The sequence below is a fragment of the Oncorhynchus tshawytscha genome, linkage group LG12, assembly GCF_018296145.1.
Source record: "Oncorhynchus tshawytscha isolate Ot180627B linkage group LG12, Otsh_v2.0, whole genome shotgun sequence".
Classification (NCBI taxonomy): domain Eukaryota; kingdom Metazoa; phylum Chordata; class Actinopteri; order Salmoniformes; family Salmonidae; genus Oncorhynchus; species Oncorhynchus tshawytscha.
The window spans coordinates 67,978,955-68,093,534 of NC_056440.1; the positions used below are offsets into that span (position 1 = coordinate 67,978,955).

The 114,580-nt window shown below is 42.3% G+C and overlaps 5 protein-coding genes across 18 annotated transcripts; 3 read left to right on the forward strand and 2 right to left on the reverse strand.

Moving 5' to 3' along the window:
* Nucleotides 1-7,684: 7,684 nt before the first annotated feature.
* On the forward strand, nt 7,685-27,710 carry pkp3b (plakophilin 3b). Of its 2 annotated transcripts, XM_042330963.1 has the most exons (14): nt 7,685-7,801; nt 9,222-9,399; nt 12,256-12,344; nt 12,782-13,458; nt 13,602-13,725; nt 13,962-14,166; nt 19,741-19,915; nt 20,017-20,134; nt 20,541-20,705; nt 20,866-21,048; nt 21,191-21,344; nt 24,928-25,123; nt 25,240-25,327; nt 26,963-27,710. In XM_042330963.1, exons 1-14 carry the CDS (start codon nt 7,796-7,798, stop codon nt 27,002-27,004), a joined length of 2,400 nt encoding a protein of 799 aa, XP_042186897.1. In that variant the 5' UTR covers nt 7,685-7,795; the 3' UTR covers nt 27,005-27,710. The 2 variants fall into 2 exon arrangements, with proteins under 2 accessions (XP_042186897.1, XP_042186896.1); XM_042330962.1 differs by lacking the exon at nt 7,685-7,801 and having other exon boundaries at nt 8,975-9,399.
* Nucleotides 27,711-29,525: 1,815 nt separating this feature from the next.
* Nucleotides 29,526-44,067, reverse strand: LOC112264218 (anoctamin-9). The gene is made up of 24 exons (XM_024440782.2): nt 43,826-44,067; nt 40,530-40,601; nt 40,268-40,390; nt 39,919-40,061; nt 39,775-39,824; nt 39,615-39,673; nt 39,384-39,463; nt 38,142-38,276; nt 37,901-37,994; nt 37,745-37,805; nt 37,558-37,640; nt 37,366-37,470; nt 36,968-37,235; nt 35,262-35,269; nt 35,095-35,231; nt 34,529-34,586; nt 34,306-34,403; nt 33,844-34,043; nt 33,482-33,634; nt 33,236-33,380; nt 32,078-32,200; nt 31,714-31,807; nt 31,244-31,356; nt 29,526-31,103 (listed from the first exon to the last, which is right to left on the reverse strand). Exons 1-24 carry the CDS (start codon nt 43,847-43,849, stop codon nt 31,070-31,072), a joined length of 2,460 nt encoding a protein of 819 aa, XP_024296550.1. The 5' UTR covers nt 43,850-44,067; the 3' UTR covers nt 29,526-31,069.
* A 352-nt stretch (nt 44,068-44,419) lies between these two features.
* Nucleotides 44,420-48,224, reverse strand: LOC112263792 (protein TSSC4). 10 transcript variants are annotated; one of them, XM_024440396.1, is made up of 4 exons: nt 48,127-48,224; nt 46,337-46,478; nt 45,940-46,013; nt 44,420-45,833 (listed from the first exon to the last, which is right to left on the reverse strand). In XM_024440396.1, exon 4 carries the CDS (start codon nt 45,760-45,762, stop codon nt 44,815-44,817), a length of 948 nt encoding a protein of 315 aa, XP_024296164.1. In that variant the 5' UTR covers nt 45,763-45,833; nt 45,940-46,013; nt 46,337-46,478; nt 48,127-48,224; the 3' UTR covers nt 44,420-44,814. The 10 variants fall into 10 exon arrangements, with proteins under 10 accessions (XP_024296164.1, XP_024296169.1, XP_024296168.1 ...); XM_024440401.2 differs by having other exon boundaries at nt 44,420-45,781; nt 46,354-46,478; nt 48,046-48,216; XM_024440400.2 differs by having other exon boundaries at nt 44,420-45,781; nt 48,046-48,216.
* A 464-nt stretch (nt 48,225-48,688) lies between these two features.
* On the forward strand, nt 48,689-72,267 carry LOC112263791 (anoctamin-5). Of its 4 annotated transcripts, XM_024440389.2 has the most exons (22): nt 48,689-49,044; nt 57,288-57,347; nt 57,645-57,692; nt 62,157-62,227; nt 64,056-64,163; nt 64,829-64,897; nt 65,912-66,196; nt 66,281-66,400; nt 66,522-66,637; nt 67,254-67,388; nt 67,772-67,877; nt 68,190-68,250; nt 68,368-68,519; nt 68,621-68,695; nt 68,837-69,065; nt 69,311-69,489; nt 69,628-69,725; nt 69,923-70,044; nt 70,161-70,366; nt 70,543-70,745; nt 70,941-71,046; nt 71,246-72,267. In XM_024440389.2, the coding sequence occupies exons 1-22, from the start codon at nt 48,969-48,971 to the stop codon at nt 71,468-71,470; spliced, it is 2,850 nt and encodes a 949-aa protein (XP_024296157.1). In that variant the 5' UTR covers nt 48,689-48,968; the 3' UTR covers nt 71,471-72,267. The 4 variants fall into 4 exon arrangements, with proteins under 4 accessions (XP_024296157.1, XP_024296158.1, XP_024296159.1 ...); XM_024440390.2 differs by lacking the exon at nt 57,288-57,347; XM_024440391.2 differs by lacking the exons at nt 57,288-57,347; nt 57,645-57,692 and having other exon boundaries at nt 48,691-49,044.
* A 3,360-nt stretch (nt 72,268-75,627) lies between these two features.
* Nucleotides 75,628-97,270, forward strand: LOC112263793 (vesicular glutamate transporter 2.1). Its single transcript, XM_024440402.2, has 12 exons — nt 75,628-76,114; nt 78,278-78,533; nt 79,077-79,195; nt 80,997-81,111; nt 86,289-86,376; nt 86,511-86,597; nt 87,349-87,491; nt 91,878-92,027; nt 92,206-92,338; nt 92,524-92,634; nt 94,429-94,556; nt 94,686-97,270. Exons 1-12 carry the CDS (start codon nt 76,041-76,043, stop codon nt 95,025-95,027), a joined length of 1,746 nt encoding a protein of 581 aa, XP_024296170.1. The 5' UTR covers nt 75,628-76,040; the 3' UTR covers nt 95,028-97,270.
* The last annotated feature ends 17,310 nt before the right edge of the window (nt 97,271-114,580 follow it).

Below are 114,580 nucleotides of genomic sequence, written 5' to 3' on the forward strand. Positions count from 1 at the left end.
CTCTTGTGGCGAGGCACTTTGGCTGTCCTCAGCCCGGATTTAAGGCCTCACTGTAAGGATGAAGAGGCCACTCCCCTGACCCGACAGTGCTGCACAGATTCTTCACATACCAGAACAGTTGAACAACCTTACAACCAGACCCATTAAGGAATAAAGACCAGGCAAACTCCAAGAAAACCTCTAACACTACCTAAGAGAGGGCAGACAGTGTACTGTATCTGGACAAGATTCTATGTGGTCCATGTTGTACTGAAGTATCTCACCTTATCAGAGTACAATGTCTTTCGTCCATCTTATGTTTTGGGTCCAATTCATAGTAAATTATAATCATAGACAAGGGTCGGGAATTATAGATTCTGGACCTGCACAAAGGGGACAATGCCTACCATTAATCAAACTCCAAGACTAAAGGTAACAATGGGAACCTGCTGGCTTCATGCGCTCATGGCTTTGGGGCCATGGCTTTTTACCATTACTGTCTGTACACACTACAGTGGATCTGTCCCAACAAAGTGTTTTTCTTGTTTAGTTCTCACCTCAATGAAGGCTCTATATATGTGCCTCGCTTTCTACCTCTCAGCCTTTTTTAGCCAATGGCTGTGGCGCAAATCTCATGAGGAGTGTGTATGGTTGGTGTCCATAGTGTTTTGTTTTTCTGCTTCAAATAAAGTGTATCCATCAAAGCCCTCTCTCAGTGGTCTCTTTGGACTACAGGGTCTCTTTATAACCCACGCATAACATGGTCCAGTACCAATGGGTTTTCAAGATGCCTTTGAGACCATGTGTCCTAGGTCCTAACACGGTTACGTTCTGAATATACCAAAGCTGTTAGATACTTTACACACAAAATGCTTCTTGATTCTTGTTGGTATTGTGACACTGGAGTGGGGGAGTGGCACAGCTTCCATACCAATTTCGCATCACTAATTCACTCAATGTCAAAACTTGTAACACCTCAATTATTGGGAAGCACTCACTGACATATTTACGTTGGTAAAATGACAAAGGTCCTGTACAAAATAACCTGTGTCAAACCCAAGCAGCCTAGCCGTGGGCCTAAGACCTCTCTAGTCACAGAGATGATGGTTGTGAAATACTCACATTGGTCATGACTTTTTTTTAAAGGCTTGGTGTGACAAATGCCACACATTTCTGACATTACAGGGTGTGGCTGGCTGAGAAGTGAAAGGAGGTGGGTGTCAGCAAGCACATTCTGTTTTTGTTTTGGAAGGATGGGATGGTTGTGTTCTCCATTAGGAATGGGAGAGAGAAGAAGACAATCGATATGTCTCTGACAGTGACAGCCCTGTTGGAACTGACTGTGAAAGAATGACGAGGAGACGATTTGATTGGGTCACTGATTGAGAGTCCTGATGTGATTGACAGTTGTGTGACAGCTGTTATGACCATCCTGAGCACAAGCACACAGTCATGCCTGATTTATAGACCTCTGCTATCTGTCCCTCATGTTAAACTGTGGCTTTGGCAATCATGATCTTAACACCAAGCAGATGAATCATTCAAACATCTGATCTAAAATATGAAAACCAATGAATTTGTGTGACAAAATAAGCCAAGTAGCCGATTACTGCCAGGCAGAAAGTACATCAGCAGTACACTGAGAAAACAGAGTTTTGTATTCTAGAGAACTAAATGTATTGATGAAGCAAGCAGAAAGATGTAATGCTCATCCAACCTTGCCAACATCTCCCAGTGCTGTGCTATCTCTACGATATGTGAGACTAACATCTGGTATAACTGCTGTTTTATGCTTTGGTTAGTACACTCAGAAATACACAGGGGAGTGTGAGAATGTAGTGGCTAGCAGCCCATTCCCCACCGGCCTGTCAAACACTAACCCTGGGTTTATCTGCATGAGCCCCTACTGGGGCTCCAAAAAAATCCCCCAGTGTTTCTAAGGGGTCGAAAGCCTTCACTTCTTATTTTTCATAACCTGGTTCAGTTGCTATTTAAAACTCATAAGAATGTTTTTGGTGTTGTTCAACCTGTCTTGAATCTGTTTACTCAGAGAGGCTAGATTCCTGTTTCTCTATGATGAGCTATGAAATCCAAGAACTCAACTGAGTTGTTATTGTCTTATTTCAGAACATCCTGTGGTTTCATTGTCTAAGGCAGAGTGGACTGTTCAATCACTTTCCCTGGGTTTCTATCATTCTGAGACGCAAGTTATTTCCCAGCCTTGTCCTCCCAGACCCCAACCTGGTCTCTCTGGATTGGTCATGTTGTGATTTAGGGAACCCAGCTATAAGACAATAACATACAGTGCCTACAGAAAGTATTCACACCCATTTATTTTTTGTAAACATTTTGTTGTGTTACAAGGTGGGATTCAAATGTAATTCATTTTCATTTTTTGTCAACAATCTACACAAAAATAGTTTGTCAAGTCAAAGTGGAAGAAAAATTTGTAAAGAATATTTAAAAAAATAAAACACTAATATATTACCGGTGCGTCCGGTCAATCCGGTGCCACCTCCACGCACCAGCCCTCCGGTGGCAGCCCCCGCACCAGGCTGTCTCTGTCTCCTTCCGACAGGTGCTCCCGCCTGTCCAGCGCTGCCAGACCCTTCCTCCTGCCCAGCGCTGCCGGAGTCTCCCGTCCGTCCTGAGCTGCCGGGGTCTCCCGTCCGTCCTGAGCTGCCGGAGTCTCCCGTCCGTCCTGAGCTGCCGGAGTCTCCCGTCCGTCCGGTGCTGCCGGAATCTCCCGTCCGTCTGGTGCTGCCGGAATCTCCCGTCCATTCGGAACCCGTGGCTTGGGTTCGAGGTTAGCGGCGAGGGTCGCCGCGTTAAAGTTGCCACGGAGGCGGGTAGAGAGGCGGAGAAGGACTATGGTGGAGTGGGGTCCACGTCCCACGCCAGAGCCGCCACCGAGGACAGACACCCACCCAGACCCTCCCCTCTAGGTTTAGGTTTTGCGGCCGGAGTCCGCACCTTTTGGGGGGGTGTGTACTGTCACGTTCTGACCTTAGTTCCTTTGTTTTGTCTTTTGTTTGAGTATGGTAAGGGCGTGAGTTGGGTGGGTTGTCTATGTTAGTTTTTCTATGATTTTCTATTTCTGTGTTTGGCCTGGTATGGTTCTCAATCAGAGGCAGCTGTCAATCGTTGTCCCTGATTGAGAACCATATGTAGGTAGCCTGTTTTCGATTGTGTTTGGTGGGTGGTTGTTTTCAGTCTTTGTGTGTCTTCACCAGACAGAACTGTTCCGGTTGTTTTGTTATTCAGTTTACTTTATTAAAAAGATGACCACGTACCACGCTGCGCATTGGTCCTCACCTTCTTCCACCGACAACAGCCTTTACAGTAAGGGCAAGCCTAAATAAGTTCAGGAGTAAAAATGTGCTTAACAAGTCACATAATAAATTGCATGGTCTCACTCAGTGTGCAATATTAGTGTTTAACATTATTTTTTAATGACTACCTCATCTCTGTACCTCACACATAAAATTATCTGTAAGGTCCCTCGGACGAGCAGTGAATTTCAAACACATATTCAACCACAAAGATCATGGATGTTTTCCAATGCCTCGCAAAGTAGGGCAGACATTGAATATCCGTCCCTTTGTCCATGGAAAAGTTACTGAATATCCCTTTGAACAAGTTATTAATTATACTTTGGTTGCTGTATCAATACACTTAGTCACTATAAAGATACAGGCATCCTTCCTAACTCAGATGCCAGAGAGGAAGGTAATTGCTCAGGGATTTCACCATGAGGCCATTGGTTACTTTAAAACAGCTACAGAGTTGAATGGCTGTGTTAGGAGAAAACTGAGGATGGATCAAGAACATTGTAGTTACTCCACAATGCTAATCTAAATTAGAGTGGAAAGAAGTATTCCACTCAGAGTGGAAAAAATATTCCAAAACATGCATCCTGTTTGCAACAAGACACTAAAGTAATACTGCAAAGAATGTGGCAAAGCTATTCACTTTTTGTCCTGAATACAAATCCAATACCATCCATATTTTCAAGCATAGTGGTGGCTGCATCATGTTATGGGTATGCTTGTAATCGTTAAGGACTGGGGAGATTTTCCAGGATAAAAAAATAAAGCTGGAGCTGAGCACAGGAAAAATCCTAGAGGAAAACCTGGTTCAGTCTACGTGCCAACAGACATTGGGAGACAAAACCTTTCAGCAGGACAATAACCTAAAACACAAGGCCAAATATACACTGGAGTTCCTTACCAAGATGGCATTCCTGAGTGGCCTTGTTACAGTTTTGACTTAAACTGGTTTGAAAATCTACAGCATGACTTTGAAAATAGCTGTCTAGCAATGATCAACAACCAACTTGAGCTTGAAGAATTAAAATAATAATAATGTGCAAATATTGTACAATCCAGGTGTGCACAGCTCTTAGAGATGTGCACAGCTCTTAGACTTACCCAGAAAGACTCACAGCCTCCAAAGCTGCTTCTACAAAGTATTGACTCAGGGGTGTGAATAGTTACGTAAATTAGATATTTCTGTATTTCATTTTCAATACATTTGCAAACATGTCTAAAAACTTCTTTTCACTTTGTCTTTATGGAGTATTGTGTGTAGATGGGTGAGGGAAATATATATATTTACTCTGATTCTATACTGTATTGACTCAGGGGGTTGAATACTTATGTAATGATAATATATTAGTGTTTTATTTTTTAAATATTCTTTACAAATTTTTCTTCCACTTTGACTTGACAAACTATTTTTGCGTAGATCGTTGACAAAAAATGAACCGGGGATGCCTCAGCTGGCTCGACAGGTTCTCAAGTCTCGGTTGTTCTGTCAAGCGTCCATGGCCGACGCTACCGAGGATGCCTCAGCTAGCTCATCAGACTCCGATGCTTCAGCTCGCTCGACAGTTAAACAAGACTCGGTTGGATCGGCAGGCTCCCATGCCTCATCCGGCTCGTCAGGCTCCCATGCTTCAGCTAGCTCGACAGGTTAACAAGACTTGGTTGGATCGACAGGTTCCGCGCCTCAGCAGAAGCGATCAGCCCGCTTCTGGTCCCTCTGGTTGGCGTACTGCTGCTGGAGCCGAAGGTCAGGGAGGGGTACTGTCAGGTATACTCCCTCTCCGGCGCTCGAGGTCGCCAGTCTGCTTATTATTACGCACACCCGTCACCATCGTTACGCGCCCCAGTGCCTGATCAGACTCCCCTGGACTCCATCACCTTCCTGAATACATTCCCTATAACTGTCACTCACTTTGGTTCTTTCCCCAGGTGTTATTGTTTCTGTTCCTGTGTTTAATGTCTGTACACTAATTGTGTTTCTTGTATTGTTCCATGTTCGTTTATTTATTAAATATTCACTCCCTGTACTTGCTTCCCGACTCCTAGCGTACACGTTACACTGTGTCACACTTTTTTTGTATAATCCAGCTTTTCCATCTGAAGAATCTCTACAGATGGTCATACTATCAACAAATTATCTGTTGGTAAGCAACTGCTTGCTAAGATTACAGTCAGGGTTTGGTTTAGGTTTATAATAAAGGTCAAAGTTAAGGTTAGGAGATAGTTAGTTAGCTGAACATTTTACTGATTAACTATCCAAATAAAGTGTTACCATAGCCTGTAATGAGTAGCCATGGATTCTGAACAGACTCCCAAAGTGATGTCACTGTTTCAGAGTAAGGAAAGGCACATGTGATGACCTCACTAATACTTGTTTTTGTTCTCACTCAAAACTATGCAATTTGGGACTGAAATCAGTTTAGCTTGTGTCCTAATGAAACACAGTGGAAACAAATGATTGGACTTTTTCAAACAAATGCGTTGAATGTATTCATACAAAAATGCAAACAGCAATATAAATGTCTCTTATCCAATGGGCTTCTTTTCAATCACAATAATGATTTTCAATCATTTCTTTAATTTCAGTAAAATTTCAGGCCAATGGTGAGTTTGAAGGTACGGTGTGTTCGTCTGAACTAGCTTGTAGACATATATCTGGAGACATCCGGAAGGGAAAACAAGAGCTGCTTTTCAGGTTGAATGGCCCCCCAACAGATAAAGTTATTGTCAAGACCTCAGTGTGTGTGTGTACCTGCAACCACCCTCAACCTGAGTCAGCTAGCTGCCGATGATCATGACAGGTCTTGACAGGTTCGGTCGTCCAACGGGAATCAATGACAGCAATCTGTCCCTGAGAATTACTTTGTGACACACATTGCCACCCATAGAATCACATTATGAATTATAGCGTCTCTACGGTGCCACCTTCCTGCATCACATTGACAGACCTTGGCATGGTCCCTACATTACATAATCAATGACAGCAGCATGTTCATGAGGGAACGTTAATATGTTCCGCATTGCGTCCAACAACAACATTGACGAATACGCTGATTCGATGAGCGAGTTCATTAGAAAGTGCATTGACTATCTCGTACCCATAGCAACGATTAAAACATTCCCAAACCAGAAACCGTGGATTGATGGCAGCATTCGCGTGAAACTGAAAGCACGAACCACTGCTTTTAACCAGGGCAAGGTGACCGGAAACATAAGCGAATACAAACAGTGTAGCTATTCCCTCCGCAAGGCAATCAAACAAGCTAAGTATGAGTATAGAGACAAAGTAGAGTCGCAATTCAACGGCTCAGACACAAGAGGTATGTGGCAGGGTCTACGGTCAATCACAGAATACAAAAAGGTCAGTACAGCTGCATCAAAGCAGGGACCGAGAGACTGGAAAAACAGCTTCTATCTCAAGGCCATCAGACTGTTAAACAGCCACCACTAACATTGAGTGGCTGCTGCCAACACACTGACTCAACTCCAGCCACTTTAATAATGGAAATTGATGTAAAAATATATCACTAGCCACTTTAAACAATGATACTTAATATAATGTTTACATACCCTACATTACTCATCTCATATGTATATGTATATACTGTACTCTATATAATCTACTGCATCTTTATGTAATACATGTATCACTAGCCACTTTAAACTATGCCACTTTTATGTTTACATACCCTACATTACTCATCTCATATGTATATACTGTACTCTATACCATCTACTGCATCTTGCCTATGCCGTTCTGCACCATCACTCATTCATATATCTTTATGTACATATTCTTTATCCCTTTACACTTGTGTGTATAAGGTAGTAGTTTTGGAATTGTTAGGTTAGATTACTCGTTGGTTATTACTGCATTGTCGGAACTAGAAGCACAAGCATTTCGCTAAACTTGCATTAACATCTGCTAACCATGTGTATGTGACAAATAACATTTGATTTGATTTGATTTAATGACATAGAGTACAGACTATGCTAAGGTCAACCAAAGTGTTCAACACTTTTACCCCTTTGGTCCAACCCTCTGATGTCACCACACACTCACACAAAATCTTCACCAAACAGAACCAGTACACTGACATCAAACCCATTAATATCACCATAACAATTTTGGGCCCTGACAGTTAGTGATTCATTTTGACACATTCGGGTAAAATATGTTCTCATATCTTCACTTCTAACCTAGCCTATGCTCTTTGACTCAACTTTCTCTCTGTCTTTATCACTCTCCCATACTCCCATCTTCATCTACGTTGGGCCAGGGTGTGGAGTATTAGGGAAGGGTTAAGTCAGGGGTGAGCCCTCAGAGCCCGGCACTCCTTAGTCTAAAACCACCGCCTCCCTAAAAGAGCTGAGATTTCAGGAAAAGAGAACAGACGGACTAGAGCTAACTGAAGAGGACAGAAAGAAGGAATACTGAAAGAAAACAGAAAATATTTTAAACACTCTGGCAAAGGATAATAAAACCTATTATGATGGTGAGTCCCTTAATCTGACTATGTTGGGGTGATTGGATTATCTGATGGGATAATGATACATGTAAACCTTTTGAGTATCCTATTGTATCTTGCACCACGCAGTACCATGTACAGCGCCTACATTAGGTACCTAAAACTGGGCATGAGTCAAAGATGGTAAGGTATACAATGTTGGTTCAGAAGGAGATGACATGGTCTCAAATGGGGCGGCAGGTAGTGGTTAGAGTTGGAATAGTAACCGAAAGGTTGCAAGATCAAATCCTCCAGCTGACAAGGTAAAAATCTCATTCTGCCCCTGAACAAGGCAGTTAACCCACTGTTCCTAGGACTTCATTGAAAATAACTGACTTGCCTAGTTAAATAAAGATACAATTTTTTTAAATGATGTCCTGTCTTTTCATAGCTAATTAATAGGCTAAATAACAACTTAGAATCATTTCACATCAATTCAGTAGTGAGGGAAAAACAAGATAATAAAGTATGCTGCCTGCCTTGGTTTAAAGCTAGAATCCTTCATTAAAACAATAACAAAACGGTCATCGGGTCTGTGTTTGTGGTAAAAGATCGAAGGATGGGCCTGGAGAAATGTAACCACTCTCAAATTCATAGACAAGTGCTATGGATGCAACGGCCGACCATCCACGATCTCAAAATTATAGTTTTAAACACGTTTTGAGGCTATACAGTGTTTGTTTCCAGATTTATTTTGCATGTTACATACAATAAATTAAAATATGATTGAAATAGTTTTCCTTCCAAACATTTTTCATTATGTTAGTCAAAAAGCAGCTTCTCTGTGCTGAAATTGTGTGGGCGTACCCCAACAACAGAATGTTGTGGGCATATACCGGTCATTAAAAATCATGCCAGTAGACCGCTGATTAGCAAGCATTGAGATAGCCTACAACTTTGAGGTGGGGTTTTTGAAGTGTTTTATGCTTTGGCCACACGTACGAGTATATACGAGAATAGAATGAGTCAACAACATATGAGTTAACAAAATATGAACTTTTACAAATTCGATTTTCACTGGAACAGTTGCTTTAATTTATGACCAAACATGTATGTTGCAACTAAGGATTCCAGCTTTAATTGAAACATTCTCCAAGTGGCCAATGTGAGACTGCGTAACATCAAATAACTCCTCCTAGCGTTTGGCTCGAGGAGGCAAGCATCAGTTCAGAGAGAAGGTTGTCACTGACGGGAAAGAAGTGCAGCAGGGTGGTCTGCATTCCTTTGGGAATTATAGGAGTTGAATGCATGAGTCTGCCACTTTATACATAGGAGCTGGGCGTCATTTACACATAATAACGAATAGGGACTCTATTTGATTGTCAATTTTAAAGGATTGTTTCAATTTGCGGTTATCGCAATGAGTGCGACCGTTGCATCAGAGAGCTGCTTTCTGTCCGCCCTACAGCCCAACACCGCGGTCACCACTTATGCAGTCCCGTCCGATGTGCAGTTGGGACCGAGGGGTTCCATAATGGACGAGGTGGAAAGGGCTAAGAGGGTTCAACAACAAGTCCATCTGCGCCTCGCCGAAAAGAGGTCTTCATCGCTCACACGGCTGAACGGCTCGAACTGCATTTCCCCAGGTGGGCAACTTATTATACATTTTAGCCTGTGTCCTATTTTAGAAATGTGAGGCATTTGTTTTTCAACAAACGAACAAACGAATTACCGGCTGTGTGTAGACCAGACCAAATACTCATTAAATTTGTCAATTACACCCTTAGGGAAGATGGCTCAACCGTACTCTTTCAACATAAGTCCAGTCCAAATTTACTATGATCCGTTTTCCTTTGATGTACAAAACATGGAAAAGGTCATTTTATCATTGGTAGCCTAAAGACTTGTCAATATTGATAGATTATTATTGTATTGTAATCAGTGAAACTAGTCCTTGTCTTGGCAGACTGGTCTTGCTGGTACCAGATGGGGTTAAGCGTTTATAGTGTGGTGTGAGTAGTCATATTAAGGTACAGCGGTTTCCCCTAAGACCACCTCCCCATCTAGGCTATATTACTCTCTCCTACATGCCATAAAAATGCAGCCCTGCAGGTATTTCATAACATGCAGGGGGCAAGGTAACACATCTGAGTGATCTGACAGATGGTTCTCACATCTGCAGTCATGGTGTCTACAGATGTTACGCCAAACCAGTAAAGCGTTCAATCTGTCTTGCCAGATGCCAAACTTTCACAGTAATTCTGTATATAAAACGTTATTTATACACAGATGCTTTTACACAGAAGATGTGATATTCTGAAAAATCTGAACATTTAGTCACAGCCAGGAATTATCACTGCATGTGGCAATGAACCATATTATGTGAGTGACAGATTCCTTTTCATGAATTTGTCATTTGCGTCACACCCAAGGCTTTAGATTTTAGCAGAAGTTTGATGCCTATACAGAATGAACAAGTAACAGTCACACGGCTCATAAGTGACAGAAGATAAACTCAGCTAATTATCAAAGAAAAGGTTAGTATTTAGTCTCTGAGCTTTTGATCCTTGTGCTGACTGATTTAACACTTAAGGGTTTAAAGATTATTTCATGCCCAATACTAATAGAAGGACAATTTAGCTGGATTCCTCAACATGGTTACACAGTTGGAGAATGTTTATTTTTTTTAACACTAGAATGATATCAGTAGGCAGCTAGTTTACTAGGCAATGTTTTGAGCATGTCTATTTCGGATAGTTGACACCTTATGACATAATTTTTTACAGGATTGGGGAGGAAAATGATGCACAATACAGTATAATATGATAAAGTATAATGGTAGTTTTGAAATGCTAGTCATGGTGGTTATTGATAACATAAAGCTCAGATAAAAAAATTTAAAATGGGACCCTCTGATGTATGGAACATTCCTGTCAATCCATTCAGCTCTTCAGAATGGGTTATCAGTAGCACCAAGCTGCTCAGCTCATGTTCTATTTTGGACAGGGTTGAGTGGGTTGGGTTGGATATTGTGGTCAGATGGCGTCTCAGAAAGAACTACGTGAAACCAACACATAAATCAGTCAGCTGCCTGTGTTTTGCAATGAGAAGGCAAACTCCTTGAGTTGGGAAAACTATACTGTTAATTATAGTGCTGTTACAAACTGTAATTAAGATAGGTATTTTGATTGAAAACATACAGTGACAGTGGGCCTATTTCACTCAGCAGTGAAGTACATCCCCAACAATTGATCATATTTGTGTGTGTGTGTGTGTGTGTGTGTGTGTGTGTGTGCGTGTGTGCGTGTGTGCGTGCGTGTGTGTGTAAAACTCACAATTGAGGGGATATTGGGAATTTAATGCATAGTCTATTTGACAAAAGCTTATGTTATCGCAACTCCTATTCAAACTCAACAGGGGGCTATAGATAATACTGTCTCAAATGACTTACAACACCATATTATCACATTGTTGCCATGGTTATACAGTCAAAAGATACAGTATTTGTATACACAGTAAGAAAAGTAGATTTTTATGACCTAATGTTCAGACCTAAAGGTAGAGTAACACTTGACCTGCAAAGTAGTGGACAGAGCTCAGCTCTCACACAATGCAGAGACAACTTTGTACATGCAGGGAATTAGTTTAACAAACCTCCCCTTTGTTTAGTTTTTTTTATATCACTATTAAAGTTAATGAGTTAAGATATACATAAAAGGTCTAGTATTAATATCAGATTGAAGTGAGCGTCTGTAGTCAGCGTAAATCAATGTTTTTGTAGCTGTTTCCTGTGAGTAAGTAGACTCTCTTTTGACCAGAATTGTCCTGTTCAGTGTCAACCCTCAGGCGTGGAATCCTCCCACACAGTTCAGTTGGCCTCTCTCAACCCTTGCTAGGTCACTCTGCCAGGAGTCAGCCTCACTGGGACATATCCACTCAGTTAACTCTCACTATACCATATTAGTTAAGCTATAGTGTCAGCATTACTTTCTAGTGGTCTTTATGTGTTTAGCTGGTCCAGTATGAAATGCCAGGGTCTGTTTTAATGCACTCTCACAAAACAAAGAATCTCCCAAAGGTATACTACCTTGCTTGCTTAGTCCAACATTATCCTGTCCTCAATGTTTCGATATCTCAGTACAGTGCAGCTCCAGTTTTAGGCTAATCCCCTCTAAAACATGAGGTATTGTGCAATATCTCCCTGGGTGTGTGTTTACATTTCTACATGTTTGCTGCTTGTCTTGCTGTACAGCTGAGGCTGATATTGTTGTTGTTTTTCATGCACAGACATAGTAACCATGAGTCCAAATAGCAAAGCAAGTGGCAAGAAGCTAATCAGAGTCATCATTTGTTACACTTTTTAGTAACAAGAACAAGTGCTTTGCAGGACAGGTTATAGCTTCATTAATATGTAATTAGACTAATTGTGAAATTGTAATCTCAGGAGAAAGTTGTGGTTGCATTCTCTGTCTAAGACAAAGTCTTTCTCTATCCACATGTAGACCATGGTGGCACAATGAGATATAACACGTACAACCCCGGATTCAGCTCTAAGTCAATGGTGTATAACACAGGGAGTAGGACCATGAAGGTGAGTACTGTAGGACTTCATATTTTCTAATGTTCAGTTGTGTTTATTTTTGCCTTCATGATAATCCCTAATCTAAAAGCCCCAAAAAAAAGCCCCTGCTTTTCTAGCTGATTGCCATGCCACCTTTGTCCCTTATCTAAACCAGGAGAGATATGCGTTAAAAAAAGAAACTCCACAGTCCTACCACAGTGACACACTTCACAGCTGCACCCTCACAGCACATACATGCAGTATTTCACAGGATCCTACCATAACTATGTTTAGATGAGACACAGGAACAAAAATCTCTGGACAGGATTCTACTGCCCAAAGAGTCTAAAAACATCTTAACCATGACCTCATTTTTAGACTAGACAGTTTGGCCAATGTTTGCTTTTTGGGTATTATTGTAGTGTAGATAGTTAAGTGTAACAGTGTCCTCTCTGTATGGCCTCTAGATGCCCCCGGTATCCCAGCAGTACTTGGGAGGTAGGTACTCGTCTCTCTCAGCGGTGGAGTTAGGACCCAGATACAGAATCAGCCAGCCTCCAGTCAACACTGGCTACCTCCACCATGACGACATCCAGCTGGGTGGCTACCAGACCAGCCGGACGAGGACCACCAGGTCCAGATCAGTTTGTCAGGCTGACCAAGAGGCAGTGGTCCAGGGTGTGGGAGGCCTGCTCACCCTGCGCCACCAGCAGCAAAACCCAGTGGCCAGCTGGGTGGCCCGTGATGGCATGGCCACAGAGTTCCACTCCTACCATGGTGGAGGAATACCTGCCCCAGCAACGATGAGGCGCACACTCAGTGGAACCCTGGCGGGGGGTGGTAGCGGTGGGTGGAGAGAGGCGGAGCTAGTTTACCAGCACTCCTACAAAGGCCCCGCCCACCGTACCATTAGTCGCATCAACAACAGACAACAGCAGCAGCAACATCTGAGCTCAGCGTCGGGGCTGCAGCAGTGGCAGCAGGTGTCTGGCGGGGGCGGTGGCAGTGTGTACGGAGGCTGGGGGCAGTACCAGAACTCCCTGCCCCGACCGGCCTCCTTGAACAGCATGAAGAGTATGGGGAAAGGCATGGACGTGCCTGATGGAGGCAGGGATTCAGCTGACAGCAACGAGAAACTCGGAGGGTGAGAGATGCATGGACTGTTAAAATCTCCTGGAATATCAAACAAACAAACTTAGCCCTAGGTACATTCTGTTCTTCTTACATAACTGTTATAGGCTTCAGATTAACCTCACCCTCCTTTGTCTTCCTGGTGTTTGTGGACAGAATGCACAGTTTAGACATGCCCACCGCGGTCAACTACCTCTCCATGTCCGACACAGCCATGCAGGTGCTGGGAGCAGCCTACATCCAGCACCAATGTTACCATAGCAGTGATGCCAAGAACCAGGTAACAGATCCTTCTCAATAAAAATAGCCATATACAGAAACATACTTCATTGCCCAAAATAGAATTTACAGCCCTACTGTTTAAACTAAACTGAGTTCTCCGTGCTCTTATCAAAAATGCCATTGTAATATAGAATTTGTTGTCTTGTTATGGTTTAGTAAGTCAGCCTGATAGTCATATAGACTAGTCAGTCATCCACCTGTCTGTCACCCCCTGACCCGCCCTGTCGACAACAGGTGCGTCTGCTGAAGGGTGTCCCAGCCCTGGTGCAGCTCTTCAGCAGTGACAGCCAGGAGGTCCAGCGCTATGCTACAGGCGCTACACGCAACCTCATCTATGAGAACATGGACAACAAGGCGGCCCTCATTGAGGCTGGGGGAGTAGCCAAGCTCATCAGTGTCCTGAAAGAACCAGATGAGGAGCTTCGCAAGAACATCACTGGTAAGATCATCTATATACTTTAACAATCAGCTTGGATCTCAAACTAAGTTACAATTTTAAAGTTCAAGGAAATACTGTCAATATGAGAGCAACAAAAGCAAAATAGTCAATGTGACATGAGGTGAGCAGAAGAAGCATACAGTATATTGTCACCAATCAGAGATTCAAGTAATCACTTTCTTTCAATTAGAGTCCAACATAAAGTTAATAAAGTTCAAATCCCAAATAGAATCCCAACCAAAATAATATATTTTTAGTAGTGATGGGCACCGATATGGAAAATCTATATTTCAATGCCATTTGCTTTTTTCTAACCGATATCAATATTATATCATTTTATGAATAACATAGCTACTGTGTGAATGTTATATTTTCTGTTTACTTCTACGGCTTTGAGAAGTACAGACAACTGCTTGCTGTGTGAATGTTATATTTTCTGTTTACTTCTACGGCTTTGAGAAGTACAGACAACTGTTTGCTGTGTGAATGTTCTAGGGGCCTAACCTACCCAACCACTTTGGATACAATGAAAAGCCAGTTGATGCCCCATCAGCAGGCAGTTACGTTGTGCTTGCAGAACTATTCATGTATGTTTTTTTTTTACATAATTCTGTAAGGTAACAGCAATCATAATTCAATTTGATATCAATATAGGTTTTTCAATATTGTTGCCCACCACAAATGTTTAGGCTATATATTTTTTATCATTCACATGCTGAAGATTCTGTCAAATATAACAGCCTAATTGTAGTCTGTAGAGATAGAATCTGTCTGTACACAGGTTGAGCATGTGGACTGGTAGTAACTATGTAATAGAGGTTCCCTTTGTAAATGGGTCAAGCTGGGAATGAAGAATGCCCTGTAACCTGAGGACACTCAAATCCCTCAGCCCATTGAAAGGGGCAGCCTAATTTCCCAGCAGTCTCTTGTGCTTTGTTCATGCTTGGCTGCCTCCTCCTCTGAGTAATAGTCCTTGAGATTCCTGGACCCTGTATGTATTTGAACCCTCCCCTGTGTCAACTGCACTTCACAGAGAGAGAGAGAGAGGGAGAGAGAGGGGCCATGCTGCTCTGATCAGTTGATTGGAGGGTATATGGAGCCACTGACCTTTCATTGGCTAATACGATAACGGAGTAGCTGTGGATCTGACTTCTCTGGACCCCACTTCCCGACAGCTAAAGGTCCGAAGCTTCTGCGAATGTGCGGAATTCTCTACTTTACGCACAGTCTCTGCTCCACTGTTAGGCTGCCCAGAGAACAAAGTAGTCTGGGGAATCAATGTCTGCAACATCAAATAATGCTAGTATTCTACATAACAGAACTGAATATAATGCATAGTATAACGTTACTGTAAGACAAAAAATAATAAAACATTTCACATGAGATTTTAGGATGATTGTGCAAATGGTTGGATTTTTCTCTCATGTGGCCAAAACTCAGCAATGCGCACCACTAGGCAAAATGTGTGCTTTGATAAAAACTAAACACAGGTTAGTGCTACAGTTTGTTAACACCATCTGCTAAAATTGTTGCTCACTGTACATAATTGAAAACAACACTGTAGGCTTGCTTCTTCACTGTTTAGCTCAAGAAGATCTACAGTTGAACTCGGAAGTTTAAATACACTTAGGTTGGAGTCATTAAACGTATTTTTCAACCACCACAAATTTCTTGTTAACAAACTATAGTTTTGGCATCTACTTTGTGCATGACACAAGTATTTTTTCCAACAATTGTTTACAGACAGATTATTTCACTTATAATACACTGTATCACAATTCCAGTGGGTCAGAAGTTTACATACACTAAGTTGACAGTGCCTTTAAACAGCTTGGAAAATTCCAGAAAATTATGTCATGGCTTTAGAAGCTTCTGATAGGCTAATTGACATCATCTGAGTAAATTGGAGGTGTACCTGTGTATGTATTTCAAGGCCTACCTTCAAACTCAGTGCTTCTTTGCTTGACATCATGGGAAAATCAAAAGAAATCTGCCAAGACCTCAGAAAAAAAATTGTAGACCTCCATAAGTCTGTTTCATCCTTGGGAGCAATTTCCAAACGCCTGAAGGTACCACATTTATCTGTACAAACAATAGTACGCAAGTATAAACACCATGGGACCTCGCAGCCGTCATACCGCTCAGGAGGGAGACGCATTCTGTCTCCTAGAGATGAATGTACTTTGGTGCGAAAAGTGCAAATCAATCCCAGAACAACAGCAAAGTGTTATGAGGAGCAGCACAGGGGAACCCAAGAGCAGACTTAGACTAGGAAACAGAGATGAATGAACCAAGGTATTTATTGTAACACAGGGAGATATGGAGAGCAGATCTGGGGAAGCTTGGATGAGTTGTAGAAAACCAGATGTGGAGGCTGAGGTTGGAGAGTGATGGGTTGAGACAGGGTAAACAGGTCCGGAGGGAAATCCAAGGGAGTGGTGGTGTGGTGAGTCCAGAACAGGGTAGCAGGGTGGTGAGATGTGGAACAGGAAACAGGAGCCAGAGTCAGGGCGGCAAAACTGCAGTGAGAAGATAAACATCGTCAAGCAGGGAAACAGGTACAGCAGGGAAACAGGATCTTGAATAATAATAAAGGCTAGAAGCATAAAGTGACTGAGCAGAGATTACGATCTGACAGAGTGGAAGTCTTGATAATGGAATGAGTTGCAGTTGATAGGGATCTGATCTGACTCCAGCACACTTGTCTCCAACCACAGAATCACATACAAACAGAAAGGGAGGGGGAGAGAGAGTGTACAGGTCAAGCAGACACCTGATGACCCCCCTCCTGGCGGAGGCACGAAGAACAGACTGGCCCCTCCTCCAGGTGCAATGACAACAGCTCCTGTGGTCCTCGACTGAGTTACCGTTAGATGGAGGAATAGCCAGTGACGAAGTCCTGAGCTATGTGTGACCAGGGGCGGCTGGATATGGGAAGAGGTCGAAGCCGACTGGATGTAGGTTTGATGGAGGTTTTGTTTCCGGGCACAGACCGAGCAGGCTGAGATGAATTCCCGAGCGTCTCTCACGATGGTGGGCCACCAAAATCACTGTCACGTCTGCTCCCGCTCATCCCTCGGCTGCCCTGCAACACGCACTCCTGTCATCATTTACGCACACCTGCCTTCCCTCGTCACGCGCATCAGTGATATTGGACTCACCTGGACTCACTCATCATCTGTTTATTACCTCCCCTATATTTATCAGTTTCCCTGCTCTGTTCCCTGCTGATGCATTGATTGTTTTTGTCTTTGTTTTGTATGCTGACGCTGTTCCTGTCTCGTTCCATGTCCGTTCTATATTAAATGTTTGACTCTCCGTACCTGCTTCGTCTCTCCAGCGTCATTCCATGTGACACAAAGGACCTTGTGAAGATGCTGGAGGAAACAGGTACAAAAGTATCTATATCCACAGTAAAACGAGTCCTATATCGACATAACCTGAAAGGCCGTACCGCAAGGAAGAAGCCACTGCTCCAAAACCACTATAAAAAAGCCAGACTACGGGTTTGCAACTGCACATGGGGACAAAGATCATACTTTTTGGAGAAATGTCCTCTGGTCTGATGAAACAAAAATAGAACTTTTTGGCCATAATGACCATCGTTATGTTTGGAGGAAAAAGGGGAGGCTTGGAAGCCGAAGAACACCATCCCAACCGTGAAGAAAGGGGGTGGCAGCATCATGTTGTGGGGGTGCTTTGCTGCAGGAGGGACTGGTGCCCTTCACAAAATAGATTGCATCATGACAAAGGAAAATTATGTGGATATATTGAAGCAACATCTCAAGACATCAGTCAGTAAGTTAAAGCTTGGTTGCAAATGGGTCTTCCAAATGGACAATGACCCCAAGCATACTTCCAAAGTTGTGGGAAAATGCCTTAAGGACAACAAAGTGGCCATCACAAAGCCCTGACCTCACTCCTATAGAAATCTTTGGGCAGAACTGAAAAAGTGTGTGCGAGCAAGGAGGCCTACAAACCGGACTCAGTTACACCATCTCTGTCAGGAGGAATGGGCCAAAATCCACCCAACTTATTGTGGGAAGCTTGTGGAAGGCTACCCGAAACGTTTGACCGAAGTTAAACAATTTAAAGGCAATGCTGCCAAATAGTAATTGAGTGTATGTGAACTTCTGACCTACTGGGAATGTGATGAAAGAAATAAAAGCTGAAATAAATCATTCTCTCTACTATTATTCTGACATTTCATTTTCTTAAAATAAAGTGGTGATCCTCACTGACCTAAAACAGGGCATTTTACTAGGATTACATGTCAGGAATTGTGAAAAACTGAGTTTAAATGTATTTGGCTAAGGTGTATGTAAACTTCTGACTTCAGCTGTCTATGCATATCCCCATGAATTGGATTGAGATCAAATGGTTGGCATGCAGATGCTGCATGGCATTTCGCCTGTGAACTTCACCTGTAAAATAATTATAATTCACGACTGACAGTGAGAAATGTGAAGGGAGGGTGACCACAAAAACTGGTGAGTAAAGTAGAGGTAAAGAAACACACGAGCAGAATGTGATTGGGATCTTCAGCGCTGGGGAAAAAGGATCCAGGGGGGATGGGGCGGAATTACCTACGGATCCGCAGCCTCGGCCATTAGATAAACTAGTGTGTGGGGGCGATAGATGTGTCACTTATGCTCTGTAAATACTTTCCCTGAAATTCTTATCATACTGTGATAGTTAATGTATTATAGAAATAATATTTCCCTTACTTCCCTTTAATAATATTTCCATTACAGATCCGTAGAAGGTCCAAAAGGCTTCTTAACAGCTTCTACCCCCAAGCCATAAGACTCCTGAACAGCTAATCAAATGACTACCCGGACTATTTGCATTGCCCCCCTCATTTTTTACGTGCATAGTCACTTTACCTCTACCTACATATACATATTAGCTCAATTACCTCGACTAACCGGTGCCCCCGCAGATTGACTCTGTACTGGTACCCCCTTTATATAGCCTCGCTACAGTAACTTTTTTGTTGCTTCCTAATTATTATTATCTTTTTTTTTTTTTTTCTTATTATTTCTTTTTTTTTTTTACTTCAGTTTATTTGAGTAAATACTGTCCAAAAACTTTTTTTTCTTAAAACTGCATTGTTGGTTAATCAAATCAAATCAAATCAAATGTATTTATATAGCCCTTCGTACATCAGCTGATATCTCAAAGTGCTGTACAGAAACCCAGCCTAAAACCCCAAACAGCAAGCAATGCAGGTGTAGAAGCACGGTTAAGGGCTTCTAAGTAAGCATTTCACTGTAAGGTCTACCTACACCTGTTGTATTCGGCGCATGCGACAAAATAACACTTGATTTGATATTGATACATCAGATATTATTTATTGGCCACATTGAAAATAGAAAATAGGATTCCCAGGGTTTACTTTGGAATCATATGACATGAATCCCACTGTGATAATAGTGATTATTTAGACCTATTGAAGTTAAATCATTTGGATATCAGGTTATCAGCACACACTCTATCCTGGTCATAGAGGCTGTTTTGTGTATCCGACAGAGTGGTTCAATAAACCCTCTCTCTCCTCTGTCTGTCTTGCAGGTATTCTGTGGAACATGTCCTCTAAGGAGAGTCTGAAGGAGAAGTTGGCCAGAGAGACATTGAGTGAGCTCACAGAGAGGGTGCTGGTGCCCCTGTGCAGTGGTGGAGATTCAGAGCTGATCCGTCAGAGTCCATCTGAGGCAGACATCTTCTACAACACCACAGGCTGCCTGAGGTAGCTATACCTATCTTCCTACATGTTGTATACATACACACTGTACAAGGACTGATACATGTACTGTATACAACTTCTCTGTACTCTCTTCCTCTGTTCAGGAACCTGAGCTCAGTGAATGAGAGGACGAGGCAGCAGATGAGAGACATGCGAGGGCTGGTGGACTCGCTGGTGGCCTACATCCAGATCTCCCTTCAGGATGAGAAAGCAGAGGACAAAGTACGCCTCAACTGTTCTACTTATGTCACATTATTGTGTGTTTCTTTCACAACTTGATTATTTTTCTGGGCATGTTCTTTCAGGTCAAACCCTTTTCCCAGATTTAATATCTCATTTGATTTGATCTCATATACTACAGTCTTCAGCAACTCATGGGTTCAGCTGGAGTAGAGTGAGAGCCAATCATTGTATCTGTACAGTTTGTCATTAGTGTTACTGTTTGTATTATCTACCAGACAGCCAGACTGGTCATGCTGTGGCCTATCTGCTGTATGTAATGCAGGCTGCTTTGAGAGACACAATGGCCACCTATGTTTCCATCTCACCCTCTCCTCACCCCTTCTCTCGATCGCTCTCTCTTTCTCTCTCTTCCCCCCCCTTCCTCGATCTTTGTCTGTGCCTGCAGGGTGTAGAGAATGCAGTGTGTGTCCTGAGGAACCTGTCTTATCAGCTGTACAGTGAGATCCCTCCCTCAACCCTACTGCGACTGGAGGGGCCTACACGGGCCAGAGCCACTACTGAGACTGAGTCCATTGGCTGTTTCACCCCACAGAGCAAGAAGGCAAAGGAGGTAGGTGTCATTTACCCAAGGCAAACCCAAAGGAAATATCAAATTACGGCTAAACTTCAAGACACTGAAACATTATACAGTATGTCGTCATACAATCCTGATGGACATGGGACCATGATATGTTTTTTCTGTAATTAATCTATTCCCCTGATCTCTATAGCGACAGAACCAGGAACTGTCCACCTTCTCAGAGGTGGCTAAGCAGCCGAAGGGGGCGGAGTGGCTGTGGCACCCCCAGGTGGTGGGGCTGTATAACCGCGTGCTTCAGCACTATGAGGCCAACACGGCAACACGAGAGGCTGCAGCAGGGGCCCTGCAGAACATCACAGCCGGAGAGACCAGGGTAGGTCCCACTCCTCTCCCCCACGAGCTGACCTAGCCATCACTTTCACCATGACAGGCTACATATGCTTCATTCACATTTACAGTTCAATGAAAATGTACTCAACACTAGTGTTGAATTCCTCTTCCTCCTTGTGTATCAGTGGGCGTCAGTGCTGAGTTGGGTGGCTTTAGAGCAGGAGCGGATGCTGCCTGTGGTGCTGGACCTCCTGCAGACACAAAGTGACCAGGAGATGCGTTCCCTCACTGGCCTCCTGAGGAACCTGTCCCGACAGAGCAGAAACAAGGACGACATGGGTGAGACTCAACCCCCAGTACCCCACACTGTTAATTTCTACCTCTGTCTCTCCTGCCCTCAACCTTGTATCCATCCATTCCATGCATATTAATCACAGTAATTCCCCTTATAAGGAGACTTTAAAGAATGGCTACTTCTCTCCCTTCTTCTACTTCCGGCGCCGACAGAGATGGCCGCCTCGCTTCGCGTTCCTAGGAAACTATGCAGTTTTTTGTTTTTTTACGTGTTATTTCTTACACTAGTACCCCAGGTCATCTTAGGTTTCATTACATACAGCCGAGAAGAACTACTGAATATAAGATCAGCGTCAACTCACCATCAGTACGACCAAGAATATGTTTTTCGCGATGCGGATCCTGTGTTCTGCCTTACAACCAGTGTAACCGAGTGGATCACATGCAGCGACCCAAAAAAAAAAAACGACTCAGAAAAAGAGGGAAACGAAGCGGTCTTCTGGTCAGACTCCGGAGACGGGCACATCGTGCACCACTCCCTAGCATTCTTCTTGCCAATGTCCAGTCTCTTGACAACAAGGTTGATGAAATCCGAGCAAGGGTAGCATTCCAGAGGGACATCAGAGACTGTAACGTTCTCTGCTTCACGGAAACATGGCTAACTGGAGAGACGCAATCCGAAGCGGTGCAGCCAGCGGGTTTCTCCACGCATCGCGCCGACAGAAACAAACATCTTTCTGGTAAGAAGACGGGCGGGGGCGTATGCCTTATGGCCATGAATTCCTCACAATCAAATGTAGACCGCATTATCTACCAAGAGAATTCTCTTCGATTATAATCACAGCCGTATATATCCCCCAAGCAGACACATCGATGGCTCTGAACGAACTTTATTTAACTCTCTGCAAACTGGAAACGATTTATCCGGAGGCTGCATTCATTGTAGCTGGGGATTTTAACAAGGCTAATCTGAAAACAAGACTCCCTAAATTTTATCAGCATATCGATTGCGCAACCAGGGGTGGAAAGACCCTGGATCATTGTTACTCTAACTTCCGCGACGCATATAAGGCCCTGCCCCGCCCCCTTTCGGAAAAGCTGACCACGACTCCATTTTGTTGATCCCTGCCTACAGACAGAAACTAAAACAAGAAGCTCCCACGCTGAGGTCTGTCCAACGCTGGTCCGACCAAGCTGACTCCACACTCCAAGACTGCTTCCATCACGTGGACTGGGAGATGTTTCGTATTGCGTCAGACAACAACATTGACGAATACGCTGATACGGTGTGCGAGTTCATTAGAACGTGCGTTGAAGATGTCGTTCCCATAGCAACGATTAAAACATTCCCCAACCAGAAACCGTGGATTGATGGCAGCATTCGTGTGAAACTGAAGGCACGAACCACTGCTTTTAATCAGGGCAAGGTGTCTGGTAACATGACTGAATACAAACAGTGCAGCTATTCCCTCCGCAAGGCTATCAAACAAGCTAAGCGCCAGTACAGAGACAAAGTAGAATCTCAATTCAACGGCTCAGACACAAGAGGCATGTGGCAGGGTCTACAGTCAATCACGGACTACAGGAAGAAACCCAGCCCAGTCACGGACCAGGATGTCTTGCTCCCAGGCAGACTAAATAACTTTTTGCCCGCTTTGAGGACAATACAGTGCCACTGACACGGCCTGCAACGGAAACATGCGGTCTCTCCTTCACTGCAGCCGAAGTGAGTAAGACATTTAAACGTGTTAACCCTCGCAAGGCTGCAGGCCCAGACGGCATCCCCAGCCGCGCCCTCAGAGCATGCGCAGACCAGCTGGCCGGTGTGTTTACGGACATATTCAATCAATCCCTATACCAGTCTGCTGTTCCCACATGCTTCAAGAGGGCCACCATTGTTCCTGTTCCCAAGAAAGCTAAGGTAACTGAGCTAAACGACTACCGCCCCGTAGCACTCACATCCGTCATCATGAAGTGCTTTGAGAGACTAGTCAAGGACCATATCACCTCCACCCTACCTGACACCCTTGACCCACTCCAATTTGCTTACCGCCCAAATAGGTCCACAGACGATGCAATCTCAACCACACTGCACACTGCCCTAACCCATCTGGACAAGAGGAATACCTATGTGAGAATGCTGTTCATCGACTACAGCTCGGCATTCAACACCATAGTACCCTCCAAGCTCGTCATCAAGCTCGAGACCCTGGGTCTCGACCCCGCCCTGTGCAACTGGGTACTGGACTTCCTGACGGGCCGCCCCCAGGTGGTGAGGGTAGGCAACAACATCTCCTCCCCGCTGATCCTCAACACTGGGGCCCCACAAGGGTGCGTTCTGAGCCCTCTCCTGTACTCCCTGTTCACCCACGACTGCGTGGCCATGCACGCCTCCAACTCAATCATCAAGTTTGCGGACGACACAACAGTGGTAGGCTTGATTACCAACAACGACGAGACGGCCTACAGGGAGGAGGTGAGGGCCCTCGGAGTGTGGTGTCAGGAAAATAACCTCACACTCAACGTCAACAAAACTAAGGAGATGATTGTGGACTTCAGGAAACAGCAGAGGGAACACCCCCCATCCACATCGATGGAACAGTAGTGGAGAGGGTAGCAAGTTTTAAGTTCCTCGGCATACACATCACAGACAAACTGAATTGGTCCACTCACACAGACAGCATCGTGAGGAAGGCGCAGCAGCGCCTCTTCAACCTCAGGAGGCTGAAGAAATTCGGCTTGTCACCAAAAGCACTCACAAACTTCTACAGATGCACAATCGAGAGCATCCTGGTGGGCTGTATCACCGCCTGGTATGGCAACTGCACCGCCCTCAACCGTAAGGCTCTCCAGAGGGTAGTGAGGTCTGCACAACGCATCACCGGGGGCAAACTACCTGCCCTCCAGGACACCTATACCACCCGATGCTACAGGAAGGCCATAAAGATCATCAAGGACATCAACCACCCGAGCCACTGCCTGTTCACCCCGCTGTCATCCAGAAGGCGAGGTCAGTACAGGTGCATCAAAGCTGGGACCGAGAGACTGAAAAACAGCTTCTATCTCAAGGCCATCAGACTGTTAAACAGCCACCACTAACATTGAGTGGCTACTGCCAACACACTGTCAATGACACTGACTCTACTCCAGCCACTTTAAACATGGGAATTGATGGGAAATGATGTAAATATATCACTAGCCACTTTAAACAATGCTACCTTATATAATGTTACTTACCCTACATTGTTCATCTCATATGCATACGTTGATACTGTACTCTATATCATCGACTGCATCCTTATGTAATACATGTATCACTAGCCACAAGTATGCCACTTGGTTTACATACTTATCTCATATGTATATACTGTACTCGATATCATCTACTGTATCTTGCCTATGCTGCTCTGTACCATCACTCATTCATATATCCTTATGTACATATTCTTTATCCCCTTACACTGTGTATAAGACAGTAGTTTTTTTGGAATTGTTAGTTAGATTACTTGCTCGTTATTACTGCATTGTCGGAACTAGAAGCACAAGCATTTCGCTACACTCGCATTAACATCTGCTAACCATGTGTATGTGACAAATACGATTTGATTTGATTTGATTTGACCTCTAGCTACGAAGGTAGTGAACATTCTGGTGACCAAGCTTCCCAGTGATGGCCACCAGAAGGAACCATCCAGTGAAGTGGTGGTCAACATATGTGGGACCCTCAATAACCTGGTTGCAGGCAGCTCACTAGCAGCGAGAGACATCGCCTTCTTTGATGGACTCCCCAAACTTGTTGCAATTAAGTCTTCCCACGACAACAGGTTAGTGAATCTTGTCTCTCAGTGTTCTTGGTTTTGTTATTCATTGTGTCTGCTTTTTATTTCCAATTTCCTGTCTGGCTCCTGTTGTGTTTGACTGTGTTTTTCTCCTACTATAGCTCAGGGAAGCTGAAGGCTGCCAAGGCTGCTTCCACAGTACTCTTCAACATGTTCCAGTACAACAAGCTGCATAAAGATTATAAACAGGTGAGGCTAACACCATTTAACATAGACATTGTGCTAGATGGGCTTGGAGAGCAGGAAACGGGGGGGTCGTTTGCCCTCTTCCATTGTGCATGGCCTTCTAACCTCTTGTCTTGGTCCAGATGGTTCTTTATTTTCTTTATGGCCTCTAACGGTTAGTCTAACTCTTTTTTTTAATCAGTTCTAAGAATTCTCCCCTCCCCCCCCCTGGATCGACTGATATCCCCCATAATTCTTTGGCACAGCAAATATAAATATTTTCACTAAAGCTGTTAGGTATTACATTTTCATGGAAGTGAATTTTTCTTGTGGCCCTTAGGAATCCTTATTCTGTGCAGGTACTACAGTTATCAGTTCAAGTTTATACAATCTAGTTATGTTACCGGTTATATATTTAGACTATATTTTATATCATGGTTTTCTTTGCTTGAGTTGCTTTGGTGTTTATTGAACAGGACCAGTAAAACACCTTGGTTTGGTGGTTGGCAACTGGACAGTCCTCTTCTTTGTGCTATAGTGCTACTTGAGTTTGTAGTGCAGTGTCTTGTGTTTCCTTGGATGGTCAGTTAAATGGTATGTTTGGAATCTGGCAGTGGAATGCTGGGAGCAGCCATTGATTGTCTCTTGCAAGATAACGGCTGTCTGTTTTTTCTCTGTGCTAAATATCAATCTTCAGTTGACACTTGTAAACACTGTTTGTCCCTTCTATGTGCCCTCTTCACACTGTAGAATATTTAGGCCTGTTTACTAGGGCCGGAACGATACCAGAATCGTGAAAAATTGTCATAAGACTGTTCCCTCTACCTCACGACAAGTGGTACAAGAGCTTCTGGGACCAAAAGGCTCCTGAACATCTTCTACCACCAAACCATAAGATTGCTGAACAGTTAATATAATGGCTACCCGGACTATTTACATTGACACCTTTATTAAAAAAAAAACATTGCACTACCTACATCAGTGGAGGCTGCTGAGGGGGGAGGATGGCTCATTATAATGGCTGAAATGGATCCAATGGAATGGTATCAACCATATGGAAACCACGTTTGATGTGTTTGACACCATTCCATTGACTCCATTCCAGCCATTATTAATAGCCGTCCTCCCCTCAGTAGCCTCCACTGGCCTGCATGTACCTCTGCACATTGACTTTGTACTGATACTCCTTATGTTATTTTATGGTGTTAATGTTTTCCTTTTTTTTATTTAGCAGTCATTTTTTTTGTAATTTTTAACTGCATTGTTGGGAAAGGGCTCGTATGTAAACATTTCACTGTAAATACCTGTTGTATTCATTCGGGCATGTGACAAATAACATTTGATTCAATTTTTTTATTTGATACTTTTTAGTATCGTGGCAAGAAAACCAAAAAGTGGATTTAACTTCTTTAGCCCTAATGTTGGAAACAAACATCAGGATGTTGTCATCCAGTCACATGTATTGATTTTCCCAGCTATAGCACACACTATTTCACAGACAGCAGGTTTTTAAAGGAGCAAAGAGTTTGATCTGCTTCGTGTTTTCATTTTTGCAATGGAACAAAATATTGTGATACTGGTATCGTCCTGGGCCTACTATTTACCCTTGCTAAAAACAGACTGCTCTATCTAAGTGGCCTTTTCCCTTGTGTTTTACAGAAAGGGTTCACGAGGTGTGACTTCACCGACACGGCCATTTAGAGCAGACTGCTTTGCCCTTTTACTGGATTCATATTCTGGACCTGCTGGTAGAGCCAGCAGGAGGACCCCCACAATGAACCTGACACATCTGGTCTCAAATGGATGCATTGATGGAACCTGAATAATTCTGAGGAATGTATTTACCGAATGTATTTAAGGACTGAGGAGAAGCAGCTTTTCTTTACTCAATATTTTTTAGATTTTATCACATTTTATTGGTCTTTCAATATGGACTGCTTTACCAACTTAATATTTGTATTGCCATGAGAGTGTTTTGGATGACTGAGGAATCTTCACTTCAGGACGGTGTGTGTGCGTGTGCGTGGTGCATGCCTGTGTGCATGCATGTGTGTGAATGTTTGGACTTAGTGGACTCGTCCTGTAAAAGGCATTGGATGCCTCTTTTCATCTCTGGTAACATATGGGCTCAACTTGCCATTCCTACAGACATACTGTGTATACAATCCTCTATATTGTTAGTTCTACAGTACATGGATGCTTCACTGAAAGACAAGATACAGGATGGGTGGCCTCCAAACTCCCTTTTGAACTAATAATCACCAGAGCAATTTAAAGAGCCCCTGCTTTTAATCACCCCAGTCTCCACTTCATGGTAATACAATGTTTTCCTGTTCCATCCAGGGAGGCTTTTCTGTGCTTATTTTCACCCCAAATAACTAACAATAAACAGCATCTGACATGACCAGACAGTTGTCCCCAGTGTGTCCTTTAAGAATGAAAATAAACTTCTCATTATCTTACCCCTCCCTCACAGATCTGTGCTACATTGTTTGGGCAGCAGGTAGCCTAGTGGTTAGTGTTGGGCCAGTAACCGAAAGGTTGCTCGATCAAATCCCTGAGCTGACAAGGTAAAAATCTGTCATTCTTCCCCTGAACAAGGCAGTTAACGCACTGTTCCTAGGCTGTCATTATAAATAAGAATTTGTTCTTGACTTGCCTAGTTAAATAAAAAAAGAATATAATAATAATGGTTACTAATCGTAAACGTTCCCTGCCTCTGAAATTCACTCTCCCTTGTCTCATTCATGACTAAGAAACAATTTGTAATAATGACGCCTAAATAAAGTGCTGAATATGGAAACAGAGTTTACAGTACTACCCAGTATGACCTCTGACCCATTGATGTATGTCTGAGTGAAGCATAGAAGAGTTGGAGGTGTCTGATACAGGGAGTTAACCCAACTCTGAGACCACTGCACACACAGGTCATTACTTCTCTGCATTATTCATCTACGTGGGCTAGCTCCGACTGTTAGGTTACAGTATGTGAGGTGTTAGGTTACAGTATGTGAGTTGAATTGCTTCTCATAAGTAATAGTTTAATTTAAATGATTTGGCATGATACATGATTGCATTCTAAAGATACAATCCAATTCAAGGGAACTTCTGTTTTCACTTTTTTACTTGGTAATTTGAATTACATGCACATAGTACGGAGTTTCCTCTGAAGCATTCACACCCTCACTCCCTGTACTCTGCCTTTTCTTGTGGGAGGAATTGTTCTCATTGGCGGCAGGCCAAACAGGGCGTGTTTAAGTTTACAGATACTGTTCCTCAGTCTGGCAGCACACTATGAGGTATGAACTGTGGTGAGAGGGTAAGGTTCTCCGGGAAGTCATGGGAAATGGTGGGGGAGTAAAAGGACCAGCCGAAGAGCAAAGACACAGGCTAACAACCCTCTTTATAAAGGGAATGGAGAAAGCCTTGGAATGCAGACAGTAGGATCTGGCTTGGTTTTTATCTCCTCTGAGATCAGAGTCAGCAGAGAGAGACCAGAGAGAGTCAGCAGAGAGGGGGCTTAGAGAGTTTTCGTGAGAAACAAAAGTTAAGAATAGAGAAAGGAAGATTGTGATGAACTGTTCAACCATGAGTTAGTCTGATATGTCCACACAAACATGCCGTTTTTAAAATAAGAACAAAAGTATTTTATATGCTGTGTTACGTTAGTATTTCTGCAACCTCACTGAATGCATTCCAGATATGAAGTGAACCCACTAAGAGGATTTATGTTATTGGAACACTGAGAATATTTTTGGTTTAACTCTAATAGAGGGGAGGAACTCTCAATGAAATGACAGGCCAGGGGACATGGATAGAATAGTTTTATCTACAATAAAATGACATGTAGTTAGGAACTGCTTTTAGTAGACCATGTAGATGAGCCCTTTCATTTTCCTTCACCAAAACTGTTTACACAAGGTAGGTTATGTAGTTTAGTGCTGTATATAACTTTGGGCTGTAGGAGAGAAGACCACTCTGCCCTCTTGTGGTATACAGACATTATGGTCAAAGAGGGTTATTTCATAGCAACCGTCTAATTGACCAATTGTCTCTATAACAGCTCTCTCTTTATTTTATTTACCTGACCTAATGTAAAAAAGTATTTTGTTGTTGATCAGGCTTAACTTGTTAGAGAAATAGACCGGGTGTGGTCCAGCAAATGGCAGTTAATTGTGTCTACTTAGCTTACAAAAAAAAAGTCCTAAAGTACACATTCAGCTGAGAGTAAAATTACTGCAAGCTTTAATCTTTGTCCCGTCTGTCCATCAAAAGTGAGAAGCAAAAGGACAAAATTACAATGCACTTTCACGCAGGTGATAGACTGATGAGCAAAACCCTGTCACATACTTTATGTACAATGTACAGTAAAAAAAACAACTCAAAATGTACACCTTTCCAACAACAATACAATATCCATAGGTATTGGGCCAAGTCATTTCTGAATGATACTTAAATGTTTTTACAAAAACGCTTGCTCATACACACAACATGAAGCAACCCTATGTTTGAATTTAAAAAGCGATAACACAATTTTCCAGAATATCATTTCAAATAAAGAATTAATGCAGTGGATTAAAAGTTAAGAGATGCATAATTATATAACAAAGATATTAATATTTCAAAGATAAATTACATTATTCACACTTTGTGATTCTTTATGTTGAGAGAACATTGAGGTTACTAAAAGCATGTAAACAGGAAACATCAGTACAGTATTTGCAAAACAGGTTGTTACATCCTTACCAAAAATAAAACTACCTCAGTTCTTTGTAAAATATTAATATTGGCCAGAGTAAGGGAGTCAATACATTTCAACTCAGGTTTTCCATTTGTATAGCACATAGTTTGTGAAACAAAATTAACCCAAACTCTGTTACTGTATAGGTATCCCTGCTAGGTTAACCTAATGTAGCAGGCATAAAATAAATCTACACACTGAAGAAGGCTGCAAAGTTGAAAAGCCTGTACGCTATCCCTGATAACAGTCAAAACATGTTTGGTGTACGGACCCATCACACCTTCTTATTTATCTGAATTCACACGTTTTATACACCAACCAAAATTCTGAGAGACTGCGATGGTCCCCTTTTGATTAGGAAAAATAAATGCCTGAAACTAGATCCCCTACATACTGGTCTTGACGAGAAGAAGAAGAAAAAACGTTATCTTCTGCACTGTTCAACCAATCCGGTAAATGTGGAGGAGGAGTTAAGATGAAGTGTCGCCTTGTTAACGTCCAAAAGCGGAAGTTGCGTCACAGGCTCTCTTTCCATTTCCCCTGAAAACCGGAACATCTGGTTGTTGGGGACTCGGCTGAGGCTACTGCTGGGTCATCGGTCATTCAAGAAAATACAATGTTATATGGACCTCTTCTTATGAACCCCAGTTGTGGTTTGGCGTCTGGTATCTGGGGTTAGTCTGTCAGTATATTGCTTCATTTATATTGGGGTACACTTGCTTATATGTGAAATACAGTTTGGAGCCGTTTAATCCTCGTAGAAACTTGTCGCCCCGATCGGCTATCAAGATACCCTCGCATGCGCCACGGGTGGCCATTAATCACACAGGTATAAACAGTGCGTTGGCCATGTGGAAGAAAGCGCAGAGGTGTTGGGAGATGGTGCTGTCCTACCTCTCATAACGCGCTAACTATTCTGTAAGATGCTGATCTCAGGTCAGTGCAGAGAGCATCACTTTTAATGTGTCTTTTTCAAGGCTTCAAAGTCATGTGTCATGCCTCAGGATGTCCCTCCGTTGTGGTCATCACACATCTGTGGACTGGCTGTACTTCATATCCCTGTCAACACAGACAATATTCGTTTTAATCCGATCATGGAAATCACTATGGTGATAATATGTTCCATGCAGATGAAGTACGTCAACACTTAATCATACAAGGAATATTGTGGTAGTCTATAGCCATATGTTTTAACTCACTGCAGTTCCTCTTTGAGCCTACTGAGTTTATCCTTCAGTCTGTCATTCTTCACCAGCATGGGGGAGTCAGGCACAAACCAGGCAGCAATGCATTTAAAGATGACCACTACATGCTACAGATAGAGGTGAAAGACAGACAGGCTTGTTCAATCATATCCATGATATTTGGTATTGCTCAATGGCCATTTGGAATTGCAAGGATAAGGTTTTGACAAAACCCTAAACTCATCTTTTTAGCTTGACCTTTAACAAGTGATTTTATAGTTTTAGACATCCTTTGCTTTTGCATCTTTAGTTTTATTGTAAAGTGTCACAATTTTAAATAATGTTTGATTGGATCATGGGTGCAGAGCTCAATTAAAATCAATAACATGGAATTCAGTGATTCCTGATGTGCCAAAACTAAACTGAAAATAATGTAAGTAGTTTGACATAAATACACATATTCACAGATGCCAAGAAAGACATACCTCAAATAGGACGACGAAGGCAAAGCGTACAGCCATGATGAGCCAGAACTGGGAGGTGAGGCTGTAGTCAACATCATTTCTGTAGTCTTTATAGCTGGGAACACACACCAGTTTCACCATCAACAATCACTCTCAACAACTACTGGTATCAATGGACTGGGGTTTTTTTCTGTTTGTGACTGCATAGACTCTAGCTACATGTATGGATGCCTGAGGAGAATTGGTTGCTTTGGTTTCTGATTATTATTCAAACACTTCATTAATATAAACAGTGAAATTCATAGGGTTGAACCAGGGGGGTTGAACCAGGCTTTGGTAAATAGTAGCTTCCGTAGTGACCTAGTTGTGCCTCACAGATGCCCACCTGCATTGTGTAACATTGAAGCCGCTCTCTGTGATCAGTTGACTGGGGAAAAAGTCCTTCCGCACATTCAGGTCTGTTATCTGAGCAGTGGATAGGGTGTCGTTGATATAGCCCTTCATACAGCTATAAGGGGGGGGGAAAAGGGATTATGGTCATATAAAAACAAACCCTTCTCCAACTCATGAGGTTTTATGCAGCTAACCGTTTAGAGAACCGAAAAAGTAATGCCCCATGAATCAACACAAAACATACAATTTAGCAACTAAGCTTAGCTTACAAAATCATAATTGGAAATACATTTCCATATTAATTTGTCTTGGAATTTGGAGATAGAATTAAATTGCGAGGCTTTTTCACAACCAGCTTGAAGGGCAAACAAATAGTCACATGATAACATGGCGAGTCAGTATTATTACAACTTTAGGATGTCCTTGACATCTGCCACCAGTGTTTACCCACAGCATGGTTACTTATGCCAATAAAGACTAAACTAGGGAACTGTTGAACTCTGCCTTTGGAACAGTTTCAATAGAGAGACAGTAGCGAATGTAGTCTTTATTTTTCTCCCCAATTTTCGTGATATCAAAATTGGTAGTTACAGTCTTGTCCTATCGCTGCAACTCTCGTATGGACTTGGGAGAGGCGAAGGTCGAGAGCCATGTATCCTCCGAAACACGACCCTGCCAAGCCGCTCTGCTTCTTGACACACTTCTCGCTTAACCCGGAAGCCAGCCGCACCAATGTGTGGGAGGAAACGCCGTACAACTTGCAACCGCGTCATCGTGCATGCGCCCGGCCCGCCACAGGAGTCGCTAGAGTGTGATGGGACAAGGACATCCCGGCCGGCCAAACCCTCCCCTAACACGTACGATGCTGGGCCAATTGTGCGCCGCCTCATGGGTCTCCCGGTCGCGGCCCGGCTGCGACACAGTCCGGGACCAAACCAGGGTCTGTAGTGGCCCCTCAATCACTGCAATGCAGTGCCTTAGACCACTGCGCCACTCAGGAGGCTCGAATGTAGTCTATCAGATGACATTATCTACATTATTACTATGGCATTCATTGTTTTAAGAGTCCAGACCATGTGTGAGAGGTCTACTCTACTGTAGGTGCAACTCATGCACCAGTCACTGCACAATGTGCTACAGTAGAACTTACTGTACATTTTCTTCTCCATTGGCACAGGGTCCGTAGTGATAGCGATAGACCAGCCGAGGGATGAAGTCTGAGGACACCCCAATGACTAGCCCATTGGCAATGACAGCCAGAACACCAATAGCTTCTAGAACTTTGATCCATATACCTGAGAAATCATATTATGGGATGAGCATACAAGCCCCAACAAAAACATGGTAAGGAGTTTACCAGAGAAGCACAAGCTTTTGCATATACTGTTTAACTCACCAATATTATTGGTTTTCTTGGGGACTAATCTGCGTTCCAAGCTGACCATCTTGATGGCATCCAGACGGATCTCAAAGATATTGTTGATGAGGGCCAGTAGAGGGGCCAGAGGGAAGGCCGCCACAAAGATGGTGGTGAAACTGAACTGAAGAACTGCATGAGAAGAGTGTAATAACACAACAGAGATTTAATATTCAACACAGGGGATTGGGAAGTCAATAAAAACAACTGGGCAGAAACATTGAACATAAAAGAAACAATGAATCACAGTGTAAGAGAGAGATAGAATCACTTCGGTGAAAAAAATAAAGACTTTGGACTGAGACATCCATGGAAGGTAGTGACTTGTTAATGTGACGTACCCATTTCCAGAAACTCATTGAAGAGACTGAAAAAGTTTACGTCATTCAGATCGTAGTTGCGCAGCCAATCATGCAGCTTGCAGATATCACATGGGTCATGGCCCCTCCTCTCCTCTTCGCGACATGCATTTTTGTAGCAGTCGCCACACTTCCTCTCCAGCTTCTTAGTTGTAGTCCTTTTGAAGTAACTCTTGAACCAGCTGCACAACAACATAGGACAACCTAAAGTGAGAAAGTATGATGCTCTACTTTGGATGTCCAATTTGGTTAATTAGAAGGAATTCAATTCATTAACTAGAATTCATATTTACATGGGGTTTTATCATCTGACTGACAGTCAAACGTTTATTTGAATTACCAAAAGCTTACTCAACACATCAAAGGGCTTATTCAACCTATTTATTTCCTCAGAATGTATCTATGTTAAGCAGGTAGAAAACCATAGCTATATATTGTACTTACGGCACAATAAACTCAAAGATGTTATTCAGTGTCTGTTTGAGCACCATGATGACGGCCATTTGAATGAAGAGGTCAGTGAGGCAGCCACTGGGATGACACTGACAAGGACAGGAAAAGGCAGATATGGCAACAGTCTAAAGACAATCCAAACCATTCAACCATGTCATAATCCCATGTTAAGTAATACTTAAAAATATATATATAATAGTGATGAGCTACCCACCTCCTCCAATCTCCATTTACCAAAAATACGAACATAGCTGCCTGGGCGGCCATTTATCCTATGCACGAGAACAACGTGTTAGATTCATTAAATGTAAGCACATATGCATAAACATTTCAAATACTTACACATTTATGGTTCAGGACTCAAACATTTCAAGATACATGGACACTTGTGGATACAGAAAGCACCTTCTCCATACAGCTAGGCTGCCCATGACAGCTGACACAGAGCAGTACTTTACCAACAGTTTTCCCCTTGGTTTTAGGCTAGTCTGCAATCTTTTATTTATTTGATTTAACTAGGCAAGTCAGTTAAGAAAAAAATCTTATTTACAATGACGGCCTACCCCGGCTAAACCCTAACCCGGATGACGCTGGGCGCCGCCCTATGGGACTCCCAATCACGGCCGGTTGTGATACAGCATGGGATCAAACCAGGTTTTGTAGTGACACCTCTAGCACTGAGATGTAGTGCCTTAGACCGCTGTGCCACTCGGGAGCCCCATGTACCGTCAGCCCGATCAAATATTAATACTACACACACACACACGTTGCACTCAGTACCTGCCCAGGAAAAATGCCACATATACAAGCGAGGAGAAGAGGGTGAAGAACTGGAAGGTAAACATCTTGACAGTGAAGCTCCTCTCAGTGGCTGCACGCGACTGTGTCTTCTCTGCAGGCAAAAGCAGCAACATTAGCTAAGTGAGTCAGTGAAAGAAGTTAAGTACAATTCCATCTGACAGAATGACAGTGATGAACATGTACAGTTGAAGTTGGAAGTTTACATACACTTAGGTTGGAGTCATTCAAACTTATTTTTCATCCACTCCACAAATTTCTTGTTAACAAACTATAGTTTTGGCAAGTCGGTTTGGACATCTACTATGTGCATGACACAAGTCATTTTTCCAATAATTGTTTAGACAGATTATTTCACTCATAATTCACTGTATCACAATTCCAGTGGGTCAGAAGTTTACATACACTAAGTTGACTGTGCCTTTAAACAGATTGGAAAACTACTGAAAATTATGTCATGGCTTTTGAAGCTTGTGATAGGCTAATTGACATAATTTGAGTCAATTGGAGGTATACCTGTGGATGTATTTCAAGGCCTACCTTCAAACTCAGTGCTTCTTTGCTTGACATCAGGAAAAGCAAAATAAATCAGCCAAGCCAAAATTGTAGACCTTCACAAGGCTGGTTCATTCTTGGGAGCAATTTCCAAACGCCTGAAGGTACCACGTTCATCTGTACAAACAATAGTACGCAAGTACAAACACCGTGGGACCACACAGCCATCATACCGCTCAGGAAGGAGACGCGTTCTGCCTCCTAGAGATGAACGTACTTTGGTGCTAAAAGTACAAATCAATCCCAGAACAACAGCAAAGAACCTTGTGAAGATGCTGGAGGAAACGGGTACAAATGTATCTATATCCACAGTAAAATTTGTCCTATATCGTCATAATCTGAAAGGCCGCTCAGCAAAGCCCTGCTCCAAAACCGCCATAAAAAAGCCAGACTACGGTTTGCAACTGCACATGGGACAAAGATTGTACTTTTTGGAGAAATGTCCTCTGGTCTGATGAAACAGAAATAGAACCGTTTGGCCATAATGACCATCATTATGTTTGGAGGAAAAAGGGGGAGGTTTGCAAGCTGAAGATAACCTTCCCAACCGTGAAGAAAGGGGGTGGCAGCATCATGTTATGGGGGTGCTTTGCTGCAGGAGGGACTGGTACACTTCACAAAATAGATGGCATCATGACAGGAAAATGATGTGGATATATTGAAGCAACATCTCATGACATCAGTCAGGAAGTTAAAGCTTGCTCGCAAATGGGTCTTCCAAATGGACAATGACCCAAAGCATACTTCCAAATTTGTGACAAAATGGCTTAAGGACAACAAAGTCAAAGTATTGGCCATCACAAAGGCCTGACCCCAATCCTATAGAAAATTTGTGGGCAGAACTGAGAAAGTGTTTGCAAGCAAGGAGGCCTACAAACCTGACTCAGTTACATCAGCTCTGTCAGGAGGAATGTGCCAAAATTCATCCAACTTATTGTGGGAAGCTTGTGGAAGGCTATCTGAAACACTTGACCGAAGTTAAACAATTTAAAGGCAATGCTACCAAATACTAATTGAGTGCATGTAAACTTCTGACCCACTGGGAATGTGATGAAAGAAATAAAAGCTGAAATAAATCACTCTATTATTCTGACATTTCACATTCTTAAAATAAAGTGGAGATCCTAACTGACCTAATACAAGGAATGTTTACTAGGATTAAATGTCAGAAATTGTGAAAAACTGAGTTCAAATGTATTTGGCTAAGGTGTATGTAAACTTTCATCTTCAACTGTACATGTTTGATTGTAAATGAAAATGTTCAATATAAACATATGTTTTACATATACAGCTTACATACAGCTTGAAGGCCACAGCCTTGTTGACCTATCCGGGTAAGAGAGGAGAAGAGTTAGCGACTGTGCAGGTCTACATGACTTAGAGGGGTTGCTGGTTGAACTTACTCTGGTCATAACTTGCATGGTGAAGTAGTGTAGTACAGCACCCAGCATTACTGCTACAGTGTTGGCATGGTCCCTTACAAACTCCCATGTTCCCTCTGACAACAGCACAGCAGCAACCACACGGAACACCACCAGAGCCTGGGTTAGCCCGATGATCAGAATCAACTGGTAAAAGAACACACACACACAGTGAGAGGACAACAATGACTGAACCGGAGCTAAACACAGGTATAGACCAGGATGAAAATTGCTACGTTTGTTTCAATATGGTACTGAGTGACTGACTGGGACTGACCATGAGAGTGACCAGCACCAGAACTAGAGTGCTGCGCAGATAAGAATGGCAAAACTCTTTGGGATGGCAGTCTGGATCATTGACTACTCCCAGGATGAGATCCTCCTGCAGGCCAGATGGAACAATATTCAGGATTTTACCACATGTAAATCCAGACATATAATGGTTTCCTAAGCCTAAGTGAAGCCATACCTCTTCCTCACACCAGTCAAATACTTTCCATTTAGACACAAACGTTGCTTTGTGTCTCTTCCACAGCTCCAGAAAAATGGTAGCTGGAAAAATAAGAAGGGCATGAGTCATAACAATGTCTAGATTTATCTGAATTAAAAATGTATTGGGTGGAAAGAATCAGTTTTATCCTGTGTGAGAGACTTACCCCAGACTGCCATGAACATAGCAAAGGCCACCGTCCCCTCATTGTCAAACAGAGGACTCACCTGCACACAAGACACATTTTGAACATACAAACTTTATTAACTATTTTTTAAATAGTAAAGTTTGAAATGCAGTATGGTAGAATGACATGAGTTACCTTGGCATAGGTACAGGTGTCACGCAGCTGCCATACTTGACACCACTTGTCACACCTCGGGCACATAACAGTGTCAGACTCACAGACCTCCTTTCTGTAATATGAAGACACACAATGCACCTTCAGAAACACATGAGTTTTAAAGAGGAGCAACGCCATGTAACCAATTTTTTATTCCTACTAAAATGTCAGCACCAATCAGCTTAATAAAGAATTTGGCTCAGTGGGCCAGTCAACTCACATGAGGGGGCTGGTGTTGAAGAAAGCCAGTGCATACAGGAACACAATCACACCCAGAATGGCTGCAGGGACCAGCAGGATGGTATACCAGCCCAACCACAGGTAATACAGAGCCACCTTCTCTCCAAAGTAACTCCTGACAGACATAGATACATTTCAGTTTGCATGTTCAAATTCAAACCAGGAAAAGGATATTCCTTTTCAGTTAACACCCCTTACTAGGTTTCCAGGGGGGATAAAAATAAATATTTAATTAACATGTAGTTTATCTTGATAATTTCCCTTTCACATGACTGAGGTAAATGACATGTTGTATTGCTATTTGCATGCTGTATATTTAAGCAATAAGGCATGAGGGGGTGTGGTATATGGCCAATATACCATAGCTAAGGGCTGTTCTTAGCTGGTTTAAACTAAGCTTGATGATGAGTTGGTTATTTGAATCGGCTGTGTGGTGCTAGGGAAAAAAAACAAAACGAGCACCCAGGGGCAGGCCCAGGACCGAGTTTGTGAAATCCTGCTTTAGGTAAGCACATTACGTTTAGCTGCATCGGCAAACCCAAAGTTCTGTGTGGCTATAACCACTAGCTGGCATACTTCTTGGTAACAGAGTTAATTGCTTTGAAGGAGAGAGAGATAGGCCTTTTCTTCATTGGGCAAAAGTCTGTTCTCCACCCTCTCTCCCCAGTCCTCTCTCCTCGTTGACCTGGAAACCAATAAGTGGTCAAGGAGAGCGACAATTTTTTGTAGGCAAACTGAAGATGGTCCTCCCTTCCTCGATAGCCTCCTTTTGTAATGGAAGCACAAATGAATCCTACATGATTCCTTTGCGGAAGAGTTTTAATCTTCCACACCCACTTTGAAATCAGCTATTTTCTTGAAGGAGAAAAGCATACAAACATTTCATAACAATATTCTATTGATCATTTATCTACAACATGTCTTGCACAACTAGCTAGCTACATTTGTTTTTATCACTGTATACATTTACTTGGGGATTCCACCATGTAAACGTAATTTTTGTCAATGTGCTATTGGACAATGAGTCTCATTAATTACAAGCACAATTTTGTCAACTTTTCCCCTTCTCGACGTGTCTCCTTGATTACCTATGACCTTTTTCAAAAGGAGGCCAGAGAGGATGGAGGTGAGAGGATGCAAGAGTTGAGTAAATCCAATTGAGGAAAGGCCACTGTGAAACCAAAAGACACAGAAACACAGCTGGATATATAGAAGGTCTTACCTGACATCATCGACAGGCTGGGTCGTACAGAGAGCAGACCATCGTGCCCACTTTTGTTTCAACACCTTTTGCTTGTTCCTCTATAAAAATAGAAAGAGGCTCATACTGTAGACGTATTTCACATCAATGAATTTCATATGGGCTACTTACGATCATACAAGACAAACAGCTACAATGCCCCTCAAAATTGAACAAGTAATCAGGTATACAAATAATGATGTTTTTTTTAACCTCATGCAGGCAGAACGCGGCCTCAAAGACACCCTTCTCCTGGAGCTCTCTGAGGTTCTCTGTTGTGTTTAAATTAAAAAGAGGGTTAGGAGTGCAGAACAATTGAAGTCAGGGACAAATATGTTGCTAAAGAGATCAATGGAGGGAGCACTTCACATACCTCCTGTGTTGATATGGGTGTGGTGTAGGATGTAATGCACTACTCTGATTCTGAAAGAAAAACAGGAACAAGGTAAGAGGACATGTTGGAAGTTAACGTTATTTGCATATGGAATGGCAAGAGTGAGAGTTCAATGCATCTCACCTGGTTGAGTGAGGAACCCTGCCACATTTCCGGTCGCCGCTCCAGTTGCAAGAATCAGACACCTTAAGTAGGTACCTGTACTTGTCAAAGATCTCCTTCGGGGCCCGGACACCATAAAACACCTTGTCAACATGAACGATTTTCTGACACAAAAAGGCAAAGTTCATGATGAGCATTGAACCAGGTTCATTTTAGGAGGATTGGCCATGATGTTACAGTATAAATGTCACACATTCTCTACAGTTGTACACATCCCAATAAAATATTGTACACAACCCAATAAAGTAACATTGCCTCAACATCACTCCATATGGAATTTAAATGTGATTTAATCAAGTAACAAACTCACTGTTACTTTCATGTTTTTCTTCCTCAGGTGGTCAATAAAAGCCACCTGCTTCAGAAACCTTGGGTGATCCTGGTCCTCAACTTTATCAGCAACTAGAACATAATCATATGTCCTCTGCTGGTGCTATGGGAGACATACAAGCTTTTCTGTATTCTAGGGACTGTGTCATACAAACAGCTTGAATAATTATCACCTGTATGACTATGTATGTCTCTAAGATGAATGCAGTGAAATTAATAGATGGTGTGTTGTGCGGTCTCACCAGAATTGGGAGTAATGCCTCCATGGTATTGTCAAAGCCATCCGTGTTTCTCTCCTGCAGCTCAATACCATCCTAAAACACAGGGTAACAAAGAGGGACAATTTGACATCTCTCTTGTGATACAAGGGCTGGCCCTCCTCCCCACCTCACTGAAGTGGTCTGCCAGGCATGTGCCAGTCAACATGGACCACAAGGAACCTCTCAGCTAACATAATGGTCAATGATATGCCTTCATTCACTATAGCCAAATTGTCATTGTGGCTTCACTATCCTGTGTCGAAAAAAGGGACTCTAGGCAAATTCCTTTTTACAGTTACAGTCCATGAGATGTCAATAACACACATCTCTAAGCAAAGGGGTAAAACAAATAAAGGCAACTGGGCCATCCCTCTTGCCATCTCTGTTGTTATGCAGGTTTCTCTCTAAAGCCTGTCAGTCTTTCACTTTCATTCTTCCAGACTCCCACAGGATTTTCCAGATTACATGCTCCAACACGCCCGTCAGTGAAAATATCCCATAGACTGCTCCTCATACTCAGTGGGTGGGAGTTCTATGCTCTGCTATGTCTCGAGAAATATGATCCAATCTTGACTGATTGGATTTTGGAGGTGTGCCACTATTACCCTCTTTAGTGCAGTTTGCATAAGATTTAATGAGATAACCTGTTTCACCAGGAGCACAGCCAAGAAGACCAGGCAAACGTTGAAAGGAGGCTGGCTCTGATGTAGGGTACTGTGTAGTGGATATGGCATGGGTTGCCAGAGGAATGGTGTCATACATCAGGCCTCAGCATCACATAAATCATAGACACTCTTCAGAGAAACATGGTCCAAGGTAAAAAGCTGACCTGACAATTTCTCAAAGATCTGCATGCTTTAGATGAGGTGAAGTTATGCTTTAAAACACAAAAGGCCAGATAAACGACCTTTAAATCTGTGAAATATTTTAAGTTGGTCTGGGATTTTTTTTATCATTAATTTATTTAGCTGCTGCAATGAATCTAGCCTATACAGTGCCTTCGGAAAGTATTCAGACCACTTGACTTTTTCCACATTTTGTTACGTTACAGCCCTGTTCTAAAATGGATTAAATAAAAACAATTCCTCAGCAATCTACATACAATACCCCATAACGACAAAGGTTTTTAGAATTCTTTGCTAATTTATTAAAACATTTGAACAGAAATACCTCATTTACATAAGTATTCAAACCCTTTGCTATGAGACTCGAAATTGAGATCAGGTATATCCTGTTTCCATTGATCATCCTTGAGATGTTTCTACAACTTGGAGTCCACCTGTGGTAAATTCAATTGACTGGACATGATTTGGAAAGGTACACACTTGTCTATAAGGTCCCACAGTTGACAGTGCATGTCAGAGCAAAAACCAAGCCATGAGGACGAAGGGATTGTCTGTAGAGCTCCGAGACAGGATTGTGTCGAGGCGCAGATCTGGGGAAGGGTACCAAAAAATGTCTGCAACATTGAAGGTCCCCAAGCACACAATGACCTCCATCATTCTTAAATGGAAGACGTTTGGAACCACCAAGACTTGGGGGGAGAAGGGCCTTGGTCAGGGAGGTGACTAAGAAGCCGATGGTCACTCTGACAGAGCTCTAGAGTTCCTCTGTGGAGATGGGAGAACCTTCCAGAAGGACAACCATCTCTGCAGCACTCCACCAATCAGGCCTTTACGATAGAGTGGCCAGAAGAAAACCACTCCTCAGTAAAAGGCACATGACAGCCTGCTTGGAGTTACCCAAAAGGCACCTAAAGACTCTCACCCCATGAGAAACAAGATTCTCTGGTCTCTTTGGCCTAAATGCCAAGGGTCACGTCTGGAGGAAACCTGGCACCATTCCTACGGTGAAGCATGGGGGTGGCAGCATCATGCATGTAAATAGCCCATCCAACTACCTCATCCCCATATTGTTATTTTATTTTGCTCCTTTGCACCCCAGTTCCTCTACTTGCACATTAATCTTCTGCACATCTATCACTCGTGTTTAATTGCTAAATTGTAATTACTTCGCCACTACGGCCTATTTATTGCCTTACCTCCCTAATTTGCACACACGGTATCTAGATTTTTTTTCTATTGTGTTACTGACTGTACATTTGTTTATTCCATGTGTAACTCTGTTTTGTTGTTTGTGTTGCACTGCTTTGCTTTATCTTGGCCAGGTTGCAGTTGTAAATGAGAACTTGTTCTCAACAGGCCTACCTGGTTAAATAAAGGTGAAATAAAAATAAAAATGCTATGGGGATGTTTCTCAGCGGCAGGGACTGGGACACAAGTCAGAATCGAGGCAAAGATGAACAAAGCAAAGTACAGCGAGATCCTTGACGAAAACCTGCTCCAAAGCACTCAGGACCTCAGACTGGGGTGAAGGTTCACCTTCCAACATGACAATGACCCTAAGCATACAGCCAAGACAACGCAGGAGTGGCTACGGGACAAGTCTCTGAATGTCCTTGAGTGTCCCAGCCAGAGCCCAGACTTGAACCCGATCTAACATCTCTGGAGAGACCTGAAAATAGCTGTGCAGAAACACACCCCATCCAACCTGACAGAGTTTGAGTGGATCTGCAGAGAAGAATGGGAGAAACTCCCCAAATACAGGTGTACCAAGCTTGCAGCATCATACCCAAGAAGACTCGATGCTGAAACGTAACATAATGTGTAAAAAAAAGTCAAGGGGTCTGCATACTTTTCGAAGGCACTGCACATGGTGAGGCAGAAAATAGTTTCAGGGAACGTCAGCTACAATGAGCTACAGTCATGTGTTCTCAGTCCAAATAAAACACCTGTAATATTTTATTTAACTAGGCAAGTCAGCTAAGAACAAATTCTTATTTACAATGACGGCCTGGGAACAGTGGTTAAACGGCCTTGTTCAGGGGCAGAACAACAGATGTTTACCTTGTCAGCTCAGGGATTTGATCTAGATCTTAGGGTGTGTTTGATGTTTGACCCACATCTAGTTCATAGATAAAGCACTGTAGACAACTTTTGGTACGGTAACATAACACAACTCAGCATACTTGCACACAAACGTATAGATAGATGTCTGATACAGGTTATAGCTATACGGAAATAGATTTTAACCTGCTATGACCGTCACCTCAAAGTATCTAAAAAACAGTTGCATTACCATTATCCATGAGCATAACATTTTAAAAATACATTATTCAGTCCAACAATTTCTATACTCATTCAAAATACTGTAAGCTACATGAAAACATGTTTCCTAAACTGTTTGCAGGTGAGTTGTTTATAAATAATCTTCCTCACCTGCTCTGGATCCATTAAGTACATGTTGCAATACGCTCGTTATTCAAATTGAGCGAATATTGAAAATCCCCATTCACATCTTCTGTCGTTCGAGGGCCGTTGTCTTCATTACTCACGAAACGTTCACCCCTACTTCAGACAGACGGGGAGCTCTAATTATACTAAAAATATATGAAAAACTACTGTACTGAGCTAAAAAAAAAAAAAGTTGACTTCACTTCCGCGTTTCTGAGTCAATTACTTTCAGGTAGGTAGCGTCATGCTTCTCAAACGGTGAGGCGCTGATATTGAGCGCTTCGGGTGGATTTGTAATGCGGCCATCTGGTCATAATCGGACAGTCGCAATCGTTTAATAGGTCTACAGTTAGTGACCAAAACTGAGTCTCTTTATATCTCTCTACTCCTGAAAGTGCATGCAAATGATGGGCTTTTCTTATCTGTGAAACCAACGAATGCATTTAATTAGTTGATATGAACGTAGCAATGTCTATGATTCTCATAAGCACATTCTTCAAATACTGTAATATAACCTATTGGCTTCACATCAGTCACGGAAAATACAGGAGCAAAGATTCATAAGTGACAAAGAAACTATTTAGTTGTGGGAAGACTTTACTGCTCCAATAATCAATAATAGTTACAGCAATATGAAAAATGATGCCACTTACAAGGGTCTCCTACAAATACAATTGTTTACATTACACTTCCACCAATATACTTGACGGCTAAATTCAATATTCTTTGGACTTCGAAACAACAATATACATTAGCATTACTGACAAGTGATTTTCATGTCTGAAGTTAATATTCAAAATACACATTTTACATTAATTCTGATGAAAAGTCAAGAGGCCGAAACCATTCCCTTGATTAGGAAAAAAACTCCTCTGCTTGAGGTTCTACAGGGAAGCACTAAAATACTGTCCATATTTAGGGTCCTCCATTATTTCCAGAGGACTACAATTGATTGAGGTCAAGTATGTGTACTCTCAGTCCTCCTCTTTCTCTGATGTCTTGCGGAAGTTCTTCCTGTTGACGTTCCTATTAATGACGAAGCCAATAGGTGGTTGATCCTTCCGATCACTCAGCGCGCCCTCTTCTTCCCCCACCGGGGTCCACTTCCTCTTCCGCTCACTCTCCTTTGGGCGTTGGGGGGCGATTGCTAGGCCTATACCCTCCTCTTCTTCATCATCATCATCTAAGTGACAGAGACCCATCCCTACCTTCTTGGTTCGATCAGGCTTGTTAACTTCGGCAGCATCATCCTTCTGTGGCCGGCTAGGCCTGGAGAACACGATCTTATGCTCTGAGCTACTGCTCTGGCCCTGGTTGAAAGTAGGTATAAAAGGCTCTTCAGGATCATCTTCCATCGTGTTCTCCTTCTTCTGCTGCTGCTGCAGGCTTTGTATGTACTGCTGAGCCACCATGCTATTCTTGCTGTCACTGGTCTCTGGCACATCCTCCAGGTCGTAGCGCGTCCAGCGCTCAGGATTCACCAGGTAATCTGGCACTCCTCTCTTCTGAGGAGGCTTGCTGACCAATTCCCCCACCTTCTCCCCATACTTCTTTCCACTCGGCAGCAGTGGGGGTGGAGGGGGACGTGCAAAGACCCCGTCAATGACATTGTCCTGTCCCAAATTGGACGAGGATAGCTTCGCGGCACTCTCCAGGCAATCAAAGATGCTTCGGCTGCGGTTGGAGAAGCTTGAGCTGCCACCTGTCAGACTGAATGCGGGTTTCTTGGGAACGGGACCAGGGCCGGAGTTCTGGTGCACTTCATCATCAGATGAGGACAAGTCTTCCACCTCTGGGTCTATGGACTCATTACGCTCTTCAGGGTCGGAGTCACTCAGAGAGAGGTCATCTGTCAGCTTGATGGCGTCACTGTTGGACAGCTTGTTACGGCCACCTTCTCCATGGTCCTGTTGCTCACACATTGCTCTCAAGGGCCTGGATCTGATACCACAGGAAGAAATGATGACTTTCACACAGTCAAGGGGTCAAGAGCCTGGAAGAGTATGAGAGGGTTGTTCTGAGTGGTAATTGAAACATATAATATGTATGGTAATATAGCATGCATTATAATATTTTCACTTTGTCAAGAAATGACTGACCTTAGCCTGGTAGAGCTGCAACACCGCCACTTTCTGTATCAGTGAGGTTCAATGGTGGTGGCAGTCCTTCCACCCTTAACAGACACACAGAAAGATATACATTAAAAACAGCCATACGGATCTAGCCATTTAAAAATTAGGCCTATACTGTAAATAATAAGTACATTGACAGCTGAAAACAATGAAACTATCATTTCAGAGCAGTTGCACAACATCAACACAAGATGTCAAGTGTGACATCAGGTGTGGTGAGTCAACTGCAGAGGAGTAGGCCTATAAGTCCTCTGCAGCGTTGTGTGAACATTCAGTACTGTAAGTACCGAGGGCCTTCAGATAATTTAATGTTTGACATCCTACGTAATGTTACCGTTTGTGTTAGTGTGAGGACGTATCTTACTGGAGTTGCAGACTCACAGGTTGTGGGAGCTGGTTGGAATTCTGCTCAGCTCAGATAAGACAACAAACGTGTGGGGATAGATGACAGCTCCAACTTTTGCCATGGTGTGACCAATACCAGAGTGAAATGGTGTAGCGACAATCTGTAAAATAAAAAATAATAATAATAATAATAAATACACGCAGATTACAGTCTGTTACCCACTCACTGCATATATGTAAATTGTGATTACATTGCATACATACAACCAGACTCATATACTTAGATGGATCTGAATACAACACAGTAGCTCTGGTCCATCACGCAACGACTATGAGTTGCCTTGTATACCACCCATAGAGACATTGTAGTTAGAGGACGCAACATTGTATCTGTCCCATTATGAAATCTGCTAAAACATGGGCAATGCCAGAGGCCATCTCCATTTTGAAGTAGTCAATTTTCTCCTTCTACTACTATGGAGTGTGTAAACAAACTGAAAGGAGTCATATTGCCACCCAGAGTGTCGTTTGAACAGGTATAAAGCCAAGGTTGGCGATTTGGATGTTTGCTCGTGTGTATAATTAATTGGCCGATCCCTCATGATGACCTGGATGGAATTATGTGATCCTTCCTTAACCTATAGGATGTCCCACTCAGTTCACTACTTAAAATTGTTTAAAAAAACTCAATGGCGCTGCCATCCTAAAACGGGCCTAAGTCCTCCATCCAGCTCAATGATACCGCCAGACAAGCTCTTGTCCACGCAGCTCGTAGTGCAGATCCCACCCATACGCGTGGATCAGGGTATTTTAACGGTAATCAAAGTACTCATATTTTGGGAGAAATTACACCCTGCACATAGAGAAAAGTAATCCCGCACTCTAAAAATGTTTACTTTGGTGAGTTACGATGAAAAAATATGGAAAACGACAGAACATGGGCACCTCGTCGCCGTGCGACGGACAAGAGCTAACACAGCGACTACGCCCCCCAACATTAGTAGCTAGTTCGAGCATCTCTCAACGATCCTAGCTAGCTTTTGTTTGTCATGGTATTTGACGGGAAGACAGCAGAAAAACATGGAGGGTTGAGTAGTCCACCACGAAGTAAACCAGTTATGGAAATCCACGTTAGATATCTAGCTAACGTTAGCTAGTAGCCTGGTTGGCTAGCTGACTTTGAATAAAGGGAGGAACACACCACAACCACATAATCATTCTATATCTTACAATACTTCATTGATACGTTGGGATGTGTTCATTAAACTATCTAGATACTAAATAAAGCGTTCAAAGCTGATCTGTGTTGCTAGCTGCATCTCCGGCTTTACCTTCTTCACGCTGGCGCTGCAACTTCGGTTTGCATGTTGCAATGTATGCTGGGTAGGGTAGTTTTCCCCGCTCCTACCTTCGGTGGGCAAATAACCCAATCTTCGATACCCTATCGCCATAGTCTGCTGGATTGTAAATGTAGGCCTACATCAGAGTTGCTAAACCTTCATCTTATTCGCTGAGGTTTAACGGTGGATGGCATTCAATGTCTGTTGCATTACCGCCACCAAGACTGGGGTATAATTTAATTATATTTTGATCCACAAAATGGGAAAGTAAAAACATTTAACTGACCCTACCATCTAACCCTACACTCATTAAAACCATCGTTATGAAGCATACATCAGTCATTGACCTATCCCTCTGTGCTGTCACAGATATACTAGGCCTACTCACAGGGATTCTCTCAGGATCCTTGACCCATCCTCCGCTACTTTCTTCACTGCCTCAGTATAAAACACCTTCTGTACTACTTACTCTGACCCTGGCCAATTTAACCTGCCACTCTGGCACCGACACTTCCGATCCCCAGCAAACATGAGCGCCCCTACAGTTGACACACAACCTTTTCCACCGAAACTACCGATGAACATCTTCCAGTGTTTCCCCCTTTTTCTACAAAAATAACGATAGAAAGTAGGTTACATTTTAAGAACCATCACCCATCTTCAATTAGTACTCTAATTTGTCATAGAGAACATCTCTTGAATAAAATATACTTATATTATAAATCAATTTGGCCTAATTCTAAGAGAGAAAAAAAAAATATATATATAGCAGTTTGCTTGGTGGACTGTGTTTCTTCACATAGCCCAAATTGAAGGAATTGAGTAGGCTAGTCAATTAGGCTCATATGGTTAGGCTGTACAAAATATCAATTCATTTGGTGAGATTTGAAGGGTTTTCAAAACCATACAAAATTGCCAAACATCAAGTTTGAGGCCATTCACATGGGTAGCATAACCCTCACAGACAGAATTCCAATGCATGATGCACTAATTCCCAAGCGCTACTTGTGTGAATAGGCTACTTCTTTATGCACAATGATTTGCCGACAGAATGTGCTTGGTTTTGTCACTCCCCTTAAATATGTATAGTGGCTAGAGAAGCAGTATGAGTGCAATCATAATATGATAGGATATGTCAAGACAATTTCGGGGCATTCTTTCAGCCAATAAATGCCCGAAACGTTGATTTTGGTGTGAAACCCAAGCCTCAAACTCAAATACAGTGTGGCGAGGATCGAGTCGTGGGGTGGCATCCTCTCTCTCCGTCCTCACTTTCCTGAAAAAGCAGCTCCTTCCTTGTAGTCGGTGGAGATGAGAAGAATAACGGGAATGGCAAGGGAAGAAACTTTGATCGAAATGAAGAGCGCAATGGATTCGCAGATTGGAGGTAAAGAGCACATTCAGAGATTAGCCGATTTTGGTAATATACAAGGTAAACGTAGGCGATACCATAATCTTTGTTTTCATTGGCTATTAACAAGTTTACTATTGCGCTTTCAGAAAATGTTCAAGGAAACACAACCAACTAAAGGTTGGTTCTATCAGTTTTGTGACTGGAACTACCACGGTCTATTATTTGGGTTTGGAATAATGTTTGGCTAATGGTTTACTTGTGTCACTATGTTAGTGTGCTACCTAGATGAGAGGCACATACAATGTTTAGCCTAAAGATGAGCACATTTCAGGGAATGTACATGTTATTTATGACAGATTATGTTTCGGGAACAGTTCCATGTGTTTGTACAATTGTACAACTAAATGTATAGTTCTGAAATGACTGAAAATACATGCGGTGACGTCATTCACATGCTGACAGGTCTACTGGGAGACAAATTTGAAGTTTGAGAAACTGACAAATTAAAGTAACTGTCCAGTGTCTCTATCTTTATATGAAATATGACCAATAATTAATTGCAATATGAGTGAAATAGTTGTCCTTCCAAAAAATGGCAATTAAGTGTGTTATGTTTTCTGTGTTGGAATGGTGTGGGCATAGCCCAACAACAGAATGGTGTGGGCATATATCAAATCAAATCAAAATCAAATCAAATTTATTTATATAGCCCTTCGTACATCAGCTGATATCTCAAAGTGCTGTACAGAAACCCAGCCTAAAACCCCAAACAGCAAGCAATGCAGGTGTAGAAGCACGGTGGCTAGGAAAAACTCCCTAGAAAGGCCAAAACCTAGGAAGAAACCTAGAGAGGAATATACCGGTCCCAAAACATATTTACACTAGTAGACTGCTGATTGGCCATCTAGGATGACATCATCCTCTGTAAGGAAATAACATGCATTTTTGAAACGTCTGTTTGAGATACAGGTTTGAGGTGGGGTGTTTTTATAGTGTTTTTTCTCCAATTTATGCTTTGGCCACAAATATGAGTCAGCAACATTATTTGGGTATGAGTTATCAGAATATGACCTTTTTAAAGAGATTTTTACTGGACAAGTTACTTAAAGCCCATTGCAGAAGTCTGTAAAATGGCATGTATTTGGCAATTTCTTTGTTGATTTATACATCAGCATTCAAAGTGATCAGTATTGACCCTAAATAAGTTCAATATTATTCATAATGATGTAGTTTCCAAGCAGGTTTGTGATTTTTTTTTAAAATTGCAGATGGATGTCTTATTCGATGGAAGGTTGGTCTGTTGTGCTAATGTATAGGCCTAGTAAAGCTGATGCAAGCGGCACTCTGCTTATCTATATCCCTTTATTGAAAATTGACAGTATTTGTCACTCCACACTGCACAAGGAATGTCGCTTGAAACTGGCCATTGTTGTGTATATGCTCTCCCTTTTAAACACCATTAACTGCCCCATAACTTCAGTATTGCTCTCAGTATTGCTCCCCTACGTCTCCCCTTAATGTGCTCCTGTGTGAATAAGCTGTGTCCTATGTTCATGTTTTCTGTAAGATTTCATGGCAAAAAGGAAACAAGTTATAGATAGACATCTGCAATGGTGTGCTAACAGACATTCCCAATACATGGCATGGGGTTGTCCTTAACTGTCTAATCATGGATTTGTAAAATCCAACACAAATTGGATTGCTAATTGTTTTCAGTTATTCCCTAGTTTCAGAATGTGTCAAAGGGTGTCAGTAGACCTCTAATCCATATCTATAACCTTTGCTTCGTGTGGTGCCACACTGTCCCAAGGTAATACTCACATAATTACACGCTAGAGACCAGATAGTTGTTAACATTAAGTGCATGAACACTTAAACACAATTATCTGCTGATTGGCACTCAAGATAGAGAGACTATCTAGACAGGGAATATACCATGATGCTATGGACTGACTGAGCAGTCACTCACTGAAGAGATCTGTAGGGAGGAGTTGGACTGTAACAGTACTACTCTTTTTCCAATTGTGCTTAGTGACAAATAGACATACATGTCAGAATATATGCAGAATATATTACAAGATCACATTTGTTCTAACAAAAATGTCACATTTTCTCACAATTTGTGAGAATGTGGCAATGTGCCTATACAGAGTTGCCCACAGACCCAACTTGGTCTCCAAATACAGCCATCCACTGCATAATGTGTTAAGCTGTCATGGTAGCAAGGGTCCCTCTATGAAATGTTGCTGGTTGAGAGATAGCTCAGAAAATGTAGAGCTGCTGTGGGTAATAAATATATTGAACAATTACAAATGTTCCTTTTGTTAAAATTACTTTGTAGGCTACAATTTATTATGTATGGCTTCACAGAAAGAAAAGTACTTGAGCATTCATAATGTGGACAGTAAAGCAGTTTCAATAATGCCACAGTAAATATGGTTTTGAGATATTGTTACATCCGTCTCTCCTCTGCTGGGAAATTAAGTGAGTTGGAGCAAGTTCATCGATGGATGGAAACAGTCCGGCATCCCTCCAACCTCTCTCACACTGTTTACATCCCTCTTAGAATCTCACCCCTATAGGGCGGCAGGTAGCCTAGTGTTTAAGAGCGTTGGGCCAGTAACTGAAAGGTTGCTGGTTTGAATCCCGAGTTGATTAGGTGAAAAATCTGTTGATGGGCCCTTGAGCAAGGCACTTAACTCAAATTGCTCCTGTAAGTCACTCTGGATAAGCGGGTCTTCTGTGAATGGAAACCGTAAATAGAAGATTCCTCAAACAAACTCTGCTGTCCATTTTACTTATTTTGGTAGTACGGAAACAAGGCCAAGCGATGTGGTTCCACTATCTCTGAGCAATAGGCATTTATGCTCTTAATGTGAAGTAAGTTGACTGAGCAGGTTAATTTAAGGACAATCTGTCACTTGCCCTTTGGTGGTAAGGCTCCTTGTTAGTAAAGATCCACAGTATGGCTGACTACCCACAGTGGGTCTAGATAGTGTGGAGTTCTGTGTTGATAGACTGCCCTTTCACACCAACAAATTTGTGTTGGGTGTTATCAGGTAAACCCTTCCTGCACAATAACAAAAAATATCTATTTATATGTGCGTCTGTGTTGTGGATCACCATGTTGACAGTTTTATGTAGGGACTGAACGTGAATAGACGTTCAGTCCCTACATAAATTTAAATAGTCAAAATAGTTGTACTGAAAGGTTCTGATAAGGCACTGTAGTATTATCAAATACTAGGCCTGCTATTCTACAAACAACATCTCTCACTATCACAGTAAAACCTCTATTCATTCAAACTCAATGCTTCAAGTGATGAGACCGAAGCCTTTCATAGTGTGTTTCCAATTCTGCATGCCTAATTGGTCTTGATCAGGGGCAGTCCGGCACAAACTAGGCCTAAATAATCATATTTGCATTACAGCACTCACCCTTAATCATTGATGATCTAAAAGAAACGTATTAGATAGTTGTGTGGAGGGCAAGCCAGTGAATTCATCTTGGCTCACAGACTAGGGGGAGCCCCGGTGTTGCCATGGAAACTAGCTGAGTAATTATATTTTCTCTTTGATAGCTGAGTTAGACAGACTGTGGGCAGAATCTGAAAATCTGAATATTGGCATGAGGGTTAACCCACTTCTCATTTCTGTTAGTGCACTGGATGATAAAAAACATTATATGTCTGGACTTTTCTCCTTTCACCTCCATTTGGTTATTATCCCTTCTTTGGTCTTCCACAATTACATTTCAATGGCCATGAGCAGATTAATATATAAATCTTGAGTAACATTGATCGATGCACTTGATCACAGTGGGCTTTGTGATTGTGTTGCTTTGTGGGTTTAGGAAGCTCTGTGCCAAAGCATTTCATGTTCTATCTCTGGGTTAACCTGGGCATCACATCTGATTAGGCTAACAGGCAACAAGCTACGAAGAACAAAGAACAACAGTTTGTTTTCATGTACTCTGCCATATCCTCAGTGGCGATTATGCAGTAAGCAACAAGGCCAAACAGGGGGGAGATGAGGAGAATTAGGGGAAGGACAAAATCTAATATTCTAACATTTCTACCCTTCCTCCTTATGCAATAATGCCTCATTCAAACAGTATAGTATTAGAAGGATGACATTTCATGTATGTTTTAGAGAAGATAAAGTATGAATTCTGCTATCTGCTCTGTCCACGATCCTTCGCTGGGAGGGGCACCGGGGTATTGGTCAACTCTACTGATCTAACTTTCAGGGTTTTGTCAAGGCACAGTTCCCGTGTGGGACAAGGCCTATTGTATCCTGGAGATAAGAAAGGAGATTTTGTTTGTTCCATGTGCAGAAAGTCATCAACAGACGATGTGAGAATAGGGATACAAAACAGCTTTCCAACTGGGCAAAAACTGGTTGAATCAACATTGATTCCACATCATTTCAACAAAAAAATGTAATGTGTTGACGCTGAATCAACGTGGAGAACTGATTGTATTTTTTAAAAGTCATCAACAAAAGGGAATTTCATATTTTTTTCATTGAATTTACAACCTAAATCCAATGACATGGTGTTTTGTTGATTTCACTGTTGAATTCATGTTAATTGACAACTCAACCAAATGTAAATCAAAACTAGATGTTGAAATGACGTCTGCACCCAGTGGGTTTCTACCTTTAGCACTGGGAGTATGTCCTCCCCCTAAACAGACCCTATGCTGCTTAATTTAAAACATGCTAAATAAAATGTACTTAAAATCCTGAAGTTAGCATTTGGTGACTTCAGCAAGATAAACAAAGGCAAAGCATGGATTGGTCTCTCTTCCTACAGGGTAAGGAAACCAATGTAATTACAGTGAGGTATCCTGTATGTTGTCTTTCCCCTGAGAAAAGGAACTTGGGGATGATGTCAATAGTAAGGCTATTGGAGCCAGGAGTCATGTATTTTTGAGTCAGTCAAAAGAAGCCAGTCTGATATATCATGGTGCTATTTTTAGTTGGCGCTACAAGGATGATAATAGTTTAGACATAATAGGTCACATCAGGCCATGGTAGCAACATAGTGACATTGTTGTGTATTCATTGTGTTTCCTAAAACACTAACATCTTTCAACAATAGGATGTATGTAGCACAAACCTCACATGCCGGCCTTCTAGATGATCCATCTGCTGTATGTAGGGCCATAAGACATATGGCCGGTTATCTTACCATGTTGGTCAGGAGTGAATGAGAATGTTGTGAATGTATGTGGCCGACAGTGTTTCCCTGATAAACTAATCAGCTCTAGTTATGTGGGGGATGAATGACACATAATGGGCCACTGATTTCCATTTAGTACTTATTGACTTACAGTATATACAGACATATTGGAATGCTTTAACCTCTAGTCTAGAGATCCATCTAATTAAATAGCTAGCAACAGGGTACAGCATCACTGTGCAGCATCACAATGCCTATTATAAACTGCCATTTTATCTATTATAAACTGTCCTTCTATCTATTATAAACTGTGAGAATCCCTGGCCTAACATGAGATGAGACTGAAGCACTTTTTTAGTTCATCAGAGAACAATTTCTCCTTCATCAATAAGCTTTCTCTGGTAGAGCCAACTGTAATATGATAATGATGCTCAGAGCCCTGGGTCTGGACACCACCCTCTGCAACTGGATCCTGGACTTCCTGATGGGCAGACCACAGGTTGTGGGGATAGGCAACAACACCTAATCCGCACTGACTCTTAACATGGGGGCCCCCAGGGGTGTCCTCGGCCCTCTGCTGTACTTCCTGTTCATCAACGGCTGTGTGGCTTTGCACGACACCAACTCCAACATCAAGTTGCTGACAACACCACGGTTGTAGGCCTGATAACCTTCAATGATGAGTCTGCCTATAGGGAGGAAGTCAGTGAACTGGCATAGTGGTGCCAGGACAGCAACCTCTCTGTCAACATCAGCAAAACAAAGGAGTTGATTCTTGACTTCAGGAAGCAGAGGAGGGAACATTCCCCGATCCACATCAACGGGACTGCAGTAGAGAGAGTCACTAGTTATTCCTCAGCATCCACATCACAGAGGACTTGTCATGGACCAACAACACCACCACTCTTGTCAAGGGGGTACAACAGCGTCTCTACTTCCTAAGGCGGCTGAAGCAATTTGACATGCCACCCCGGGTCCTCTCCAAATATTACAGTTGCACCATCGAGAGCATCCTGACTATTTGCATTATGGCCTGGTACGGTCGGGATTTTCTCAGGCCAGACCGCAAGCCCCTTCAGAGGATGGTGAAAACAGCCCAGCACATCACTGGAACCGTGCTGTCACCCTTCCAGGACATCTACTCAAAATGGTACCTGAGGAAGGCCTGCAGCATCATCAAGCACTTCACACACTCCAGCCATCAGCTGTTCACTTCATTACCATTGGGCAGACTGTATCGTAGCATGAGGTCTGATACCAACAGGCTTAGAGACGGTTTCTATCTAAAAGCCATCAGACTTCTGAACACCTGAACTGGACTGACCACCTGCACTGACTCTCCTCACCTTAGCACACATGCACTCACTCACACACACACACAGTACCCCCCCCCCCAAAGGTGTGGACTCCGGCCGCAAAACCTGACTCTATGAGGGAGGGTCCGAGTGGGCATCTAACCTCGGTTGCGGCTCCGGTTCGGGGCGTAGACCCCGCTCCACTTGCTGATCCCTCCGCTTCCGTGGAGTGGATCGTCCCCGAAGGAACCAGACCGCCGACCGCCACCGGAGGCTCTAGACCCTCTTCCAGACTGTGAAACGCCGCCGGAAGCTCTGGACTGGGAACTGTCGCCAGAAGCTCTGCACTGGGACCTGTTGCCGGAAGCTCTGGACTGGGAACTGTCGCCGGAAGCTCTGGACTGGGAACTGTCGCCGGAAGCTTTGGACTGTGGAGGCGCACTGGAGGCCTGATGCGTGGGACTGGTACAGATGGCACCGGGCTGATGACACGCACCTCAGGGCGAGTGCACGGAGGAGGCACAGTACGTACTGGACTGTGGAGGCACACTGGAGTTCTGGAGCGTAGAGCTGGCACAACCCGTCCTGGCTGCATGCTCATTTTAGCCCGGCAAGTGCGGAGCGCTGGCACAGGACGCACTGGGCTGTGAAGACGCACTGGAGACACAGTGCGTAGAACCGCATAACATGGTGCTTGAACAGTGACACACACCCCAGGGTGAGTGCGAGGAAGAGACACAGGACGCACCGGACTGGGGAGGCGCACCGAAGGCCAGATGCGTGAAACCGGTGCACATGACACCAGACTGGTGTCACGCTCCTCAGCACGCCCGCTCTGCAGCGCTCTCAACGCCAGCACCTCTCTCCGGAATCTTGTGTCGAGCTCCTCACTCGACTCCCTGACTGACTCTGGTTCACCCTCGGCTCTGCCGACCACTCCGTGTGCCCCCGCCCCCCAAAAATTGGGGGGCTGCCTCTCGTGCTTGCGTCAAGTCCTATATTCCTGGTCTCGTCGCCGTTCCTCTCTCGCTGCCTCCGCCTGCTTCCATGACAGGGTCTTGTCCCCTGCCATTACCTCCTCCCAGGTCCAGGATGTCCTCCACTCCTGGGCACGCTGCTTGGTCACTTGGTGGTGGGATCTTCTGTTACGTCCGTCGTTAGAAGGAGACCAAGGCGCAGCGTGGTAAGCGTACATCTTTCTTTATTAAGATGAACACCAACAAAAGAATACACGAACGCAATGTTCTGCAGGCTACCTAGTAACTGTGCAAAAACAAGATCCCACAAACTAGGGTGGAAAACAGGCTGCCTAAGTATGATTCCCAAATCAGAGACAACGATAGACAGCTGCTTCTGATTGGGAACCATACCCGGCCAACAAAGAAATAGAAAACTAGAATGCCCACCCAAATCACACCCTGACCTAACCAAATAGAGAAATAAACAGGCTCTCTAAGGTCAGGGTGTGACAACTGAACCATTTACTTTATGTTCATATTCTTATCTTTTCTTATTTCTTATTGTCGTTGCATTGTCGAGAAGGAACCTGCAAGTAAACATTTTGTTGGACATTGTATGCCATGTGTATCCTGTACAAACGACTAATAAAACTTGAAACATGAATAACAGGGGATGCCCAGTAGCTGAAACAGAAGAGGAGAAGGTTCATTAGAGGAAAGTAGCCTAAAGCTCAGGCCTCGTATTACCATTTAAATCACTAACCAGATTGGCTTGGTCTGATGAAATACATAATTTACCAGGCTGTCTAAAGGTTTATCTTTATCACTGGAAAGTAGACAGGTGCCACCGGTGGGAGCAGGTGACGCAGGTGCTGTTAGATCTTCACCAGCATCAAGGTGACAGCTTCTTTATGGCACAAATAAAACTTGAATAATGTATTCCTGTCCTCAAACTGCCACTTGCTGTGATTGAGCCAAACAGAGAATATATCAAACATATTTAACAGCTGGCCAGTTTCTTTGAGGCTAGTATGTCTGTGTCAGTGGTGGGTGCAAAAACAGATTGTTTTTCTGCTTCTCTAGATGTTATAATTCAGAATGTGTGTATTTGTGATATCATAAATCCATCTATCAATGTCCAGCAGCATATTGTTAAGCAAACTAACCCCTTTGTCCCTTGTCTCTCCTCTGAAGAAGATGGCCCTGCTATGCTGACAGCATTCAGGATGATCCTATTAACAGGTACTGGCAGATGAAAGGCTTAATGTGACGCCTGTCTGTCCATCCATCCTTTCATCCTCTCCTCTCCAAACCTCACCTCATAGTCAGTGGCTGTGTCTGTATGTACTGCTGTTGGTTACTCTGAGGCTTGTACTGTGCTTGTACTCTGCTCAGCCTCCCTCCCTTCATGCCAGTGGCTGCAGAGCCAGTGTGAGTCCTTTGGTCCTGTGTGAGTGAGTGCCAAGGCCCTGGGTTTACCAGTGGATCGCTCCATTTGATTTAGTACAGGAAGCAAGGAAATTCCATTTCAAATCCAAAATGCTACATTAATTGAATTTACCTACACCATATTTGACATTTAAAATATATTTTTTTGTGTGATTTTGTTGGGATAATTTAATCTACGTGTATGCATCTCTCTGTGGATTATTTTATATTTCAGAAAGGGAAACATGAACAGAAACCTGCCAGATCTCTCCATTTAAGAGCTAAGGCTAACTATGTTGGTAACCACAGCTATGTTGGTAACCATATCACAGCTAGGGGCTGTATCCAGGCACTCTGCATTGCCTTGTGCATATCAACAGCCCTTAGCCGTGGTATATTGGCCATATACCACACCCCCTTTGACTTTATTGCTTAATTGAATGTGAGTTATTCATCACTCCAGACGACCCACTGAAGGTACTGGTAGGTCAGCTACAGTAGGATGAGATGTTCTCTAGGACTTCATCAATGGGGTTATCAATGTCAGTTTAATTTAGCGTGTGCTGGAGACTACAGACGTGTTTACAGTAAGTTGGTGTTCTGCAGACAGTGGGTGTTATTTAGATGTTCATCTTCACTAGTGGATCTCCTACTATCTGAATGTGGGTCTAGTTCCAAGAGGTGGTACACTACATGACCAAAAGTATGTGGACACCTGCTCATCAAACATCTCACTCCAAAATCATGGGCATTAATATAGAGTGTGTCCCCCCTTTGGTGCTATAACAGCCTCCAGTCTTCTGGAAAGGCTTTCCACTAGATGTTGGAACATTGCTGCGGGGACTTTCTTCCATTCAGCCACAAAAGCATTAGTGAGGTCGGGGACTGATGTTGGGCGATTAGGCCTGGCTCGCAGTCGGCGTTCCAATTCATCCCAAAGGTGTTCGATGGGGTTGAGGTCAAGGCTCTGTGCAGGCCAGTCAAGTTCTTCCACACCGATCTCAACAATCTTCTGTATGGACCTTGCTTTGTGTACGGGGGCATTGTCATGCTGAAACAGGAAAGGGCCTTTCCCAAACTACTGCCACAAAGTTGGAAGCACAGAATTGTCTAGAATGTCATTGTATGCTGTAGCGTTAAGATTTCCCTTCACTGGAACTAAGGGGACTAGCCTGAACCATGAAACACAGCCACAGACCATTATGTCTCCTCCACCAAACTTTACAGTTGGCACTATGCATTGAGGCAGGTAGCGTTCTTCTGGCATCCGCCAAACCCAGATTCGTCCGTTGGACTGCCAGGTGGTGAAGCATGATTCGTGTTTCCACTGCTCCAGAGTCCAATGGCGGCAGGCTTTACATCACTCCAGCCGACGCTTGGCATTACGCATGGTGATTTTAGGCTTGTGTGTAACTGCTCTGCCATGGAAACCGATTTTATGAAGCTTCCGACAAACAGTTATTGTGCTGACGTTGCTTCCATAGGCAGTTTGGAACTCAGTAGCGAGTGTTGCAACCGAGGACAGACTTCAGCACACAATGGTCCCGTTCTGTGAGCTTGTGTGGCCTACCACTTTGCGGCTGAGCTGTTGTTGCTCCTAGATGTTTCCACTTCACAGAACTTACAGTTGACAGGGTCAGCTCTAGCAGAGCAGAAATTGTAAAAGGTGGCCTCCTATTATGGTGCCACGATGAAAGTCAATAAGCTCTTCAGTAAGGCCGTTCTACTACCAAAATTTGTCTTTGGAGATTGTATGGCTGTGTGCTCGATTTTTATACACTTCATACAACGGGTGTAGCTGAAATAGCCGAATCCACTAATTTGAAGGGGTGTCCACATACCTTTGTGTGTGTATTTGTGTTAAACCATACTGTGGTAGTTTTATTTGAGGATATGTGTTCCCCATTGTATTCATTTTTGAAAACATTGAAAATTGTGTGTTGCTTGGGTGCTGAGGTGTATGTGAATGTATATATACTATACGTATACTATACTGTGTGTTTCTGCATGTGTGTGGATGTGCTGCTATCTGTAAATGTCTAATAAAAGTGGCCTTGTCTGTCTTTGGTAACACACTCCCTCTCTCTCCGTGTTTGCTCAGCTCGGGACTGTTAGCAGTACAATCATCACAGCTTGGCACAACTTCTGTGACCTTCATAGGGGTTAGGGAGGCTTGTGCTCAGACTCATCTGGCTGGCTGGCAGTCTCAACATCATTCCTTCCTCATGAGTTGTCTCTATAATTTACCTCTCAGCTGTACAGAGCTGCTCCCTCAAGCCTCTCATTGGCTTGCAAGGCACTCAGTAAAATTCTGGTTCTTAAAAAATATCCCCCTCATCCAATGGAAGAAAGGCTCAAGGCAGAACAAGTCCTTCCTGTGGTAAGCTAGATTGTGTTATGTCTGAGAGAACTACAGGGCCTCTGACTGGGCTGCTGCCCCCTCCCCCATCCCTCCGTGCACGTAGAGGCCTAACCTCCCCCACGGGAAGTGCTTGTTTCCCAGCATTCAGAAATAACCAGGAGGCAGGCAGCTCTGCAACATGAGCACATTCCCTCTAGCAGGGTCTGCCAGGCTGGGGGAGTGCTCTGCTCTGCTGCTGGAATGCTCTGTGTTTCTGTTTGTGTGTCTCCAGATGGAACGTGTGATTTTATGATAGTGGGTCTTTATAGGTATATGTGTTTAGTTCTTTCCCCTGGTTTTATGTCTGAGAGCTCTTGGGAGAGTGAGTGTCTTCATGTCTATTTCACCATGCTGTTGCCCTGAGGGCAGTCCATGTCAACGCAGTGTTGGGGTGTTCTGACATCTGATCACAACACAGTTCCACTGACAGACTAATGCTGTTTTCTTCGCATCAGCAATCCCTGCTCTCAATATAGAACTATTGTGTAATAGGAGGGAGACCGACTTTATCATCTGCAAAATCATCAAGAAGGAATGTGGATGGAAACAGAGGAATGGGTCATGGGATTTCATGTAGTGTATATGGGATTTCAAGTAGTGTATCTGATGACATTACAAAGTAATTGTTGTTAAATAACATAGCTTTATTTTTCCAGGATTCATTTAGCCAGTTGACTGTATGTAGTGAAGGTATCATAAACAGTGAACAAGTTTGACAACATACACTAGATATGAAAATGTATCTTATTAAGACCTATTAGGCTAATTGGTGTGATGAAGCTGGAATAATTACGCTTCTGGACTAGTGAAGTAAAATATTTAGACAAACAACCCATTGCTTTCTCTCTCTTAAATAAATGAGTATATACACATATCACTATATAATTTGTACATTGTAAATAGTTTTCTGTTAGAGGCCATCCTTAGACCTCTGGGCACAGACCACAGTTCAAAGTACATTTTTTATTTACATTTGGTTGAGTTGGTTGAGTTGTCAACTAACGTGAATTCACATTGGATTTAGGTTCAAAGGTAGGTGAAATAGAGATGAAATTCCCTTACGTTGATGTCTTTTTACAAATCAAAGGTAGGTGAAATAGAGATGAAATTCCCTTACGTTGATGTCTTTTTACAAATCAAAGGTAGGTGAAATAGAGATGAAATTCCCTTACGTTGATGTCTTTTTACAAATCAAAGGTAGGTGAAATAGAGATGAAATTCCCTTACGTTGATGTCTTTTTACAAATCAAAGGTAGGTGAAATAGAGATGAAATTCCCTTACGTTGATGTCTTTTTACAAATCAAAGGTAGGTGAAATAGAGATGAAATTCCCTTACGTTGATGTCTTTTTACAAATCCAATCAGGTTTCCATGATGATTCAATGTCATCACATTAGATTTTATTTTCTTGAAATGTGAAAACAACATTGATTCAACCAGTTTTTGCCCTGTGGGATAGATGCAAGGACTGACCTTCCAATATATCAACAATATAGTTTTAACCATGTTATGAGGCTATACAGTGTTTGTTTACATTTACAATGACCCCATTTTCTGGAGTTTTCCAATCTGTTTAAAGGCACAGTCAACTTAATGTATGTAAACTTCTGACCCACTAGAATTGTGATCGAGTGAATTATAAGTGAAATAATCTGTCTGTAAACAATCGTTGGAAAAATTACTTGTGTCATGCACATAGTAGATGTCCTAACCGACTTGCCAAAACTATAGTTTGTTAACAAGAAATTTGTGGAGTGGTTGAAAAACAAGTTTTAATGACTCCAACCTAAGTGCATGTAAACTTCTGACTTCAACTGTAGCAACTGCAGATTGCCCCTTTCAACTCATCTCTGCTCGTGTTTCTTTTCTCTACACAGAGGAATGTAATGGCCACAGTCATAATAACTCTATAGAGGACGGAGGAACACAGCTACCTGGACACACAGAGGTGAGTTTCACACATTTCACTGTAAGGTCTCCACCTGTTGTATTCGGCGCACGTGACAAATAAACGTTGATTTGAGTCCCATGACCCCATGTTGACCTGCCTGGACACTCTCCTTTCCCTCTACATTAACGTATCCCTGCCCTAGATGACTTCCCAAGCTCTCTGTGCTGTAATGCAGCAGTATTCTGCAATGCAACGGGCAAATTAATTGAAAGCTTTTGAAGGTATACTGGATTAGTAGATTCATTTTTGCACTTATGTGCGTACATCGCTGTAAGAAATGTTTGATTATGTGCTTGTTTTTAGTCTTCCTCCACATGCTTGATTGATCCTCATCCGTGATCAATATTCTTGATTAATAGTGAGTGTGTATTGAAAAGAGGTTGTTTTGCATGCCTTTGAGTAATTTGCCTATGTTGGTAACAACTGACCTCTTTCTACTACAGTTCTCATTGTTCAGTCACAAGACCTCAGTATCTCTCAGAGAGCTCCTCTCTTTATCAGCTCTCCCCAGGCAATAAGCACAAACTAAAATACTGCCTACAGAGAGAATATTACTGTGTCTGTTATGTGTCTGTGTCCGTGTTCTCTATCCAGCATTAATCTGTTGTTCAAGAACAAGGGAACTTGAACACTTTCTCTCTCACTCATATTCAAGTGTGCTTTGATACATGAAGGGGGAAGGCCATACATTTCACATTGTTCTAATATGCTTTCGCCAACCTAATTCTGTTGATGATCTTGGGAGTTGTATTCTGTATCCACACCCTGTTTCCTTCCTCCCTGTTTGTGGGTTATGGGGGCTGATAAACAAAAAGGGGAGGGGCTCTGTTTCTATTCCCGACCACAGTGTGTCCTCCAGAGCCAGGATACTACTGAATTTAGGGACACGCCTGTGCTTTATTTAATTGGACTGAAGCGCTTTTCCTCCTAGTCACATGATGAAACTGACCCCACACAATCCTTTTTCACAAATGAGGTTCAAAAGATGATGTAATACCTGGAATTGGTGAACATAATCTTAGCCGATTGGATCAAGAAAAGCCATTTTCCTCCACTCCAGGTCCAAGGCTGTGTCTAAGGTTTTTTTCCCTCTGTCGTCCTGACTGCAGAGCATAGTACTGTAAATACTTAGCTGTATCCCTAGGTGAAATAAAACCGGGAGTAAAGCAAACCTAGTTGAGAAACAGCCTTTAACCCACTGTATATACAATTTCACAAGCAGTTTTCTTTTTAACAAAGGTGCAGTTTCTCTATACTAAGACTTACTCCTGCATATGCTTAATATGCTTATAAATAAACTGGAGTGTGGAGTGTAGATGCAAACTGGAGTGTGGAGCATTGTGATTGAAGAGTATTGTCTGTGCCAGGTTTGGGGCTTGAATCAAGAAGTGGCTGTATACTGGTCTGGGATGATCTGAGAATATCAAGACTAGGTTTAACATTATTATTAAAAACAAAAAGTTCATTTCAGGCCCTAGTACAGTATGTACCTCTTTGCTTGCCATAGTTGAGGGCTACGTTTAGCATAATGATAGGCATGCCTTCACTGGAAAATGTCCAGGATCCACTGCCTCCTAACTCCTATTCAAGTTACATAAGACAAACCACACAAAAGAGAGAAAGTCCACAATCGTTACAAAATAAATCTGTTTATTTAATTATGGGCGTATCCAAAACCATATACTAAACTACTACCATGTACTTTTAATGTGCTTCTAACGTACATCGTCGCATTCAGTAAGCAGATGTTCTCTGTTCATAGGAGGAGGAGAGAAATAGTTTGTGTGGGTTAGTGTTCTGACACTCTTCTCTGTCTGCCCTCCAGACGGACAGACTACAGCAGAACAAAGACACCGTGTTCTTCAGGGACGGGGTTCGCAGGATTGACTTCATACTGTCGTACCTAGATGACAAGGATGGAGAGAAGAAGCAGGTGGGCAGCATAACACACCATCATCAACACCGTGACAGAGAGCATTGTGTGGTTACAGAGAGACACATGGCAGTTTATCAACACGGACATGACAGCACAGAGCATTAACCTTGGAGTGGTCAGGTTTGCTTTGAGCCTGAACGACTTCAGTAAGAACACAGCTATTTTAGTTTTCCGTTGCAAAACGTTTTGTCACAGTAAAGACAGTGTCTGGGGTCAACTGGCCACGTGACCATGACTCATAATCAGTCTGAATCAGGGCGGTAAAGAGGAGAAGGTGGCTAAAAGGAAGTGGCTGACAAGTTCCCAGTGGTTGAAACTTTGTTGTTGGGGTAATTGCATCACCTCTTTCTTGACAGAGAAGCAAAGATTTCATGCCACAGACAGACCATAGACAGATCACATTTGATTATTACCAGGCCCTCTAGCTTCTGATTTTTGGACTTTGAGAATGCTGTGACTGGTGCCAGGCAGTCTTTCAACAGAGCTTCTACAAGAACAAAATGGATTATGAGAATGAATGGGGAAGTTAGAATACAAGGATGGATGGAAGGATAAAGTAATAGCAGCGATGATAGAGGGGGAGATACAAGGAAAAAGGCTTTTCTGCCCTGGTCCTCGCTATTGCTTAAAGTGCATGTGTGTCTGTCTCTGTATTTGTACAGGAGAGGAGGAGGGAGTTTGAGGCCAACCTTAAGAAGGCTGGACTGGAGCTTGAGACTGAGGACAAATCGGTGAGTTACCCAGCCGTGGCACGCTGGTGTCCTCTAGTGGTCATCATGCAGCACCACATCACATTACTGCAAGGTGGGGCATATCTCAGCAGAGCTTTCTTATAGGGGAATTCCACTCAACAGTCCTCTTTCCTAAGTGGTAGAAGGGTGTTTAATGTATACTGAGTGTACAAAACATTAGGAACACCTGCTCTTTCCACGACATAGGTGAATCCAGGTGAAAGCTTACCTTATATGATCCCTTCATTCAATGTAGATGAAGGGGAGGAGACAGATTAATTAAAGAAGGATATTTAAGCCTTGAGACAATTGAGACATGGATTGTGTATGTGTGCCATTCAGAGGGTGAATGGGCAAGACAAAAGATTTGAGTGCCTTTGGATGGCGTATGGTAGTGCGTGCCGGGTGCACAGGTTGGTGTGTGTCAAGAACTGCAACGCATCAGGGGTTTTCACACTCAACAGTTTCCTGTGTGTATCAAGAATGTTCCACCACCCAAAGGACATCCAGCCAACTTGACACAATGCAGTCGTTTACACCACCACGTTTACACCACCACGTTTACACCACCACGTTTACACCACCACCTCCGTTGTTATTGACTGGAGTCCTTGCAAGAAATGGAAACAAAGACTGAAATTGGTCTATACATTGACAACATTTATAGAATTCAATGAAAATTGAATTCTCTCCACTTACAAGAGACGTGTGAACATTGGAGTCAACTTAAAGCCCATGCCCCGATGAAATGAGGCTGTTCTGAGGACAAAAGAAAATAACTCACTATTAGGAAGGTGTTCCTAATATTTTGTACACTCAGTGTTTCTATGTTTTCTTTACAAATTTTTAGGTGAAAATGTGTACTATATTCAAATGGAAAATGTAGAAAATATTATAAATGTTATATAATTATTGAATGTACTCAATATTTTCAATGATTCCTCTGTTTTTTGCTTAAATGGTATGGTCAGTCAAACTGACTCTCTCTGTCCTCTCTCAACTCATTCCTCTTAGGACTCAGATGATCTGAAAACGTACTTCCTGAAGATCCACGCCCCGTGGGAGGTGTTGGCCACCTACGCTGACGTGTTGAAGATCAAGGTTCCCTTTAAGGAAAGCGACATCCCCCACGGACAGGACGTTCCACTGGAGTGGCTCTCCCGACCGTTCCGCCTGCCAGAGAAGGTGATGCGCCCACAACCTGACTACTTCACCTCTCCATTTGATAAGGACAAGATAGACTTCTTCCTCATCAAAAACCAAGACACCTTCTTCCCCCCCTCCACACGCAACAGAATAGTGAGTACAGTATCTTAACACAGAATCCAGCGACACACACACACACACACACACACACACTGATCTGATGTCCCTTCCTGTCAGGTGTACTACATCCTGTCTCGCTGTCCGTACCATAAAGAGGACCGCAAGGAGACAGACAAGAAAGGTATCAAGCGGTTGCTGAACAACGGGACCTACACCTCAGCCTTCCCACTTCATGATGTAAGAAACAGGTGACGCCCCACCTACATCACATCAACATACTCACAGTAGATTTCATGCGAGGATGTCAGATTTATTTCTAAACTAGAGCTGATTATTCTCCTGTCCTATATGCTGTCAGTGTCGATACTGGGAGAGGAACACAAATGAGCAGTGTGAGAGCGAACGCTACCACCTCTATAAGAATTGGGCTAGGTTCCTCTGTTTCTACAAGGAGCAGCCCCTCAACCTCATCAGGTAAGACAACATCGGTTGTACGTCGGTTACATTTCCCCTATGCATAGACACGAAGATCTACGTCTATAACAGGGGGAGGGGGGGGGGCGAACTCAGTCCGGCTTTAAACTTACTCTTGAAAGTTGTAATAGTAGAATGCACAAGGTACAATTTCTAAATAGGGTAGTACATCATCAGTTCCTCTTATCATGTCAGTCATTGCATATCTTAGAGAGCTATTTATAACTTGTCAGAAATGTCAGCTGACGTTTTTTATTTAGTTTTTTTAGCCCATAGATATTGTTGTAACAATTGTTGTCACTCAAATATCACATGAACACACATTAGACATGACACAATGTATAGAATTGCATGAAATGTTGCTTTAAACCTGCAACCTTCTCTCCACCTACAAGAGAGGTGTGAACAGTTTATACCATGAACAGTCCCTGTGCCCATAGAAATAGACGTGGTGTGTGTGCATGCGCAGGAGAGATGCAGGATGTCCCCCAATGATGGAAGGGGGGCCCCCCGAGATAAAAAGTTTGGGAACCCCTGATCTATAGCACCATGCAAATACTAAGTGTCCCTACTCCCTAATGCCAAATAAGTTGAATTATGTCTGTGTTGTTAACAGGAAGTATTATGGGGAGAAGATTGGGATCTACTTTGCCTGGCTGGGCTTCTACACAGAGATGTTGTTCTTTGCTGCGGTCATGGGGGTCATATGTTTTACCTATGGTGTGCTAAGCTACGATGATAATTTAACAAGGTTAGTACCACCAGGGGGCAGAAATGTGCCTTATTTGAAAAATAGGAAAACAGTTAATTGGCTGCATTTAAACAGGCAGCCCAATTAAAATATTTCGCCAAATTATTGGCAGAAGATCTGATATTGAATTATTGGGCTGCCTGTTTAAACACAGCCATTGAATCATGCCTAAGTGGGCTATCATACACACACACACACCTAATGGTGTGTAGTCAGTATATTAATAATAATTGTGTAAAAAAAAAAAACTTTGTTGTTGCACATCCAGCAGTACACTAAATCACACAACTTTGTCAGTCTATACAGGACATGTAAGTCACGTCATATCAAATGTATTAATGTTCTTTCCCACTTTCTATTCTTCCTATTTATCTCTCCCACAGTAAGGAGATATGTGACCCCAGCATTGGAGGGAGGACTGTGATGTGTCCGCTGTGTGATAAGAAGTGTAGTTACTGGAAGCTCAACTCCACGTGCCTCTCATCCTGGGTAAAGGAACATACACATTTTATTCGGTCATTCAGTCACAACGTAATCTTTCCTAAAATGGCTAATCATAATCTCTTGATGATTAGCCATTACATCTAATTCTTGATGGCTCCTCACACTTAAAGAAATTATGGCTGTGAATATTATGCGTGATTAGCTTATTGTTATATTGTTTAAACCATCCTGTCAATCAAAGCCAGTGAAATCTCCCATGCTGAGTGTGCAGTATGTCATCTTGCTGTGGCCAAAGCACAGCATGTCATTTCCTCTGGGTGGTTAGGAGCTCATCCTGTCCCATGTTCCCTCTTCCAGCAATCCCATCTGTTTGATAACGAGGGGACAGTGTTCTTTGCCATGTTTATGGGGATCTGGGGTAAGTGTCTGTCCACTCTGTTGTTACTGTATTACCCTGTTGGAGAATTACAGTACATCCCCTGTGAGGGAGACAGACGGCTACTGTTAGAGTGTAATGACCCTGTCGGTTCTGCAGTGACTCTGTTCCTGGAGTTCTGGAAGCGGCGCCAGGCCCAGTTGGAGTATGAGTGGGACCTGGTGGATTTCGAGGAGGAGCAGCAGCAACTCCAGATCCGCCCGGAGTTTGAGACCAAGTGCACTGACCAGAGACTCAACCGGATCACCCAGGTACGGGCTGCCAGCTGGTTATTACACACTGCTTGTGTGAAAATTCTAAAGTGTTCAATGTAAACTACTGACTGGGCTTTCCGTTATTTGTTATTGTGCAGGAAATGGAGCCATACCTACCCCTCCCCAAAAAGTGTGGTCGCTTTTGCCTCTCCGGTGTTACTGTTCTGTTCTGGGTAAGCCAACATACTACATCAACTCTGTGTGTCTGCAAGCATTTGTTCGCCAGTGTGCAGTATACTGTATGTGTGCTGTATGTGTGCTGTATGTGTGCTGTATGTGTGCACTGTAGCATGTGGATTTTGTATTCTCCACAGATGCTTCTGATTGTGGCCTGTATCACTGGGGTGATAGTCTACAGGCTGGCTGTGTATGCAGCCTTCGCCAGCATCATGAAGGACAGCCCCACTAAGAAGATCCATCTGGTGGGCTCTCTCATCACCCCGCAGCTCGCTACCTCTGTCACCGCCTCCTTTATCAACTTTGTCATCATTATGATCCTTAACTTCTTCTATGAGCGAGTGGCCATCTGGATCACTGATATGGGTGAGGAGGAGTAGCTCGCTATCATGGCGATTAGATCAGGAGGAGCAGGAAATGCAGGGAGATGGAACACAGATGGCACATCAAGTTAAAGTGATGTTTACCCCAGGTCACATTAACTACCCATTTCCTGCTCATTTAAAAAAAAAATCTCTCCTTTTAAAAATTCACTCATACCTCAGCAGTACATTGCACCGTTAGTTTAGGTATCTTGAATGCCTTTGACCTCTAACTACTTGCTCCAACAGAAATTCCCAAGACACATCTGGAGTATGAAAACAAGTTGACAATGAAGATGTTCCTCTTCCAGTTTGTCAATTACTATTCTTCATGTTTCTACGTGGCCTTCTTCAAGGGGAAGTTTGTGGGTTACCCAGGCAACTACACGTACATGTTTGGCAAATACAGCAGGCTGAGGAATGAGGAGGTGAGCTTTGTCACACAGCATCTACAGTATATGAACACATTTTACTATATGAAACTCACACCTTTTGAAGAATAAACTACAGTATTTATGTTTAGATCTCAAACCAAACTGTTAAACACCCACTGCAACTTGTCCCAGTGTGACCCAGGAGGCTGTTTGATTGAGCTGACCACCCAGCTGGTGATTGTCATGACAGGGAAGCAGGTGTGTGGGAACATCCAGGAGGCCCTACTACCGTGAGTTTCACTGACCTCTGTGCTCCTTCTGATAGACTGCGAAATGTACCCCGATGACCTTTCAGTTGCCTATCTACTCCACCATTGGGTGTGAACCAGCTTGAACATGTTAAAGATGTCTGACATTCAGTATGTAATTTGTACACGTGCCCTCCTCAGAGTTCAGTATTCTCTTGATCTATATTATATCCTGTCAGGCTGCTGAGGAACTGGTGGTGCAGCAGGAAGGCCCGGAAAGACCAGTACAGCCGCTGGGAGCAGGACCACGACCTGCAGAACTTCAGCCAGCTGGGCCTGTTCTATGAGTACCTGGAGATGGGTAAGAAGGCCCTTAACCCACTTCACTCTCTTCCCACATAGACAGGAGACTATGTATGGCTGTTCATCAACATTCTCTCTCTCTCTCTTTCTTTCCCTCTCTCTCTCTCTCTGCAGTAATCCAGTTTGGCTTCATCACTCTGTTTGTGGCCTCTTTCCCCCTGGCCCCCCTGCTGGCCCTCTGTAACAACATCCTGGAGGTCAGAGTGGACGCCTGGAAGTTCACCACCCAGTTCCGCCGGCCTGTGGCGGCCAAGGCCCACAACATCGGAGCATGGCAGGAGATCCTCAATGTGGTGGCCATCTTGTCCGTTGTCACCAATGTGAGTAGGATTAAATGTTATTAAGCTGTAGCCACGTTGTTATCAAGTGTTCAAATCTATGTCTTTATTGTTAAACAGACCCATTTTACAATTCATATATACTGTATAATCAAAATACAATAATTCAATAGTTCAATGTGTCTTGGATCCCCTCTCATGCTCTCTCATCTCCCCAGGCATTCATCATGGCCTTTACTTCAGACATGATCCCCCGCCTGGTCTACCTGTATGCCTACCACCCTGGCTCTGAAGCCACCATGAGTGGCTACATCAACAACAGCCTGTCAGTGTATGACATCTCCCAGATCCCTCTCCTCAGTACGCCCGAGGAGGGGGCGATTCCTGCCTGGTTTAACAGCTCCTTCATCACCACCTGCAGGTGGGAAGCGACTGCAATGCCAGGCCACTCACTTGCACATTTAAATACCCTTTGTCTTGACTTCACTTGAAGTCTTGACTATGGAGCTGTGATTGTATTAATCCAGATGTTTACAGAGGACAGGTCAATGCTTGGGGTTTAGCACTAGTGTATGTAGTTGTTGTGTCCCGACATTAGTCCTATATGTTGTCTCAGGTACCGTGACTACCGCTACCCTCCAGGCCACCAGAGGCAGTACTCCCACACTATGCAATTCTGGCATATCCTGGCAGCCAAACTGGCCTTCATCATTATCATGGAGGTAAGACATCCAAAATATGTCTATGGAACACAGCACATCTCTCCACTCTAAACCAGCAGGTGCTCTAACCATTATATACAGTATGCAGCAGAGCCCAATCGTTGCTATCACTGTCTTTCAACATGTTATCATCTGTACTTCATAAGGTGAGTGTGTGATAATGGTATGCTCTGTAAAAACCCTCTTCCTTTCCCATCAGCACGTGGTTTTTGTGGTGAAGTTCTTTGTGGCCTGGCTGATCCCGGATGTGCCATCCGAGGTGAAGGCTCGGATCAAACGGGAACGTTACCTCATCCAGGAATACCTGCACAACTACGAGGTTGAGAAGCTCAAGATCCAGCTGAGTCAGAGTTTTATCATTGAACCCAAACCTGAGGTCTGCACTGCCACCGACAAGCATCACGTGTTATCAGAGTGCCTGTAGGCCCCAAATCAATAACTCACACCCACCTGGTTAACCTAACTGGGAGGGTGTTGCTGTGAAGTCTCCTCCACTGAAGGCAAACATACGTACAGTAAAGGGCTTCTGTCAGTGGTTGCAATCCTATCAACTGTTTCTCTTTGTTTTGTTGTTTGTTTATTTTCTAATGAGCAGCTAGCAGATTTCAACCTTTTCACCTATATTAGGACTTTCATTGGAGGCAGGGATGGAATAATTTGATCGATGACCCCATCTCGTCACCTTTTCTCAGCGTCCAATGCTGTTGCAATGCAAGCTCCTATTCTTCAGCTTGCTTCATATCTTCTGTGCAATGATGTTTCTTGCAACTGATTCAATCATTCAGTGCCAGTGTTGATCGTGATGGGATATTATGGAATCCTACAAAAGTATGTGCCAACTTGTTAAATGCTATTGGGATTCATGATATTGTACCAGACAATATACAGCTTCTTGAAAAAAATGTAATATAATGCTCACCTTATCCACAATGTCATAATATGTTACTAACATATCCAACAAAGACTGCCAAAGATATCCCATGGCTTTTATCGGCAGCTATCTAATGAATTACCTTTAAAGTCATATGCGTGTTTGATAGAATGTAACATATAAAATCTAATTTATTTGCCTTCATGTGTTGGCATGTTATCTGCTTCAATTTGGCTGTAACTGGGCTACATTAAATGTGATGTGTTTTCCTTTCATTAATGTCATGTATTTGAAATATTTTCATGGGAGTCAATGTAAAAACTGTCAATTAAAGGCCCAATGCAACCGTCTGTATATCAATATCAAATCATTTCTGGGTAACAATTAAGTACCTTACCGTAATAGATTTCCATAAAAATTGGCTAAAATCGCTTTTTATCAAAAAACTATTTTTTCAATCAAGAATTTTGCTCGGACTGTCTGGGAGTAGTCTGAGTGGGGAGGGGAAAACTCAAAACTAGATGTTATTGGCAGAGAGGTTTGGAACTCTCTTTGTTTTTGGTCTATCAACCAATTTACCACATGGTGATGTCACCATGGAAAGCTGAAACTCCCATCCATGCAAACCTGATGATTAGGAGGTCCTGTGTAGATTGTATGTTCAACCAGCGATTATCAGGAATTAACACTGATCACATTTTTTCACACTTTTAGAGTGTTAATTTCATCAGCTGTTGTAGAATTTCAATATAAAACACAGGGGGAAAAAGCATTTTGACTGTAGTGGCCCTTTAAAAACAGTTTCTCTCAGCTGGGTAATGATAGATAGAGATACTGTAATGGTCCAAGACGGTAATACACCCATGTCTACTGTATATATGTTTGGTCTGATAGAGCCCTTTCCAGTGAATATAATCTACACTCAGTTTGAAATGTTTTGAGTGGCATATTAAGTCAAACCAGACAAAATATTAGCCCTGTTTTTGGGGTTGCATTCCGCTTCCTTGTTTAGATTTATGGCGAGATATGCAACTTGTATGTGTGATTTCTTCTGGTGTGGGACCCAAATGTGTTTTTGCCTGTGTTACTTGCACATGTATCTATCTGCTCTTTATTTTGACACTTATCAAACTCATTGTAAGCAGGAAAATCAGATTCCTCAGCCCTGTTAGTCATTACTCACTTAAGTTAAGTTGATCATTCCTATCTGCTTTTCAGTCATACTCTATATCTGTACTCAGTATCACAATGGGAGGCCTTCTCTTTTTAATTTTGATTTAGCACAGAGCACTTATATGGGACAGGTTTTATTTAGCCAATGAGTCTTTCAGACAGAAAACCCCACTACATTATTACTGTTTAATGTCAATCATTCCAACATGTCTGGATGGTCTCATATTAAAAGGAAAGTTGACTTTAGATTACATGTTGCAAAGCAATTGTTCTGAAATTCAACTTCAAAAGGAACTGTAGCTTATTGAATAGATTTCAAGTTACTGTAATGTGAGTTGTGCAAACAGAGGTGTTAGCTATACAGTATATATATATATGCATAATGTCCCCTTTACAGCAATCAGTTCAAACTATTTTATCACAGCCTGTATACACATGAAAAATGTTGGGGTATGTACAGTAGTTGCCATATTAGGTTCAGTAAACAAATCGCTTATTTAGATTGTTGTACCGATTACATTTGTAAAGTATAGTTTGCTCAATGTAGGATTAGGTCTTATAATGCAGTTAATTATGTAATATATTGATCAGATTTTATTTGTAGTCTTTTTCTAGGTTCATCTGTTTTGAACTAATCTGTTTTGTAAATGTTAATAGCCTCTCATGCTGATGGTGGAAAATATACCCCTGGACGATTTGACTTGGTATAACTTCAACTTCAAAGTCACGTACTACATCACTATATCAGGCTTGGCAATTCCAGTGCTTGACTAACACCACTCTCAGCCATACAGACAAAATCCCTTGGGAGACTCTTGACTCCTCATGTCCTTTTTGCGTACAGGGTGGAAGCCACAGTACATGACCAGTAGATCAATGCCTTAAATGTCTATGTTTACTTTTTGGGATGTACTTCAAAAACAATAACTTTCTATTGTTCTATTCCTATGATGTTTCACAACTCATATGTTTTAAAATCATAGTCTGTGTTGTCTAAATATGTTGTGTCTTGATTGTTTTGCATGAAAGGCTATTGAACTTATTAACAACATTCTGATAATGTCCTTTTAAATAAAATATTTGGGGATTTTAAAAGTGTGCACTACAATTACTGTATAATTAAGAACATGTATAGAACATGTATCGCAAACTTAATGATGGTGTTGGAGTCGTGTTTGGCCACACAGTCTGGGTGATCAGGGAGTACAGGAGTGGACTAAGCACACACCCCTGAGGGGCCCCAGTGTTGAGGATCAGCGTGGCAGACATGTTGTTGCCTACCCTTACCACCTGGGGGCAGCCCGTCAGGAAGTCAAGGATCCAGTTGCAGAGGGAGGTGTTTAGTCCCAGGGTCCTTAGCTTAGTGATGAGCTTTGTGGGCACTATGGTGTTGAATGCTGAGCTGTAGTCAATGAACAGCATTCTCACATAGGTGTTCCTTTTGTCCAGGGGGGAAGGGCAATGTGGAGATTGCGTCATCTGTGAATCTGTTGGGGTGGTATGCAAATTTAAGTGGGTCTAGGGTATCTTGGAGGATACAGGCATGACAATAGCAGCCTATTCATATCAGAAATACTTCAAATCAAATATCATGGTTTAAATATATAAATATATATTATCACGTTTTCATCCCATCCAGTACTGCATGTAAAATGTAGTGTACTTCGAGGATGTCTCACTGGCCTAATGCAAAAACCTGACAGGAATTATACTAAGTGCCCGCCAGATGGCGTCAGTTCCCCAATCCATTTATACTCTATTAGCATTAGGTAGCTGCCAGTTTCTTTAAGAATTTCCATGTGTCTCTCAAAGGTGTTCGGCTCTTACATTTTAATATTTCAGAATGAACTGTGGTGGAACCGCAAAATAACTTTGATCTACCCTTTGATGCTATAGTTACAGTAGTGTGTGTGTGTGTGTGTGTGTGTGTGTGTGTGTGTGTGTGTGTGTGTGTGTGTGTGTGTGTGTGTGTGTGTGTGTGTGTGTGTGTGTGTGTGTGTGTGTGTGTGTGTGTGTGAGCAAGCAAGAGAGAAAAGTGGGTAAAAGTGTATGTGTTGGGGGATGCCTAAATTATTGATGGATTCCTGTTTTCACGAGAGCTCATAGGAGGGGAATCCAGCCCTCATCTGGTTTCCATAGCACCGCCCTCAGGAAGATAAGACAGTATTTTATGTAGGCTCCATGTAGACTTCATGCCTAATATAAAAGCAAATATTGGGAAAGGTTGTAAAACTGAAAATAACTTGCGTTTGTATGTCACCACGCATAGCCCTCACACTTTGTAAGGTTATGATTTCCAAATGCAAACAAACCATCTAACCATCCTTTCTTATTCCAGCCTGAACCGCTCCCTAAAACAGTCGATTACAGTGTAACAACAATAGCTTTCTGGACAGTAGGCTATATTGAGTATTACTCTGGTGATCAGTTATGTGGATGCGGCGTGCACCAAGCGCAGATAGTGTGCACGAGGCTGTCGCTGACCTTGGTGCTGAACAGCCAGAGGTTCTCGCGACATCAGAAAAGCTGGCGCTCTCCACTGAGAAGCGCAAGCCCAGCTCTGTGGTTTATAGAAGCAACTCCACACACCGCTAGTTCCCGCTTTTACTGGTTGTTTCTTGTTTTAGATTATATGGTTTTCACCGTAGACGCTTCTAACGTTTTTCTCTTTCGTTCGCTTTAGGAATTATCTGTTGATTTTCATTGCGATGGCACTTGTACGTGAGGTGAACGATTAGTTTATATGGGAAATGGGGAATCAGAGCTCATCTGATTTCTCTCACATGTAGGCGTTTTTACAGCGAACGACGCGTGATAGGCTACAGATCTTGTCTGCTTTTCTTATCAAATAATCAGATACATCTCTTGCTCCACCGGTTTGTTCGGTCACACGCACCGTAACATGAAGCTTAAACAGTAGACATTTTTTAGAAAAACATCAAATTTGGATATGGAGTCCGTCAAGATGAGAGCCAAAGAGGGGATAAAGGAATTTGGGGCGAAGACCCTGGGACAGATGTACAAGTAGGTGTTGAAATTATGTTTAATATGCAGGCTAGCCCATGTTTAAACATAGGGCTGGTTATGATTTCTGTATTTTCAAGTGATAGGCCTACAATATGGTGGTGTAATATGGTGGTGTAATGGTAGTAGACTACTGTACGTTCCTATCCTATGCCGAGAAGTGTGTTACTTTTATCTCAAACAGCTTGCAGTCATGGTCACGCCTCTAATAGACGTAGTGGGAAAATTATGCATAACCTCGTGAAAGCGCAGGAAGGACCTTGATGCTTGTGGAAAAAGTCAACAATACATTAATGCATGAAACAGATAGCTGCGAAAAGCATTTGCGGTGAACTAGCCTACTATGTATGCGATTAAATACAGATCCACGGAGTGTTATCTTCGTTTGCAATTGGCTTGTGACCGGGTCCCTGTAATATTTAAAATATTTTACTGAAACCAACAACTACGGGAGGTTATCTCTTTCATTATTTACGGGATGGGTAGCGATTTATTGCTAGTAGCCGAAACGTCGAACTGATTTGTCTTGCTAAGTGGCAAGGGCTTCATGCATCAAAGCTAGGACCGAGAGACTGAAAAACAGCTTCTATCTCAAGGCCATCAGACTGCTCAACAGCAATCACTAACTCAGAGAGGCTGCTGCCTACATTGAGACACTTTAATAAATGGATCACTAGTCACTTTAAACAATGTCACTTTAAACAATGACACTTTAATAATGTTTACATATCTTACAATACTAATATCACATGTATATAATGTATTTTAAACCGTCTATTGCACCTTGCCTATGCCGCTCGGGCCATCGCTCATCCATATACTTACATGTACATATTCTCATTAACCCCTTTAGATTTGTGTGAATTATGTAGTTGTTGGATAATTGTTAGATTACTTGTTAGATATTACTGCATTGTCGGAACTAGAAGCACAAGCATTTCGCTACACTCGCATTAACATCTGCTAACCATGTGTATGTGACAAATAACATTTGACATCTATTCTGATGTTTGTAGTTGCAGCCTAATGTCAATCAATGTCTTGTTGAAGCCTCTAAATGAATCTATTTAGTTTTGGTTTGGATTTTTTTCGATGTATTGTTGCTTCCATCGATAGGCCTATTTGGATTCCAAGTCCCATTTTAAACTTAGCTTGTATGAAATAACAGCTGCATGTTGTCGCGTTAAAAATATGTATTTTTCGTTGGGCATAACGAAATGATCACATTAATCTAGTTCATGTGCAATAGTTTTGATATTCCAAATGTATATTCTAAACAGGAGTGCATAATTAGCTAAGATAAGATAAGAGTTCTTGTAATTTTTTCCTTATGGCGATTTTACATATTTTTTTTAGGTATAGGCCTAATACTGTAACTGTAGCCTAAACTTTATTTGGGCTTATTTTGACAAACGAATTAATTGTGCATATGGCCAATAATGCATTTGAAACCGCAGGGTTAATGTTTGCCTGGAGAGATGAGCAACAGCCAAATCCGTGAATGCAAATGAGGGTGAAGGTGAGCGGTTGCTGCAATGCGGTGGGCGCATCTTCATTCGCTTCTTGCTCCAATGTACGATGCTTTTTTTTGGCATTTGATGAAATTGAACCTGGTGCCGCTAACATACAGCGCCATTTTCTATTAATAGTTGCTAAATTACCTTGCTAAAGTAGACTTTTCGTTTAATGAAAAAAACAAAAACATTTTCTGGATCATGTTAGTTATCATGTTCTGAATCATGTTGGTTATCATTCATCAAATAGCGCCCCCAGTCGTTGGGGCGAATACACTATCCTCATAAAACAACGGACTGAATAGGCATAGATATTTAATGTAGACCTAGATAACCTAAAATGCTGTTTCAGTACGCTATCCGAAGAAGATGTTTTTAAAATATAAATGAGTCTCCTTTCTTATTTTCAATAACTTTTACATTTGAAAGATTTTTATTGGACTTGATGCAGGCTATATTTGAAGGCTGTAGACTACAACATATATAACTGTATAGGTCTATCATTTAACTTAATTACAGGCCTGAATTTTAGCTACACTAAAATGCATTTATTATTCATAACATTCAAATATCGAACATAGGTTAATCCATTAATTTGAGGCTGATTTTCCGACGAAATTGGATGACTTTTTTATCTGGCTGTTTGAAGGGTGATGGAGAAGCGACAGGGAACTGGTGAAGTTATCGAACTAACAGAGGACGGCAGGCCCTCTGAGGCCCAGGAGAAGAAAGCACCCCTGTGCGACTGCACGTGTTTTGGGCTGCCCCGCCGATACATCATCGCCATCATGAGCGGTCTAGGCTTCTGTATCTCCTTCGGCATCCGATGCAATCTGGGCGTGGCCATCGTGGGAATGGTCAACAACAGCACGATTCACAAAGATGGGAAAATCATCATCACAGAGGTGTGTGTGGTGCACACTTTACTGACGTCAACATCGTGTCACTGCCCTCCTGCTCCCTAATTTGTCGTCCCTAAAAATAGTCCAGATGTTGGAGGCCTCCTAATCTTCTCACACTTGACCTGACCTTATATTGAAAATAAAAAATAAGCAAAGGCAGATACAGAACATTTCCCTTCATGTATTGGTTTCATAGCTAGATTCATTTTGTTCCATGCTTTTTCAGTGCAGCCATTATAGGTATGCCACCACCATAAACTATTGTATTCCATAATAACACAGCATTTAGCATGTGTATCCTACACACCGTGTACCGTATATGATGGTAATGATTATAGCTCACATTTCTGCTTCTCACTATATCCCTATTTCCTGTTATGATATGTGACCTTAGGCTTTGGTTATTAAGGTTATACGTCTTTATACGTTTTGTGAATTATTGTATTGAATTACAATGGAATTATATATGTGAAGAGGATTTATTACGATGTTCCATCGATTGTGTGTTGTTTATTTTATTGTCTTTGTTTTTATTTCACTGGAAAGAAAGCAAAGTTCAACTGGGACCCAGAGACAGTCGGTATGATCCATGGTTCGTTTTTCTGGGGCTATATAGTGACGCAGATCCCGGGAGGGTACATATGCTCGAGACTGGCAGCTAACAGGTAGGCCTACATTCATTCTTTTTTTATATATTTTTTTAAACATAAATTCGTATTCCTTCTCACAGTCTCAAATGCGATCTATTCGTAATTATTCAATTGGTTACTAAAATGTATCACTATGAAATGAACGACCCTCAAGAAAAAAAATGAAAATAGGTCCGATTTATTTTAGTCCTCAAGAGATGTACCCAATATGTAAGATCCGAGCAACTGGGATGATGACGTATATGTAGATTACTGAAGCCTGGATATATTATCGGTTTTCAACTTGTCATTATCACTCCTTTTCCCGTCAGAATAAATTATGTGAGGAACGAATTTTTAAACAAAATCAACATTTTAATGGTCTGGAAATGTTGCAGACACAAAGGCATCCCACAAGGGTTTCATTGGACGTTTCAAATCTTTATGACAATTAGACCTTTATTGTAAATGAGAGGGAGGATTTGCAGGCCAGTATTGCGACCCAAGGTTTAACAAGACAGTAGGCATAGTAACCATTGTGACTGCAATGGAGAAGGCCATTAATGGGTAATTAATTTGGGAGGGAGCGATTCAGCCGCTGACGCTGGCAGGGCTATTGAGATTTGACGGTGTCGCTCCGGTCCACAGGGCTTTCTGCCACCTGTTAATGAGGTCCCCGGGGGGAGCCGTGTCTAACTTGCTGCATTCTGGGGGCATGGCGACCAGCCCGGTCCTCGTCGCCGAAGGCTTACTCACGCTCATATACACGGTGCACACTAAACATGGCTTATAAATAAGGTTTAGGCCTAGCTTACATGAGGCATGAGCAGCATTTAAATATAGGATATTATAATAGGAAATTACTATATATTTTAGTGGGTCTTTGGGCCACTGTCCATAATTGGTGATCGCAATTTATACCCTGAATATATATGAAGAAAGACAATCAATTTGGCATCATAATATGTTTTGTTGAGTAAATACAATATTATTTGTTGAGCGGGCTATTTAAATATATACGATGTATTACATTTGTATAATGTAGTTTAATGTATAACATGTTTATTGTCTATATGTTTTCTTGATTGACATTGAGATGTAATCGATGCCAGAGAGTTGCCTCAATCCGATTAGAGTTTGGGTGGGAGGGGCGTGGTCTCCGGGTGTTTACAAGACGTGACAAAAAAACAAAAAAAAATACCATGGTTCCGGTTATTCATTTGGGATTGCCTCCACTGGCTCAGCTGCGCTCAAACCAATGTCCTCTGCTGTCGACACTCCCTGTCATCACGCTTTCATTTATTTCTCCAAATTAATTATTGCTATCTAACGTAAATCAAGAAGTTAACGGTGCACTAGCCAATGCTTGACATGAAAAAAATCAAAGTCTTAAATATTTTAATGATGCATGAAAATTATATATATATATATTTGGACGTAAGTTTGGCCATTTGATTAGAAGAAGAACAGCAGGCCGAATATAGGCCTTATAACCATTAGAAAATGGGATAGAAAAATGACATTGAATAGGACTAACTCCATTTCGATAGTAAGCCAGTAAATGAGTGTGGAATGTGATTTGTTCGATGGGTCCCTGCTAAATTTAGTCTGGATGGCTTTAAAAAAAAATCGGAGATTAATAAATTAATTAAACATGAAGTCAATAAGAGGCCTAAACCTAAACTAAACTGTTTCCTGCTTTGAAGAATAAATTGGCCAAGACATAAATACAGCTTAAATAAATCACTAGGCCTACTGGACACGTTGTTTATCAAAATGATGTATAAGGCCTACGACATACGATATATGAAAATGTGTATATTTCTGTTTCTTTTAGGGTTTTCGGTCTTGCCATTTTCCTTACCTCAACGCTCAATATGTTAATCCCCTCGGCGGCACGGACGCATTATGGACTGGTCATCTTTGTGAGGATATTGCAAGGGCTGGTGGAGGTAAGGAGTTCTTTAATTCAAAAGTCACATTTCTGGAGAGCTTTTATATTATTTGCAAATTGTAATTAAGATTGAGTACGCCTATCCTGTCAATAGCGCAGTTTTCGAAAATAGCCATTTTTCCTTTGTGGCAGTTCAATTATGTTTAGGCTACAGTATGTCAGAGGCAATGGAATAGAGGCAGTACAACAGCCAGAATGCACCCTGGGGAAATGTGAGACTGTTGTATTGATCTGCAGCTGGGTATTTGTTGTGGGAGAGTCCCCTCTGTCTGTTCTAAAAAATATGTTCTGCGTTTTTCACACAAAAATTAACTGTAGTTGTACAGGCTCTGGTCTTGTCCCATCTTGATTGCTGTCGGGTAATATGGTCAAATGCAGCAAAGAAAGACCTAGTAAAGCTGCAGCTGGCTCAAAACAGAGCAGCACACCTTGCCCTTAACTGCACGTCAGTCTTTCCTGGTTGACGGTTGATCAGAGATTAACTGATGATTAACAGATGAAAATTCCAGATTGTCTGCATAATCAAATATCATACAGCTCAGACACCCATACATCCCCCACAGGACATGCCACCAGGGGTCTCTTCACAGTCCCCAAGTCCAAACGAATTGACGGCAAAGCACAGTATTATACAGAGCTGTGATTGTACGGAACTCCCTTCCATCTCCAATTACTCAAGCAAACAGCAAAATTACCTTTAAAAAAATTATAAAACAACTTCTCATGGCACAATAGGGATGGTGAAATGACACACACACACACACACACACACACACACACACACACACACACACACACACACACACACACACACACACACACACACACAACACACACACACACACACACACACACACACACACACACACACACACACACACACACACACTATCACACTCTTAACACACACAATCTACACACACATTATTCTTTAGTTGTATTGTTTATATATGTTTTTATTTAACATTTGTGTGACTGTTCTTTTCTATCAGTGTGTTTTCCCACTGGGCACAGAGGGCAATTTAACAATGATTCCTTGTTGGTTCAATGTCATTTCATTGAAATTAAGTGGAAACAAAGTTGATTCAACCAGTGTGTGCCCAGTGGGTTGTTACTTGACATGTTTTATGTTTTTATGTGGGCCCCAGGAAGAATAGCTGCTGCTTCGGCAAAAGCTAATAGGGATCCGAATGAACCAATAAACCTGCTGAAACATATCTGCTCTGCTCTCTGGTAGTAACACCACAGTTAGGAAAATGCTAGTCTAGCCAGAATCATATTCCCAAAGACAATGTGCTGATATATCAGCAGTTCATGAATCCACTGTCCAGTAGGCATATTGAAACATGAGATGTTGGCAGCGGCTGCCTTGTACAGTAAAACATGATGCCATGTTGATACTGAAGGGCAGGCTACATTCAACGTGTCATAATAAAACACATCCAGCTAAACGAATCAGATGTGGAAAAAGTACTCGAATGTCATACTTGAGTAAAAGTAAAGATACCTATTAAACGACTCAAGTAAAAGTGAATGTCACCCAGGAAAATGCTACTTGAGTAAAAGTATGTTTAGTGAGTCCACCAGATGTGAGACAGTAGGGATGACCAGGGACGTTCTCTTGATAAGTGTGTGAATTTGACCTTTTTCCTCTACTGCTAAGCATTCGAACTGCAACGAGTACTTTTGGGTGTCAGGCAAAATGTTTGGCGTAAAAAGTACATAATTTTCTTTATGAATGTAGGGAATTAAAAGTAAAAGTGATCAAAAATATAAATAGTAAAGTAAGATTCCCCCCCAAAAACGTATGTAGTGCTTTAACGTATTTTTACTTAAGTACTTTACACCGATACACCATCCTGGCACCAGAGCCAACCATTGAGAATCATTTTGAACACCATAGATGGAATTTTAGAATAATACTTTATTGTCCATTATCTTGCAGAGAATGGAAATATGTATTTATTCTCACAAGCCTGACTCATTAACTACTTTCAATGCAATAATTATCTTAAAATAATTGTCTATAGGCTGTGTTGGCTGTGAGTGATAGAAATAGGGTTCAAATGAATGTCTTGTGATAATGAATGGTGTAATTCAATAACAACAGCACATTTACGTGTTTGGCATTGATGGCTGAGGTGAGACTGGGCCAGTAGCTCCCATCTGGGCACACACTGGTTGAATCAATGTTGTTTCCATGTGGAATAGACGTTGAATTGACGTCTGTGCCCAGTGGGTCCTTGATTTGAATGAGCCATCAGATGACAAAGGCTAATCTGGTTATGTCTTGTTTTTGTCTCTGTAAGGAAAGGCTTCGGTGTTTTGGGTATATTCAGTAAATAGAGCAATATTAATTCAGTTGTGAGGGGTACACATTCCATGAGCTTACAGGAGGACCTAAAAGTGATTCATATATAGTGATCTCAGATCAGTCCAGTGGATAGCTAGGATAAATCTCCTCCTAGCATGTCCATGCAGATTGCATTGTCAAATAGCACACTCTGTTCCAATTAGCAGCTAATGAACATTTAATGGCAGCAGCATTGTCAGTGTAATGAGAGGCTCATCAGTTAGCTCAGAGCACTGCGTCTCTTATTAATGTTAATCAAAAAGGCAATGAAGAGAGTATGTTGGTTTTTGTTTGTGATCATATTTGATTTACAACCATGGCAGCTCATATCTGGTAGTATCATCTCTTGTGATTGTCAGCTCAGTGCAGGCAAATCTATTATCAGTATGTCTTATGTTTACAATTTCTCCCATTATTCTGTGACAATCTGTTTTGAAACCATCTATTTGAATAACACAGTTCCCTACATTTAGTCTTTAAAATGGTTGTGTGCAACTTTGTGTTTTGAATTTTTTCTTTTTACATGTATTAATCAGTTTGGCCAAAATGGGGGAGGTATTTAAAGGACATGTGAAGAAAGATTAGAAGACAAGGTTAAGATAACAAATGAACGTTGTATTTTACCTAATGAATCCAATAACAGGTGGTACTGTAACACGTTACACTATATCTCAGCTAACTCGTTAAGGGCGATAGACTGTAACAAGGCTCAAGATTCAAGGCCTGCCCACTGGGCACACATTGGTTGAATCAACGTTGAATTGACGTCTGTGCCCAGTGGGTGGTTATTTCATGTTCATAAATGTTTAATTTTACCTAATGAAACCCATAGCTGGTGGTAACTAACAAAAGGCTTACAAGTATAAGATATTACATGTTACCCCAGGAAAGGTAGCCTATCGGTTAGAGCGTTGGGCCAGTAACCGATTGGTCGCTGGTTCAAATACCCGAGCCGACAAGGTGTCAATGTGCCTTTGAGTCAGGCACTTAACCCTAATTTGCTCCAAGGGCGTCGTACTACTGGATGACCCTGTAAAACTGTAACTATCAGGTATATGTGACAAATAAACCATACAGTACTAGTCAAAAGACACACCTGCTCATTCAAGGGTTTTTCTTTATTTGTACAATTTTCTACATTATAGAATAATAGTGAAAACATAAAAACTATGAAATAACACATATGGAATCATGTAGTAACCAAAAAAAGTGTTCAACAAATCAAAATATATTTTAGATTTTAGATTATTCAAAGTAGCCACCCTTTTCCTTGATGAGAGCTTTGCACCCTCTTGGCATTCTCTCAACCAGCTTCATGAGGTAGTCATCTGGAATGCATTTCAATTAACAGGTGTGCCTTGTTAAAAGTGAATTTGTGGAATTTCTTTCCTTCTTAATGTGTTTAAGCCAATCAGTTGGGTTGTGACAAGGTAGGGGTGTTATACAGAAGATAGCCCTATTTGGTAAAATACCAAGTCCATATTATGGCAAGAACAGCTCAAATAAGCAAAGAGAAACGACAGTCTATCATCACTAAGGAAGACTCAGAGTTACCTTTGCTGCAGATGATACGTTCATTAGAGTTACCAGCCTCAGAAATTGCAGCCCAAATAAATGCTTCACAGAGTTCAAGTAACAGACTTGCTTGGGCCAAGAAACACGAGCAATGGACATTAGACCGGTGGAAATCTGTTCTTTGGTCTGACGAGTCCAAATGTATGATTTTTGGTTCCAACTTCTGTGCTTTGTGAGACGCAGAGTAGGTGAACGGATGATCTCTGCATGTTTAGTTCCCACCATGAAAAGCATCGAGGAGGAGGTGTGATGTTGTGGGGGTGCTTTGCTGGTGACACTGTGATTTATTTAGAATTCAAGGCACACTTCACCAGCATGGCTACCACAGAGTGAAGGAAAATCAGCCAAAAAAGTGCTCAGCATATGTGGGAACTGGTTGAGAGAATGCCAAGAATGTGCCAAGCTGTCATCAAAGCAAAGGGTGGCTACATTGAAGAATCTCAAATATCAAATATATTTTGATTTGTTTAACACTTTTTTGTTACTACATGGTCGCATATGTGTCATTACATAGTTTTGATGTCTTCACTACTATTCTACAATGTAGAAAATAGGAAAAATTAAGAAAAACCTTTGAATGAGTAGGTGTGTACAAACGTTTGACTGGTACTGTATATTTAAAACAATGTATTAGATTTTTTAACCCATTGTGTGTGGTAACTATAAAAAGTCTATACTTAGCTTTACCCCAGGATATCAATTATTAAGGGTGGTAACTATAGAAACAAGGTAGCTTTATTCACGTCAGGGGAATTTAGAGGAACAAGGTTGCTATATTCACATCATGGGAACTTAGTGAAAAGTGTCAGCCTATTTGCAACGCATCTCCTTGTTATTGTATTTCCATTGTTGTGTGTTTCACCTGCATTCAGTAGTCTATGAATCACATGATTATGAAGGTATAAATGTATGAAAAGGTGTAGACTTATTTACAATGTATGTAGTTCGGTCTTGTGATGTACTTGTGTACATGTATTAAGTCATCTTTTATGTTTTGTGTGGACTCCAGGAAGAGTAGCTGCTGCTTTAGCAGTAGCTAATGGGGATCCTAATAAAATGCTAAATACTAAATGTTAAGCAGTGTTGCTAGAATCCATTGCTATTGCCATAAGGAGCAGGATGATCAGAATTTTCTGGCCATCTTGTTCATTATAACTTAAGAATAATAGCAGCAGTATGATTTACTTTAAACCAGTTACCTACTATTAGTTGCTCATGGTTCTGTGGTGTGTGTGTGACCTACCCAGGGAGTAACCTACCCAGCCTGCCATGGGATCTGGAGTAAGTGGGCTCCCCCTCTGGAGAGGAGTCGCCTGGCCACAACCTCCTTCTGTGGTAAATACTCTTTTCAATAGTATCTTATCTGTCACACTATGGTAGTGAAGCAAGAGGTACAGTAGTTGTACTTCCTTTGTCTATTTAGATTTCCTTTTTCTTCTCTTCCCCCTCTCTACCATTTCCTCTTACAGGTTCATATGCTGGTGCTGTCATAGCCATGCCTCTAGCAGGGATCCTGGTGCAGTACTCAGGCTGGTCCTCTGTGTTCTATCTCTATGGTAAGATGGAGTTCCATGGCAATGTTATAGCTTCCAAATGTAAAAAGCATAAGCTGATGCACACCCACCCTGAAAAGTCACTGCGTGCCGAAATGTTGGTTAGGTTTACCCACTCAATTGTTGGGAGCATATACAGAGTTTTCCACTTTCTTTCTATCTTTTTATATAGCTTCCAAATTAGTTTTTAACATTTTTTTAATCATCATCACATTCTAACCAACAACCTATTTGAAAATATTGAAAATATGTTGAGTATAGTACATCCTCTTCTACACCTGCATTGCTTGCTGTTTGGGGTTTTAGGCTGGGTTTCTGTACAGCACTTTGAGATATCAGCTGATGTACGAAGGGCTATATAAATAAATGTGATTTGATTTGATTTTGATTTGATTTTAAAGCTTGTTGCTGATGCTTTCAGACCTCCAGACCATTGATTTCTTCCTAATGTTTTGGTGTGTCTGTTCTCCAATAATTTTCCATCTCTCCCTGGACTAGATGAATTTGGTCTTTTTGTCTGAGGGTTTAGTCTATGGGGGATTTCTAAAAGATCTGCCTTTTAAGAATGTAATGTTATTGTACAGGCCGATCTAAGCTTTTCACATGTTCACATACAACAATGACACAATTAAAACACATTTACAATAGGGTTTCTGTAGCTTTGCTGCATGGTTCCATAATGACTAGAAGATATACATAATCCACCACCCATATTTTATTTATCCTGTGTAACAATCCCAATATCATTGTGCAGGGTGCTTTGGGATCTTCTGGTATATGTTCTGGATCCTTGTGTCGTATGAAAGTCCTGCTGTGCACCCTACCATCACCCAGGAGGAACGAGTCTACATAGAGGAGAGCATCGGGGAGAGTGCCAAGCTCATGGGCCCTGCTGAGGTGAGGGACAGGGCTTGAGGTTGGTTGAATAAAAGTTGTTTGAAGGGTTTCAAACAACTTTCACTCAACTAACCTCATGCCCTGCTTCTCTGTTTCAGTGAAATAATCCAAATCTGTGTGAAAGTTTGACAAAGTTTTTTAGTAGGCCATTACGTTTTCTTAGTGATATTAGGCCAGAGTTCTCAAAGTCTTCAAAGTCCACTTCTCCTCAAATCGATTCCTATGATATTAAATTGGGAGATGATGCTATGCCCCACTTCCTACTCAGGCTTGTTTTGATCTCTGCTCCCCTGAGGCCTCATGCATAAACTGTGAGTATGTCCAGAATATACCACAAATTGTGCATGCGCCAAAAAAGTTGACATTTATACAAATATAACTTGAGACAATGTGCTAACCTATCCGGAAACTTTAGACCATGCGGATGCACATCTTACAACTCTAAAAATCTATGTGTTTAATTTTATTGTAACATATAGACATAGGAATCTTTTCCTATTTATTTTATTTTCATAACCATTGCAGAATAAATTCCTCATCTTTTCTTTCCATGACAGGTTCATATTCTTGAAGTAGCCATACAACAAATTACAATGCACAGCTCTCATTTAAGTGGACCTTGTAGCCTAGTAAATAGATAGGCTATATACAGTTGAAGTCGGACGTTTACATACACCTTAGCCAAATACATTTACATTCACAAAATCAGTATTTGGTAGCATTGCCTTTAAATTGGGTCCAACATTTCAAGTAGCATTCCACAAGCTTCCCACAATAAGTTGGGTGAATTTTGGCCAATTCCTCCTGACAGAGCTGGTGTTTCTGAGTCCGGTTTGTAGGCCTCCTTGCTCGCACACACTTTTTTTTAGTTCTGCCCACAAATTTTCTATGGGAATGAGGTCAGGACTTTGTGATGGCCACTCCAATACCTTGACTTTGTTGTCCTTAAGCCATCTTGCCACAACTTTGGAAGTATGCTTGGGGTCATTGTCCATTTGGAAGACCCATTTGCATCCAAGCTTTTAACTTCCTGACTGATGACTTGAGCTATTGCTTCAATATATCCACATAATTTTCCTTCATAATGATGCCATCTATTTTGTGAAGTGCACCAGTCCCTCCTGCAGCAAAGCACCCCCACAACATGATGCTGCCACCCCCGTGCTTCACGGTTGGGATGGTGTTCTTTGCCTTGCAAGCATCCTCCTTTTTCCTCCAAATATAACGATGGCCAAACAGTTCTATTTTTGTTTCATCGGGCCAAAAAGTACGATCTTTGTCCCCATGTGTAGTTGCAAACCGTAGTCTGGCTTTTCATGGCGGTTTTGGAGCAGTGGCTTCTTCCTTCCTGAGCGGCCTTTCAGGTTATGTCGATATAGGACTCGTTTTACTGTGGATATAGATACTTTTGTAGCTGTTTCCTCCAGCATCTTCACAAGGTCCTTTGCTGTTGTTCTGGGATTGATTTGCACTTTTCGCACCAAAGTACATTCATCTCTAGGAGACAGAACGCGTCTCCTCCCTGAGCGGTATGACGGCTGCGTGGTCCCATGGTGTTTATACCTGCGTACTATGGTTTGTACAGATGAACGCGGTACCTTCAGGCATTTGGAAATTGCTCCTATGGATGAACCAGACTTGTGGAGATCTACAATTTTGATTCTGTGGTCTTGGCTGATTTCTTTTGATTTTCCCATGATGTCAAGCAAAGAGGCACTGAATTTGAAGGTAGGCTTTGAAATACATACACAGGTACACCTCCAATTGACTCAAATTATGTCAATTAGCCTATCAGAAGCATCTAAAGCCATGACATAATTTTCTGGAATTTTCCAAGCTGTTTAAAGGCACAGTCAACATAGTGTATGTAAACTTCTGACCCACTGGAATTGTGATACAGGGAATTATAAGTGAAATAATATGTCTGTAAACAATTGTTGGAAAATGACTTGTGTCATGCACAAAGTAGTTGTCCTAACCAACTTGCCAAAACTATAGTTTGTTAACAAGAAATTTGTGGAGTGGTTGAAAAAAAAAGTTTTAATGACTCCAACCTAAGTGTATGTCAACATCCGACTTCAACTGTATATTTCAAGTTATGCAATCCGATAAGCAGCACGGTTTATAGTATATAGTAGAATTTAACAGGTAAACAGTTGATCTTTTACATTGAAGTAGGCCTATGATGGCGACTGTAATACACAACATAGTCTCAGGGCAATCTCTGACACGCTGACACTCTTATTTAGTATGGTATGTTACGTTACGTTAGCCACCTGTGACCCGGAAGAATTTGTTTGGGGTCTAAAAATATGGTTATTAATATTTTATGGTATGTGCAAAATTGTCCTCTGTACCGGTCATTAGGATGTAAATATTACAAAATTGACATTACAGTCAATGGGTAAAGTAGATGAAAAACATAGTTGCAGCATGTGGGTCCACTATAGAGCACATTTTTTTTATAAGTTCTTGTCTAGCTCTTATTTAATGTGAACAAAATATTACAAGTCCTGACAACTCACTTAACTATTCCTGAGAAATCCACTTACTAGAAACAATTTGAATATCAAACTCACAAAAAGTATCATTTATAATTACTCATACTTCTTTTCAAATTACCATAAAGTGTGTACATTTTGAACGGCATCCATTTTTTTAAAGAACCAGGAAGATAAAGTTGTCAAGGTCACACCCCCACATGTGATATCATTGAAAAGCCCATAATGTCCTCTCAAAGGGACAACAGGTACATACAGTGGCTTGTATGGCCTTAGAGATACGGACCAAGAACTGATGAATTGCTGGGTCTCAGGGGGTTAGGTACATTATGAATGGAAAAGCGCTCATACAATATTCTATGAATTAGAGGATGTATAGTATCATACGTCTTACCCAGTCATACAATAGCATACGAATTGGACTTAATTTATCATACTTCTTGAATGACGTATAGTATTGTACGTCTTGATCTGAGATCAGGTTGCTTGTTGCACCATAATAACAAAGGAGAATTTTGGAGAGAATTTATGTTGGCGGTAAGGGTAACTAACGACCGAATGTGAGGAGAACTAAAACGACAAAGTTTACGTGAATTTATGTAGCTGGTTAGATGCATTTGGTTAAGTTTAGAATAAGAGTTAAGAGAAGGGTTAGCTAAAATACAAGAGTTGTCTCTGACGCGATTTGAACATGCAATTTTTGGATTGCTAGTCTGTCGTGGATTAAGACGTCAGCATGCTTCAATTTGGCTGGTGCCTAGCAAATTTGGCCAAGTGAACTGAACGCGTGTGCTCACATACTACTTTAAAAGTCCCTTGTTTGAAAAACGAGAAAAAGCATCAGTCTGTACTGTTTGTCCATTTGGCGATGCCATAGCCAGTATACGCTTCCTCAAAATAGTCAGAATTAATCTAAGATAATTTCTTGAGTTGTCATTTATTTTCATAGTCGTGCAGTTTTGCATCTGACTAGGATGTTTGGTGCAGTATTTTTTTCGCATGAGAACGAGTTGTCTCTCGATGAATGATAACAGGCACTTCGGCTTCCAACTTTGGCTTGCCTTGAGAAAATGTTTTGTGTGCCTGAACAGCCGAAAAAAAACCTTGCCAGTCCACAATGAAGAAAAAAGTCACAAAATATATGCACAAACTGTTCCGGAACTGTTTTGGCCCACCAATCCTCCCCGACCAACCTCCCTATGTCCAAAGTAACTAGACCATTAGTAGGTACAATACAGTACGTCTTGGAGGTGCTCAGAAATACGTGAAGTATATTCCATATGGCTCTAAGGCCAGGTTGATGTACTGCAATGGATGTTTTTTTTTCCGCCGAGACAATGTTTCAGAATTTGCGGGCAGACCATCGTAAACAGGATGGGGGAAAAGTCGATGCAAAACATTGTTGAATTCAAACTTTCTGCTGACAGGTCAACAACATTTCCATTGTTTTCTCTTTCAGAAACGGACAGTTCTTTTGTCAGCTACAGCATAAATTATTGCTAAAGATTAAAAGATTCTGCCAACACAGTAAATAGACCGGTAGCTTATGTAAAATATTTGACAGTATGGGTAGCTACAGTATTGCTGTGTGATAGGAGTTTAACATCATAGCCTATTTCAACTCAGAGCCTATAGGAAGGCAGGACATAGAAACCCAATGATATAATGATAAACTAAATATTGAACAACAATTCGTATTTTGCATAGAAGTGTGATGGCTGTAGCATTTAGCCTACTTTTAAATGGTTTAAAATATACAATAAATCTATCAGAATGTGCGGACTGGCACTCTCTATAGGCTGCATGTATGTGTTTCTCTCTTTCTCACCACTGCTAGCCTTTCACCGGTAACTCATGTATTTTCTGCCCTTTTGCTCCATCGTAGAAATTTAAGACCCCCTGGAAAAAGTTCTTCACCTCCATGCCTGTCTATGCAATCATCGTGGCCAACTTCTGCAGAAGCTGGACCTTCTACCTACTGCTTATCAGTCAGCCGGCCTACTTTGAGGAGGTGTTTGGGTTTGAGATAAGCAAGGTGAGACCAGTGGAGCATTGCCAGGATAGGGCACCAGCCTAGCCAAACAGTGTTGCTGGGGTATGGTACTCGAGGCCTAGGTGAGGGATGTGTGAAAATGTTGTGCTTGGCTCTAACTGACTTTAATACCTTTTAATACCTCTATGTGGATGTTGATTGCAACTGTTCCTGTCCTCAGGTTGGCATGGTGTCTGCCCTGCCCCACTTGGTGATGACAATCATTGTGCCCATTGGAGGGCAGTTGGCTGACTACCTACGCAGCAGGAACATCCTGTCTACCACTACAGTCAGGAAGATCATGAACTGTGGAGGTGAGAGAGCCCCTTCAGCACAATATGTACAATTATATCAGATGTGTTTGATAGAATAGTAATGCTTTTACACTATCTGTATGATCGTGGTACAATGACTTTTTGGGACTGTAATTAAATTGCAACTGTGATGGCCCATAGCCCCTGGGTTACTGTAGCATGTGTGTGACTGTCTGTCTCTGCAGGGTTTGGCATGGAGGCTACGCTGCTGCTGGTAGTGGGATTTTCCCACACCAAAGGGGTGGCTATTTCCTTCCTGGTCCTTGCTGTGGGCTTCAGTGGATTTGCCATATCAGGTCAGTACCTGTTAAACACATGGCATCAGAGAGTCTGCCAGTATAGATCACAGCTGCCTGTAGGATACTCCTCCCTTACTCTTTGTAGATGTGACCGATGTGAAATGGCTAGCTAGATAGCGGTGGAGTGCATTAATAGCGTTTCGATCGGTGACGTCACTCGCGCTGAGACCTTGAAGTAGTGGTTCCCCTTGCTCTGCACGTGCCGTGGCTTTTGTGGCACGATGGGTAACGATGCTTCGTGAGTGACTGTGGTTGATGTGTGCAGAGGGTCTCTGGCTCGAGCCCAGGTTGGGGCGAGGAGAGGGACGGAAGCAATACTGTTACATAGACAGAGAACAAATCTAACAACTACACCGTAGATTCTGTCTAGAATGGACACTATTTATTGCATGAATCTTGCCATGGAGGCAGAACTGAGTGATTTCCTCTAGATGGGCACATGAAAAATCGAAATTGGCTATATTGTAAAAATTCAAGAAAACACAACATAGCTTTTTGGTCTTAATTTAAGGTTAGGCATTAGGGTTAGCAGTGTGGTTAGGATTAGATTTTAAATAATATTTTATGACTTTGTGGCCTTGCCAGCTAGTGACCACCAGCTGCCTCCAGAACAAGATTCATGATGAAAACTCCAACTTGCCTATTTATCGTTCAACAGCCACCGATGTGGTCTAAAAAGGACCTGCAATCAGCAATATCCAGCTACAAAGGGAACAGGGTCGATTTCTCACATTTCTCAAACATCTATTCCAGCTGAAGCTTGTGGCTGCAAGGCAGACCTTGGTTTTACTACTACTCATTTTTCTTGGGCTTTCTCCTGGAGTATTTAATAATTCAGCACAAGTCCCAGAGGAGCTGCCATACAGGCTGGCTGTGTGCAGCTACAGAGGACACTCAGTGTGGGGGAGGAGATTCACTGGCTAGCTACTCCCTTTGCAACAAGATGGCTGCACGGGGCTTTGATTTTCATCGCCATTTCATTACATTTATATTATGTTTGGGGTATTTCAGTAGTTTTGATATTTCACTAGTATTTCAGTAGTTTTGTGGTCTTCATTAAAGAAAAAAAGGTCATTACTAATGGTGGTTTTTATTACCTACCAAGAATGAGCAAAACCTCTAGAGACCGTAAGGGCTAGATCCTATCAGATCTGCGCTAGCCAACACCCACATAGCGGTTGTTTGGACGGTGTCTGAGGTGGAACTGCGTTAGAGCTGTCAAATCCATAAGCGGCTCCTTGCGTCAGCTTATCGCGGACACTGCCATTGGATGCAAAATACGAAACCAACCGACTTTAATCAACCGACGATAATCCAACCGACGATAATCCAACTTTATAATTAGAAGTTCATGCAGCCGTGTTACAAGTTCAAACGCTCAAATGCGTGATGTTTTATTGTCTGATAGGCTATGAATCCCCCCATCCAAATTAACATTAAAACATGCATTAGCCTACACGTTCTATTGGCGTTTTGAACTTCTAACGCAGTGGGGATACTAAGGAAGGGAGTGGTTTGTGACACAAGAGCAGTCACTCACCTATTTGTCAGTTCATACCGCAAGTTACACATCCAACAACAGTCGCTATGCGGATGTCGGCCAACATGGTCTGATACGATCTGATTGAAACGAGGTCTAAGTTATAGTGAAATCAGTTGAACCACAAGAACTATAACCACTTGTTTTTATTTAATCAAGTGCTAATCAATTGTTGCCTTAGAGATCTGTCTTATAGAGAGTAACTTCACACTGAAAACCTTGTATTTCATTCTGAACGTTCTTTCCATTAGGATTCAACGTCAATCACTTAGACATTGCTCCACGCTATGCCAGTATCCTTATGGGCATATCCAATGGTGTGGGCACCCTGTCTGGCATGGTATGCCCATTGATCGTAGGTGCCATGACAAAAAACAAGGTAAGACATTCTGTTACCCTTGGAAAGTCCATAAAACATTATGGTTAAACGTAGATTCATTATCGGATAGAACTACAATTCTCGGTGACTTTGTATAAGACACTTTATATTCCATCTGTCCACATGAAGACTCGAGAAGAGTGGCAGTGGGTGTTCCTCATCGCTGCTCTGGTTCACTACGGGGGAGTCATCTTCTATGGCATCTTTGCCTCTGGAGAGAAGCAGCCGTGGGCCGACCCAGAGCTGACCAGCGATGAGAAGTGTGGCTTCATCGATGAGGATGAGCTGGCAGAGGAGACGGGCGACATCACCCAGAGTTACGGTGCCCTGGGCGGCGGTCCGGCCAAAACGTACGGTGCCACTACGCAGAACGGGGGCTGGGCTGACAGCTGGGATAAGAAGGAGGAGTTTGTCCAGGAAGAGGCAGAGGGAGGGCCGTATGGCTACAGGCAGGACCAGGACTACTCCTAGAGACAGGAGACTCACTGACCATCAAACGGTAGACTTATTTTGTATTGTTTACCAGTTTAGACGAAACAAGTCAAAAACCAAACAAAAAAGATAACAATCCATTGTTGTATGTTTGCACAAATTCTAATCATTAATTCTAAAGATAAAATTTGTTCAAAAGATGATTTTATTGTACAAATAAAATAAAAAAATATAGAGATGTAGCACATAAAATTGACAGATCTATTTGTAAATGTAATATGCATATAAATTATAGATATATTTATTTGGAGTGCAATTGTGTGTAAGTGTGAACCATTTCCACCTCATCAATCTGAGCTTCTTCATTCTGGAGAAGCCTGTTATGTGCGATCAGACAAGATTTAACTGGCTTCCTGGATCATCATGCCTAACTGGTTCTTATTACAACTCCTCATGAGCCAGCCATTGCAGTGTAAAAGAAACATGTCACTGTAAAAAGGGGACTTAACCAGGAATTGAGACTGTATGTCTTAGGTTGTACAGTATCTCTTCTGAATGCACTGAAAGTAGTGTCCTTTCAATGCATAATATAATTTTCTTTTTTTATTATGTGTTTGTATAACTGTCTTTACCACAGAGGCATAAAGATACAATAATGTTTTGAAGAACAACATAACACTTTCGCTAGTTGATGTAAAAGTCTTAAGATGCATGAAAGAAGATATAATGACGAAGCGTTGCTCACGTGTTTACTGTGCCATTTTGAGAGCTTGGGACTATACGGTTCTATCTGCATTTCTTTCTAAATGGAGTTAGTGACATAGCCTTGTTCTGTTCAATGTTCTCTACCTATATACCCCAATTCAAGTTGTTAAGTTCAAAAGAATGCAAGATAAAAATAGCGGACACCATTCAAACCAATGAGGGTTCGGAACTTTCAAGCCAATTATCTGTAATGAACACGACAGAGAGCTGGTTTCAAGCGCAGGGCGCAGCAGGTGTTTATTGTAAAGGACCACAGGAAGAGGCAGGTAGCTGGGTCCAGGGACAGGCAGAAGGTTATACACAGGGGGTCCAACAAGGCAACAGTACAGGCAGGGAAAAGGCTAGTAACGTCGTCTGGGAGATCAGGCCAAAGGTTGATAACAGGAAATCCGATAGGCAAAAGTACAGGCAGGGAATAGGCAAAAGGCATCGTTAGTGAGGCAGGCAAAAACTATCATATATGGGAGAATTACATTATGGGAAAAACAGCGCTCCCAATAGAAGTGTGTCACAAAACAAACAATACCTCACAATGATGGGGTGCAAAGAACTGAACTAAATAGTGTGTGATAACGACATACGGGTGATCAGAATTCAGGTGATTGGGATCTGGAGTTAGAGCTTCGTTCAGGGGATCTATGTGTTTGAGAGTGTAAGTTGGAAGTAGACACTACATTATCTAAGAATCATCTTTTTACAGATAGAACCTTATAGTCCCAAGCTCTCGATTTCATGCCTATAACAATGTTACATCTATAAATGTTTATGATTGGAGGTTACAAACATTCATAACTCGGTTATGTAATTCTTATGATCATTATGACCGTTTTATTGTCTGGTCAATTCAAGTCATTTCAATGAGATTTGTTGTTGTTTAAAGGTAAATGTTTGTCTGAGGTGACTAAAGAAATATAACATGGACAATATAAAGAAATGCTGCCCGGCACTATCAAGGGCCTGTGCAATGCAGAGAAAGACCAGCCAGCCGATCCAGAAGTAGCCAATCAGTATATCTACTGTACAGACAGTCCGTCAGCAGGAGATATGTTTTGCTAATGAAAAGGAAACATTTTTAGACTGGGATAGTGATCCAGATAGACAATGTTGTTAAAGAAAACTATACCTTGCAGTCCAGGAGGACAATTAGCCAAGTTGGTGATTGAGATTCATATTACGTCTACTTGTAAAAACATTAGAGCATTACTGAATAAAAAAACATGACAGTATAGCTGTGACTGCCTATGTAATGTATGTCACATTGAACGTTTACCATTCCTTAAAGAGTAGGTAGACAATCAAAAGAGCAGCAAGACATGATTTAGCCAGTGTGTATAGAGTGGGAATGACCAGTGTAGAGATACTGGGTTCCAGTCAATGATTTATATATACACTCGATGACTGACAGGGGCCTTGTTTAGAAGCCACCGTGCCTCCATCTTGGCACTCCCAAAATTGTAAATAAATATTTTGGAAGCTATAGAAATTAATTTATTATTGTCTACATTTGTTTTTGCCACATTTATTCTATTACAGAACATTTAATGAGTAATTTTAAATTATATTATGTGAGCTAAACATTTAAAAATATATATATATATATTAAAACATTTTCCTTAAAAGTATAATGTTTTGAAAGTTCTAACGTTACTGTCCCCAATACAACAACAAAAAATACTTAAATACATTACATTTTGGCCTATAAACATTTCATTCAAATACTGTAGAATTCCATTCATTCCAATGGAGGACTGCTCCTACTGGGTAGTGCCAATATGGCTGACCGGTGGCTACCAAGCCTCTCATTGGCCAATACATAGCATCAGCAATCCAGGGTTTATATACATCATTGGTTTCAGTAGCGTGTCAGGGACCTAAACCTGCTTTTCACTGTCTGTCTGTGGAGACCAAAAGTCAGCACTTCACAATGTATTTATGGAAATGTATTTATGCATGGAACAAAGCCGTAGACTAAATGTTTTAACTTTTTATTTCTTTCACAAAATGTATTTTGTCTCTCAAACTGTTACTAATGTGTCAATTTCTTTGCACAATTAACCAAAGGTAATGTGTCAAGCTGGGTTTGAATAGGAGGACTATATACTAAGGGAATTGCTGGACATTGCATGGCCTCTGTAGGCCTCTCCAGGTGGCGCTAACCATACTCAGTGTACAAAGCAATAAATCCATGGTAACAGTTGTTGTCAACCATTGAAAAATGTAAAACACTAGCATATGTAACTAGAGCGTTTCTTTTACGTTTCAAGCTGTGTTTTTTGTGATATCAAATATAGAAAAGAACAAACACAAGTACTTGTAAAAATAAAACCTATGTAGTTCGAGTCCTCCACACAGCTCTTTGACATGCTGATAAAGCAGGGAGTTTGTGAGGGGACTGCTCACCAGAAGAGAATGATACCCTGGGCCATTCCTGTGACATGGATGATGTCCTTCTCCATATATCTATGGTTCCACTCCTGTTGGTGTCTGCGCATCCGTTGTTCTGTACAGTTTCCAGTGGTCGTTTTGGAGGGTGTGCTATTGTTCAGTTTTTTCTCTCTCTCTAAACCCTGTTGGTTTGATTGATGTGTGTTCTGCCAGTGGCTGGACCCCTATTGCCCCCTTAACCATCTGTCTCTAACCACCTAAACCCCTTTCATTGTTAGCAATATTAAATGACGTGAAGATTGTCTGTAAGGGTGATCTAACATTTACAGAAATGGCAGATGTATAACATGATGTAACGGTACCTTCTTCCTGTTTTGTGCCTCTGAGTGAAGTTACAGTGTGATTCTATGGCTTATTTTGCTGTGTCAATGGAGAGATTTGTTGATGTCAAAATGAAATGCTCTATATATCCATTTTATAAAAAAATGGATGAACAAAACATAACTTGTGTCTGTATTTGTGTGAACACATCCACAAACGTACAGCTCAGTCAGTGAAGTCTGTATAGGCTGATGAAGAAGCCTGGCTTTAAGTCCAACTGCGGTATTTAGGATTCCAAAGGAAAAAGTGTGTCTGACCACTAACATTGGTACAATGGTCCCTCAGAGTTACATGCTTGCTCCAGAGCACCCTTTCTCCTTGATAATTTGCTTTATGGTATACCTTGCATGATGTCTGCGCACGACCAGAGTCCGTCTTGCACTAAGCTTACAGGATATGGTGACCCCTCTCCACTAAAGGACCCTTCCTCCTTCTCTATTCTCCTTCTTTGACTTGTAGTGAAATCAATGGACCAGTCCCTCGTGCTCAGCCGAACCTATTGACTGTTCTAACCTCTTAATGGAGATGGGAGGGAGGAGCAGCACTTATAGGGCTATTTGGAAGAACTGCTCGATTCAGAGTGACCCTTGGGACTAAAGCCCCCCTCATGGTGGGAGACCCACAACACTCTTTATGAAACAGGTCCAGGAAATATTTCCTCATATTCGCGACATTCAGCACTAAACTGGTACACAGAGTTTATATGTTTTTTACAGATTGTTAAATCGATAGATTGAGTGATTGTTAAATGGTTGATGTGAAGACCAGCATGATTGCTAAGAGTGGTTGCTTAGAAGGCACAGATGAATTGATAAGGGCTTCTCTTCTTGCATTCACTGCCAATTGATACCAACAGTCAGTAAAAAGATGACCTTCAATTCAAATACATTTTGACAGAAACTGAAAGGTTGCAGTCTCTGTTAGACTTCCCTGTGTCTCAGCATGTGTCTGTGCATTAACAGAGAATCCTGTCACCCTGTCATGCCAATTGAATTATCTACCTTCTACTTGCCAACTAATTTACAACTGAAGAGATGAGTAACTCCCAATTCAACTTCATTAACTGTGATTAATTCATTACATGTCCATTCCCCTAAACCCTACAAAGGTAAAGCTATGTGTTAGCATTCCGCTATTGTCCTGGCTTTGTTTCCATTTATTAGATAAACTAATTCCAAATAGAATAGGCCTGGGCCTCCTGAGTGGAGCAGCGGTCTAAGGCCCTGCATCACAATGCCAGAGGTGTCACCACAAACCCGGGTTCAATCCCGGGCTGTATCACAACCGGCCGTGATCTGGAGTCCCATAGGGCGGTGCTCAATTGGCCCAACTTTGTCCGGGTTAGGGGAGGGTTTGGCCAGGGGGGCTTTACTTGGCTCATCGCGCTCTTGTGACTCCTTGTGGCGGGCCGGACGCCTGCAGGCTGACCTTAGTCGTCAGTTGAATGGTGTTTCCTCCGACACATTGGTGCGGCTGGCTTCCGGGTTAAATGGGCAGGTGTTAAGAAGCGCGGTTTGGCGGGTCATGTTTCGGAGGACGCATGACTCGACCTTCACCTCCAGAGCCGGTTGGGGAGTTGCAGCGATGAGACAAGATCAAAATTGGGGAGAAAAAGGTCACAACATTTAAAAAAAAATACATTAACAAAATTGGCCTACTGTCAATCCGTAGTGTTGTCAAGTGTTGACTGGTGTCCTGGAGAAAACCAAACTGCCCCCTTTAAATCAAATATATCTTCAGCTGCTGCTCAATAGCATTTAGCACCCGATGAAAGGTACCAGTACACAGGGACAGGACTAGAGAGTTTTTTCTACACTTGTGACGTCTGTTTTTTGGTGCCTCTGTGAGGCGTATTTCCTGGTTTCTCTGCTAAACAGCAGGATGTTCCTTTGCTGATTGATGGCACCTTCTGGATCAGCAGAGGATAAACAATCAAGGGGGAGGGAGCGTGTAGACACAGACACCCTGTAATTACACCATGAGCCATGTCCTGGCTCAGCCCATTGCTTTCGTTAATTTGACAGGCTCGATACACGTGTCACCAGCCAGCCCCTTAAATTATGTTTTCTCCCAGCCAACCAGCCAGAATGGTCACGGTTCTCATCTCATAGCAAACAGGGGAACTGACCCATAACCCTCTGTGTGACCATCAACCCATCTATTATAACTAAACTGTCTGTCCCTACTCTGTCCTATATGATTATTAAGGCAAGAGAGCAAAATGGAAGTGTCTGTGTGAGTGAGTGTGTGTGTGTGTGTGTACGTAGTGTGTGTATTTACATGTATGTGTGGTGTTAGTGCATATCAGAGGGTATAGCTACATAAGAGAGTGTATGTCCATATGCTCAGTTGTCAGTGTAAGTGTGTGTGTGTGTGTGTGTGTACGTGGTGTGTGAATTTACATATATGTGTGGTGTTAGTGCATATCAGAGGGTGTAGCTACATAAGAGAGTGTATGTCCATATGCTCAGTGGTTTAAAGATGACTGCTCATCTGTGGCTGGGGGACAGGTGTTATAGGGGCCCCGGGGGACCATGAGGGGAGGCTTAGGGAAGCCAAAATCACTCCTTGATGACTGGGGCATGCACTGGGGCCCATGAGACCCTCTGGGCTATATAAATAACACCCTGTTCTCCACATACAGCCTCCATGATACACGGAGGAGCTACTGAAATCATTGTCCGAGGACACAACACCCCCAGAGACGATAATGTGAAGCACACCTATCGTGCATTTCAGCATCTCTGTGCATAAACACTGAATGAATGAACTGTCGTTTGTAAAGCGCAATGAACAGTGCAACCCACACAGCCCAATCCCCTCTCCAATAAACCACTGCTACAGATCTCATCTATAATTTGGAGGTTTCATTACATTTGTGCAATAACAAACGAAGCTAGCGACTGATTTTTTTATTGAATGAACTCTGTTGTTTGGATTCCAGACTGGAACAATAGAATGTAGAATCTTATTAGTGCAATGTCCCGGTTACCTCTGGCATCCCTGGATGAAAAATATGATTCCACTCTCATATCGCATCTCCTCTCCCCAGCCATCTTCAGTCATGAAAAGCCACGGGATGTTTCACATTGTTACATGAATGATCATACTAAGGCAGGATGTGTATTTGGCAGGGGAGAGGCCTGGATTGGCTGGGTGAGAGCCCGCCTCTGGCTCTGGCAATGTGATAGAGAGTGGAGGGGATTGGCACATGTTGCTGAATTGCATCACCCCAGCTGGTAGGTGTTGTCCCCCCTCGTCTGTGTGAGATATGAAATGTGCATCACAGGTATGAAGCCGCTGGAAAATCTCTGGGGTGTGGCACGATAATGGTTAGAGGGCTGAAAACACACACACTCCTCTTCACCTGGCTTCCTCTCAGATCACACTCTACAAGACCTGCCTACACAAGCACAAACACAATAATATAAACAAACACACACACACACACACACGCAGACAAATGGACAGGTGCTCTCCTCTCTCTGCTCGAAGAACTGACCTCTGTACGTAGTTTTCCACTTCATCTGGCTTCCTCTCAGATCACACTCTACAAGACCTGCCTACACAAGCACAAACACAAGCGTATAAACAAACACACACACGCACACGCACATGCACACGCACATGCACACAGACAAATGGACAGGTGCTCTCCTCTCTCTGCTCAAAGAACTGACCTCTGTACGTAGTTTTCCATTAGTAATATTGTTGCACACAATACTGTCTCTCGTACTGTTTTCAGAATGTCAGTGAATGCAATCTTCAAAGGATATGCCAGTGTTTGTAGTGCAGCCCAGCATCTAGAGTAGCATCAAAGGAGATGTTTACAGGATAGAAGAGAACATATAAGGGAAACGTTTTTCAAGAGGAAAGGTAAAAGTGAGAATGAATATGAATATTTCGTACTATATTCTCATAAGAGGAATCAAGGACATTGGTTCGGCATTAGAAGCATTCATTTTTCAGAATGAGACACAGCGGTTTTGGGAATGTGGGTTTGGGGATGTTTTTCCATGTGAGAGATGATTCTGACCTATAAATAGAATCACATAAAAATGTACCACTAAATAAAAAGGAGAGGATGCATCACATGGTTAGAAACTGAAAAGGGTTTTCTACGATAACTTCTGAAAAGCATTGAAAATCTATAAAAAGGGAAATTGCATTATTGCATTATTCATGTCAAGGGAATGACCATGTGGTAGCATGTGGTAGCATGTTACAGAAGATGGGATAGAAGCCAAAAACCTGCACGTACAACCAATGCATGTCAGAAAAGCACCAAAGTCTCTGAGTGATGGAGATAGCATAATGATCTGTTTCAGCACTGGACAGCTCCACGGTCACAAACCTGCCAAAAAATGCCAACTGAGGAATGGAAGGGAAAAAACAGATGTGTGTAGGGGATGGAGAATGATAGGAGAAGTAGACGGAGTAGAAAGACTGAGACACAGGAAGGGGGGTTTCAATTAATGGAGCTTAGGCACGTGTGTATGGGGGGGTCCACTGCCAAGAGTTTCTCATTCAGCCCTGCATGCCTCTCAGCCTCTCAGTAGCTCTTCACCAGATGGGAGGTAGGGAGGGGTGGCGGGTCACAAGGGTAGGGGGGGCTCTCCTGAACCCCAAGCATTAGGCCTCCCTTTGTCCTCTTGGCTGTCACCGATGGCAGCGCAGTGGGGTAACACAGGCAGGCACACTGCAAATCTCATTAAAAAGTGAGAGGAGTGGCTGAAGGAGGCTTTAGGAGGCTTTCTAATAACAATACATGGGGAAAGCTTGCATATTGGATTCAATCACAAACATCTGCCCCCACTGTAACTCACTCTATCCACAAAAGGTCTTCAATAACCTCAGATACTTTAATGATATTTGTTATGAAATGAAGAAAGCATCACAATGTTATAGACATTTTACAAAACTGCCATATTTTACCATGACAAACACAAAACAAGACTGTCTGTGACTTGTGTTACACATCACCAGCATTTTAAGTCAACCAGTTTTACAGGGCCACATAGAATGATCTTTTCTTCCTTTCAAACAAATGTTTTCACTTATCAACCAACCAACACAACCACCCACACTCACAAACACTGCCCTCCTCCCTGTCCCTGGTCCCCTCCGCCTACCCTAGTCCCTTCCTCCACTTTCTCCCTCTAAGATTTATTGATTTCATGTTGTCACCACACCTCTCTATCGGATTTCATAAGTCACAGTGAGGTGACACATCAGATGGAGGGATTTCAGAGAAGGAAGAGGTCAACACAGGAGTGACAGTATCACAGTCTCCCATCTTGTTCAGTGTTAAGATGGAGCACAATGTCGTACTTAGGGACGGAATGGTTATATTATATTGTATGATATTGTATCCACAAACTTGACTGAGTGATGATTTCCAATGTGTGTATGTCTCTGTAAGTGCAGGTGGTCCTGCTTTGAACACTGCTCATTCGTCACATCACTGACCCTGTAATTCACAGTTTAACACAGTGAATGGGAGATTCAACAACCCTGTCATTTCACTCATTGTAAGATTACACACACACACCAATTGGCCTATCATCTAAACCCTATCAATGTTACAGCCACTCGGATAACCAGATGGATGGCTAGCTCTTTCCTCCTGGCAGATACACTATGTGCTGCCAAATAATTTTAATTGTCTTCTGTCTTTTCAGCTTCATGATTCCATCTTTCTTGCATTTCTAATGTGAGCATTTCGGTGCTTTCCAATTTTCACTGGGCGATTCAGTGAGCTTCCTGATCTATGTTCATTCATTTCTTCTGGATTTATATTCAATTTTGTTTGTCTCTCTTCCTCCTTCCTCGGTTTTCAACTCTCTTTCATCTCTCACTCGCATTCCTATTTCTCTGTCCTGCTTTAATAAGCATGGTGTTCACTGCTGGGGCGTACTGTCCCTTTAAGAGTGGAAGGTGTGAGCGCAGACACCTTGTGATGAGTGAGAGGGAACAAACCATAGAAAATTAACACATACAAGGGGAGGCACATGAGACACAGTGCCTTGACATTTACTGAAGAGAGAAATAAGTGCAGTCTGATTCTCTAATAGACAAAGACATGTGCAAGAAAACCCCACAATATAGCGTCTCGGCACCAAGGCAGAACTATAGAAATCAGCACAGAGTTTTCTAGATAAAGAAGGTGTCAGAGCATAATGTATTGAGTGGGGGACAGAATCAGAAAAGGGTCAAGATGAATGTCAAAATGAGTCAGATTGATATAATATGATAACGTATGACCACTGTCACTGTATTTCTCTGATTATGTCCATTCCCTGTTCATCTGCCCCCCTCTCTGTTTGTCACTGCATGGTGACTCAGACACTGCAGAACTGCTAGGTCTTACATGATATGAAATTAGTCACACTGCAACCGGACGTTATCTAGCTCTCTTTCTCACACACACCCATACACACACACACACACACACACACACACACACACACACACACACACACACACACACACACACACACACACACACACACACACACACACACACACACACACACACACACACACACACACACACACACACACACACACATACACATTTAGCCTCAGTACTCACTACCAACCTTCCTCTGCAGCTGGCCCGCAAACAGCCTGGCACGGACAGTGAGCTGGTGTACTTATCAAAGAAACTCCATCACCAGACTGTGCTCTTCCAATGTGCCTAGACACCTGAATAAATACATAAACTGATTTTAATGATGCTCTCTTCACACTGCCTTGACCACACATCACACAGGATGAATGCTCAGACTGGCTGAGGCTGTCAATCCACACGCCTCCCCTCAGAGACATCCTTCTGTCTCTTTCTCCATTTCTCTCTCTCAAATTGAAAGTCAGCACTGCATGGTTGGTATGTCAGCTGTGAAAAACCGCACAGTCTTTTAAAAGTATTTTCTTTGGTCTCGAAGGCCAAGTCAGTCAAGCACAGGCCTTCTATTGAAAATAAAAGTGTCCACTGCCCACAGACAGAATGTGACCATGAAAGGAAAACTGTTCCGCATATATAGGCCTGAGAAGAATGCTTGACACTCTTTTGTCATTTAGCTTTCAGTGACATTATGAGCACTCTGGGACGGTTGATGTTGCTTTAACAGCTTGGTGCACAAGCTCTTCAAAGTGCCTTCGCAAATTGATTACTTACTGCCACTCCCCTCCTTCAAATAAACATGCACACTGTTCTCACAGACCTAATGCTTAAGTGTCTTGTTACTGTTTCAGATAAAATCATGTCCCCTGAACGGGTATTGGCAGACATGTTCCTACTGTTCAGAGAGAAAATTATGATGGGAGGGGGAGATATAAGGAGGAGTGGGGAGGAGAGATAGGAGAGACAGGAAGGAGGCAGGAGTGGGGAACAAGGAGGGCGAAGAAGGAGGGGTGGGAGAGGGAGAAAGAGCAGGAAGTAAGGAGGAGGGAGGAGGTGTGGTTATGAAAAGCCTGTTTAGTCCATCTGACTGCTCTCTGAGTAGCAATGCAGCTCCCACATGAAAGTGAGTTGTGTCATATGTGGCTGGTTGTGGCACTATGCCACGTCACACGACCCCTGAAGTCTAGCCAACAAATAGTCCGTCTGGAAGCCAGGAACACATGGGACCACAGACAACAGACGGAGAGATGGCAGGAGGAGAGGGAAAGAAAGAGGAAGAGAGGGAGAGAGTGACCGAGTGAGTGTGAGAGAGAGCGAGAGAGAGAGAGACAGAGCGAGAGAAACATAGTAAATTATCTGACACATAACGGAAAGTAGTAGTGAGAAATGTAGTGGTACAGAAGGCTGTGGCACAGCAGACATGTAGTATATGTGTTCCCCTCACCATTGACTAAGGACAGAAAACAAAGCACACAGTAAGGGGACTGGAAAGATGCAGAGCAGTCAGTGTTAGTTTGATATGAAACCAAGTGAATATGTCTATAACACACCACAACTATACAGGTCTTTCTCTACCTTGTGAGAGAGTCTAGTTTTAAACTCAAAGCCTGACTCAGTGAGACTCAGAGAGGGTCTGTGTCTCACTGTGTGTTGGGATGCTCATCACAAACCCAGACTCAGTGAGACTCAGAGAGGGTCTGTGTCCCTGTGTGTTGGGATGTTCATCACAAACCCAGACTCAGTGAGACTCAGAGAGGGTCTGTGTCCCTGTGTGTTGGGATGCTCTTCAGAAACCCTGACTCAGAGAGGGTCTGTGTCCCTGTGTGTTGGGATGCTCATCAGAAACCCTGACTCAGAGAGGGTCTGTGTCCCTGTGTGTTGGGATGCTCTTCAGAAACCCTGACTCAGAGAGGGTCTGTGTCCCTGTGTGTTGGGATGCTCATCAGAAACCCTGACTCAGAGAGGGTCTGTGTCCCTGTGTGTTGGGATGCTCTTCAGAAACCCTGACTCAGAGAGGGTCTGTGTCCCTGTGTGTTGGGATGCTCTTCAGAAACCCTGACTCAAAGAGGGTCTGTGTCCTGGGATGCTCATCAGAACTCTTAACTCAGTCTCTGTTTTTTTTACCTTTATTTAACTAGTCAGTTAAGAACAAATTCTTATTTTCAATGACGGCCTAGGAACAGTGGGTTAACTGCCTTGTTCAGGGGCAGAACGGCCGATTTTTACCTTGTCAGCACGGGGATTCGATCTTGCAACCTTTCTGTTTCAAGTCCAACACTCTAACCACTAGGCTACCTGCCGCTGCTACCTGCCGCCCTGTGTGTTGGAATGCTCATCAGAACTCCTGACTCAGTGTACCTGTGTGTTGGGATGCTCATCAGAACTTGTGACTCAGTGTACCTGTGTGTGTCTGTATTAGCTGCGGCAGTGCACATCCAGCACATGACTAGGTGTGTATGTGTGCATGTAGAATATTTGTGTGTCCTTGTCAAGTTCTCTTTTTCTATACACCTTTTGTCCATCTTTTCAAAGCTGAGATAGGTTGTCATGGAGACCGGGACAATTGTGGAAAAGGAAACAGGCAGAAGGGAGAAATCCAGTTGTCATGAGATACTCTGAGATTGTGGAGTCGAGGAGAGAGAGAGAATGAGAGTGAGAGCAGGAAGACTGCAACAGCGACAGAGAGTAGAGAAACCACAGGCACAGCTGAAAACATGCTTTCCTTTCTCTGCTCAGGCCAAGTGGCGTAAATGTAGATAAGAGGACACGTTGAAACCATATGCACATGTACACAGACACCAGTCCTGAGGAGGCTTGGCTGGGACCTTCCCTGGAGCCTGTGGTTGTGTCCGATCGTCATGACCAGGTATCCTCCAACATGTTTAAACAGGCTTCCACCCTCAGTCATAACTCAGGGACCAGGTGTATACAACTTCACCTGGTGACAGGGGTTAAGAGACTGAGGAGTGATAATACAACCATCACAAGCACTCCATCACATGATAATTACATTTCAGTGGCACTCCATTGCTTCCACAGGTCTAAGGATAATCTTGTTAAAACCGAGTGGTTGGCATCCCAGTGACAGAGAGAACAGGCAGCCTCTCTCATACAAAGGCTCATGGAGCAGCCAATGTCTGTCTGAATGAATGAATGCACAGTGTGGAGGAGTAAAGCTTTTGTTGAGTAACCTTGGTGCTGGGGAGCAACAGTCATGCAGAGGTTGGTTCAATAATCTTTTTTTCCTTGTATTAATTGCTGAAAGATTGGTTCATTTCTGATTAAGAATATAATGAAAAAGGAAAAGCTGAATTTTCACTTGAATTAGATGTGTTAGTTATATTATAATGTAATCAAATAAAATGTTCCATTATGATGAAGTCATTACACGCAGGGTGAGGCTGGAACTTGAACGCTACAATGGATAAATGTATTGGAAAGAACTTGCTTAAAATGATTCACCAATATACTTCAATACATCCCCTTTTGTCAGGAAAGGATAATCCAAGCAGAACTGTTTGTATCCTACACAGCATATCATATCATGCTGTCCCTCTAGACATTTCTCCTCCCTTTTTCTTGGCTAGTATGCTGAGCTGTCTACTAAGTAAGTAACTATATCTCCCCCTGGCGGCTGGTTTAAACACTGCAGGATCATGAACATACTGAATACTGTATCTAAAATATCTTACAGATGCTATAGAGAAGAACATATTGCTTTATTTATGCAGAGCTTAGTGACTCAATCACCAAATAATGCCATTGGATAGTTAAGTTTGTCAAATTCTGATCCGTATTGAAATATTTGTCATTTCCAGTCCAAGGCTACCGCCGTCTCATTTTCCATGTAAGATCAGCATTATACTGTGACAAAGCAGACAGCCAGTGTAATTACTTTACAACTGTACCCTGCAGCTACTGACCTGCCTCCCTGGCAGCCCAGGCTCCAGTAATATCAGGTTCATTTGTCTGGCAGGACTGACACATTATCCATTAGACATTTTTATGAACGTCTCACACTCATTCCTTTGCTGTCTTCGAGTTTGATTGAATTTTCCAGCTCTGGTTAATTAAGAAGACGACAGCAAGCTGATTAAAAATAAATAAGTTCCTTTGAGAGTCAGAGTGAAAAATAACAAAGTACTTCTTCTTTTTTTCTACAACGGCAGACAGAAAATACTTTCTGACTGGCATTTAATATGGCAACGCTTTTCCACTGATTGTGTTCAGTATTTATTGTGTGAAACATTACTAACAAGTTCAAGGGTCCAGTCATCATACACAGGGTGATCTGGAACTACATGCTCAAACAAAAATGCAGGATTATTAAAACATATTAAAACATTGCACATTTAACTTCTATGGTAAAAATGGTATTACTTGAGCGCAGCATTTACCCCTGAAAACGAGATCTGCCCATTCTAATTTGACAGAGTGATGAAACATTGGTCTATACTTAATATGTGTGAACCCATCTGATTGTGCACGGGCTCTGTTGACCCTGGAGACCAATTTGGGTGGTGCACAGCACAGGGTTTACTGGATTTCCATCACCCCCCTACACCATATTTGGGGAGACACTAATGGTTCTGGTTGTCTTGGCAACATGAGATGCCATCTGTCAGGGTCCTGCTCACTGATCCATGTGGTGTATCTGAAACATTGTTTTTAAGACAGTCTTTGTTCACCCTCAGCCATTGTAAAAACAGAGAACCATGCGCTTATGTTTAGAACAGGGTAGTTTCACTTCCAATAAATTCTCCTACAACAATAGATCTGAAACACAAATTCTGTAGTAAACATCTTACAGCAAAATTAGAATTTACATTGAAGAATTTCAAAACAGGACATTTTGGCAGAACACATTTTGGAATCCACAATGAACACATGCTGTTTAAAAAAGTGTGTTATAGTACATCTTTTCTACCGTATAATACAGTAGCAGTACAATGAAAGAACAACAGCAGCCTTCCTGTTGAAGTCTAGTTCCAGACGCTCTACTGTTAATGAACTCTGTTGGTGCTTCTGAGTCATTGTTAAATGGGTTTAACATGCCTTTAACACACTGGCAGCACGGCCAACAAACACACACACACACACACACACACACACACACACACACACACACACACACACACACACACACACACACACACACACACACACACACACACACACACACACACACACACACAGACTGATTCCTCAGGTCACATGAGACGAGTCCCAACTTCAATCTGTCCATCATGAGGTCAGCTTCTTCAAAACTCTCTCAAAGCAATCATTCAGACAAAAATTTGTTTATGTAAATATTTGCTCTCTCTCTCTCTCTCATTAACAAGCACACACATATACAGAAGTCTGATGGGCTGAATGTTAACCAGTGCAAATTAGGGAATGGGCTAGTGGCAACTGAGAAGGGGTGTGTCTGAGGGGTTTATGGGCACAAGAGATCTGTCCCCTGGGAAGGAGTGGTGGATCAACCACACCTGTGACCCTATCCTCCTCCTCACAGGGGTTGGCATGTCAGAGCCTCAGCCACACTAGATGGATAGCTGCCCTTAAGCTGCATCCCCCCACCCCTCCCTCTCTTTGACAAAAAGTGCAATTACTTCTACCCCCCCTCTGCTTCAGCAGCAATAAACTAGATATTAATGAGCCTGTAACAGGGGCGGGAGAGAGGATGTAGAATAGCTGGTTTACCAGCTGATGTCGTCAGGAAACAGGGAGGTGGGAATAGTGGGAGAAAGGTTTGTACTGGGCTAGCATACAGTTGGTACACTCCATAATTGTCATAGGCTACAGACAGACCTGCAATATAAATCAAGAACTAAACTGTCAAGACTGTTTGCTTTATTTTGATGTGTAAACTGAATTGAGAATTATGGACATATGATACACTATGCAGTTGAAGTCGGAAGTTTACATACACTTAGGTTGGAGTCATTAAAACTTGTTTTTTCAACAACTCCACAAATATCTTGTTAACAAACAATAGTTTTTGCGTGTCAGTTAGGACATCTACTTTGTGCATGACTCAAGCAATTTTTCCAACAATTCACCATATCACAATTCCAGTGGGTCAGAAGTCTACATACACTAAGTTGACTGTGCCTTGAAACAACTTGGAAAATTTCAGAAAATCATGTCATGGCTTTAGAAGCATCTGATAGGCTAATTGACATAATTTGAGTCAATTGGAGGTGTACCTGTGTATGTATTTCAAGGCCTACCTTCAAACGCAGTGCCTCTTTGCTTGACATCATGGGAAAATCAAAAGAAATCAGCCAAGACCTCAGAAAAAAAATATTGTAGACCTCCACAAGTCTGGTTCATCCTTGAGAGCAATTTCCAAACGCCTGAAGGTACCTCGTTCATCTGTACAAACAATAGTATGCAAGTATAAACACCATGGGACCACACAGCCATCATACCGCTCAGGAAGGAGACACATTCTGTCTCCTAGAGATGAATGTACTTTGGTGCGAAAAGTGCAAATCAATCCCAGAACAACAGCAAAGGACCTTGTGAAGATGCTGGAGGAAACAGGTACAAAAGTATCTATATCCACAGTAAAATGAGTACTACAGTGGGGCAAAAAAGTATTTAGTCAGCCACTAATTGTGCAAGTTCTCCCACTTAAAAAGATGAGCGAGGCCTGTAATTTTCATCATAGGTACACTTCAACTATGACAGACAAAATGAGAAGAAAAAAAATCCGAAAATCACATTTTAGGATTTTTTATGAATTTATTTGCAAATTATGGTGGAAAATAAGTATTTGGTCAATAACAAAAGTTTATCTCAATACTTTGTTATATACCCTTTGTTGGCAATGACAGAGGTCAAATGTTTTCTGTAAGTCTTCACAAGGTTTTCACACACTGTTGCTGGTATTTTGGCCCATTCCTCCATGCAGATCTCCTCTAGAGCAGTGCTGTTTTGGGGCTGTTGCTGGGCAACACAAACTTTCAACTCCCTCCAAAGATTTTCTATGGGGTTGAGATCTGGAGACTGGCTAGGCCACTCCAGGAGCTTGAAATGCTTCTTACGAAGCCACTCCTTCGTTGCCCAGGCGGTGTGTTTGGGATCATTGTCATGCTGAAAGACCCAGCCACGTTTCATCTTCAATGCCCTTGCTGATGGAAGGAGGTTTTCACTCAAAATCTCATGATACATGGCCCCATTCATTCTTTCCTTTACACGGATCAGTCGTCCTGGTCCCATTGCAGAAAAACAGCCCCAAAGCATGATGTTTCCACCCCCATGCTTCACAGTAGGTATGGTGTTCTTTGGATGCTTTGTCCTCCAAACACGACGAGTTGAATTTTTACCAAAAAGTTATATTTTGGTTTCATCTGACCATATGACATTCTCCCAATCTTCTTCTGGATCATCCAAATGCTCTCTAGCAAACTTCAAACGGGCCTGGACATGTACTGGCTTAAGCAGGGGGACACGTCTGGCACTGCAGGATTTCAGTCCCTGGCGGCGTAGTGTGTTACTGATGGTAGGCTTTGTTACTTTGGTCCCAGCTCTCTGCAGGTCATTCACTAGGTCCCCCCATGTGGTTCTGGGATTTTTGTGATAATTTTGATCCCACAGGGTGAGATCTTGCGTGGAGCCCCAAATCGAGGGAGATTATCAGTGGTCTTGTATGTCTTCCATTTCCTAATAATTGCTTCCACAGTTGAGTTCTTCAAACCAAGCTGCTTACCTATTGCAGATTCAGTCTTCCCAGCCTGGTGCAGGTCTACAATTTTGTTTCTGGTGTCCTTTGACAGCTCTTTGGTCTTGGCCATAGTGGAGTTTGGAGTGTGACTGTTTGAGGTTGTGGACAGGTGTCTTTTTATACTGATAACAAGTTCAAACAGGTGCCATTAATACAGGTAACGAGTGGAGGACAGAGGAGCCTCTTAAAGAAGAAGTTTTCAGGTCTGTGAGAGCCAGAAATCTTGATTGTTTGTAGGTGACCAAATACTTATTTTCCACCATAATTTGCAAATAAATTCATTAAAAATCCTAAAATGTGTTTTTTCTGGATTTTTTTTCTTCTCATTTTGTCTGTCATAATTGAAGTGTACCTATGATGAAAATTACAGGCCTCTCATCTTTTTAAGTGGGAGAACTTGCACAATTAGTGGCTGACTAAATACTTTTTGCCCCACTGTATATTGACATATCCTGAAAGGCCGCTCAGCAAGGAAGAAGCCACTGCTCCAAAACCACCATAAAAAAGCCAGACTACGGTTTGCAATTGCACATCGGGACAAAGATCGTATTTTTTTGAGAATTGTCCTTTGGTCTGATGAAACAACAATAGAACTGTTTGGCCATAATGACCATCGTTATGTTTGGAGGAAAAGGGGGATACTTGCAAGCCGAAGAACACCATTCCAACCGTAAAGCATGGGGGTGGCAGCATCAATGGCTTAAGGACAACAAGGTCAAGGTATTGGAGTGGTCATCACAAAGCCCTGACCTCAATCCTACAGAAAATTTGTGGGCACAACTGAAAAAGCGTGTGCGAGCAACGAGGCCTACAAACCTGACTCAGTTACACCAGCTCTGTCAGGAGGAATGGGACAAAATACCAAATACTAATTGAGTCTATGTAAACTTCTGACCCACTGGGAATGTGATGAAAGAAATAAAAGATGAAACAAATCCTTCTCTCGACTATTATTCTGACATTTCACATTCTTAAAAGGGTGGTGATCCCTAACTGGCCTAAGACAGGGAATTTTTACTAGTATTAAATGTCAGGAATTGTGAAAAACTGAGTTTAAATATATTTGGCTATGGTGTATGTAAACTTCTGATTTCAACTGTATATACAAAAGTATGTGGACACTCCTTCAAATTAGTGGATTCGGCTATTTCAGCCACACCCGTTGCTGACAGGTGTATAAAATCGAGCACATAGCCATACAATCTCCATAGACAGTCATTGACAGTAGAATAGCCATTCTGAAGAGCTCAATGACTTTCAAGGAGGCACCGTCACAGGATGCCAGCTTTCCAACAAGTCAGTTTGTCAAATTTCTGCCCTGCTAGAGCTGCCCCGGACAACTGTAAGTGAAAATGTCTAAGAGCAACAAGGGCTCAGCCGAGAAGTGGTAGGCCACACAAGCTCACAGTACGGGACCGCCGAGTGCTGAAGTGCGTAGCACTGTCCTCGGTTGCAACACTCACTACCGAGTTCCAAACTGCCTCTGGAAACAATGTCAGTACAAGAACTGTTCGTCGGGAGCTTCATGAAATGGGTTTCCATGGCCGAGCAGCTGCACACAAGCCTAAGATCACCATGCACAATGCTTGCCGCCATTGGACTCTGGAGCAGTGGAAACCTCTCGAGTGATGAATCACGCTTCACCATCTGGCAATCCGACGGACGAATCTGGGTTTGGCGGAAGCCAGGAGAATGCTACTTTCCCGAATGTATAGTGCCAACTATAAAGTTTGGTGGAGGAGGAATAATGGTCTGGGGCTGTTTTTCATGGTTCGTCTAGGCCCCTTAGTTCCAGTGAAGGGAAATCTAAACTCTACAGCATACAATGACATTCTAGATGATTCTGTGCTTCCATCTTTGTGGCGACAGTTTGGGGAAGGCTCTTTCCTGTTTCAGCATGACAATGTCCCTGTGCACAAAGCG

Bases quoted from the DNA above. Each gene is read 5' to 3' on its own strand.
- pkp3b (XM_042330962.1), top strand. From the start codon at position 9,174: ATGAGTGCGACCGTTGCATCAGAGAGCTGCTTTCTGTCCGCCCTACAG. The intron at 12,345-12,781 runs GTGAGTACTGTA...TATGGCCTCTAG, and splicing joins CAGGGAGTAGGACCATGAAG to ATGCCCCCGGTATCCCAGCA. The intron at 13,459-13,601 runs GTGAGAGATGCA...GTTTGTGGACAG, and splicing joins AGCAACGAGAAACTCGGAGG to AATGCACAGTTTAGACATGC.
- LOC112264218 (XM_024440782.2), bottom strand. From the start codon at position 43,849: ATGTACTTAATGGATCCAGAGCAG. The intron at 39,464-39,614 runs GTTAAAAAAAAC...CTATTTTTATAG, and splicing joins CCGCGTTCTGCCTGCATGAG to AGGAACAAGCAAAAGGTGTT. The intron at 33,635-33,843 runs GTACGTCACATT...CTTCTCATGCAG, and splicing joins CAATGAGTTTCTGGAAATGG to TTCTTCAGTTCAGTTTCACC.
- LOC112263792 (XM_024440396.1), bottom strand. From the start codon at position 45,762: ATGTGTGAGCAACAGGACCATGGAGAAGGTGGCCGTAACAAGCTGTCC.
- LOC112263791 (XM_024440389.2), top strand. From the start codon at position 48,969: ATGAGAAGAATAACGGGAATGGCAAGGGAAGAAACTTTGATCGAAATG. The intron at 62,228-64,055 runs GTGAGTTTCACA...TCTGCCCTCCAG, and splicing joins AGCTACCTGGACACACAGAG to ACGGACAGACTACAGCAGAA. The intron at 69,726-69,922 runs GTGAGTTTCACT...ATATCCTGTCAG, and splicing joins ATCCAGGAGGCCCTACTACC to GCTGCTGAGGAACTGGTGGT.
- LOC112263793 (XM_024440402.2), top strand. From the start codon at position 76,041: ATGGAGTCCGTCAAGATGAGAGCCAAAGAGGGGATAAAGGAATTTGGG. The intron at 79,196-80,996 runs GTAGGCCTACAT...TGTTTCTTTTAG, and splicing joins TCGAGACTGGCAGCTAACAG to GGTTTTCGGTCTTGCCATTT. The intron at 87,492-91,877 runs GTGAGGGACAGG...GCTCCATCGTAG, and splicing joins AGCTCATGGGCCCTGCTGAG to AAATTTAAGACCCCCTGGAA.